A 144,179-nucleotide genomic window follows, 5' to 3' on the forward strand; every position below is an offset into this window, starting at 1 on the left:
ATTTCTAACAGTAACCTGTGAAAAGATATGTTTTTGTTTGAGTAATTACTCCTAAAATATTTAATTACGGAATTTTTAACCATTCTTAATTTTTTATTTAAAAAAACTAGCTTTCTATGATTTGAAAGAAACGCGTTTTCTAGTGCGTTCTTAGCGATTGTAAATTATGGGAAAAAGAAAACTATTTCCAACACTAACCTGTGAAAAGATATGTTTTCTTTTGAGTATGTACTTTTACACGATTTGATTACGCAGTTTTGAGCCATTCTTCAACTTTAATTAAACATAAGTCGCTTTAAAGATGTCAAAAAAACCGCGTTAGCGTCGAGCTAAAGTCACCTATTTAATTTTAGGCGAAATAGAGTGTTAGTTCACCAGTTTGGCACCGATGGCGTAACTTTCGTTGCCAGCCAAACGAAAAGCATGGGCCAAAGACAGGGTTTTTTAAAAGTTCTAATCGGACCCCACAACAAAATTTCAAAAATCGTTCTAGTTTGTTATCCAACTTCTATGAATGCGACCATATAGATAGAAAAGAAATAGAGGCACTATTGTATCTGGTGAAGTTGACCGTGAGTGCCGACCCCTTTTCGCCAATGTAGGAAGCCATGAGATGGGCAGATTACGTAGCGCCATCGACGCGCGGTAAAATTAAATACATTATTCCTTTTGGAAAATCAACTGTCATTTGATGTAAACAAACGAAGGATAGATGGCGTTGCAAATTCTGCCCATCTCCAGTTTCATACATGCGTGGGGGGGGGGGATGAGTTTTCCCGTTCAAAAACAAGGGTGCCTTAACGCGGTAATCTTCCCTCTATTTCTTTTCTATCTCTATGAATGCGACACTCAGACTCCAGTGGGATTGAGTTTTAAGTCAACGAAGGCGCAATATTGTAAGACGCGTTTCGGGTACAACGTGAACACGCCACAAGGGTTGCTCGTATGTAAAATGTTTATAGAACCATTTTTTGTAGGAAATATCCCGGCCCCAATGTTCGTAGATCAGATAGCAAAGGCTAAGCCTAAGCCTTCCTAACTAAAGATAAGTTACAACAATTATTCAAAAGATAATATATCATCTCGTAAAATATCAAAGAAATTCTGTATTTACCTTTCAAAAAATATGAATCTGAAAACCACATTCTGGATAGTTTTAGCCTTCTCTCGCTTTGTACTTAAAGCTAAAACCGTTAAAGAAAGTGGAAAGACCACTTATGAATCAACAACACCTTTAATTGGTTATTTGCATCTGTGCCTACGTTATTCACAAAGTAGACCTGATCACTAGATAAAATAAACTTCGTGCGCGCGTCGTAGATGGTGTTACTGTCGTTTTAGCGAAGAATCTAATTGGTGGCCTGCCAGCCATTAGATTAAACGTTCTAGTTTGTTATCCGATTTCTATGGGCATTTCTTGAAGCTCGATCTTGGCATCTTGTAAATCATAGAGTGGCAACACTGCGCGCCAACATTTTGTCGTGTGAGATAATAGGAAATACAAAACTTTATAAACATAGCTGACAGCTTGAGCCATTTGCTTCTATATAATTTCGTTGCTATTATTTTGTAAGTAAGAGTTTTTGTATTTAAATACTTTTTTTACCTTCTTAAAATGGGATTTTTTATCAATAGGTACTTTTGTTTTTTTGTGTTTTTTTTTGGGTTTGTTATTTGTCAAGGATTACAGTAATGCAAAAAGTTTTAACCGCAAGTAATTATTTAAAAAGATATGATCAATGTAAAATTGCTACTTGCCAGCAATTTTTACATCGGAAAATACGACATATTTCGAGATTTCTGTACGTGTTGGATAAAGTAGGACTGATGACGAGGACGATTCTTTAAATTCCTAGATTTTATACTTTTTGGATAAAGGAGGACTGATGACGAAAAAGAAAAAGGCTGAAATGAAAAACAGTACTAACGGGAATGGAATTTTTCCCGTATTTCAACGCATTTTAGCCTTTTTAACCATACTATGTAATATTATATGTCTTCTGTGTGATGTTGACTTATACAAAGTCGAATGTATTCTAAGTATTGGCGACTGACGACGCCGCGCACTCACTTAGCTCGAGCGCTGGGGGCACGCGGCGCCTCCCCATCCCCATACTAAAAAAAGGTATGGGCCATCTATAACGCAACCTAGAGGACAGCACCAAGCCTGACGCATCAAGTATCGTCAACCCGATATTAATCCAACTAACCTAATAATATAAATAACCTAACGTATTATCCCCGCCAAAACCCCTAAAATGCATTGAAATACGGCGAAAATACCTGAAATAAAAAAGTAAGTTAGTATGTTTTGCATTTCCACATTTTCTTTTTCGTCATCAGCCCCACGTTATCCACAACGCATTAAAATCTAGGAATTTAAAGAATCGTCCTAGGGAAAATTCATTTCAAAAGGCCAATGTTTAAAAATTCATATCTTTGTTAATATTCATTTCCGTCAAAAAAAAATTAAAATTAAAATAATCCCCATCTTGCCCTCTATCCAAAAAAATATATAAAAAAATCGGGTGGGGGGCAGCTATTCTACACTTAAACCAAAATTGCTGGCAAGTAACAATTTTATGTTTATCATATCTTTCTAAATAATAAATGGCGGTTAAAACTTTTCGCATTACTGTAATCCTTGACAAATAATAAACAATAGACAAAACCAATAAAGCCGTAGTAGAAAACACATTTTCGGTTTGCACACGTTTTAAAAATTAGTAATATCTTGTCGTTAAATCTAATTCGTCATCAGTCCTACCTCATCCAACACATACAAAAATCTCGAAATATGTCGTATTTTCCGAGGTAAAAATTGCTGGCAAGTAACAATTTTAAATTTATCAAATCTTTCTAAATAATAAATTGCGGTTAAAACTTTTTGCATTATTGTAATCCTTGACAAATAATACATCTTAAAAATAAACAAAAAAACAAAAGTACCTATTGTTTAAAATAGCTATTAAAGGATATTTGAAATAACCATTTAATTTACATGTTGCGTTATTCATAAGTTAATGAGAACCACCTGTGGACTGCACAAGGATTGCATTTCAAAGAGTGATAAAATATGGGACTAGGTAAAATTGTCTATAATAAAAAGGGACCAAAAAGTTAAACCCTAAACAAATTTGGAGAAATTAAAAAACTTTTAAATTTTTTTATATTAATTCTCTTATTGGCAGATCATTAGTTGCAAGCTAGATTTCCCACATGGTACAGAGGAGTTGCAAATAGGAAGAAACTTGGAATTTGTTGTTATTTTATTTAGTATTTTACTCTTAAGATTTATTTGTTACGCTTCATTTGTAAGTTTTTAATTTCTTAAATTTGCTTAGGGCTTAGCTTTTTTGTTCCTTTTTATTATGGACTATTCTACCTATTCGCGTATTTTATTGCTTTGTAGACAACATGGTTGTAATTCACGAAAAGAGTAATAGCATTCCATTGAAACCACTCGGAGAGTGACCCAATTTTGTCTCATACGTCATTGCTCTAAGTCGGAGGTGCTTGGAGGACTGATCTTAATTGCTCCCCATTAGAGAGAGCAGCGTATCGTCTGCTATCTTCCAAAAGTCTAGCAAAAGTGTATTAAATCTTAGTCCATTGGTGCTCCGAGTGATCTGAAATTTGTCAGTCTCGAGAGACTGGGCAGCTTAGATCAATCTGTGAGTTAGCAACCGGGTCAATGGAAGACATGAATCCGACTCCGAGCTGCTCACTTTTTCGCAATGGAATGTTTCTTTTTAGGGCAATCCTAGACTGCTCGAAGCAGCCCAATGGACTACGCTATCAATGGTGCCATTGGCAAGAACCATGATGGTCAACCCGTCAAGCTGCCCTACTAAATTTATTGGGTTAAGAAAACATAAATACATAAATTGATTACGCCTTTTGCTTTTAAGTAGGGACAAAAAAAAATTAAATATTCTTGGAGAGAATGACTATGTTGCAATGATCTACGGCCATCATTGCCTAGTTTCCATCCAAATTATAAAATTTGTACTTATTAAATTGTCCACATTCAGAGTCACGATCAAAATTTTTAGTGGTTTAGAACTTAGTAATCTTTACAAATTTCAACCTAGCCCATTATTTTGTACATATACTTATATTTATTAATGAAATATAAAATCTTTAACTTCACATTTTCAACGTGGAGAAAAAAAAGCTTAAATGGAGAATGACTGCCGAGACATTTTTAAGCATTTCTCCCAATTAATCTCAAATTCTCGATAGTAACCCACATCCTCCTTATTTTACCAGGGGGGAAATAGACTATGACGGATAATTATTGTCTCAACATAGTTATGAATTTCATATGGAATGATTATATAATGGTTTCTTTCTGTGAGTCTTAACTTGTAACTTCGCCTTGAAGGCCTATCTGGTGAAGTACCGCGTATCGGTTCAATTTATTAAGTAAATATATTTTAGTTTCCCCGAATGTTGTTGGTCTTTTTTACCTCTTCAACGTTGTTCAATGTTATCTTTAGACCCAAGGTGGTTCTCGTTTTCTTTCCTTTCGTTTTGTATTAAATTTTGAAAATGTCAGTGAAGTTCTCTTTTAAAGGGTCAAGGTGTAATGCAATTATGGAGTCTTCAAATACAGTTTTGAAAACCAGAAAAAGGAAGTTAAAACATAAATTGAAAAATATGCAGAATGAGTATAAGTTGCTTTTAGAAGTTTTGGAGAAATACATTGTAAACGTAAGTTACCAGTTAAAATAAAATAGGTTATAAGCTTAATAGAGAAATGTAAGTACTCATAAATTGATTTAAATTTGTCTGAAGGTTGATTAAAATCCATACCAGTGGCTAAAAGTGGAAAATAATAGTCTTAAGACCTTTACATTTTATTTCAACTTCATCTCTTTTGTGTAAGCCACTAAACATATGTATGATCTCACATCAGAATAAAAAAAATAAGTCCATAAGATGGAAATGGAAATTAGCCATGATAACAATTCATATCTACTGTTATGAATACCTGATAATGGTTTTTATCTGCTTCTAGAATGATTTTTCATGTTTAAATGTGTTTAGTTATTTACCCTGGGGCCTGAGAGGGATTAATTACAATATTCCATTATAATATACTGTGTTAGATAATGAATAATGGCTTACATGTAAAAAAGAACACAACAAATTTTTTGGTGGCTTTTAACAGATTGAAGAAGCTGCTACTACAAAATAAATGGACCATGCGCAGTTTACGCACTCGAAAAACAGTTAACAATGGTTTCTGAAACCCTAAATTTTTCTCACACTAATTCTTGGAGAATTAATAATATTCTTTTAATTAATTTGTATGTAAACAAGTATTTATACTTAAAGATGTTCCAATTAAAGCTTTATTTATTTATAAATGTGGTCTAGTTACACAAATTCTGTGTTTATATGGTTAACAAGTAACTCCCACTGCAATGTTAGTTTCATATGAAAGACAGATATAAAATTTTTTGATTATTCAAAAATTATTTAATGGGCCCCCTAAAAAATATGTGAGCCAAAGGGTAAAAAGCGTTAGAACAAAAGAGAGCTTATCTCGAACCAGAAAGGTAATACGCTGGAGCTTGGCAAGGGAAAAAAGGGTTAATCGGAAAACAAGCCGATCAAATTCTCAATCTAATATTTCAAAATGAAAAAGAGAAAACACTAAACTCTTGTAAGAGAAAAAATAGTTATTCAGAACAACAGAAACCTCCGTCACAACCTGTATAACAAATTATGCCTCAAAGAAGTATCTCAGACCAAAGAGCAGTGTTGGCTGGTTTGAAATAAACTGGTTTAAATCAAGTGATTTTTTAAATATAAACCAATGGTTTTTTCAATTAACTAAAAATTATTCCAAAACGTTTGTACATTTCCTTACCGAAACGATTACATTACTAAAAAATTTACAAGGTGACCATATTTCCTATATTTTCAGTACCTTTCATGGCTTGAGCTTTTTTTTCCTTTAATTCACTTGAAAATAATCTATTTTGTTTATAAAATTTTCGAGGAATTTTCCTGGTCACTTTTGCATTTATACAAAATTAAAATATAAACTAAAACTGAAACTTCATTCAGGTGAAAAACTGATTAAAAGTAAAATAAAGCGGTGTTTAAAAAAAAACCTGGTTTAAACCAAAAAAAAATACGCTTTTCTGGGTTTTTATTAAAAAAAAAACTAATTTCTTTCAAACCCTGCCAGAAAGAAACAATGTATAAACTAAAATAAGCCTTAGCAATGATGGAAATTGATGCCTCAAACTTTAATGGAACAGTGCATAAAATAACAGTATGAACCTCACTTTAAGATAATTCATACATTTCAACATATTTAAAAGTAAACACTAAACTTTACAGCCATGTTGTCAGAACCCATTGACAAGATCGGTAATTGACTAGAATATAGCCGAAACAATTTTGTGTAGCTACATTAGCACATGTGCACGATTCACTGAATAAAATAGTCATGTGTTTATGTTAGTTTTATTTGTAAGGCTAAAGTTTATTGTACATGCCAATTTTTTCGTGAGCCCTTCTATATTGAAATACTAAACCGCGCACACTGTAAATATAACGCAAACCGCTGAACAGGTTTTATTTAAGTGTCTTCCATAATGGAAAAATATTGATATTGCAGAAAATCTGTGCACTTTGAATCAGAGCGGAAAATCTTTTAAAATAGTTTACACGTGAATTAGAAATAAACAGTAAAATCCCATTTCTAGACATCCTAAACAAAGAGATAAAAATGTATACAGTTATCCCTCATGTCAAAAACATTTCAGAATAAGTTGGTAACATATTAAGTAATTGTCACATCAAAACAGTTTTCGAACCATGTATCAGAAAAACCCAAAAAGACAAAATTCCGGCAACGGAAAGCTACCATATTTAAAAAATTCCTTGTGTATGTGTAAAGGCGTATGCTTGGGCCAACCAAACGGAATTTTTAATGAACACAAAAATGATGTAAAATACCAGTAATATTGCGTGACGAAAGTCAAATAATCTGTAAAATTGATTAGTATGATTAACTTAATGTTCACCAATCCCTAGAAATTTGGACTACATAAATAACTAATCTAATTTTTAATCATCAATAGTACTTTTTAAGCAACCATCGTAAATTATAAATCTTGCTCTAAATCTCATTACACACATGATAAGGATACTGAAATGGTTTCAAAACAAGTAGTGATGAATTTTTTTTTAAATATTTTAAATTTTACTATGAGTGGCTTCTATCATTTTATTTTAGTTTTAATGCATAGGGTTAGCCCAAGTATACTAATACACTACTATTATCATAGGAAATTATTTATAATTTTCAGCACCATTACATTCATTAAATTAACAATACTGTTGCCATCTACACTTCATGCATTGTAATGCGTTGCTTCACTGTAAATTAAGTCCCTATTCATTTCATTATTTGTAAGCTTGTATTTCAATTTCAGTTATCTGTCTAAACGCTCGTGTTTATCAAACTTACTAAAGGCTATTAATTTATGGTCCAAATGGCTGGATTGGGACTTCAGTGTGGGTGTTATTTATCTTGACTTCTACAAAGCATTTGACTCTATCCCCCAATTGAGTCTTATTAATTCCTTCCAGTCTGCCGGAATAGCTGTAGATGCCCTGACTTGGCTGGGGGATTACTTGAGGGTGTGAAGACAATGGGTTGTTCTTAATGGTCCTCAGGGGTTGGTCTTGGTACCTTCACTTTTCAATGTGCCAGTGTCCGTCACCTATGCCAGTCTAAATTTTTTCACAAAATTACAAATCAATTGTTGCGAGCTCCTATTAAACTTCGATGCAGTTGTAGTTTGGGCCAAATATCACTGTCTATCCTTCAATTCGAACAATTGTCCAGTTTTACACTAAGGTCGCAAGAACACAAATTCCACCTACCTTGATGGCTCACCTTTGCGTACCACTCTCTCTGGGGGTTATTGTTGACCCAACCCTTAAATTTTCTAGTCACACTGATAAGGTCTCTAAAAGTGTCTTGTACTCCGTATCCTGTATTTCCATTCTCTTAAAATTATTAAGTCACTATATAATAGTGATCGGACGGGGTGACATTTGCGTCGGGGTTGGGGACAGAAAAAACTTTGGGGTATTAATCCCGTCGGTGACCTGTTAGCGTTTTGTTTTGGCTTTTGGGGCTTGTTTGTTAAGTAAGGTTTTTTTCTGGTCTGGTTGGAGTATCAGGATCCTGGGTATTCGTTTTGGAATGGCTACTACGGGAGGGGACGCTGTCCTTTTGGACAACTCTGATGATTACGATTCAGGGGGTGAAGCGTCACCTGGGTTGTTGGAAGGTCAGGAGTTGGAGTGAAGTCTTCCTGGGGGAAATAATGGGTGCATCAGCGGCTGTTGGTAGCGATGCAGAAGCTTGGAATGCGTCTTCAGCGGTTCCAGTCTGCTTGGCATCGAGAGCTGTGGCCTTGTCTCCGGCAGTTTCAGTCGGTTTGGCATCGGTGATGGAATTTTCATCTTCGGCGGTTTCGGTCAGCTCGGCATCGAAAGCTGCGACTTTGTCTTCGGTGGTTTCGGTCAGTTCGGCATCCCTCCTCCCTGGCCATGGGGGTGGAGAGTTCTTCGGGTGTACTGGTGGACGTGGTTGGGCTGCATTTGGATGGATTTGGCTACATCTCTCAAATAATGAAGCGGTTAGCTCTTCCTGTGAACGTTTCTTTTGATCGGTTGGTCTAGTTGCGCCCTGAGTGTTTTCCTGGGGATTTTTAGGGTGCGTATTGAATCTGGCATTGCCTGCTAATCTTCCGATTGCATTGGATCGGCTGGTGATGAATTCTCGGGTTTGGGTAGTAGTGGGGGTTCCTCCTCGTGACGCGTTGGACAGTCGAGTGGAAAATTTTGTGGCTATGATGGAAACGATCCTAAGGTTTCGTAAGGTTGTAGGGATCAGGGGTTGCGGACTTGATCGTGAGATAGGGAGAGCAGTGTCTTTTGTTACTCAGCGGGCGGTTTTTGTGGCTCAGCTGTCGCTGGCGGTAAAATATGGATATCCTGTGGTAGTACAATGTCGTCGGGCATACTCTGAGTCGGAGGTTTTCCGTATCCTGAAGGACCGGGTTTCGAGGGGCCACACCATCCTGTTGCATAACTTTTGGGATGTCGATCCATTTCTGGCACATTTTCTGAATCTGTGTTAGGCTTTGGGCCACTAGCCACCTTTCCTTCTATGGGTCCGTCTCGCTCGGTGTTTAAATCAGTTTCGGAGGCTAGGATTATCGTGGAATCGGCTGCTCCTCTGTTCGTTCCGGCGGGTTTACCGGGAGAATATTTAGCGGGGGTGTCTATCCCTTTACCGGTGGTAAATCAATACCTGGTAACTTGGCTGGCTTCCATTGTCGCGTTTTTTGGTCGGTAACATCCAGCGTCTGTATGGAGTTCATTTGGGAGTGTAGTCTGGTTTTGGTGAGAATAAAAATTGTTATTTGGAAGGTCAGTTGTTTTTTTGAATCCTTTGATTTCCCGAGGTTTCCCATAGTGAAGGGGGGGGAGATGTAACGGGGTGCTAAGTATGGGAAACCTCGGTAGGCCTTTTTCCTCCTTTTCCTAGGTATTCTGTCGGGTTGGTGGTGTGGCGGACCAACGTCTTATTGGGAGCTTAATGGCCGCCAACGTAGTTATATCTAGCCCTGGCAACACTGTAAAGGCGTCTGCTTGCAAGTTGAGGCAGTTGCTTTTTTGTCTAGGAGCAACAAACACAAGGAGAATGCAGCCAGCCTTTAAACACGCTAACGAGGGGTTGTGTACGAATTTCATTGGATGAGTGTCACGAGCCTTTACGCCGAACGTTTTACGGGCGGGGGGAAGACAATTTCCAAATTTTCCCATTCCGACAGCAGCAGGCGCTAAAGCGTTTAGCCAATGAAAAGCGTACACAAGAAAATACACGACTTTTGACGGGTTGCATTCTCCTTGAGTGGGGTGTTGTGTTTGTTGCTCCTAGCTTTATGTATGCCACACAAGTTTACATGTTGTATTTGGAGATGTCAGGAAATAAATGTTTTCTCTATTCTTTATCAGTATAAAGCTATAGTTTATTCATAACTAGTTACAACAAATCATATGGTAATGTTAAATAGTGCAGGCAAATAATAACACCCGTACAATCACTACTATATAACTCTGTATTTGACTACAGTTCACCCTGCTCTTAGAATCTGATAAACTTACATTCCAAGAAGCTCGTGAACTCAAATTAAAAAATTTACAGCCGCAGCCCACTTAAATTTCTTTATATTCAGTCTACTGGGACCTATCATAAAATTAACAATATTTGCCTCTTATACTAATTTTTTCATAATAACCTAATTCTAAATTTCACTGATTAAGTGATGGGTCAAAAACATGAGGTTATTCCCTCAAACTTTCTAAACCCCCAGGCCAACACTGCTACCCGTTTAAATTCCTTTTCCCATATAGTGTCATAAAGACTCTCTCTCCCCCATTCTATAATATCCCAGCCTTATTATTCTGAATAGAAAATTTTACTTGTTGCCCACTTTGGTACTCATTTCCAGGATTCGTAATTTTTGTTTATTTTCTAATTGTATTTGTAGATACCTTTGACCCGTGGTTCCCCCCCCCCCCCCTTTTTTTAAATATTTTGCATTTTCTTGTTGGAATTTTCATTAATGCTTTTTTCCTTACAGTTTGATTTCATTTATAAATGTATTATTATCTTTGGGTATGTCAGTACGCAAGACACAATTAGCTTAACAGACAACCCTTACCAAAAAATAAGTGGTCTAAGAACTATTTCAGTTGCTTTTAAGTTTGTATTTGAGACAAATACCAACTAAAAACCTGCTTAAAAACAACTTAAAACCAACTAAAAACTTACTTAAAATGTTACTTAATAAAGACCACTTAAAACCCACTAAATACCAACTTAAAGAAAAAGGCATTTTCCCACCAACTTATTACCAACTTAACTAGTTTACTGAAATATGCTGACCACTTAAAACCAACTTAATATCAACTTAAATGTGAATACCAACTAAATACCAACTAAAAACCTACTTATTTTTTGGTAAGGGAAATAACTAACTATTCATTAAATAAGTAAACTTGTATTGCAGATGGACTTACACAAATTCATGTGTTTAGATAATTGACATGTAACTAAACCAGTTTTATGAAGAATATTTTAAATTATCTAAGAATTGGTTTGAGAAAAAATTAGGTTTGAGTGTGCATTGTCAATTTATTTTGTAGTAGCGTCATCTTAGCAACAGCAGTCAGCCGATATTAAAAATAGTAGAAACCATTCCTCTTTAGTCAGCCGTTAATAAAAATAGTACATGACCTTCCTGTGCCTTTGGTTGCATTTGAAACATAGTAGATGTTCTAAGTCTACAAATACCTTTTTTTTGTATGTTTTAAAGAATGAATGTTTCATTCGAAATTTAAAATTTAGACCACTAGCTGTTGGTTTTATTGCCTTACATGGATGAATTTGACAATGCCAAAAATTGTTCGTAGTACAAATTAACTGAAATATTTACATAATTTATAATATAATATATATTATAATATAATAACAATTTCTGAAAACCATTCCCCACTTAAAACATTTTTCTTTTGGTATAGAGTCAACTAAACGCACAAGGACTTTTAACAAGTTCAGATATCAAAAGTTTCAATAACAACTATGAAATGGTATCATGTTCTTTGGACAAATACACCAATGAGTTGTTTAATCTAAGAGTGGATTTTAAATATAAGTTGGAAGAGTTTTTCAATATTGTGAGCCAATCACAGTCAAGTGATGAGGAAAGTTTCCACACTTTATTGTCGATTTCATCGTCTTTTGATCACAGACATGTAAGTTTAAAATTGTGTTTATTTTATTTTATCAAAACCTTTAAAGTGTGACCTTGGATTAATAATATAAGCTTCGTTTATTGTATATCGCACTCTTAGCTTCCCCAACGCATTCTAAAACGGCACACAAAATGCTGAAAAGTTGGGGGCAACTTGTTGGGTGGGATGACATTTTTTGGGACAATTGTGGGACAAGCTTTTTTTGAATTATAGGTGTATGCACGCCGGCGGTTGCGCAGCAATGCCAGCCTACAAAATAATAATGTTTTATGTTTACTTGTTTGGGAAGAGATGGTTTTTATATTTATTGCGTATATCGTAATATTTTAGTTAATTTTTGTTTTAGAACTTGCTCCCAAAAAGGCATTCCACGAATTAAAACTTACAATTTAGCCTAATAAAACAAGCTCAAATATATTAAAAATAATTATGTAGTAATATGTTGGTACTTTCTCCAAAATAAGAAATTTTGATCAGCTTTAAATTGTAAAAAGAACTTAAACACGCTAACTCGCGCTTCTCATGTACGTGTAAATGTTTGTCCAACCAAATCCATAAAACCGTTAGATTGCGCTAAATGCATAGCAGCAGTTTGAAAACCACCAAAAAAAGGAGTGCGATATCCAGTATGTGAAGTTTATACTATTAATCGAAATTAGTCTTTTGTTTAATTCACCTTTATGAAGTTAAAGTTACATATTTTTGGTTGTGCTATATAGCCACTTTCTATTAAACCACTAGAGGATTAGAGCCTTTTATCTCTTCATTGGCAGCTGATAGCATTGGTGCTACATTTTATTGGTATTGCCACTTCTATTTGACTATAAAACGTGATAAACATGTTCCTTAAAAAATCATACCTCAATTTGAATAAAACTGCAAAAAGCTTAGTGTAAAATAAGAACGAAATTAATGCCCATAGATGTTTAATTTAAACAGATTATGCCTCAAGTATAATTAAACCCCACTAAATTATTTAGTGATTAGAATTTTTTTTTCTAGGATGAACGAGAAACTGCAAGGAATGACATTCCTATAAAAACCAAGGATTCGGTATTCGATAATAGTACCTTTTCTGCGGTTGGGAATTTAAAAGCAGGGGAAGAAACAATCCCAAAAACTGTAGCTGTAAATGATAATCACAATAGTGATTTGTTCAACAGTGGTGTTGACAGTTCACCTGAGGAGCGAGTAATTACTCCAAACACTTACAAAAGAAGAGTAGATGAATTATGTAATGGTACCTTTTTTAAAAATTATAGTGTGCTCATTTTTCAATCGTTTCATGCAGGTGTCAAAATTTGGTGCAGAGGTAGCCATATTGAATAAAGAAAAGTACTTTGATTTATAGCTAGCCTCCATGTAGTGTAATCTGCAATAAATAAATGAAATGAAAATTGTTTTTATATCAAAAGTAAAATATTTAATATTTGAAAAATAAGTAATTAAATGAATTTGAAATTTTTAAAAATGAAGCACTATGATGAAACTAAAAAACATTTATTTTTTATATGCATCTTTTTTGACTGTCTTTTTCACCATTTAGAGTTCATACAGGTCTAATGGTTACCTATTGCTCAGTTCATTTCACTAGTATTTCAGCTGCAAAATTGGTGTTAAAAAATTATAATAAGAATATATATTAATATATTAATTTATATTTTTATAAATAAATTATAATTACCAATTCAAAACTTAATTATTTATGTCCGTGCAGTTTTATTGAGAAAATTAATTTAAGAAACCCTAATCTGATTTCTATAGGGAATTTAAAATGTTAATAACAAAATCTACCGAGTTGATCATGTATTCAGATATTTCAAAAAAGGTGAAATGCAAGTAATAATGGGATTATAACACCCTCGAATGTGAAATCTCGCTGCACATAAGAAATAATTCATAATCAAACATGAACAATGGAGTGGATGTTGCTTATTAACAGCTATAAATAGTTTGATAGTATATTACTAAGCAAGCATTTAATTATACTAAGGGAGAATGACATTGTTGAGATGAGCCACTTGCAGTGAGGAAAAATCTCACAGGTGTAAAATTGTGTCAAAATTTTTAGTTTTAGAGAACAAATGAGAAATTGGGCTAATTGAGTTTTTAGGGGGAGGGAGTGTACTCTTAGAGTGTGAAGGGGTTGGGAACAAAGTTAAAAATCATCTTAACATGGTCTAAATCAAGTGGTCAATATGAGCTCCCAAAAGTAACCCGAAAAGCCTGTTTAAGTAGTAATATTTACTGTTGTGTCCTATAGCAGCATTTTATAATTATGATCAAAAATTAAACCACCAATTATTGATAGACCTAACTTGAGTTTTAATAAAAGTAATGAAATAGAATGCAGACTTCATTGATAAAATTTACCAGCTATATTAATTTGATGCAAAATTTATTAAAGTTCCCGCCCAATTTTTACACCTGCAAATTAACACGCTTGCAGCAGTAACAATGGCTTTTTATAGAGATTGATAATTTTTTAAGATGCATATTATATACTTCTGTTCCTACTTACAATAGTGTCAGTAGGTTTTTCTTCCATTTGAAGCCTTCATATTTATCGGCTACTAATGGTTTTTCCCAAAATTAAAAAAAACGCAAAATCTGAACCTAACTCTTTTAAATGTCAATAAAATGAAACAAAGTATTTTTTTAATCAGACGTGATCTAAGTGCTAAATTTTTCCTTTACAGATTTATCCTTCGATTATGAATCATTAAGTGAATATAATGAATTCCAGAGTAAACCTAGCAATTCACCAAAAAGCAGTGAAATTCATTTTCCTGAATATGGACAAAAACATTCTAACATAAATGATTCCAAAACAAATGTGCCTTATTGTAAAACAACTCCTAAAAATGGTGAAGTTCTTTCTTTTGATAGCACAACCATGAGTCTACCCATACCACGAGGATTGACTCTTAATCCCCATGCCCCATCATTTGAAATACAAGAAAAATCTTATAACTTTACTAAAGGTGTGTTATTTTTGTATGAAAACCTGGCATTAAATTTTATTTGACATGTCAATTGATGAGCCAATAATCTTTGATAAAAATTTGCCAAAAGTGGGCAGGGTTGACAAAAACCCGGGAAAAATAGGTTTTTGCCGGGACATGTGGGAATAATGGAAAAACCCTTTTCTAACTAAATTAATCATTGATTAAATTACTAATCTGGTCATTGAAAATAGGAGAGATTAAGAAAAGCCAGAAGAAGAGTGAATAGATTATCACTGCTTTTATTATTTATTTTTAATGAATTTTACCACTTGATGTGGAAAAAACCATGGAAATAGATTTTTCCACACTGTTTTTAACTGTAACGCCCTTACCAAAAAATAAGTGGTCTAAGAACTATTTAAGTTGGTTTTAAGTTTGTATTTGAGACAAATACCAACTAACTAAAAACTTACTTAAAATGTTACTTAATAAAGACCACTTAAAACTTACTTAAAAAATAATGTAATTTTCTGACCACTAAAAACCAACTAAACCAACTTAAAGAAAAAGGCATTTTCCCACCAACTTAAAACCAACTTATTACCAACTTAACTAGTTTACTGAAATATGCTGACCACTTAAAACCAACTTAATATCAACTTAAATGTGAATACCAACTAAAAACCAACTTATTTTTTGGTAAGGGAAACTGCCATCCACACGCTTGGGATTACAGGAGTATGCCACTACTCCCGGCCTCGGGCGCAATTAACCTCTCGTTGAAATTTTCATTTCACTAGGAGTCTAGGTGAAGTAGTGGCGATGGAAATTTGACGTCTCCTAAACCCATTGAGCTGGGAATGAATCTAGCGGTCCAATTCGGATTTCGGTATTTCGCGAAACAATATTTGAAATGTCGTGTCGGCCGTCTGCTCTAAAATGAGGAGAAAACTTTATCATTCTAACCATCTATCGCGTTTGCCGGCAAAAAGATTTAAGACCACCACATTATAAAGCAGATGGCGCCACAAGTTGAATGATAGTTTTCTTGTCATTTTAGGGCAGATGGCTACATCGTAATTTTCAAAACTTGTTTCGCAGGGATCAGATTGGATTGGATCTCTAGATTAATATTCCCAACTCAATGGCTAAACCTACTGCTTTGAAGCCATTTATTTTTTTTATTATAAGCTTTTATTTTAGATAAAATTATGGAATAGTTGAAATAATTATCTTTACCTTTATTATTTGCCACCTGCAGTAATTCCCATGCGGGCCACCTCTTATTGTTTGCAATAGCGATAGGGACCCCAAAAGGTCGGCGGCCCAGGGAAACCCCGTGGACGCTATGCCACTGTTATAAGTGATATTTCGTATGATTTTAGATGCATAAGAAAATGTTGATATTTGACACTACTGAATAGCAATGATATGTTGCCAAATAATTACCAGTATTTAAATAAAATACACCCTATTAGTCGTGTTTGAAAATTGCAGTCTAAAATTCAAATTTAAGTATATATAGTAAAGATTTTGTTTTCTAAATGACCATAAAATGTTAAATATTCTTCGGGAAAACTATTGAATGGCCAGTTATCAAATTTTTCATAAAGATTTTCTTACCAATGGTATAATTATCCTCTAGCTTAATATTTTGTAGGAATTTCTCTAAACTTTACAACAAGTTTTTTTTTTTTAAATAGAACGATCTGGTGATGGAACTTATCCTCTACTGCAAGAAAATATCAAAGCTGATGCACGGAATTCTGCTGAAAATATGTATAAGGTCAAAGTTACTTATATTCACAATCTCATTGATTTTTATGTACTGTGTATGCCTGAAGAGTCTCAACATTGTCTGCAAAACTTTTGGTAAGATTATCTGTTGATGCTTAGTTATCAATGTTGGATTATTCGCAATGTGATAATTATATATCGAGATGCAGGAGTAAATTACAAACAAGTATGGTACGCTAGCTTCAGTAGTGTTAAATTTGGTGGGATTTTGGAACGTCATAAATTAAAAAAAAAGGTGCAGGGGCGCCACCTTCCGCCCTCCATCGGCATTATATTTTCACAAAGTTTTCCACTAATAACGTGGCAGCAAAGTGTCAAAAGGTGTTCTGGGAAATATTTTTTTCTTTTGACAATTAAGTCTGCTGCTGTAAATTAACAAGGTTTATCGCTATGGCGTGAACTGTATGGAGTTGATTTAGGCAAGGTTTTGATTAGAAGGTAGTATATTTGCAGTATATTTTAAATGGATTTAAGTTCAGTTTTAGATTTTATGAAAGCTCAATTTGAAAAAGAAAAACCCAGTGAAGAACGACAGCTCATCATTAATGTTGGAAAACCTATATTAACTTGGTCATACTAACGCCGAGCTCCTTTACTTCTGAGCATAGATTGTTTACGTTTTTGCTACGCGTTGCGGCTGCTGGGCGGCCCCTCAGTCGCCGATCACGGGTATATAAACCGCTGCAGAGGAGTCATTCCTTTCACCCGACTACTATCGTCACCAACGATTTTTGCCGCGCTCCGTAATGTTTGTTAATTGTACTAGTCTCTTACAAGTGGCTCTACATTGCCCTTGTTTGTTTTGTTCATATAATTTAAACCAGTTTTTATTAAACTTAACGTTTTTCATGACTTTTGACCACCTTTTTTTATCGTTGAGAATATCCACACAACAATTAACCCAAAGTGTTGCTGAATATATACTAGAATTAATTGAAACCTACAAGAGAGTTGAAAAAGAAATATACTGTGAACTTCTCAATTCGAAATCTAAAGGTAGACCAAGAAGATAATTTAAATACAAATGAAGATGAGCCTCGATCGTAAACAAACTAAATTTGCAATGGCCAAATTAATGTTTGTTTACCACAAAGAAGCAACTTCATTGAGAGAGGTATATTTCGACAACTTCAAAATTCTAGTCTCAAATGATGGTATTTTGGAGTTTATATCCCTTACCAAAAAATAAGTTGGATTTTAGTTGGTATTTAGTTGGTATACACATTTTAGTTGACATTAAGTTGGTTTTAAGTAGGCTCAAGTGGTCAGAATATTTCAATAAACTAGTTTAAGGGGTAATAAGTTGTTATTAAGTTGATGGGAAAATATCTTTTTCTTTAAGTTGGTAATTAATTGGTATTTAGTGGTCAGAAAATAACATATTATTTGTAATTTGGTTTAAGTAGGGTTGAAGTTGGTATTTAGTAGGTTTTAAGTTGATATTTGTTCCAATTACCAACTTAAATTATTTCCTAGACCACTTATTTTTTGGTAAGGGATATATTTTATCATTTTACATAAGCAAAGTGTTTGAACATGTACAACTAATGGACCACAAAAAAAGTGGAAAGATACAACCAACACCAACAATGCTTCATACCTGAAAGAAGATAATACAAGTGCAATATAAATGTGTTTATTTAAAACTAATTTAACATAATGATTAAATTATTAACAAATTACCACTGTACTCAACGGAGAGGGAGTGCAATGACTCAACTGCATCAAACGTAAGCTAGTCAAAAACTGCAATCATCTACGCATGCTACATGATAACAAAAACCGCGCCAAATATGACGTCATCAATTTGGATGGCGGCCAATTTAAATAGACCATGAACGTCATTAAACAACTTTATGACAAGGCTAATATTTAATTTTACCCCATTTTTCAGATATAAATAGTTATGTTTTTCTAAAAAATAATGTAATTGTTCAAGAAAAAAATACTCTATAGCCTTCGAAAAACATGATAGGACAGAGACTTCTATAATTTACCATTTTAGCGCGGTCTCCCTTTTTGTTTATGGGGTCTTCATTAGCTTTTTCCTAGTCGGTAGGAAATTCTGAAGTCTCATATGAGATTTATAATTTTGGTAAGTTACTATTCCAGCAAGGTATCGGGGTGAAATATTATCAAGGCCAGTAGCTTTGTTGTTGTTGGGTAACTTTGCCATAGCTAATCTGTAGTGCATGTTGTGTGTAATACTTGGTAGTTGAAACTATGTGCATTTTTGTCATGATTTTTTATCAGTTTTGGCAAACCTGCATACATTCATTTTTTCTGTCAGTCTAAAGCCAGCCACCATAGGTGTAACATGTTCACTCATTCATTACTAATAAATTAATTTAGTTTTCTTTATTCGGTTTGTCATCATTCCACATTACCACAACATTTGTTAATCGGCATTTTCTTCAGATAGTGTTATGTTTCTTTCTTAGTTGATTAATGGTTGTGTTGTAGGAGCCACATTAAACACACTGCCTTTCAGTTCAACAATTTGGATAACAAGTGTAGATAACTTTATTAAAAAAAGCGCCACTAGGGCGAGTTAGTAGTAACAAATTCTAGGGTGAGACACCTGGCGACGAACTCTAGAATTACAAGAGTAAGCAAACATAGGCTCACCAATTATATGCAAATAGATATTATGATTTTGTTTACTTATGTATTAACAAACTCCCCCTAAATCAGAATATCACTCATATAATTGCTTAACAACAAAATTCTTTCCTTAATTAATGCTTTTGTAAATATATCGGCATAGTTCAATTTTTTATTAACATATTGTATTTTGAATAATTTGGAAAGTAAGCGTTCTCTAACAAATTTAAATCTAATGTCCATATATTTCGTTAACTTGTTCTCTACTTGGTTCTTCAAGTTGAATATTACAGCCTGGTTATCGATATGTACTACTGGGCAGCCATCATCTAAGTGAAATACGTCTGTGCACTCGTCTAGTACACGCTTTATCCACATGATTTCTTTAGTAAGTTCAGTGACTGCGTAGAGTTCTGATTCCATCGTTGAAAGGACCACCAGAGATTGCTTCGCAGACCTCCATATAATCGGGTTAGATCCAATAAATATGACATGACCAGATACAGAACGTCTTGTGTCTGGATCAACTCCCCATGATGCATCTGAGTAGCAATTAACATCCATTCTATAAGAAGATTCCAGCTTGATGCATCTCAATTTGGTTGAACGCACGTAGTTAAAAAGATGTTCTAAATGTTTCCAAGCAACCATACTTGGCGTCGTGTTATATCGTGATAACACACTGACAGCATAAAGGATGTCTGGTCTGGTCATCCGTGCTATGAATAATAGAGAACCAACAAGTTGGCGGTATGGTAATCCTATATCTTCTTCTTGATGCATAGTATTGTAGTTGAATGTGGAACCAACTTTAAATGGCTCGTTTGCCTTCTGGAATCGTATCATCGAAAATAAGGTACTCAATTTTTGAATATACCCACTTTGTTCGAAATAAACATTGTTCGTTTTCTCATCTCGAGTAAATTTGACACCCAAGAACGTTCGGACATGTCCCAAATCTTTGACATCAAAAATGGATGTGATCTTCTTCATAATGTCGGCTTTAACAGATTCATTTCGAGCGATGAGTAGAATATCATCTACATAAATAAGTATAAATTCGTTTCATCCACTTTGATATATGCATTCAGAGGAACTTAAGAGACTGAAGCAGCTCATTCCCTTATTTAGTTCTTTATACCAGCAATGTCCAGCTTGGTGGAGATCATAATGGCTTTTCTTCAGCATCCAGACATTACCTTTATTGTCCTCAAATCCATCGGGAATCTCTAGGTAGATTTCCTCATCGAGGGCGCCATACAAGAAAGCACACTTGACATCCAAATGTCTATCAATCCTACCTTTACAGACAACCAGCAATAAAAAGAAAAGTCTCACAAGTGAAAAATTAACTACTGGATTATATACTTCGTGGAAATCTAGTCCTTTCTCTTGCTCGTATCCTTTTGCAACTAAACGTGCTCTGTGTCTTACAACTTCACCATTTTCATCTCGTTTGCGCACGTAAACCCATTTATTTCCAAGTATTTTGGCATCCTTGGGTGGTTTGACAACTTCAAAGACTTTCCGTTTCTCCAAAGTCGTAATTTCGTCCATCATTGCTTCTTTCCAATTTTGAGAATCACAGGTTTCCATGGCTTCCTTGAAAGTCATTGGGTTCTCAAGTCCAACTTCACAGCATTATAATCCTTCAAAAAATGTTGTAATAGTGCTGTCTACAACATTTGGGCCGGCTATTTCTGTTTCCATGTGTGGTCGCTCTTCAATTGTATTTGGTATCATTTTTATCGGTCCGGTCATAATATTTTTAGGTGAGAAGTCTAATTGACTTATGTCAACATCCAAATTGTTGTTACTACAGTAATCAGCTGCTTCTTTTCGGCTTCTGATTCTATGTCCATCATGGAAATAGTATACATCCGAACGATTTCCGATGGATCTAGCGACAATATCACGTTGAAAGATGGGAGTACGCTCATTTTCCCTATCCTTTATGATAGGAATCTTTTCCCCTGTTCCTGTGGTACTTGGCTGAAGATTGTCCACTTGATTCCTAGTGGCAATTAGTTCCATCATTTTCTCTTTGTGTGTTTCCGTTTCCTTTCTTGGAACAATTTTACTATCTTCATCCATCGCGTCTTGGAAGTGAAAGCCTATATCATTTTCTTCTGTAGCTCGCTGTGGGTTGTAGACTTTCATCTCGTTCACTGTAACTTGGTTACTTTCAATTATTTTGTTGGTAGTCGGATTCCATATGCGATAGCCTCTAGTGTGTATCGCATATCCAACAAGAACTCCAACTTCTGCAGTGTCAGAGAACTTATCATTGCGCTCTCCTTTCGGTATGAATCGTTGAACCATGCTCCCAATCTTCCTAATATACGATACATTCGGTGTGGTTCCTTTCTTCAATTCATAAGGTGTTTTCCAGTGCAAAATTCGTTAAGGGAATCGGTTTCGCAGATACACATAAGTGTAAAGAAGTTCTACCCAAAAACCTGGAGGTAGATTCGCTTGCATAACTCGTATAGCTTGAAGTGCAGATTGGTTAAAACGTTCTGCCACCCCATTTTGATGTGATGTGCAAGTATTGGTTCGCAAATGCCTAATACCCAATTCTTGCAGGTATCCAGACATCTTTTTTGAGCAAAATTCTAGTCGGTTATCGGTTTTTATTTTCAACCTGGTTTCTCTCTCCATTCTAGCGATGTACTCTTTTATTTTTTCAAAGGCCTGCCATTTGTTGGACAATGGAAACACAGCAGTCCATCTCCTATGATCTTCGATGATCGCCAAATAATAGACATAGCCTGACTGTGATGGGTATTTTGTAGGACCCAAAATATCTGCATGAACCAATTTCATCGGACCATTTGTTAACCGGTTATCGAATGAGCTTAGAGTCGGTCTTCACATTTTTGTCTCTTTACAATCTTCACAATACAAATTTTTCCTAATTAATTCAGGCATTCCCCTCACAGCTCCTGATTTAGACATAACCGCCATAGTCTAGATGTTGAAATAGCCAAATCTCCTGTGCCAAAGTTCAATGTCCCCATAATTTGACTTCTCAGTTGAGCATGCAATTGGTGATTAGGTAAGAGGTTTATCCATTGAGATGCCATCTGGAAATTCTGCTAACAAATTGTAAAGTCCATTTGTACCATTAAATTTCATGACTTGGGCATTGTGTTTGTCGAAAACATCAATTATCCTATTTCCACCCCTCCAAGAATATCCATTAGAGTCAACTTGAAAACCAGAAATAAAATTTATCCGACCGTCTGGAGCAAATCCAACATTCTGCAATTTTATGTATCGTTTAAGACCGTTAATGACAAGTAACAATACGACAGTTCCCATTCCTACAATCTGGAAATGTCCTTGATAGGAATTCATTATTACTGGTTTCACCTCACGAAGTTCTTGAAACCATCATCTGTCTTTGCATAAATGAGCACCGCTCGCGCTATCCCAAGTCCATTGGTTCCATGGAATTTCATTTGTACCCCTGGATGATCCAGAGACTGTCATGACATCATATGTTTGGTTAAAACCATTATTATTTTGTTGGAAACCCCGATATCGATTCTGGTATCCGCGACTTGTCCCCCGATGGCGAAATCTACTTTCTGTGATTGGACGATGTTGTGGGCAATTCCGTATAAAATGTCCGGGCTGTGCGCATCGATAACATACAGGAGTAGACTTATTTCCAGAAAAATTTGTTGTTGGAACTCTTAGTTTGCCAAAATCCTGGTTTTTCGTCACTGTCAGTACTTCATCTTCTTTCTTAGAATGATTAATCATTCGCATTCGACCAGCTTCACTAATCAATGCCATTTTAGTTGTGAAATCCTTGTCATCCCACGCGTACATCATCTTTACTATTACTTCATAATCCATCGGTAACTCCTGAATCAGCTGATAAGCTATTTCGTCATCCGGTACTATTCTGCCTGCGTCTTCAACTCTTCCAATGAATGTTTCCATTTTTTCATTATCCCGCATCTTCATTGTAACAATTTTTCTTCGTAAAACTGAAATCCTTGCCTTTGATTTGGGTTGGTACATTGATTCCAAGTATTTCCAGGGTTCTAGAGGTGTATCTTTTCCCGCACTTCGTAGTAAATCTCTTTATCTCTCGTTTCATACCATAATATATATATCCCATGGTTTAAGCCTTCTGTATATTGAATTCTTTTAATTCAGCAGGGTCTTGGGGTACTTTGGTCTTTTCTTCAATGTGTACAAGTAAAGACTGAGCTGATAACATCATACGCATGTCACATTTCCACTCTTCGTAATTGAGACCATCCAATTGGGAAAATTTGAACATCTCAGGTAATTTGTCCATGGAAATATAATATTCAATTCTATTTTACTTGAATTTGAGAAGACTATTATTTACTATCATTTCACTGGGCTCCACATGTTTAAGTCTTCATTTTGTATAGACTGCATCGTCGGTTACCGAGTGGAGATAAAAATTTTCTTTGATTTCTTCCTGGTTCAACGAAGGAATATAATCTATTGTCCCCGCTATATTATGTTCCTCTGACGCGAAGTAGTTACTGAATTCCATAGCAATGTCTTTAGGTGTGGTAATTACATGACCATTGTAATCAATTACGCCAATATTAGACTTTAGTCTTCAAAAATGGTTTTAATGTCCTCCAAACATCACGTCTGCCACTGCTCTCAGGATTAATATTCTTTTTGAAGTAGTTACTTTTGTCTCTTTTTATTTTTTCAGTTACCTGATTTCTATATGATTTATATTGTTCTTCAAGGTATTGTAAACCTGGCGTCCTACTTTTCTTGTGGTAGGTGCATTAAGTGCTTAACTTCGCAAGTTAACTATGGTGGGTCTGATATACTTATTCTCTTAGATATTAAGGGAGCATGTTTGTTCAAGGCTTGTAATATTGTGGTGTTTAAGACTTTTACTCCAGTATCGACATCTGTAATATTCAACATTTCTAGATTAAATATCTTGTTATTTTTCTCTGATTTAAAAAGCAAAAGATCAATATATCCCAAAAGTTTTTTTTCATTCACGACTCCAGAATTTAGTATGTTATCAATATGGATAAAGATTTTTCCACTCTCAGTGACTACAAGTGATATGGGATCGTGTTCATTATTGAAGATATAGTAAACTCCCCTCTAATTAGCTTTTTAACCTAAAATATATATAATATAATAAACTGTGGTGGATGTATTTCGTAAAAGGAAAACAAAAATACTTTATGTATCAAAATAGAGTACGTTGTAGAATTTAGAATGCCTATCACCTTCATCAGCATGCCCTATGACCTCTATTGCCCAAGTGTACGTGGTGAGATGCTGCAGTACTTGCGGTATCTACTTTTCATCCATCACAAGAGCCGCAGAGCACTGGGCGGTCCTCAGAGCACCAGCGCGCAAAGTGTGACCTTCACAGATTGGCAAATGCCGAGTTACTGAGCTTCTGTGTGCAAGTGGCTAAATCAGAGCAAGGTTGAAGGAGCAGATGATTTTACTGAAAATCACATGGACATGTTGGTTCCAGTAGTCACTCTTGAGACCACATGAGTCGCCGTGGACTGAATTAGAATTAATATTCTTTTACAAATTTTAGTAGTTTATTGTTCCATTTTCTCACTGATTCTAGACTACGTTCTGTGTAAAATACTAGTCTCAACTAGTCTTAAAAATAAATAATTAAGCAAATTATGTTTATTTTAAATAAATAAATCCAATGCAATGAAACAGATTAACATATTTACACTAAAAATACGCATTTTGAAAAATATCACGTAATATTAGGGGGGAGGGAGGGAAGGGGTCGAGCCAAATCACACGACATCTCACCAAGGGGGGAGGGATTTCGAAAAATCATCAAAATCACCTCACGTAATTAATGGACGTTCCCTTTCTGTTATTAATTTAAGAGTCCTAGCAGTAGCAGTGGTACACTGCACTGATAATTTGGTAAATACTAATTATTTATTTTAAGCAAATATTTTTATAACATAGTTCAAATTATTGCTTAAAATTTCTAATAAGATCCATGATTGCTGGATCATGTAGGTACATATTCTGTCAACTGAACATTGAAAAAGAGGATCTCCAATCCAGTAAAAAAAAGTCATCATATAGTTCTGTGGGAAGATAAGCCTCACCGACAATTTTAGTACCATATTAACCTAGGCATATATACCCAAAATTATGGTATCTTCAGACTCCAGCTGCTTTTTAAAATAATAATTTTAAAATTTTACTTGATGGGTAATGTTCAATTAGGCTTTTTTTACTTCAAAATTTTTACCTATTGGAATCCATCTTGTGGGTTAGATGGTTATTTATCTCATAAGAGGTATTATATTATATTGTAGTATAAACAATAATAATAGTTTTGTTCAATTTGTTTCTAGGAGAGACTTTGACTATTCAAATCTAAAAATTGTTACTGAACTGAAAGAAAATTTGTGGTACATAGCTGCGTCTCCATCTTCCTTGCCTGTTAGAACTCAGCTTCTTTCCTGTAAGTTTAATTACTGTTAAGAAATATTTGGTGTATGTATCATACTTCAAGTTTATATCCTGTTGGTGTTTCTTGGTTTTTGTCATGTGTATCTAAACAGTAAAAAGTAACACTTGACTTAACTATAGTTTGAAGAAAATGTTTTAATTATTTCTTGTCAAAAATAAAAAAAGCTCTGAACACACTTGTGATTGACTTTTTTTAACATCTAGTTATTAATTATATAAAATTATAAATATAAATCTGTTATTTGGTTTTGTAATTTAATATAATTTTTATAATAAGAAATTGTAGTATGAAACTGAATTTTAATAATATTAAAATTTTTTAATAATATTAATTATAAAAATTTTTTCCTTGCGCTGCATGTTGCATTCAATAAGATTAAACGGCTCAAATTACTGTGCAATAATTCATGCAGAATGTTTAAACTTATATTAAAAACAATGTAAATGAATTAGCAGTAGCAACCAACATTTATTTATATTAAGAATATCAAACTTTGATGTAGTCTAGTTACCATCAATCTGCGAGGAATTTCTCTCTTAACAGTTTTAGAAACATTGGACCTTTTTTATGTTAAGGCTGAGCGCCGCAATTTTTACTTGTTTTATTCTATTTCAGTTGAGCTAAAATAAGTGAAAATGACAAGTCACTTTTAAAACCGGAGCAACAAACAAGCACCCCACACAAGAAGAACGCAATCCATCAAACGTGGTCTATTTTCTTGTGAACAGTTTTCATTGGCTAGTCCGAAGTGGAAAATTTGGAAATTGTCTTCCCCCTTTTGGTAGAAGGTTTGAGCGTAAAGGCTCGACCAATGAAATTTGTACACAACACTGTTAGTTTGCTTAATGGCTAGCTGCCTTCTCCTTGTGTGGGGTGCTGTGTTTGTTACTCCTAGCTTTAAGAATTAAAATTAATTTTTTTTGTCGTTTAAATTCCACAATAAGAATTTCTATCCATTCACATTATTATTAAAATGAAACTTAGTTAAAGATCTTTTTACACCCAATTATTTAATTAGTTAAATAACTTCCGTATAACAAAAGAGCTATTTTACTCTCTATCCAATGTTCAAAGCTTCAATGTGTCTAGAATATAAAAAATATTGAATTGTCAGAGGGGGACCCTTACCAAAAAATAAGTTGGATTTCAGTTTGTATTTAGTTTGTGTACACATTATTAGTTGATATTAACTTGGTATTAAGTAGGCTCAAGTTGTCAGCATATTTCAGGTTACTAGTTGAAGGGGTAATGAGTTGTTATTCAGTTGGTAGGAAAATACTTCTTTTGCTAAGTTTGTAATTAGTTGGTTTTTAGTAGTCAGGAAGTTACATATTATTTTTAAGTTGGTTTTAAGTAGTTAAATGTAAATGTCGATTCTGGTTTAGTTGGAAATAAGTTGATTAATAAAGACGATTTAAGTTATTTTTTAGTAGGCATTTCTCCCAAATACAAACTGAAAACTAAGTTGAAATACAAGTAGTCGTAAGTGGTTTTTAGCCAACTTATTTTTTGATAAGGGGAGGAAGTATTATCCCTCTTTGCCAAATCCACGGCTGATAGTTTCTGCCAAATAATGAGAGCTACCCACATCATATAGGGGCTATACTCTACATTTCTTTATAAGCATATACCATAATTATTGTTAATATTAAATAATTGTTCATAACTATTTGTGTAGTGCTTAAGTATTATTTTTAAATTTTAGGTAATGATCAGACAGCAAATGTCCGGAATATAGATGTTGGAAATGAGTTTCAAGTGCCAATACAGAATCTATACTGCATTGAATCTCTACCCCAGTTGTGCCAAGTCTCTAGCGCAGTTCATTGTTCTTTATACCAAGTAATTTCTACTTCAGTTTCCTAACTGAATGCTTACTTTTCACAACAATAACTTTATACTTAAGTTTAAATTCTTACTTCATATTTTGCCAAAGCCCGGCGAGTACTCTGTCATAATGAGGTCTTTTGAAAAAAAACACTTAGTAATAGCTCATGTAACATAATTAAATTACTCATAAGTATGCCTCTATATAACATCTCTGTAATAAAAATTTCAATGAGACCTTGTTTCACAGCCTCCAAAGAAATCATGAACGAACTAAGCGCAAAACCGGTTTTAACTAACTTCCCTCCCCGCCAGACCTAGTTTTAATGACGAGAAAGCCGTCATCGATTGGAAAGTGACGTCAATCACGTCATATCCTGTGAACAAGGTCTCATTGAGAAGACTTTCCATTTTTGCCACACTTATGAGTAATTATGTTACATATGGTAATAGTAAATGTTTTCAGAAATTTTAATGTAGAGTTGAAATCAACTTTTCATAACTTGAAACTGTGGCGGTATAAAACTAGTAAAACAATTATGTTGTTTGGAAAATCTAACTCTTTGTATTACCTTTTTCTAACTAAGTAAAATTTTAAAAAATGTGTAGGCCACAGATAAAATCGTAACTCAATCTAACCAATGAAACAATAAAAGACGCCTACTTAATCATTTAACAAGGTGCTTGTCTCTTTTGGTGTACTCTTATCTGAATGATGATGAAGCTTCGTTATGAGTTCTACTATGTGTCGCTAGGAGCTATAATAAAGTGTATCCCATCGGTGCTTGACAGGTCGTTCTTTAAGTCTGAAAAAAAAATATTTAGAAGAAACTGAAAAGTAAAAGTTATAAGTTTGCTAAATTTCACAAATTTGAGAGTTTAAGTTGGACAAGTTTGCCCTGTCGCCGCACAATGGGTCTCGGACCTGACGTTAGAAACTATTATAACTTATAAGTAATAATCATGGCCATGGCCTAGTGGGGTTTGGGAATTGACCATCCTCATAAAATAGCTTTTGCTTAGGTGAAACCCAACCCAAAAGCCTAGAGGAAAACCTGTGTCGATTTTGGTCACATTTTGTTAAATTATCCTGCCACCCGTTTGGGTTGAAAGGTTTTTGCAATGGGTTTTTGCTAGGCTTATGATACATATTTTCGAATAGATCCATCACTCTAAATCCTCTACTGAGGTAAAGCTGGACAGCTGATGCTTAGTTCTAGTTTAGACAATCATACCTTTTTATAAGTTAAATTTTGATGTTAATTTTTTTTACGCGGGTAATCCAAGCTGGAATTTCAGCAAACATTATCGGTATTTGTATTAAATTAGGGCTCTTAATAATATATTGCAATATCAACACTTTTGAAAAGGAATTTTTAATAAACTTTTTTTGGAATCTGGTGGTAAAACGCTGTTGGCGGAGGTTTTTATCCACATGGTGGAATAACACGTTAATAAACATTCTTAGAGTATTGCACGATTATGAAATGGTAATTTAAAATAGGGTTTAAAATGGAAAGAAGATTTGAATCGGGAGTGAAAAAGAGAACACGAAGAATAGTAAGCGAAAAATGTGCTCAAAAGCAAAAAACCTTCCTCACTGGTTTTCTGAAAAAACCTTCCGGACATGTAACTATATCTGAACTTGAACCCCATTTTGAAAAACAATCTGAAGACCTTCCTGAGAAAATGTACACAGCAGAGGCGTTAGAGTATATAGAGGAAAATATTTCCATTGAAGTGGAAAATTATAATAATGATGGAAATGAAGTGTGTGAGGATTCTAATGTGTAGAACGAGCACATTTTGATAAAATGCACACAGCAGAAGTGTTAGGAAAATTGTATATAAAGGAAAATATTTCTATTGAATTGGAAACTCATAATAATGATGGAAATGAGTAGATTTAGCACATTTTGATAAAGACATAGCATTATTGCCTAACCTAGTATCACAAAAGATGGTAAACAGTTTTTTAGTAAATAAACCACGCAATAAAGGCCACATAAAAAATCTTAAAATTCAATATTTTGACAGAAATAGAGTTTACCATAGAAGTATTTCTGAATCAAATTTTTACTGTTACAAAGCAAATTGAACTAAGGAATATCGCGAATGGATGATATTTTCCGATACAAGCAAATGCATTTATTGCTATCCCTGCAAACTGTTTTCAAAAGCACAAACCAAATTAAATACTGGTTTGAATGACTGGAAAAATTTATCTCATATATTGAAGATTACGAATCCTCCAAAGAACACATAACGTCAATGTTAGCTTTGCAAAAACGACTAGCTGTTGCAGGACATGTGGATATTCAGATGGCCAGTCAAATAGATTCAGAAAGAAATTATTGGCGGAAAGTCTTAAAAGGATTGTTGAGACAATAAAGTTTTTAGCTAGTATGGGATTAGCATTTCAGGGACACAGAGAAAACATTCATTCTGATCGCAAGGGAAATTTATTCAGTTTGTAACATTATCATAGACTCCCATAGGCTTAAATAACGTTAATTCATAAAGAAGAGCCAGAACAAGGCCCAGTAAACTTTTGGAATTTCAATAAACAACACTTACGATTTGTATCACAAAAGTGTAAGGCCTTTGCTGTACTTTGCATACGTTATTATTGTCATCTGCAAAGTCAATGCAGACACTATAGTCTGCAAACCAAAACTAAAACTTTGTTTGTTGTGTCATGTTCTTTTGAGAGAGATATGTATATTTTGATATTCTAACTTGTGGTCTTTATTAAACCTAATTATATATAATTTCAAGATGTCTAGATTATTTACTAATTGTCATTATTCCCCCACAATTGGTAGTAGAGCGTGGTTAGATCCTTTAGAGAAAGTAATTAGAATGTATAGTTTGAATTGACAATTAGTGTAGGGACCTAGGCTTAGCTGAGTGTATAATAGAACAAGACAATAGAACTAGATTGAAGAAAGAATTAGTTACAAAAGATGGATAAACAGAATATAACTATAGGAACATCTTTTTCATTTAATAAGTCATAGCCGGCTGAATAAAACTAGGCCATGAAATAGTGAACGCAGACGGCTGGCACTTCGGTTTTGCGGTTGCCGCTAGATGGCGATTATTGGTACTTGAAGGGAGCTTTATCAGAAGTAAATAAACACGTAAACGGCATAGGACAAAATTATTTATTCAGAAAAGGAACGTATTTATCACATTTTTTATGATATTAAACTCTTCTAAACCATATACCTATATTGCAAGTTTTATAACAGTCTTTACATTCTCAAATGTTTCCTTTCTAAAGGCTTTTTGTTGAAGCGTTTAACTTTTTGTTTTAAATCTGTTACATCTTGAATTAATAATATGTAACATATTATTAATCCAAGGTTACAACAGTAGCTAGGTTTTGCATCAAAGGCCTTAGGAACTTCTTTAGTAATATATTACAGAGGTTTTCATAAGGATCACAATCACGTTGTAAAGCTTTAACAAATGGGGCATAACAGCTTTGGTATAGAATTAATTTTATTGCGGCTTTAGCAAAACCAGCAACTATTAATAAAATGTTGATTAAGTAGCGACTAGGATAACACAGTCAGTGTTTTCATCAGATACTCGTGGTAGGTAAGCCACTGCAGCAGTTACTTGGCCGTTAAAACAGTCCTGCTCCATCAATAGAACTTGAAGTGCTTTAACATTGCAATCACCTGATGCTTTAATAATTCCTACTTTCAAGGAATGCTCAATTGCTGTAATGCACGACCGGGTATCCAAAGTATCGTTGTAGCCTGACACAGATGTAGCAAATACGTCTCCCCATATCTTCCTTAAATGTTCTTGTTATGGCACGCGATGGAAACTCACTCCTTTAGTTTTATCCTGTTTTGATGTGCAGTTTGCTACACATCAAGTAACCATGTTTTTTAAAGTTTGATGACAAGCTTTCAGAAGGAAGAATCAATTTATTTTCTGTTTAAAATTCAAAGGCTTAACTTAAAACTTCGACCAAATGAATAAAAGCAACATTGCAAGACTTTAACTGAAACATAATATAAATAATTATCTATTTTCATTATTTTCGAATACAAATTTAAAGAAACTCACCATAAATTAAGGTCCATACAACATAAAAACTAACACAAATAAGTGACAGCTTATAAAAATTACAACGTGATGATGGAAAATTATTATTGGATAATTTTGAAAAACGTCATTCGATGACTTCACTCGAACTACCATTAAGCGCCATCTGTTGGAATTTAAGCTCAGGGGCGCTGGACCAAAAATAAATAAAAAATTCACGCGATTTCATGAAATGAAATGATGAAAATTATGTGAACTGGAAGTTCAACATGAAAATGGCCTTGTTAGATTTTGGTCTTTGTGGGATTATTGATGAAATAGATGAAGACCCTGGGGAAGAGGCTGATGTTAAAGTTAAAGAAAGATATGAAACTAGAAAACAAAGAGCATTGTCAAAATTGTCATTGGGTGTTGCTGACCAACACAAGAACTTAGTGTCACAGTATGATACGGCTGTGGAGGTTTGGACCGCACTTCAAGAGTTATTTGAGCCAAAATCAAGGGTTCGGATAGCATCCTTACGTAATGCATTTCTAAGTTTGAAATATAATCCACCTGAGAGTGTCTGGATTTTTAGGGAGAGTTAGTGCTGCGGCTGAACAATTAGAATTAGCTGGTCAAACTTTATTATAATGATATTTTTTAGGGGGGACCCGGGACAGAGACCTTTTGAGGGGGCACAAATTATTTTTGAAGGGGTCAGGTAATATTTATAATTTTAAAGAATCTCGAGTATTATTATGGGGCCCCCTTATCATGAAATTGGGGCCCTCTATTATAGGCTACATAGGCTTCAAAAATTTTGACATAGGCTATAGCCTACTTAGCCTGAGTGTAGCGCCGCCACTGGTGATACCAGGTGGGCAGCAAGGGCTGATGCAGTTTCCGCGTTGAGATTTAAATATAGTTCTATTAAAAATATCCTTCTGGAAATTAGTTTAAATAAAAATGAGAAACCATTAAGTAAACTTGAAGCTAAAAATTTGGCAAAAAGATTCGATGAATATGAAATAGCTTTGTTGACAATTTTGTGGGATACGTTGCTGCAAAGAATAAACGCCACCAGCAAGTCACTACAAGATATCCAATCTAATGTTCTTCAAGGCTCAAATTTACTCAAATCACTGTCACAATATGTAATGGAATTAAGAGGTAGATTTGAAGATATCGAAACTGAGGCAAATTTGCTCACAGAAAATCACAATTTTAAAGAAAACCAAATTTTTTTGACGATTCTAGAATAAATCTAACGTATTTCAATCCAAGAGAATCTTTTATAGTTAATGTACACAATGTAATATGTGACGTAATAATTGCGGAAATCGCAAATAGAAGTGTTATTTACAACAACGTCTTGGAGAATTTTCAAATATTTTGTGATAAAGACATTGCTCATGAAGATATAAAAACTTGCATTAAATTATTATGAAATACGTACAAAGATGATATTGATACTGAATACTTCGAAGAGAAGGTATTTCATTTTATCAAATTCATCAAAGGTGTTTCATGTCCTCTTCAAATGTATAAAACCATAAAAGATGGTCTGCAAAGTACAAAATATCATAAAATTCATTTCATTTATCAATTTTGATCTATTTTTTTTATTTTGAAATTTGAAATGTCTTTAAAATTTTTCACAGGGGGGTACCCTAAGAAGTGCTCAGATTCCCATGTTATTTTCAATGAGAAAATATACAGACTGTGTTGTCAAAAACATTTTCTGACATGGCAAAACTAATGCCAATTGCAACTTTTCCTTTGGTGAAATTTCATGTTACCATAAAGTCTACATACCCACCTAGTTTCAACAAATCTGTGATTATCACCTCGGGTAGTCTCCTCGTAAGTTTACTAACTAGTCAATGTAAATAATTATAAATAAATTAAAGCAAATTATTTGTGTAATTTATTTATCCTTTCCTTTATTGTAAAAGAAGGTTAACATAAAGGCCCTCCTTACACTTTTGCGCCTGGGGCCTCAAAGGAGCATAGTCCGCCACTGCTTGCATTTGATTTACAGTTATTGGCAGCTGTCTTATGACGACTCGTAGTTCACTTTCTGCCCATTTTAATTGGCTTCATGTGACTTCTAGTAGCTGTTTAGTCTCACTTTTGATGGATAATGGGTAAATGGCAAACTTCTTTCAGTCAATTGCAGATTACTTTTGGTTTCTTTCCAGTCAGTTCCAACCATTAATGGATTGAAGAACATCTCCCCCTTTACCATTACCTTTAATTGCAATAAGTTTTTAATGTTGATAAATTGGCTTGGTATTGAGATTTTTTAATGGCAGACTACACAAAACCCAGCTCGTCTTGCTGCGAGGAGAAAGTGCAAACCACTCATTAATGTTTTAGTAATGAGTAGCTCAACAAATAGCTAACCTTTACTCTACTTTTGGAATAATTATTTTGAAAACTATAAAAGTTTTACATCCCTCCTCCAGCCCTAAAATACCACTTGCCTGGACTGCATCGTTAGGGGCTTACGACCTGTTTGCCTAGCCTAAATAAAATCGTGGCGCCACCCCTGACTTGCCTGAAACCTTCAGCATCTAGAGTGTATTTTTAATGTTGACTTAGTTAAAATATATCATCAAAAACAAAAGCGAAAGCTTTATTTTTGCTAAGGCATGTGGGTTTATGCTATTGTGGGCACATTTGTTTTTAAAGCAATTTAAAATAATTATTACCATTATCTCATTTTCTAGTATGAATCTGTGAGAGAGTGGAATACACCCAGTGTTGTTGAACATTTTAAAGACATTCTAAAAGACAAGATGGTTTATGGTATATTCCACACACCTCAACCATTGGACAGTGGACAGTTTATCGAAATCTTAATCGAATATAACGACTCGTTTGAAAGTGTTAAAGATATTTTAGCTAGAACTTATACTCTTCAAAATTCTTCACTGCAAGATGGAATGAAATTGGTATGTATGTTTTTCCAAAAAAAATGCATTGTCATTTGGTATATTTTATTGTAATTCTTTGTTGGAATTTTCTCTTCCATAAATGTAAACTATGTGATGATAAAATCTACACTCCCTCTTACTTCTAACAAATAGTATCAATTGTACAGGCTTTCAACCAATAATTACTTAACAAATGCGTCTAACCCACCTAGTTATAATAGCCATAAATTTATAATTATTAAATTACATTTAATATCAAGCCTATATGATAAAATATTGTTGCTTATTTGAATTGGATGTGTTGCCTCTTTAGTCTATTTTAATTAAAAATTAATGTTTTGTTATAGAATGACAAGGATATTTCAGTCAATGGTGAAAATTTAATGCACATAGAGAATAGCAGTGGTAGAAGTACGCCTGAAAATTGTTTTGAGTGGAGAGCATCAATTCGAAATCCATATTGGTAAACCGGATGTTTTGATAACTAATCTCAGCTAGGACCAAAATGGCTTCAATTTTTAATGCAACCAAAATTGGGGAAGAGTATCCACCCCTTAAATTGTGCATCAACAAAACAATAATTCCACTTTCGAAGTTCAAAGAAAGGAAACATTAAAAATCTCCTATTTTCCTGTTTGATACTCTATTCCAGTTTTTTTGTGTTTTATCACTCCCCATCCCCATTAAAAGTATTTGTGATTTAGAGAGATTCATCTAGTTAAAAATGATATCAATTTAGTTTGGAGGCCTTTGGAGGAAACAAAATCCTCTGAAAAATCAAAATTAGCTATCAGCCCATAAATTTTTTTTACGTTTATGACGTCTTAAAGGTGGTAGCAGTATTGCCAGACCAAATTGTTACCATTAAATGAACAATTTTGGAAATGGTCTTTACTTAATTTTATCTAATTATTTTTAACTAAAAACTAATAAATCTAGAATTCTATTACATCTATGCAATCACCCTTGCTTCAGTATTAATGGTTTTATGTGGAAGTATATCCCTTTAAAATGTGAGAGAGAGCTTTGCGAACATACGCTGACTAGATTGGAGTTGAACATTTTTTAATATTATCTTTTGGTTTTTAGCCCTGAAATAAAAGATGGCAGCTTGGAAAATGGAATTACCTGTTACGTTTCATTCATTGAAAGTCCTATAAAATTCTATGTTCATCTAGCTTTGGAGGAAAGTGGTACACATAGATTGGATGACCTGCAAAATGATATGAAAAGATTTTACTTCAATCTCAAACTAAAGGAGCCAGTTTACAAGAAAGTGGCAGTTCAAGTCAAGTCATTCTGGTGCTGTAAGAACCCCTCTGATGATTACTGGTACAGAATTCAAGTGGCATCTTTCCTTGAAGATGAAAGTATCTCATCTGATACTAGTAGCAATCAAAAGGTGTGATATGTTTTTATTTTATTACCTTTAATACATTTTTCCCATTCATTCTTACTTTCAGTTAGAAAATAAACCATCTTTCCTAAGGAGCTCAGCTCCACGCAGAGCTCTTTTTCATGTTTGCATAAGTATATTTGGTACATAGATATTGGAATAGTGAATTTTGTTGTACTAAGCTTGTCATCTCTTCAATGTAATGCTATTATGAAACATTTGGGAAGAAAATGGTGGTGAACTGGAATTAATAACAATTTCCATCCCGACTTTTCTACCTGGCATTTGACAGTTTCTGAGTATCCTCAGGGTGTATGGTATAGAAGCTGATGCGTATTTTCTTGTTACAAACTTTCCTCTTAAGGTAGTCAGGTGATGCATTATGATCAGCCACCCTGAATATATCTACTAGTTTGTGGTGCTAACGTTCTTTTACAAAAATTTGTGAAATTCAAGGTACACGATTGATAATGTCAATCATATGTTAGCATAATTTTGCTATTTTTATATAGTAGTGGCCTAGTGGGGGAAGGGGGAATTGACAGAATTAAAAAAATTGGAGGCTAGAATAAATTTTTTACAATATTTTTGGTCACTGAAATTTAAGAACTTGCAATTTGGGCTTATCTATGCAAGTGATTTTGCAATAAAGGAAAAATTTGTTGTTGAAGCATGTTCCATACAATCCTGAAGTAAATTAAAATCTGGAAATATCAACTTGAACAGGGTTGCCACACGTCAGGGAATTTTAACATGGGTCTAAAAAGTCAGGGAATTTTTAGAATTTGTAAAAATTTGGGGAAAAGTTAGGAAATTCAATTATCTTTGCACTTTTTTAAGGTAATTTTACTCTAGATCTATGACAAATTCTATGATTATCATTTATTTCATTGAAAGTTTGTCTAATTTTTTCAACATTGCAATGATCTTTTTACTGAAATCGATGTCTGTTTAAATTTATTAACTTCTGATAAAAGTAAAGTATAAAATAAACGTTTTGGCCTTAAAAAAGCCAGGGAAAACAGGGAATTAAATTCTAAAATTTTTGTGGCAACCCTGTCAAAATATTTCAGATAAATCAAGAAAATTTGGTGTTCTGCATGTTGCACTATCCCTGTGAAACTGTAACATGGAATTCTGGATTTAGTGAAAATTTATTAAACATTTTGGACGCCAAGTGCTGGTTGATCGCTTCGTGGGTGTTGCTTGGGTTTAAACCTTAAGAGGAAATTGGCATATATCTGACCAGGTGCAGTCGTCTATCGTTCAACTATGGTATTCCCAGCCTTTCTTCATTCTTTCTTTTAGTTTCACAATTTTTCCGTTGCTTTTAAAATTCCCCAGACCAAAGGTTATCAAACCTTTCTTTTTCTACTATGGTCATTGTATTGTTAGTTTTGTAGAAAATAAGTATATGTATGTAGTGGAAGTATCGAGGAAGGAGGAGCTCCATTTTCTTACAAATTGGTAGTGTAAAGGAGCATTTTCCGATGGGCTTTTCCCATTACATAGAGTGAAAACCAGATAGTTTGGGAAGGATAGGTCATCTCCAAAATCTATTGTCCGGACCAAGTCCGAGGTAGGTTGGTTAGGTGAAAAGTGACTGATTCGGGAAGAAATGCTGTAGTACGACAAATAAACTTTCGTAGATGTCGCAAAAAACTTATTGTTTTTCATTGGCTCCGCTCATCATCAACAGTGTCAGCGTTAACTGGACACTAGTGGTGCGTCAAAATACTGAGAAGGAATTCATCTCTTGAGAACTCACTTAAAAGCGGCAAATGTAAAAAGATTCTTCTAAAGATGGTGGCTTACGAGAATCCCACGAACTTTGTTCACTAAGACAATTAATAAGTATTATTTTCCCACAATTTCCACACAATATATGAAGGGAGAAAACATTGATTTATAATTTAAAAGGAAATATTTTATTGGAAGTAAATTTACCATTCTCTATTCTCTGAAATTCACTTTCGTCCATAAAAATATACCGTTTATTTTCTTCGGACTAGAACCAAAGGACTGTTAGAAGTACCAAGTTATAAGTTTCAAGTTAACAAGCCAGTTAACTTTGTAAGGTTGTTATCACATTACAATTCAGTCTACGATATGTATTAAAGTTGTCATTACATGTTGAACAAGTTGGGGTTTCATTTAAAATCTGAGATTTGAAAGTGGGTTTTTCTGAGGTGGGTGGGTCCGGAATTTTGGATTTCAAACCCTGCAGACCAGGAGGATGATCGTAGAACTCAACTAGGAGGATGTTTGCCGAAACAAATGTTTCAATACTTACTTGATCAAGAACTTCTCTCCTATAGTTTTAAGCAAGCTTTTAATTGCTGTACATGATCTTTGTTTTAATTTATAATTTTTTAAGTAGAGTTATTAGGAATAACAATAACGAAGGGTGCACAATAGGTTTAGGTCTGTTTCGTGAATTTATATATTTAACATTTAAACATAAAATATTGCATTGCTAATCTTTGTAACCCTTTCTCTTTACTTTTAACATCCTGCTCCTAGACACCTTATTTTTATTTAATTTAAAATTGATAAAAATTTGAGGTTGCAATTGTGGTAGCCTGGTGAAACCTGGAGGTTATTCTGTGTGGCGTGGGACTATTCCTTCCTGACTAGTCGTATGCTAATAATTAGTCTCTGTTAAACATTAAAGATAAAAAATTGGCGTCTACGTTTTATTTGTGGTCCCTATATCGCTATAAAACGATGGATAAAGTACTTAGGACAATTTAATTGACCATGTTTAAAATGTAACTTAAACCCATCAAATTTGATAATTTAATACAGTTATTTGGGTTCCCTCATTTATTGGTATTTATTTTTATAGTTGGGAATAAAGAAGAAAAAGCATAGAAATATGAATCCAGAAACCTTAATTCTAGTTACTTGTGTTGATTACGGAACTACGTTTAAAGCCAAGTTGAAAGATTTATACCCTCTGACCAAAGCATTTTTGGATCTACCTGCTCTTGCAGTTCAGTGTTCTTTATGTAATATTGTTCCAATGGATGAAAAAGATGACTGGCCAGAAAATAGCATTCTGTCTCTTCAAACATTTTGTGGAAATTTTCAATGTGAAATGTTTGTTGAAATTTTGAAGATAAATGGGTAAGAATATATGTTATTACGAACTTTTCATATCTGAAAAATTTAATTTGCTTTATTGGTTGTGTGACACACAAACCAGATTTAATTCTTAATTTTTCACAGGTTTTTACTGAGGAAAAGTGCAAAAAAATTAAGTTCTTGGTATTGTCCCAGTATAAAATTTTTAGTACTTTCCCTTTCCACTGTTTTTCTGCCAAATAATACCAAAATGATACCTGTGTATTTTTGACACAGATAAGTCTTCCCAAAAGGTCTGTTAATTTGACCATTAAATTTGATGGTAGATATTTTGAAAATTTACTTAATTTAAAATTTAATTTTTATTAATAGTGCCTCTGTATAGAAAATGAAATTGTTGTACAAATTAATTTTATGGGGTCCGTGATTTTCTTCTAGGTCCAAATTTAATTCAATTTACTTACTATTAACTCTTATTAGGGGCTTTTTTGGGAGAAGGTGTAAGCTTAAATGTTGGCTTGATGTTGTTAGTTAGTCTTAGTGAGCTTGTACTGGGAATATATGGAATTCTTTTTATCTGGCTCACTAATGGTGAAATTGGATGACTTATCTCTTGGAATGGGTGATATCCTCAATATTTATAAAAAATCATGCTCTTAAGTATGATTTCAATATCATTGCGATGGGATGGCCTTCGCATTTAATTGCTTCTTAGGTTAGTAATTCTGCTTTAAGGTCTCGCACGAAGGCTTCTTTGGTAAAATAAGTGGATCATACTCGAGCATATGTTGGATTGACATAATCATCACATCTTTTTAACCAAATTCTTCGAATTTTACTTTCTTTGGGAAATCTGAAGTATGATATTGGCTGGTTACATTTATTAGCTAGTCTGTACCGATTTCTACACCCCAATACAGCACATTTCATTCCACCACCTTAAATTACCTATGAAAATTTAATGAAACAAAAACGTTAAAAACAGTGAGAGATAACTGAAAGCTAATAAACACGCTGAAAGTTCTAATCTAAGATTAGAACTTTTTATAATTATAAGCAGTCAAGTTTAAAGACAAAGTTTTACATCCAATCTTTTAAAAATGAGAGCTTAGTTATGCTAAAACTATTTCGATATTTTACTAACTGAAGTTAATACGTATTTATTATGAAAATATTTAAATTATTGGACTAAATTGATTAATATTCAGGCTAAAAATGTCTTGTTAACCTTTCGCCGAAGGTTCCAGAATGATCATCAGCAAAATCTCCTGACGTCACAGACGCCAGCCAATCATTGACTCTTAAATTTCAGAAAAAAGACAGCTGATAAAGGCAACTTTATAGTGCTTTTTATTTACGAACTTTGAAGCCAACATGTCAGTGACAGCCATGTTGTTTAGTAGGCCAAATGGCTAGACCCCTTACTTTTAGTAGGCCTAACCCACAAGGGCGCCAGTGTGGGGGGTTAGGATAAAAGGAGGAGGCAGTGGTTGGAATCAGTCAGTAATAGTATTTATCCTAGTGGCTGCTAGGTTACATTATCTTCTCTTGGTGTATATGACTAAAAGTTATTAGTCTTTCATTATACTAGAGTAATTATTGTGTAATCTCATTCTATACCTTAGTGTCTGAACGAAGGTTGGTTACAGTAGCTCCTGGTTAACTCTTCTAGGCATGGAATAGTTGACTATAATTCTTAGTTTTGAATCGAATTAAATATACTTACTAATATGTACAATAATCAACATTGCACACAATCCCCTGCAAGGTTGGCTTATGGTTGGCCTATAAGGTTTTTTAGGGTAAAAAGACTATAAAAAGGTGGATGGCCACTGACTGACTTCCGAATAATGTCTGGCCGACTTTCCGTTTGTTATCATATTGGACTGAAAATTTTTGATCACTATAAAACTAAGATAGAGACCGAACGAGTTTTGAATAGTCAATTGGTCTAAATTTATTTTAATCCAATGGTTAAACTGTAGTCTGTAATTTTTATTAGATTACAGTGAACAAACTTTTGGTGAAGAATTTTATATCGAACAAAGATACTATTGAGGAATTATGTTACATATGTTAATAGGAGTTGGATACTTTTTGCTGGTTCTGGGGTTTTGTATTTCTATAACAAAGTATCCCTATTTAGTCATTTTACTGTGTTGGAGAATAGTTAGTCTGGGTAGAAATGTTTTCTTAAAATGGCTGCTTTTGGCCATTTTTTCAAATTAATTCGGGATAAGCAGACAATTTTATCAGTTTACTCTCTTTACTCTTTTGAGGAGTGAGCAGTGTATCCCCAATACTTTTCACTGTAAACTATCATCAAGGTCAGAGTAATTTCGATCTACCAAGCAAATAGTTTAATTTAGCATAAAAGGTGTGCCCCTTGTGTACCAGATCAATCAAAACGTATCCACATAATATAGCAATACTGTCTTAAAAACGTTCTCTTTTTCATCAGACCTGGAAACTTCAATGTAAACCTGTACAATTTCGACAATGTTTCAGCCAGCACTTACCTAATTCATGCCAAATTAGCTAATTTTGTAATTCCTGATCCCGGTAAGTGTATAAATTTAAAATAATTCATTGTTGAAACCTAGAATTTATAAGAGAGGCATTATCTTGATCACCCTGTTAATTTTATTTGACGAAACCTGAACTTTGAATATTTTTTATTTTAAACATTATTTGCTAAAGCCTCAAAGCATATAGAAATACTTTACAGAGTCGCGTTTAACAAAATTGATAAGAAAATGTTAATGCCACCCTTAGTAGGTCAGATTTATATTTTCAAATTTAATTTGTGGGTGCTTGATTTCTTATGGTTTGAACACTGTGGGAAATAGATTGACTGCTTCTAAATAGAAAATTTTAAAAGCTAATTTCTCAAAGAATACTTGATAAGTATTTTCAAGAAAGAAAATTGCTTATTTTTGTAGGCAAAATTTGTATGTTATAGCCAAACTGTTAACTAATTCTATATTCACAAGCAGTAGTATGTTATTATAAGTTTGTAATGTTCTCTAATATTCATAATTTATTAATATAAGAAAATTTAATGGACATAATTTACTATTGTCTTTAACAATCCCTTTCAAACAAGGTTTCATGTAATTTGAAAAATCAACATTTGAGAAAATTGAATTTAAACTTAAGTTTTTTTAATTATGCACTGTCTAATTTTAATAATTTTCTTCCCATCTTTTAAGATAGTGTGAATTTTGAAACTTTTGATCCAATGACCGAAGAGTTTAATAGCTTTCGAAATAATTTGAATGTAGACACTGATGATGCGTGTGTTGCTATTTCTGGATACAGTAAGATTTGTGTTGATTTGAATTTGGTAACTCCAACATTGTTATTTTTTTGTTATAGAACCTAAAGATGAGTCATATATTTGTAAATATTTCCAAACTACGGGCAAGTGCTCTAAGAGGAGTTGTCCATATCAGCATATAGAAACTAATGGTATTAGAATTAAAAATTTTTTCAATTTTTTTTCTTTTCACATAAAACCTTAATTTTGAAATTTATTTTTCTTTTCACATAAACTAAATTTTATAATTTAGTAAATAGTAAAAACTTAACCTTCGCCATTAACTAATTGGCATGACGCTCCCGTCGTCTTTCCCCAACTATGTTTTCCATAAATGTTGACAGATGGAGTGTTTGAATTTGAGGGTGATTGTATGAGTTTCTTACAAAAAGTAGTCGAATCTCTTCGCTATATCACTCTGAACGATCTAGTGTCAAAAGGCCTTCTTTTTCTATTGTATTAATCTAAATTACACCGAGCTGGTCTAGCTCCATTTAAGAATCTAATTTAATGAATAAAAAATTATTAACACCCAATATAATACACCCGCTCATCCATATGACATTGAACCATAATGAATAACTAAACTTTTATTATACTACTCATAAAAATTACCGATTTCTCAATTTATATTTATCAATATGAATTTTTACGATGTTGTGGACAATCTATTTATGATTTGTCAAAACTTTATAGTGAACTTTTACCAAAAGCTTTTCTCTTCATAGGTTCCTTTACTATGGATAAATCTGCAGTTATGACGTACATAACAGAATCTTTGCCTGAAATTGGAGCAAGACTTATAGTTGAAATAGGAGCAGTTTATGATCCTGGCCACTTTTATATCCATTGTCCTTTTGGATTTCAAGATGCAGTTGAAATTATTAATACACCCAAAGGTAACCTAAAATTCAAGCCCATGCCACTTTTAACAATAAACGAATCTGTTTTTGGCAAATTAACAATGGCTTCACGCTATAGGGTTCTTTTGCTAACATCAAAACAGTACTACTAAATTTTATACAAACCTGTAGAATATTAACTATTGTACTTTTTGATAATTGCATGCATCAAAGTAAAAATAAGGTCTGTATTTCAGGGAACTTTGTGAGGCTTGATGAGTAAGTTTGCTCTTAAGGGGCTGCTTCAACAAAAAAAAATCTTAAATTGTTAGGTGGTTTTGAACATAGAAATATCAGGGAAATTTCTGTAACATATTAAATTCTTAGTTTAAAATATACAGTCGTTTAAATGGAATTTTATTTGATAATTTAAATCATAAACTTAATAATTTATCAAATTTATTTTAGTTGGTCTCGTGTGAAAAAATTAGAAACTGAATAGTGTGAATATAAGATTTTAACTGGCAAGGAGATGACCCGAGGTGTAACCCACTGTTTTCATTTAAACTCAGGGAATTAGTAGACCTTATTAAGAAAGTAAGGCTGGGCTGTTGCCATGGCAACCAAAAAAATTTTTGACTCCACAAAATATACTTATCTGTGATTTCAAATTGGAAAATCTCGGGTAATAGGCTATTAAAAGTAACAAAATCAAATTTTTTTGTAATTTCGACTAAATTGGGTAAAGCCAAAAAATCAAAATAATTTAAGTTAAATAAGAGTAAAATTCAGTAAGGTAAGTAAAGTTGGATAAATTGGACTAAGTCGATTAAATAGGGGAAAATAAGGTAAGTTGGATAAATGCGACTAAATTAGGCAGGTTTTTTTCGCCAGTAGGCATGTAATAATTTGGAGGCCTCATCTAACTTAATTTTTTCCTTACAATCACATATCATTATAGGATACTAAGTACTTCTGGTTTTAAGTGTTATGGTAGAATATTGTTTTTTTGATTAAGAAACTTATAACCCAAAAAATGTTATTTTACTCTTGCCATTAAGAATATAAAGAATGAAGACAGAATATTTTGAAAGGAGGTAAAAATGTGGGTTGATGTGACGCAAAATTTTATTTCCATATGGAAATAAAATTTTGCGTCACATCAACCCACATTTTTACCTCCTTTCAAAATATTCTGTCTTCATTCTTTATATTCTTAATGGCAAGAGTAAAATAACATTTTTTGGGTTATAAGTTTCTTAATCAAAAAAACAATATTCTACAGTTAGATGTTTTTCCAAACTCCTATACGACTAATTCCCGAACTGGCAATATGTTGGAGCAACAGTAAACCAAAAACTAAATTGAAACAGTGAGCGTAGCAGTGCACATATGGACAATCGCCGCCCACTGCTTTTTCTATTTTCACCCTGATCGCATTTATTACGCTAGCCACATCATACGTCTGCGAGACAGTTTTCAATTTTCAAACCTCTCTCCCTTAGAAGACTATTTATGGACAATCTAATGGTTTGAGAATCAAACTTGTGTAAATCTTTGTCCTAAAAATCTTTCTATAACGCCTTTTTTTTTCTTTTCTAGTATACCTTATACAAACACTTAATTGTTCCACCCCTTTATTGTCTCTAGTTTCATTTGCAATTACTGAATAAAACCCACCAGATTCATTGACCTCTTGTACAATCATCATCCTCACTAAATTTGCACTTACATTTATCAGTTCATTTTGAATTTTGCCATGAGTATATTTGGCATTGTTGGGCATGCTATCACACTTGGCTTTCAAATCAGGGCTTTCTTTTTAGTAGATCTAAAATTTAAGCGAAGTTCCCCCTATTTTCATTTTCTTCATTAGATCTATGACACCTAAGGGCTAGGTCTTGTTGAGCGCAGAGAATTATGATTTCTACGTGTGCAGATAACACATCTCTATTTCTAATTAAGTCAAGCCTATGATGGCCATTGACCTGAGACGCAATTGAACGACGTGATTTAGTAGATTCTAAATAATCTAAGTATTTCTTATAGGATTGATAGTGAAAAGATTTACGTTAACTAAAATGCTCTACAAATTTTTTCACCATATTTTTCTAATCAAAAAACCCATTAATAAAAGCCGTGTCTCTACTTCTCAAAAATCATAAGCTCTATCCTTTACTACGGAGTATTCAAGCATTTTATTTATCATACTAAGAAGAATTGAAACCTAGGTTTTTACCACCAATTAAAGTTTTAGGAAAAGTGATTTTAGGCTGAATGGGCAGACAATCCTTACTCAATTCCTATAAGGACCAAAAATAAGGGCGAAATGCCCTCTGATAAAATAACAAACTAAGCTAAATCAAACCAGTTATGCGAACGACTACTTTATAGGCAACTATATGAACACAACCACGGAAGATGATATACAAAACAAGGGCCTCACAATGTCAGACATAAGAATAACAGCAAAATCTCACAACCCAAATTCCAAATATAAGTGCTTCGTGGCAAGATCACTAGCAAACAAGGAAGACTTCCTTAAACCAAATATATGGCCGATGGGAACCTACTGTGTATGCCTATCTTCAAACTGAGGATAGTAATAAAATATGGGGAACAAATGAGGAAGCGACTGTCCAAACACTAGCATACACGCCAATGTACAAGTATCGCCTATCAAACTGTTTAATGACTACTAAGCAGGAGCACATCATAGGACACCTGGAAGACCTTGGAATAGTAGGTGTTTCCATAACAGAACTCCATCAAGAGCACACATGGAAAAAAGCCTTTAGGATAGATGGTGCGAAAAAATATAATCAATAAATAACGAAGCTAGAGAATTGGCCCAGCCTATTGAGATTAAATCGATACTGGAAACCCGCTAATGTATCCATAGTTGCTGATAAACAACAGAGCGCATGACTGCCTCCAACAAGCTCTAAATATCACAAAGGTCTATTAATAGGCCATATCAATATTAGAAGTATTATTCCACACCTAGACGATTTAAGGTACGCGCTCGTTGACCATAACTTAGGAGTAACAGAAACTTGGTTAAACAAGGATATCCATAGTTGCTGATAAACAACAGAGCGCATGACTGCCTCCAACAAGCTCTAAACATCACAAAGGTCTATTAATAGGCCATATCACTATTAGAAGTATTATTCCACACCTAGACGATTTAAGGTACGCGCTCGTTGACCATAACTTAGGAGTAACAGAAACTTGGTTAAACAAGGATATTCCGGATGCAGTGTTAAACATAAATGGCTACAATCTCTTTCGACATGACCGAGTTAGCAGCTACGGAGGTGGCGTCTGCATTTATTATCGATCTATACTCACTATGACTCAATTTAAAACACCGGAGACAGATTCGGATTGTCTTATAGAGCATATCTGTTGCACACTACATGAAGTAAATACAAAGCTTTTGCATCTAGGTATCTGCTACTATCCACCAAACGTTTCACAGAACTCTGAATCCTTGACTCAGTGTATTTAAAAGATACTTTCATGTTTTCACAACACCAACAACTGTTGGTGTTGTGAAAACATGAAAGTATCATAGCTGGTGATTTTAACTCTGATCTACTTAAGAAACCACTGGAACCAAGGACCAAGACTTTACAAAAATGCTTTTCATCATTTAAACAACTAATACAACACCCAACGAGAGTATCAGAATCAACGGCAACATTAATTGACTAAATCTATGCCTCCAACCCTGATAGAATTACTTCAAGTGGTGTTGTATCCTTCTGCCTCAGACCATGACATGGTTTACGTCACCAGGAAAAAGAAATGCCCTCGAATTGAAAAAATTATATCTAAGGTGCGCGACTACTGAAGGATGAATATAGACAAGTTTATAGGATCGTTAACCAAAACACTAAGTAATTTCCAAATGGTCAACATTGACCATGGAGTAGGGCAATTAGAAACAATCATCCTTAAACACCTGGACACATATGCACCCATTATCCACAAACTTAAGTCGATCACTATATCACCTTGGATCACCAACGATATTAAACACCTGATGCACACCCGCGACATGATTAAAAGGAAGTCTCATAAAAACCTCGACCTGGCAAGGCTATACCGCAGCCTACGAAATAGAATCAAAGCCGAAAAAATTAACTATTTTAAGAAACAACTAAATGGTCCAGGTAATATGAGGAAATTATTGAGAAAGCTTATAAAACCAAAAACCAACCCACTAACTGCCCTAGAAGTCAATGGCGTCTTAATAAATAATCCATCGGACATCCCATCCTGCCTAAATGAGTACTTCACTAATCGTCAAGCACCCAGTCTATTAGGGTGTCATCAAGATCCACTGGCATTAACTGAGACCAGGAACTCTAATTTCTATTTCCAATAGGTAAGCACCGAAACCGTGTTCAATCACTTAAAATCACTCCCCAACAGTCAGGCCATAGGCACCGAAGAACTTCCAGTGTCAATAATTAAAGGCCTAGCAATTATTATAGCTCCAGTCCTGACCCAAATCATAAATAAATCTTTCCAACTGGGGCAGTTTCCATCTAGGTGGAAGGAAGCTAAAGTGATACCAATTCATAAAGCCGGCAATCACAAGGACCCAGTAAACTACAGAGGCATATCAATCCTGTAAGCATTATCCAAGACACCAGAATGATGTGCGTACAAACCGATTTTAGAGTACTATTTCAATAACGAGATATTCTACCACATGCCATTCGGCTTTCTCCCAGGCCATTCTACAATCACCCTGAATTTGCATGAGCACATCATACAGCAACTCGAAGCTGACAAATATGTCGTAGTAGCATTCCTCAACATGTCCAAAGCATTTGATAGTGTCAAACACAACACTTCAATCGAAATATTAAAGAGGATTGGTCTAGAAAATGCATCACTGGATTGGCTTAACTCCTATCTTAATGAACGAACGCAAGTAGTATTAGTCAATGGGAACACCTCTAAACCACTAATGGTCAAAACCGGAGTTCCTCAGGGTAGTGTGCTCAGACCCCTACCCTTTAACCTATACACTAGTGATAACCACAAAGCCCTAATTACATCAAAGTTAATTGACTACGCTGACGATGACACTGCTCAATTCAGATAAAAACCTAAATAATGCAATAGGAAATCTTGAGAATGATATCCTCAAGGTGCGTAATGTATTACTTTCTAAAGGTTTACACCTCAACATCAAAAAATCTGCTTTTATGATCTTTTCACCAAATAAGGCAAAAAACAAAACACATCAATTATAACGGAGCTGCCGAAAATGGAAATTCAGAGGGTTAATACATTTAAATACCTGGGTCTAATCTTTGATGATGAGCGTAAATGGTCTTGTCACAATGACTATACATTCACCAAAGTAAAACAAAATTTCTGGCTATTTAAACCGTATATATCAAGCATCAACCAAGAAACCCTCTGTATCTTGTATAATGTCCTGGTGCAATCAGTGTTTGACTATGGTGATATATTTTACAATGCTGCACTCAACACAAATCTGAAGAAACTACAAACCTTGCAAAATAATGGTGCCAGAGCTATATTACTAAGTTGGATGAGCTTACAGCAAAGAGCGAACTACCACACCTTACTGGTAATGTACGAAATCTATAACAAAAAATGCCCCAGATATGCTTTAGAAATATTAGACTCGTCCCTCAATCAAAACAAGAAACACAAATATTAACTTTAATACTCAGAGTTACCTTAATTCATTTAGTAATAAAAGTATGAGTAAATGGTATAACGTTATGGAACTCACTAGAAGCAGTGCTAAAAAGTCAGAACTCTTAATATTTTTAAAAAAAGACCTAAAAAATTATATAATTGAAAATTGGTGACAAAATTGGGCAAAATTGAACTACAGCGGCCTCATGTAATTTTGCCTTTTTTTGGCGGAGAATGTAGCAAATGATTATTTTTTTTAATTAAAAAAGTAGTACTTTTAGGGGATTACTGTTTTTTTGGTTATTTTTGGCGGAGAATGTAGCACTTGGTGCGTAGATTACGAACTTATTTTTTGGGCCGCAAATGATCATTTTTTTAATTAACTTAATTTAAAAAAATAGTCATTTTAGGCGATTAGTAACGTTTTTTTTAAAAATTGCTCTGTCGACACAAATTTTCTGACGCGCCCCAGCCCCATTCTGAGCATTGACGGTGGGCCTTCTGTAATCGTACCAAGTGGCATCGTAATTAGTGAAATCGTATCAACTTAAATAGTAACTCCCCGTATTGGTGCCTGACACACTTTGAGATTCCCCGTATTGGCTTCGCTCAAGCACTGGGGGCGCGCGGGGCCTCCCCAACTCCATACTAAAAAAAGCGATGAGCCATCTATAACGCGACCTAGAGGACAGTACCAAGCCTTACGCATCAAGTATATACTTGTAATATCAACCTGAAATAAGCGTTTGTGGCCCAAAAATACAAAACACCTAGAAAATGAACAAAAATATTATTATACTAATATCAATCACTAAGATATCTGAGATCTCGCAAGCTTTAACGATTTCCTCAGCAGGACAAAAGTTTTCCACTATTTCAACTTACCCTCCTAGGCATTGTAAATCCGGCCACCTGAATTAATGGCTTCAAAAGTCGCTTGATGACTTAGGCCTAAGGTGGTGCCTTGGGTACTAGCTTAGCTGATTATTTTTATTAACGTTTCATTGCATCCTTCTGAATGCTATCTTCTAAGACTTCTCTTTTACGGTTTTGCCGTTATTGAGCACCCCGAAATGTTTTATTTCCGCTCATTGCTTAACTATTTTACTCTTTATTCAGTATAATTTGCTTATAATTTGTCGATAAAACCACTGACCAGATAAACCAAGATTAGATCTCAAGTACTAACAAACTTTTTAATTTAGTATTAAGTAAAATTTAGCTATTTGTTATTTGTTTATATTTTAAGCAAGCACATTAAGGCCTGTTTTCTCGCTAAAAATTGAAACAAAATAAAATAAACTATAGCCTAAAATTAATTTACAAAGAAATCTGTTTCTAACGCTTAGAATGAAATGAAAATATGAAACTATTCAATATATTAGCTTGACTATTGAAACATAGCGACCAATGTTTGAGATTCTTATCTCAAAGTACCATCCCACCTACTCACCCTCCCCCCTAAAATCACAGGTGTCAACCTACCAGGTTCATTTGTTCAGCTAAATGGGGAAATTCCGCAATCTGTAACCAAACCAGTTCTAGTCTCGTCTTGGAATGTAATGTTGAGAAATATTTATGCAATATACTAGAGTTCGAGATGACACTTGTCATGTTTAGAGAAACACAGTAAACCTTTTTCTTAAAAAAAGAAACCAGGTTATTTTCCAAAAAAATTTAAGACCCAGGCTTTCAATAGGCACATTATTAACACATTTTGAGGGCCCTATTGGAGAGTTTTTTTAAATTTTGGGGCCCTCAAGTAGGCCCAAAATATTTCAAAGTAGGCACGTGCCAACCTGTGTCTATTGCTGGTGACACTACTGAAATTGGTTAAGATCGAATAAAGGTGGGTAAATTGAAACTTGGGTAAATATGAAAAAAAGAGAAATGCAAGCAAAATAGGCACCACTCTCCCCCTATTCGGTTTTCCATTGCTACGCAACTCGTTTTAATAGACTTAATTTTCGGTGTATATATGCGCAAGCCGGATTTCCCGCACGATACTGATGAGTCCCTAATAGGATGAAACCAGTCTACTGTTGGAATTTCTGGCTATTTTATCTAATTTTATTTAGTTTCTCTCTAAGATCTCTTTGGTCCGAGTTTTAAGTCTGTTTGCCCGAAGACCTATCGGTACGAGCTATTTGTAAGTTTTTAAATTTCTTCAAATTTGTTTAGGGTTTAGCTTTTTTAATCCCTTTTCCTTATGGACTAATCTACTCCTTTGCAATGCAGTCCTTAGGTGGTTCGTTTTAATAATAAGGCCAAGTAAAGTTGTGTAAATGTAAATTAATTTGGGTAATTTGCAAGTAGATCTAGGTTTTACCCAATCTACTCAAAAGTAAAATTTGATTTTGATACTTCTAATAGCATTTATTCAAATACTTGAACCTGCCTTAATTGATTAGTAGTTTTTTAAAATTCCATTTCACAAGGGACCCTTGATTTTCCTATGTTAAATAATTTAGAGAAGAGTTTATTTCCTGTTGTCATAAACATTTTTGGTCGCCCTGGTTAAACGATAGTGTAGCATAATTTTTCCTATTGAGAACTTTCAAGCTAGGCTTAACAAAATCAGTTGTCTCCTTGTGAATATACCAAAATATTATTTTGTTATTAATTTATCACCATTGAAACAGCTACTTTTTATGAGATTTAAAAATGAAATTACCATTAATTAGGAACCAATACAGTCTTGCATATGAGTGAAACAGATTGTGTTGTTTGAGTTGTTGGTCAGAAGTTTATTCATCCAAATATAAGAACAGACTTTTGTTGTTGTTTCATAGTTCATTAACAATTATTTTTATGATTTTAAAATTTTAATATTTTTCATTATTTTCCTTAGAACTGAGAAGTGTCGTACCAGCAAATCTATTAGAAAAGGAAATGAAGTAAGCAACAGGGATTTTCACAGGATTAAAAAGGCGTTTCCAGAGTATGATAAAAACAACCAAAAGGGAAATGTCATTTTAACCTCAAAATCCACAATTAAACAATTACCATACGCAAAACTATTAAGATAAAGGAAATGAAAATGACTAAGTGATGCCATTATCATATGAATTTATAGCTTATGCTTCGTCGTATCTTGAATCATTCTTTTTAAAAATTTTGGGCTTGTTCTACTGCGTGTACAACGAAGTATATATAACTTGTCCTGATATGTAAAGTCACTTGATCACTTGGTTTTTCATTCCCGTTTCAACAAATTTAGCAAGACCTTAAGTACTTTAATAAAAAAGATAAAATTTTTATTTTTTTAGTCAATATTATGAGAAAAGCTCAGTTTTGGATATGGTATTGGATTTGGTACCAGCAGACTTAGTAGCTTGCAAATTTGAAGAGACAGGGTCTTGGTATAGAGCGAAAGTGATTGTTGCTGACGAAGATGTAATTGAAGTTTGTTATGTGGACTATGGAAATACAGCAACTGTAAAACGGGCTTATATTAGAGTACTTCAACCACAATTTTTTCATCTACCTATTCAAGCAGTTGAGTGTTATTTATCTAAAGTATGTCCAATTGAAAAAGAATATCATCATATTTGGACTAAAGAATCAAGGTAATATACAGTTCACTTAAATATAATTATACAAGGATAAAACTAATCATTTATTAGATTCTTGTCCAACACCAGCCTACCAATAAACCTTTTCCATGCGGTTTTTATTAATTTAGAGAAATCAAGCATTTGACTCATTTTAAACGATAGATTAGTAATCCTGCATCTTGTAAAATCACTACAATGACATATTTCCCTATCACAATTTAAATAGTCTGAAAGTGAGTCAAATTATTAATGTAGGGAGATAGACACTTAACTCAGATTACATAATTACCAAGAGTGTGCAAGTTCCTATACTTTCCAATGACAAAGATTTACTGAATGCTGCTATCGAGATGGACCACATAGTTTGAAGGACCCATCCTTTTTCAGATGTGTTTTAATATTTTGTATTAAAACAAAGATAGATGGTGGTAGCCCTTCCGTCGAGTGGAAAAAAATTAAGCCAGCTAGCATTCTCCAGTGCGATACTGTTTATACTTTTGAAATATATTACTTCCCCAATGAATACCCTCCCTCCTCATCTCCACTTTTACTTTGCGTGTAGCATTCATTTTTAAAACGATTATACTGACAAACTTTTGGTAATTATGTCACTTTGATTATATCCTAAGATTATCAAGGCCCCCTTAAAGGGGGTAACATCTATCATTTGAAACGTTCACCGTACTAAATATTTCTTTAATACTACAAATATATTAAGAGTTTCTTGGTAATTCAAATATTACTATTACTTCCAAATATTGCACAATACTTCCAGATAGAACCCAATCCTTCTATTTTACTTCCAGATACTAAACGCTGCTACTTTTTTTTTCAGATAATATAAATATGCCTAAATTTCCATACACTAAAAACGATATTACACCAAACTCGAAAGTATTACACAGTCGAAACCTTAATTTCATGTGTAATACCGCTAGATTTGTAATTCTCGAGGTAATTCTGAACGTTTTATTGTTGCAGTAATAGGCCTACATGTATTATACCCGATGATATTTATAAACAGTTAGGCTAATACCCAAGCCACCACTAAAGGCCTAAGTCAACTTCCGACTTATAAGGCCTTTTACAGCGTAGGAGGGTGGTGGCCAGTACTTTGTCAAGTGATCTAACTGACAGCTCCCTACACTTACTAGTACAAGTTTTTATGCGAACGGGAAACTGATGATCTTTGGGGAAAAAACCCTTTTACCAGTGGGGAGAGAACTTGCAAACACTACGCGGAACCAACTAACTGCGAGCCTTCAATATATAGTTAAACAAATTAGGAAGTGCAGGTCGAGGGTGCAACATGATGTAGACTTTACCATCTTGGAAGGGAACTAGTTTAACATTGACCAGCCTGTTGCTGAGTCACACAGCAAAATATAGTGATAAGTGATTAAATTTTAAAAATAGTAACCGAAAAGTGACAAAAAAAGGAAAACCAAGTTTTTAAAGTTTTAAAAAATCAGATTTTAACTTACCACATTTCAACATTTTTATTGTCAGGTTCCTTCCAATGCAGCTGCGGCACCAAAATGAACAAGCTACTTAGCTACAAAACTAGTCACTGGGGTTATTTATTATTAGTTTCGCTAAATCACACGGAGTTCATTTCAACCTTGTGTATTTATCTTATATCTTTAAAACGATACCTTTCAAATTATTGTAGCATAAGACATATTTATAATGACTACTGGAATTGGGTCCAAAATTACGAATATTACTCGCCACACCTGGCAAGTCCCTCACCTCTACTACCTGCACTACCTCACAACATCTACGAAGCATGCATAATTTTCTGTTTTTCAACACCAGGTGCATTTATGTGGCCAGTCATTAACTAAATGTGCAAATCTAGTTTGTTTCAAACTTAGGGGGGGGGGGGCTTGATAGTCTTTTGATTATATGTATACTCTGGTAATAAGTAGTACTGAAAATGGCTGTTTTATACCTTGACTGCTTGTCACTGTTGACTTTAGTTTCAAACCAATTGGTAGTGGTAGGCAATCTTTATATGCTTGATTTCTCCATTTAAGACATCAAATCACGGTGGTCTTTGTAATTGGCCCCACTTGTGTATAATTTACACTTTAATTGTAACATAGAACAATAAAAGCAGGGACATGACTTTTGTAGTATATCATATATGAAGGAGCTATTTCAAAATAATAAGAGAACCAACGCTGGCCCCAACCTAAAGCTCCATAGACTTAATCAGGGATAAGGCGTCCAATTCTGACCCTTGAAATGACTCCTCTATCATAGCCCTCAATTTTAACAAGACTCTTAAGTCTTTACAAAATATCTAAAATATTTCTTATTAACATAAAGGTATTTAATATTAGTTTTAAAATTTTCAAAATAAAATTCGATAACATTGGTCTTGTATAGTGATTTAGAAAAATGCCTCATGTGGCTTATTATTAACTGACATAGTTTGTTTAAGATTTTTACTGTTGCTCACTGGTGGTTTTTCTCAGTGGCCACAAAACGATATGAGTCATGTTCTTGTTTGTATTTCTCCATGGTTGTAATTTCCAAAATTGTATAGTGCTATTTAGTTAGCTCTTTTAAATAATATGAAGTGGAAATAAACAATTTTCTATATAAAAATGTGGTTTTAAAGTGTACTGAGCATAAATTTTATTTCAAATTCCACCATGCTTTATAGGGACTTTCAAGACCCTCTAATCAATTTAAAATGAGTCATTCGGTTGCCGTTCATTGTGAAGCCAAAGTTACGAACAAATTTGAAAGTCCCTTTAAGAATAAAATTTTTGCACAATTGTATCTTTAATTCCAAAAAGAGAGTTTTTAATTTATCCAAATGTTTTATTTATGAAAATATCATTCTACGTATTAAAATTTTATACTACTTCACTTAGAAATAGTGCTATTAAAGTGTGGCTATTACAAATAGTCTGAGCTGGTCCTAATAATTTGGGAGCCAAATCTAGTTTGCATTTCATACAAATTAAGTTTTTTAACTTTTATTGCAGAGAATATTTTCAGTCATTAACTGAAGGTCATGGCATGTTGATAGCTAAAGTAATAAAAATAAGGTAGGGCTTTTTTATTTTTTATAAATTAAGGGCTATAGTATCACCTAGGAGCAACAAACACAGCACCCCACACAAGAACACAGCTAGTCTTTAAACACACTAACAGTGATGTTGTGTTCAAATTTCATTGGACAAAGATGCTGAACGTTTTACGGAAAGGGGGAAGGAAATCTCAAGCGTTGAAAACTTGACTTTCGACGGGTTAAGTTTACCTTGAGTGGGGTGCTGTTTGTTGCTCCTAGGTATCACAATTTAACCTTTTTCACATCATGTGTTACCTTTTAACTAAATTTTATTGGAAAAAAGTAGAATTTCTAGTAGGCTGAAGGATTGCATTTTTTCACCAATGGCACTATACGGGGTAGTCTTTAGAATTTGAAAACTCAATTTGATTCATGGTTTAAGGTCGTTGAAAGTTTATCTCGAGAACCAATGTATGACTTGGCCCTATAACTTATTTATTTTGAAACTAATGTAATAAACAATAATTGGCATTTGAAGCAGCCCACTGATAGTAAAGAACTGAAATCCTAATTTTAGACTGCAGACTTTTTCTCCCACAAACCATTTCTAGAGCTGTTTAACCATACTTAATATATATATATATTTTTTTTCAGTTCTAAAGTTGTCTACGTAAACTTATATAGAATATTAGATAACATTTGGATCAACAAAGTGCTTGTGAATAAAGGTTTTGCAACGTGGTGTGAGCCCATGGAGTCATATAATTCTGATGGTTGTAATAGCGAAGAAAGTGATGAAAGAATAGCTATTGGTAACTTTAATCCAGGATAATATTTACCATTATAATTTTTGTATATTTTAAAGACATAAATTTTTATTTTGATAATTTTTAAGAGTTGATTTTTAAAAAAACCATACACTAGCTTACACATTAAGCTAAAAGACTTATCACAAACTGTCTTAAGAGAAATAATGCACCCACAATAAATTTAACATGATGTTCCAATACTTTTTATAGTTCTAACCCTTACCAAAAAATAAGTTGGCTAAAAGCCACTTAGGACAACTTGTATTTCAACTTGGTTTTCAGTTTGTATTTGGGACAAATGCTTACTTAAAAATAACTTAAATCCTCTTTATTAATCAACTTATTTCCAACTAAACCAGAATCAACATTTACATTTAACTACTTAAAAGCAACTTAAATCCTACTAGGGAAACATCTAAAAACCAACTTAAAAATATTGTTATTTCCTGACTACTAAAAACCAACTAATGATAAACTTAGCAAAAGCAGTATTTTCCTACCAACTGAATAACAACTTATTAACCCTTTAATAGTAACTTGAAATATGCTGACAACTTGAGCCTACTTAATACCAACTCAATATCAACTAATAATGTGTATACAAACTAAATACAAAATGAAATCCAACTTATTTTTTGGTAAGGGAAGCCTCTAATGAAAAGACCATACAACCAGTTTTGTTGCCAGATGACTGTACAGAAAGTATTTAAGATAACTAATTTTTTCTTGAAACCCTTTTAAACAGTGAAGAAGAGAAGTGGGGATAAAAAAAATTAAGAATTTATGTATAAACTAAGGGTGTGTGACGCTGGTATTTTGAATTTCGAGTAGTCTCAAGTCCTAAAGAACTTGTTTTGAAGCTTTTGAGTCCAATAAGAGTCTTAAATTTATTTACCGCTGTTTAAATAATCATTAAATTTGTAAATTTATTAATAGGGATTGCTAATTAAAAAGGCTGTTAGTATATCATGAATTTTATTAATTTTTGAAAACTTGAGATCATCTAAGGTAAAACGACAAGAGCAAAAAAAACCTTGCTGAAGATTTGAGAAATAACAGGCAACCTGAGGCAGGGGAAACCAATCAAGAACTGAAAAATCACTATGGCAGCGTTATTTGAAAGCAGTAAGAAAGTATTCATATATCAAAGTGATTTTTATATTGAACTCACTGGGTAATTTTAGACTCCGCTTAGAGTAATTATATAACCTTTTCGTGGGAATTGGGTCTAGTATAAACTTACTTCAAGTTGGTATTTGTTTCAAATACCAACTTAAAACCAGCTTACAAATATGTAATTTTCTGACCACTAATTACCAACTTAAAGAAAAAAGTATTTTCCCATCAGCTTAATAACAACTTATTACCCCTTTAACTAGTTTATTGAAATATCCTGACCAATTTAACGTCAACTAGAATGCGTATACCAACTAAAATCCAACTTATTTTCTGGTAAGGGTTCACTTTAATAGCAACATCAAAAGACAAATCATTTCACTTGGTGTTTATTAATAATGAAAATGGTTTACAAAAATTATTTTTTAATGCATGGTAATTAGGTCACTATTTTTAAACTTCAGAACACTTCTCAGATTTAGTTAGACGAAATTACACCGTAAGATTTAGTACAGTAGTTTTAGTCTTTTCGCCTTGACTTTCCACTCCTATCCCTGTTATCATCTGCGGGCCGTTTGCTGGCTTTTTTTGCTTCTGTTAAAAATTTATCCAAACCAAAAGGATCCTCTTCCTCTTCCTCTTGTCGCTCAAACTGAACTGGCCCTTCACGCCTAGCACTCCTATCAGTGCCAGAAAATCCTTTGTCTGGTACAAAGCGAGATGTTTTAATAAGATTATCAAGATCATTTTCATAAGTTTCTTTCTCTTGTGTAGAGCGAGTAGGTCTGTAGATATTCTGGCCAACAGTTTGATTTGAACGCCAAGGCTTATCATAAACATTATAATCTTCTTCATCACCAAATCCACTATCCATTCCTTTACGTTGATTAAACAATCGTTGATCAAACTGAAGTTCATCTGAGTTTGCTTTAGCTCCCGGTAACCCTAAGGCTATCTGTTCACTTATATCTCTCTCACGTTGTTTCTCCAACTTTGATCGTTTATCAGGAGCAGCGCGAGCTAAATTTCTTTCTCTTTGCCTATCTTTATGGCGTTCGTATCGCAACTGGCCCCTTTCTCTGGCTTCGTCATCTTTCTCATTACCCATGGCTGTTTGTGACCTTATACCTACTCTTTCTTCACGAGCTTTTTGGGCTAACTGTCTCAGGTGTTCTTCTTTTTTCTCTTTCTCCTTTTGCGCTAGTTTTTTTTCCAATTGTGCTCTCATTTCTACAGATTCTCTTGCTTTCCTGTCTGCTATGTACAAAGCTTCTGCTAATTTCGCAAAATTTTCATTTATATGCACTTGCTGCAAACCTCTTCCATCAGCGGCTAAACGTTTGTCTAAAGGTATTGTATAGCCTTTAGCATTTTTCCAGTTTGATATACAGGGAGGTATACGCCATTCTTGTTGCTCTTTAACAGTTACTTTGCGTGTAGGGGAATGCATTACAGGGGGTGGAGGTGATGGTGGGCCACGTGGTATCTTTTTGTTGATCTTAAATCTTGGTGGTTCCATAGGGTCCTTCTGCAGTTCTACCATTCTAACAATACGCTGTTTAGCACCAGAATTATAGGCCATTCCTTGTTGTGATGGTGTGTAGCGTATGTATTGGGCAGGATTCTGTTTATCTGCAGCTCTCACCGGCATAGCAGCTGATATTTTTGACTGAGTTAGCTTTTCCAGAGCAAGCCTAAATGTGGGGATCAAGTTATATTTAGTATGTTTAGCCAAATATAATCAACACAACCAATCTGAGATTTAAAAAAAATTGTGGTACCAATAAATAAGGTACTTATCCATATTTAATTGCAATCATATATGGAATTTTACAAATTTCATACATTATTTGCCAAAAGTGATTAGTTAACTGAACTAACTCCTCACTAACATTTACAGTTTACTTCTAATTACTAGCTTGCAGATTAAACCAAAGTTAAGTTTGTTCCAGAGTATGAATATGCTTAAATATCAGTAGTCGGATCTATTAACACAAGGTTGTAACAAAACTTAACTTTTTCCCGGCTGAAATTTCATAATTTTTCATTTAAATTACCCTTAATCACTAGTGTGTATACATTTCAAAATGCCCCGCCTAGTAATCAAATTCCTGATAAGTGGCCCAGCTGCAACCAAATTAAAGTTTATTTAATTGCCCTGGATTTCGGTTAAGCCATCTATTTATAGGTGCAGTTCTAAAAAACTATAATTACATCTACAGACATATCTGAACTTGGCCCAGAATGGGGTTTATCACACTTAAAGGTTCAGAAAGCTGTACAAAAGTTTATTAGTTTAATTTTTCATCTGGTTTTTTTTGTAAAGACTTCACCCAGGTAATCCCATGCGACACAATGTACTAAAATTATCTGCTCAGAATTAATCATTAAAGTGAAGAGTTGGTTTTCGATAGTGTGTGGGTAGTGTATCAAGCGAATTAAATGTGAACAAATTTTTTTCCTTTTTTGTTATTTTCTACTTCTTGGAAGCTGTAGTGTAATTAGACATTTTTTCTTTAGGTTAATATTAAAATATATATTGCCAAGTGTAAGTACTTGGCAGCGAAAACTTGAAAACCCAAATAAAAAATAAAAAAATTAGAGTACTCATTGAAGGCTGAGGCTTAGTTTTTCTAGTTCTCAAAACGTCCATTATAACCAAGGCACTACTGGCGAGTTTTGAAAAAACCACCAAACAACAAGACTTTTTTGCCAAAGACCTTGAGTAGCGTGCCCTGGCCAAAGGCTTAGGAACATTATTATTGTTTAACGTTTGCGATACGGCTTCTAAGAAACACCACAAAAATGATTCTTTTCGTGAGGAAAGTTCTGAGCCAAGTTCAAATTGCAGTTGCTCTGGTGATGTGGACCACGATTCACATCCAACCTAACTATTCATGAGATTGGTAGACTTCACAAATCTACACTCAAGCTTTATAATAGAGCTAAGAGTTCAGGTGATTAGTCAGCCTATAAGCAGACCCTCACTACCGATCATTAGCTTAACAGGCTTCCTGGGGCAGTTTTTTTAGAGTATTTCTGAAATTCCCAGTACGGCCAAACAAATGAAAGTTGTGGCACATGACAACACAAAACATCTGGATACTATTAAGTTGGAGGATGGTAGTTACTCCAGTTCTGGACAGGAGACTTTTACGCATATGCATTCTCTGAAGTCACTGATACAGAGGACTCATGATCTTCCTCTTCAGTTCAAAAGAACTAAATAGGTAGATTGGGATGTGTCAAAACAAGTTGTCACTCACTCCAAGCTTAAATAGGTTATAATGTCATTTAAGCCCTACAAAGCTTCTGACCCAGAAGGAATTTAACCCATCCTACTGCAGGAGGGAATTGATATTTTCTGTCCTGCGTCAGGGTTGGCTGATTTAAATCACGATTAAAATCGCGATTTTAATCAATGATTTTTTCAAAAAAATTATTGATTTTAATCAAATTGAATATAGTATTTTTGAAAAAGAAAAAACCTCGCCAATTGCTTTAATTTGGCTTTAAATATAATCTTTCTTGTACTCCCTTACCAAAAAATAAGTTGGATTTCAGTTTGTATACACATTATTAGTTGATATTGAGTTGGTATTAAGTAGGCTCAAGTTACTATTAAAGGGGTAATAAGTTGTTATTCAGTTGGTAGGAAAATACTGCTTTTGCTAAGTTTATAATTAGTTGGTTTTTAGTAGTCAGGAAATTACATAATATTTTTAAGTTGCTTTTAAGTAGTTAAATGTAAATGTTGATTCTGGTTTAGTTGGAAATAAGTTGATTAATAAAGAGGATTTAAGTTATTTTTAAGTAGGCATTTGTCCCAAATACAAACTGAAATACAAGTTGTCCTTAAGGCCTTTCCACACGAGCCAACTTTTTGATCCAACTAGATGAGTCAACTTTGAGTTGAGTAAACTAGTTGGTTCGTGTGAATAAAAGTTCGATGAGTTGATCCACCAAAAAAGTACGCCAGAAAAAAATGGATCACTGATCCATTTTTGCTGACTCAGCATTTTGATTTGAAAAGTTGGCTCGTGTGAAAAGACCTTAAGTGGTTTTTAGCCAACTTATTTTTTGGTAAGGGCTTCCACCCCAATGTTGCATTGGATTCTACCTGTAGGTGGAGATTCCGCCAAATTTTATTTGTAAAGTACCAAAATAGGCTAAAAAAATAAAAACTTCTATATTATTATTAGCTTAAATTTAATAAATTCATTATACATTTGTTTGAGTTAAAAATATGGTACTAAATTGTATTTAATTAAAAAAATTGCCAACCCTGTCCTATATTGCTCTTGGAAGCAATCAAACTATCAAAGGTTATCTTGAGGCTAAGGCATTTTGACCAATCAGTCTGACTTCATTTTTCCTTAAAAATTCTGGAGAAATTAGTTGAGACATAGAGAGGAGGTTCTTAGTGTTACACCCCTCTCTGATGCTCAGTATGTCTATCAAAAGGGCAAATCTAAGTGCTAGGTTGGGCTTCACCTAACCCCTACTATTAATAATAACTATTTGTTATTATTATTCATATTAAATTTTTATCAAGCTAAATTTTTCAGTGTATACACTCTTTTTAGAAATGTTTACTGGGCGCCTCCATTATCGTACAGAAAACCAACGAGCAAGCCCTCTACCGCAGAAATTTCATCCTCCCAAAACAGTGTTTTTTTTCATCAACCTTCCCGTAGACTAAGGTAATGGCTGTCGATTGGGAAGGCACGTTTAAGAGGCTATATTAACTTTTATCTATCTTTTATAAAATGGTAAATAACCATTTTCAGACTGCGCATAAGCCCACTGTGGTCTTTGTTGATATCATAAATATTCAAGTACTCGAAACCTAAGCCTAACTCCCATAGATTTAGTTTTTCATTAGATCCATCCCTTTTTTTGTATTTAATTCATAAAACCTTGTCAGTGGCTACCAGATCTAGTATTTATTTATTTTTGTAATTCATAACATTGACTATCGCCTCCAAATTCAACTAGCTTTAGTAATTGAAAGTACACCTGAAATAGTGATACAATTTTGAATCTTCTTTTTATTAGTAAAGAAATGGAGCTGTATAAACAAAGGACATGCACAGTCAAGAAGATGACAGGACCTGCATATCAAGAAATATAAAACGTTTCCTGAGGCAACTTCGATAATATTTAGTGTAAATAAAAGAAAGCTAGATAAACCATCCTTCAACAAATTCATAAATGCTTCTTCTTATGAAAAACTTTTATTAGTAAAGAAATGGAGCTATATAAACAAAGGACATGCACAGTCAAGAAGATGACAGGACCTGCATATCAAGAAAGATAAAAGGTTTCCTGAGGCAACTTCGATAATATTTAGTGTAAATAAAAGAAAGCTAGATAAACCATCCTTCAACAAATTCATAAATGCTTCTTCTTATGAAAAACTCACCGTGTAGATTCAGTTGTTTCTTGAACTACTTCATCATCCGGTCTCTGAAGCTCTGGGTCATTTTCATTTTTAATTTCTGATGGCAATAAATCTTGAAATTTGTGATATATTACTTTGTCTTTCTTTTGGCCAAGCCTAACAATAGCATCATATTTAATTTTCCCTAAAGTAAAATGAAAAAAGGTTTAGTCCTGGAGGGTTTGCAATACAATAAAAACTAGCCCGAATTCATTTCAATTGAGATCTGTTTTAAGCCAATTTGACCTTTTTTATAAAAGAGCCAGAACCCTGTTAAATTTGCTTTTTTTAAACCATCTTAATATATGAATAAATTATCAACTAGGAAAATGTCACGAAGAACATTTTATGCTAGAACTCTGGGGATAAAACAAACTAGGGTTTCTTAAATCCATTTTCTGTTTAATTTTTGGCATACATCGTAAACGTTTTGTTTGTGCCAGCTTAGAACTTCGACACACAGTTTTACGTTATTTAGCCACAACACACTTTTTAAAGACCAAAGGATCTTTCCTACGAACGAGGCCACGGGGTTGAAATGGTGTGTAAAACAATGTGCCTGGCAACACTGCAAAACCGCCAAAGTGGCGGTTTTTTGCATTGTTGTCAGGCACATTTTTTATGTTGAATATTTTCATGTGCTCATTTGAGAAACTAACAGGGGCGACGCCAGAAAATATTTATGTTAACCTTCAATTTGTTACATATTTAGAATTAAACAAACAAGATTACTTCTAGGAACTATAGATGGCGACAAAACCCGTCAACATTTATTATTTTAAATGGCTTGGTGAGATGTTTAGATATTTCTCAATTTCTGTGAAAACTTCTTTGGTGAATATCTTTTGAACCAATGCGTCGATTTGAATAATTCCAACACTTTCTAAATGTAAATCAACCCCGGTGAACACGAAAATCGGGTTTAAAATGACCTGAGATCAAAAATAAAAAAGTTGACACCCCCTCTTTTAGGCCAAAATAGGCCAAATTATAAGTGTATCCAGAAAATGATTTTTGCCAATTTGTAGCTAAACATTTTATTAATCTATTACCGATGTCCGCTTTGCCTTGATGCAACTATACAAGAAATGACGGGCAAAAATGTTCGAAATCTCCCACGGGCAAAGACTTTTTGAACAGAGTGTACATCGCTTAATTGAAATGGCGAAATATATCTATATTGCGCAGGGCTACCAGTCCATAAAAATAGTGCAAAGCCCTTAGCACCACTTATAAGAACGAATATTATGGAAAAGGCCATTATAAAAACTATTTGGTTGTAATGGTCTCTAATATAGGACGCTAATCGTGCTAGGTTGGAGGCCATTACTAAAATACTTTGTTGTAATGGCCTCTGTCTTAGTACGATTAGCGTCCTAGGACAGAGGCCATTACAACGAAATAACTTTGTAATGGCCTCTGTCCTAGGACTCTAACCGTCCTAGGTTGGAGGCCATTACCTAACCCAACCCAACCCAACCTTAACCTTTCTGAAAACTGGTTTCGTAATTTTGCTGACTTACTTATCGTAATGCAGAAACCATTACAGTGGAATTGTTTTGTATTGGCCTCTCACACAGGACGCTTACTATCCTATGACAGAGGCCATTACAACGTAGAAATTCCATTTAATTGGCCTCTGTCAGAAGACAGTGAATAACCCGCCCATTTGGGCGGATATTTTCACCAATTTTTGCAGTGCTACCAGGTTAAAACTTACATACACACAGTTTCAACACCTTGGCCTCTTTCCTAGGAATGACCCAAGACCAAATACCAGGATTGAGGATACTGGAAGATAATTTTAAGTAGTATTATGGATTCCTGATCCTATCAGTATCAATGTTTTTTTGGAATTACAATAGGGGTATGTTTTTCCTTCTATAGTTCCTAAACAACTTTCATGCTCATCAGGAAACTCATGCAAATTACTAGTGGTGCACCTTAGGGGACCATACAGAATTATGTTGAATGTCTGTAATTCATTTTTTATTCAAGCCTTCCATAAGCCCCAGAGCCCATTTCATCCATTTCTGGGTGCACACTAAAACTTATAATAAAATTTATATGTTTTAAACATGTAAAACCAAAAAATACTTGCCATGGGCATCTAGTTGAACAGATAAAGCATTTGACGATGCCTTTTTCTTTTTACCAAGTTCTAATGGATACTGTGCTACATGAATCTCTGGATAAGCACCTCCGTCTCCAAAATCTTCATTTACTCTTGGTATCCATCCTTCTCTCTCACCATAGTGAGGAATAATTCGTTGCGCAGTAGATACTATCTGGTTACTGTTAACTTTGTTAGAAAGTTGCTCAAAATCTTCATAATCAAAAGTTGGTTGAGTTGGGGGAGGCAATAAGCTATTTAACTGAGACATCCTTTTGAAAATTCTTCAATATATTACCTAGAATAATGAAATACAAATTTAGTTAACTGGAAATGACTTTCAAACAATGCATTGTTCATGAGATGCAACTATTTTTGAAAGTATGCAGTGGTACACAGTCATATGCTTGGATAAGTATCTGATGTTAATCAAGATTCAAAATTATAACTATCATTGTGTTAACTATTAGCCTTGCCGCTTAGTAAATAAAATCAAGGGTCCTAAAAATCAACAGTACAATATTATTAATATTTTACCCCTTAACTAACTCTAAAATTAAGAATAGTTAAAAACGAAAATTATTTATTCCACGTTCCATTCTCAAAGGTTTGGGAGTATCGTCAAGAATCCTGCATAGAAGGACAATGGAGATGATTCCATTACATTATGAACTAACACTTTAAAAGGTACAGAATAATATAGTTTGAATATCAAATGTTACACATAAATAGTTAATTAAGTAAGAACTAAAACACTATCATATATAGTAAGGAGTAATAAAAATAACCAATTTACCTGAAATTAGGCATTAAGGCTTAATGGAATCAAATTACTTTTTAGAATTATGAAAAACGGTGAACGCCTTACGCCTTACACACCAAAAACCGTTCGCAATATTTTTTTTAGAACAAACTCATGGTGTTGGCTAAAGACCTTAGACACTAAAATTGTTCACGATATATTCTGCGAGCAAAATGTCGCTACGCCTCTTTAGCTGGTGGCCGAAAACAGAAAAATAACGTATTAGCATGGAGGATAAAAGTGTTTCTGGAGGGGAAAATTTCGGTTCCCCAGCTCGGGTCGCTCAGTTTCATTTTGGACGAACGTCGTTCAGTGCTGCCATTACCTAGACAAATTTAAAACTAGATAACCTATTTTCTTGGTTTTTACACCAAAGTAACAGCAGGCCGGGAGTAGTTGCGTACTCCTGTAATCCCAAGCGTCTGGGAGGCAGAGTTTGTGGATGGCCGTTTGAGGAAGACCACCAATCCCCCAACGAGTGGTCGGAATACTTCCGCCACGGGTGTCCCCACCCCTGTCCCCACGTATCTTCCCACTGTCCCTATCTAGTGGTGTGATGGGGTCACTGGAGCCTGTGGGGGGCTCCATACCCGGCTCTCAAGGTCATGTGATCGGGGCGCTGGGTCACTGGAACCTCATGGGTGTTCCACACTCGTCATTCTGTGACCTACTAAGGAGGGTAGTTTGCAGTGGAAGAGGAAGCCACTCTAGTCCTCAGCTGTGCGAGGGTGGGTCTCAGGCAGCCCATGGTGTCGCCTTTTGCTGGGCCGTGATGAAGGCGTTTGTTTGCTATATGTGAGGCGGTCAAAATGGCTGTCTCACTGGCCGAACGTTGTTTCGCAAAGCGCACTTTTGCCCAGGGCTGGTTGTTTAAGGTGGCCGCTGTAGTGCTTAAGGCGGAGCAGCGGGGTACAAATACATATACTTATGTCCCCACGTATCCCCCCGTTGGCGTGGCCGTTACACATATCTCGCCCTGATTAATCAAATGGACGAGAGGACTGAATTTTCCCACACGTCACAATCAAATAAAAAAAAATAAAAAAAGTAACAGCAGAGCAAATGGAATAAATTTGCATTCATTTAAATTCCGGAAATTTTAAAACGGAAGACGAAATATTTTTGGAATCTATTTATGATGAACACAGTTGAAATCCATTTTTGAGTGAGTTCTAAATTAACATTTCTATTCGCAGGCTTAGGTACCGGATAAAAAGTCATGTTTTTGTGATATCGCGAATCGCTTTTACATTTATCGCAACAACAATATTTTCCCATAATATTTAATTAAAAGTTAAATTTTAAAATCCAAAAATCATTCTAAGCCTTAATAACCGTTACACGTAGTACGCGTAAAGGCTAGTTCCCACTTGGCGAATTTTAAAAAAATTTCGCGCAACGAAAAAAGACGCGATTTTTCGGTCGCTGGGGAAGCGGTTCTCACTTTAGCGCAAAAATTTAAAAACGCTGAAAACAACTCGTGCGGGTTTTTAGTAATGTTTTAGGCCTAACATAAAACATCAGTTCAAAATGAACCAAATGGATGTTCCTGTTGACAATTTCAATAAAATTAATTTAATTATACTTAATGTCTTATTGGTTTATGCAATGTACAGTAAGTATATGTCCCCAAAAGATAGACGTTTTTGGGTTAGGGAAATATTTTAAATTACCTTTACTTCAGTATCTTGGTCAAGTTGGCTAAGCTGCTTTTCTAAAGACCTAGGCTTTATAAGTGACGGACGGGAGAGGAAGAGATCGATGGAACGCGTTTTCTGATTGGCTGAAGCTTTTTATCGGCAAGGTGTGGACGTCAAAAAATAGAACATTCGCTAGATATCGCGGAGACGCGATTTTAGCGGCGATTTGGAAAAAAATTGCGAATTTTATTCGCGAGCGTCAATTTCCAGCGCTAAAATTGTTTTTTCGCTAAGTGGGAACTAGGCTTAACGGTTATTAAGGCTTAACTCTTACAACCGGCGTCCACTTAAAAAAATATAAAAGCAGACGATTGAGACAAATTCTCACCCAAAATCAAATTCCAATTAAATTTCTACATCACTAGATGTCAATTAAAACGTACGTTCGACCAAATAAGCTACTCCCCCTGTCCCGCGCTTGCTTATATTACCCGAGGTAATGAGGTATCGTATTTTCCCGTTCAGAAACACTTTTATCCTCCAAGGACCCACCACCGGTGGTTCCAGGTAGTGGTCGAAAACACCGTGAAAAAGAGTGTATAGCTGCTCTATGTCTGCAAAAGGGGTTGATAACTTGATACTGACGTGTCAAAAGTCCGAATTTTTAACTGCCTTTAGCCTTTAAAACGCAGCTGCCTTGGAAAACCAGTATTCCAGTAAGTCGGACTCGGAGCTATGAGCTAGAGACGAAAAACGTAAACATAAATTTTGCCCGATCCGACCCGAAGTAATAAAAATACAATTTTGCCGACCCGACCCGTAAAAAATGAAAATAAATTTGGCCCGACCCGCGACCCGACCCGATAAATTAAAAAATTGACTTTGCCCGGCCCGGTCCGGAAACCCGACAAAACCCGAAAACCCGACCAGACCCGGAAACCCGAAAAGACCCGAAGAACCGCCGCAACCCATAGCACTTTTTTTATTTTATTATATAGTGCAGGTGTAGATATGCATTATAAAATATAACAAGAAGCATTTATTTATTTGAACAATTTTTGTGAAGAAAAGTTAGTTGCGAAAGAGTTTAAATTTGTTCATCGAGGACCAAGTGTCAGTCCCGTGCTGGAAAATACACGTTTGTCACTCGTTTGTGACGCGGGAATACTTAAAATTCTTCTAGCTATATTTTTTCAAAGTACGCCGAGACAGGCGAATTGCAAATTCGCAATTTAACGCTAAGAAATCGAAAGTAAAACCAAAACTAAACGTAAGAGAAGCTTAGGCGAATCGGACGACTGAGACGACCATGAAATGATAGTCAATAGACGCTAGTCGCGCTACTTGCAGTACTCGTTACGTCACTACGTCTGTCTCTCACTCAAACCCTCTCACTTCCTCTATCCCACTCGAAGGGCCGAAACATTTCACAAGCCGTATGCAGTACACAGTCGCGGGTAAGGGTCGGGTCGGGTCGGGAAAATACGATACCTCTGTCATAATAATGTCGTAAGTTGCTGAACGCCTTTATTCAGTCATCGGTGTTTTTTAAAATAGCGTAGCATTAATAGTAGTTTTACGTCAGTAATGACGGCAGTCATCGGAAAAACCGACTATATCTTTCGGTGACTTCGGTGTCTCACTGATGACTATCGTGACGTCAATACCCAAAATGCCGTTCAGTAAAACAGCGGTGTCTCAGCGGACTCAGCGTTGAGCGTTTCTTAACGCAGCCCTGGTGATCAAGAGCATCGCCACCATAGAAATCTCATAGGTAACCTATGAGATTTCTATGGTCTTAGTAGGTCATTCACTGTAATTAGCCTTTTCAGTTCATAAACTGTTGGATTTTCGTCTGCTAAGTAGACTATTAATCAGAAAGCGTTTGCTTAGCAGACGAAAATCCAGAAGTTTATAAGCTTTTCCTGTTGGCCGTTATGTGTAAACTGAGAAAAGACAAATCACTGACAGCCAAACTTTAACACTACCGCCTTTCCTGCAGGAATTCCTCCTAGATGATTTATTTATTTACTTGGAAAGCCTCAGGGGCTTATGCCCAAGCTTCGGAATACAGGTAGTAGGAACAAAACCAACAATAATATAATAGGTGGTTTTTTTTCGCTTGTCCGGGGACAAAAAGTGTAAACTTTTTACCCTAAAACGTTTTATTCGCCTGTTCTCGGGGTAAGATTTACCCTGTCCCGAATTTTGTTCGCTTGTTCCGGAGTATTAGCTTGGAGTAGAGAAGTTGACTGGAGGGGAAATTCCCATATCTGTAGCATTGAGTCTCTTCCCCCATCAATTCGGCCTAAGCCCTCCCAGAATGAGGGCGACACTAAGGCGCCCCTACCGCGGAGCAAAGGATTCTGGGTAACGTTGAGCTTACAGACTTCCCACCCTCTTTTCCCCTCCAGTCAACTTCTCTCCTCCAAGGTATTAGGGTTACACTTTTTACCCCTCCTCGAAAGGAGGTGTAGAGGGAGTAATCTAGTTTTGTCGTCTGCTTAAATTTCGTTTCACGAAAATATGATGGGGAAACTTTTTATAAATAACCTTTAACCTTTAAATACTCCCTTTCTACTCCAACTCGTTTTTTTCGTCAAGACAGAATTGTAGTAAAATGACGTCATATAGCTACACTTTTTAACCTGCTCAAAAAACCCAGAACAGGCGAAAAAAAAACACCTAATGACACTACAAAAGAGAGATACAAAAATTACTAGTATACAAAGAAGCGTTTCAAGGTCATTTGGCTTTGAAATATATTGTTTTGCTACAATCCCACTCGAAAGCATTATTTTCTCCAATGCCGAGTTTGATCTTAAAAAAAAGCATTAATTTCTTATTTCTAGCGCTGTTTATAATTTTATTATTTGTACATTACTGAACTTCTGCTCTTTCGACTGATTTATGTTGCGGGAAATTTAACCTTTTAAGTATATTTATAATATTTTATTCAACGGATATTAGTTTTAGACTTTAGTGCTAAATGTTTATTTAAAAAAAAATGCTGTCTAGTCATTTGATTGTTAGGGGAAGCCGATCATGCAGCAAAGTTTCTCGGTTTTCCAAGTGCTTTTCTAATAATCAAACAGTAAGTGGTACTGATTTAATTTAAATAAGTTATTACCTATTGTTTAGTACCATGTCCCTCTGTTTGGGTGCTCCATTGGGTAATGCTATTGCAATATGAAATTGTTTGCCTTATTTGATTTTATGTTGAAAATGGAATTGCAGGCTGTTGCTTTTTCTAGGTAGCCTGACAAACATACTCTGTGACCTCATCTCCCATTTTCTGAAAACATTTCATTGTACTAAATATGTTTCCTTTAGAGTATTTTTGATATAGATGGCAATTTGAAGCTACAAAGTTGGAAAATATTTGTATTATTATTGCAGATTCTAACTAAATTAATTTTGAGCCTACGGAAGACTCATTTGCTTGGACATATTTTCTTTGAAATATCTAAGAAAATAGGGCGAACTTTGTATCTGGCATTCTTAGACTTCAAAAATGCATACGATAGTGTGAATCGTGATAGTTTGTGGCAAGTGCTTTTGGAGAAGGGAATACCAGTAACATTCGTAGGACAGCTTTCTAACCTTTATTTTAGTTGTGGGTATGTGTATAATTTCAATGGCTATTTATCCCAAACCATTGGAAGTAGGATGGGACTAAGTCAAGGCTGTCCTCTATCCTCTGTATTGTTTATTGTTTTCATTGATGATTTGGTGAGGGCAGTTGAGAATCTGACTGTTGGAGCGGAAATCCCTGGAACTCATCTCCCCCTAAATTTTATACAAATAACTTGTCTTTTATATGCTGATGACGTAGTCCTTTTGGCTAATTCTGTCCAGAAAATGCAGTGTATGTTGGATGTTTGCTCTACTTTTGCCATGGATAGAGGTTTGAATTTTAGCATGGAAAAATCCAACATTATGATCTTTAGAGGCTGTACAGATGTTAACGAGCCCATTGATACTACTCTGCAACTTAGTAATAACCCTATGTCAGTCGTTTCTCAATATGTATATTTAGGGGTTTTGCTAAGCTCTCAAGGTCATTGTCTCGCTGAAATGGAAAAGAACATTAAGAGCAAAGGTAATAAGTTGCGAGGGGCCGTCACCAACATGGCTAACCGCTCGTACAATAGATACTCTGTCGGCAGAAGTCTCTGGAAGGCCGTAACAGTTCCAGCCCTCACTTATGGTATAACGGATTCAGTCACCAAATCTTGCGCCCTGTTATTATTTTAGTTTCGCCGCCAGGGCGATTCAGGGCGCTTGGTGGCCAATATAAAGGCGATTACACCAGGTGCCGTGCCCTGGCTGGTTAGTTTTTTGTCCAACTTGACAGACTATTCGTCTTCATTTTTTGTCCCAAAAAAAGAAAGAGGGAAGCAATAGACGGTAAAATAAATTCCAATCGCTCCCAGCCTCTGAAGGGTTTTTGAATTTGGGGGTAGGAAAAAAGGGGGAAAGTTTCGTGACAGCATGGCTGCCAGCCTCCCCACTTCGCGACTTTAATTGTCACTTAAGTCATTTCAACCGTTTTTCACGTCTATTACGATTGATATCAATTAATTATTTGTATTTTAATTTAAAGAATTCAAGTTATAGGTAAATTTACAGTTAAACAACCATTTTGTCTAGCTTTTATTCCCGAAATATAACGGTCAGTTTACTTAGATGGCGCCACGTGCTCTACGAAGAATCACGATTTAGATAATTGTCACTCGGCGACAGTTAAAAATTGGTCTCTGCGCATGCTCCAATACCAACCAATCCGGTGTTCCCTCCCTGGCTAGTGTCCAGTTTTTATGTGGCAATGACGGTTTAAAATTCCACCCCCATTTATTTTACCGTCTATAGAAAGAGACAATGTGTCATGATCCACTTATGCTATAACCTATTCGCTAACGAAAACTCCGGCAGCGCCCCCTATCCACACGGCGCGTAACTATATAGTGTTGATCAGCATTCAGCAAATAGTGGTGTGCCACTGATGAGATGGCATTATATACATTTTAACAGCGAATTAGTGTTTTCTTGGTAAGTAGGATTGAATGTCAAGTTTAAAGACATATTGTTTGGTTCTAATTATATACTGTCATTAAGATTTGAAGTCGTTTTGGATTTACTTAAAACATTGTTAGAGTGGGCCTTGGAGCAATATTGTTGAAATAAAAGTTGACATCTCAAAAAGGTATGCTAACATTTAATTGGTATTCTATTATATTATTCTATTTTAACCTCTTATTTATTCCATAAAAGTGAATCTCACCATGGTTGAAATTTGGAAGAAGGAGAACGGATGTTTAGAGAAAGCCCAAAAGGATCTTTCAAGTTTTTTTTCTCTCACGAAGAAGATGGCCTAATTTCAATCGAAGGATTTGTAATTCAGTCGAGCGCACCAAGTGGGGAACCACATTCCTTAAAGCTAGTATTGAAATTGGAAGATAAAAAACATGTAATTCAAAGTGTCAACTGCTCCTGTAAAAGCGGGTAAATGTTTTTATTTATAATTATTGTCTGTGGTGTGATGAAGAATAAACATCATATCCCAAAAATGTAATAATAATAATAATTAGCAAAGCAACCCTTAGTTAAAGTATTGATTAAGGCATAGCAGTTAGCTATTTGTAGTACCATGTTGCTCAAGCTTCACTCTCCTCTTTATACTTGGGATTTTTTGAAATACAAAAGCTGGGTTTCCAGCAGCGCTGGAAATACGAAAATGGGAACTTCTGCTGATTCATCTCCATAGACAAAGTTTGGTCAACTGCCCAAGATTGGCTTTTTGAGTTTTTAAGCGCCTTTGGAAACCCAGAGCTTGTGTACGCGATATCTGTCTCCTTAAGCGCAGTTACCCTAACATATTTAAAATTATTTTTTAGAAACTCTGGATTTTGTAAACACAGTGTAGCAGGTCTATTTTACATAAATCGGTATGAAGAGTTAGACCAGCTCCATAATGAGATCTCTTGTACATCAAAACCTCAAAAATGGGAAAAAATGAAGGCTAACGTGCAAGCTCACTATCATTCACAAAAAATTAAAGATTTAGATTGCGTTAGAAAAGTTATGAAACCTGTTTTTTGCATTAACCGCTTAGAAAATTGTGAAGAACGAATTTTATCTAGTCTCCCTTACGAGCCAATGTGTGCAAGGCATTTACAAAACATAGTCAAATTGTGCAATTTTTATTTCAAATCATGTACTGTTGACTAGTAATGGCAAAAGTGGATATAATATCCACTTTTGGTAATGGTAAATATGATTTTTAAAAAAAAAAGTTCCTATTTTGCACTGTGCCAATTAGTATTATATAAAAAAAAGTAAAATGAATTTGATCAATTAATGTTATAAATTAATTTTTACTTGGAAGTCTTATTTATAATAAAAGATTTTTAAACTTATTTGATAAAAATTAATAAAATAATCACCATCGTCATTAAATAAGATTTAAACTTAGTCATCAAATTTATCATCTGCTAGAATTGGTTTTAGTAAATTTACTAATCCACATATGACCTTCAGAATTTCATCACAGTAGGGAACTAAATCAAGGTCAAATTTATCATTTAAAATTTTAAATAATTTGATTCTTTGAATATTTCTCTCCACGTGAACACGAGCGGATGCAATTTTTTGATTTTTTACATTTTCTTCCTTACTAAACTGTTTTTTTTTCTCTCAAAAATGGAGGGATGTGTAGAGCTATTCCATTGGCCGCACATTCATCTTCAATAAGGAAGCCTAAATTTAAGTTGAAAGGAGTTTTAAAATATTTTTTTTTAACATATTACACTTTTATGCATACCTTTGTCAACCATAATTCCATCAATAAATTGTTCACAAAGATTTATGACCCCACTCTCAATGGTGACTTCCTTGTCGCTTACCTTTCCACCCCAGGGGTCGCTAACGAGCGTGATCATGCCAGAAGGTGAAATTCCAATGATAATTTTTATTGTGTGAGTTCCTTTATAATGGCTGTAGGTTGCCACTCTGTCGTGAAATGTGTTGGGCTTCATCATAGGTACTTCTGAACAGTCCAACACAATGCGAGTATTATTAAACTCTTTAAAACATTTAGGAAAGTTACTTCTGATATTTTCTATATCCGGCCAAAAGATAAATTTCTTTAAAACTTCAGCAAGGGCACAAAGGGTTCTTTTGAAATATGTTGAAACTGTTCAATTCGAAATGACAAATAATGAAGCCAAAGCGTCAAATGTCAAATTTGACTTAAGCTTCATTAGGGTTAACAACACCCTATCTTTTACAGGCATTAGAAAATTAGCGAGCTCGCTCTGGTTTTCAAGCCCTAAAACCTCACTTGAAAGGCTTTCAAATAGTTCTTTCCCAATGCCAGTAAGAGACACAAAATCAGCATTTTTCATTCCATTGCTTGAAATTCCAACTCTTGACCCAGCAAAATACTTTCCATGGTCCAAATAAACTTGAACACCAATAGACGCATTCGTTACTCTAGATGGTTTGTGAGATTTGTCCTTTCCTTGGGCTTCAGTTGTTACTTCAGACGAAACATTATCATCCGGAGCTGGTTCACTTGCGCTTGCAACAACTTTTGGAGCAATGGAATCTGTTATTGGCGATGTTGAACATAGAACTGCTTGATTTAAAATTAAATTTATGTTATTATTCTATTTATTATTTCACAAAAGTTTACCATAAAATAAGAATACCTTTAGAACGCTTTACGTAACGTTGAGCTCTTTCTTTTATTCTAACTTCGGTTGATTCTTTAATTGGCTTACATGGCAATTTTTGGGAGGGAATGGAGTTACATTTCAAACGTCTTCTTACAGATCTACCATCTATTGATGAGTTTTCCGATTAATTTATTTTAAAATAATTAATATTATTTGCATCTCACCATTTCTTTCCAAGAAGTCATCATCTGTAAAATGGGCGCTACAAATCTGAGCCCACTTACTAGGCCTTTTCCCCGACTTTATCTTTGTTAACCATACATTTAAAAGTTTCTTACAACTTGGGAATTTATGAAATGATAATCCTGGCTTTGGTTCTTCACTATTTTCTTCAGTTTTACGTTTTTTAAGCGCAGTATTATTGCAAAAAGGGACCGCACAACTTCTCCCACCTCTAGCGTTAATGTGAACCGCCATATTTCTTGGATTTGTTTTGATTTTGATCACCACTATACGCCGGAAAACCAAGCTGCAGGGGTAGCGACGGCAGCGCCACCTATACCCGTTTCGCTAGCGAATATAAAAGTATGCAGTTTAACTTCATAAATATTTGAAATTGATATTTTCCAAAGATATTTTTCTTAATTTTCCCAAAAATTATCAACATGAAATCCTACAGAATTACTATTTTTACTATAAAATATGTTTAGACTTTTCCTGTGATCACCATGTAATTAGTAATTTAAGTTAAGGAATAATGAACAGTCATAAACCTTCAATTAAGATAAATATTTGGTCTTTCATTTGGCTCTCAAATTCAACGCTCTCCAGATAAACCCAATTGTGCCTTTACTTAGATAAGGAAATATATCTTTTGAGTCATTTTAAACTGAGATAGTGCCGAAGTAGCAGATAAGTTTATGACAGTGAAAATAGAAATCTCTTTTTAATTTAAGTGTTTTGTATGGGAATAATATTAAAAAAAAAGGTCGAAAAAACTTCAAGTTTTTTAACAATTATCAAAAAGCAGTGATTATATATAAAATAAATATATAATAAAATGTTTTGGTCGCATGTAGTCTTCCTTATTTGGAAATTTTACTCATTTATTAACTCAGAGGAGTAAAAGCCCCCTTACAATTTTAGTTTAAATTGTGCACTAAATTATTTTAATTTATGGCCGTAGGGATCCCTGAACCTCACCCACAAAATCTTGAATCCCTAGATTTTCGTGCTCAACTTCGACCTGCAGGGATGGTCAATTTTTAAATCAGGTTTCCCCAACGTTAATAAAAAATACTTTTTTCCTTCCCATTGAAGCGTACCTAGTTCCAGAAATTTTAGCAAATTTTAAATTGGAGGAAAAATCTGAACCCCTATAATTACGTAGCAACAAAACACAGAATATTTCGGTTTGATTAACTATTCTGTTATCTTGTAGTATTTTGAATAATACTTCCTAATCAACCTGACCCAACCTGGTTTTTCAAGTTATTGTTACCCCGACCTCCACTGAATCCTCACCTCTTGTGATCCCTAGTTGGCTGTGGACAAAGTCAAGAGAATTGGTATTATAGACTTATGGTTTAACGTACTAGTTGCTTGATTTTCAGTTTCAAATTAGGGTTGGCTGATTTGATTTAAATCAAGTAATGTTTTTAAAAAATCATTGATTTAAATCAATTTATTTTATTTTACGAATAAAAAATGGCAAAAAATAGGTTCTTAAAAAATTTAAATTCATAGAAAATATAAGCAAACTAAAATGTAAAATAGTAAAAATTCAAAAACTTACATTTCATATATTAAAGTCAATTTGATTGAAAGTGAAATTTTTTACCAAATACTACAAGACCGATGTTACCTGTGTGTATACACTCTTTTATATCCGGCCATTTTATTACAGGTCTGATTTCAAATAGTGCGTGCAAGGCCGCTTCACGCGGTCAAGTGCACGCGACGTCTCGAGCTGATGAGCACGTGCAGGCGCCCTTGCCTGTACTATTTTAAATTAGGCCTGTAATGAAATGGCCGACTTGGTAAACGAGTGTATAGAGACTTCGAAGTAATTACGTTTTTATAGCGCAATGTAATAGTTGTAACATTGTGAGCACCATTACTGGAAATACATAATAGCCTAGGTTACTTTGGGTAAATACCATCGGTGACGTCACCCTATGTTTCACCTAAGACCCCATAATGCTCACATCAATTAATGAATAATTAAGCCTTTTGGTTAAGAAGGCGTAATCCCTAGGGGTAGGGTGGGTAAGGTTGCACCTAGGAGCAACAAACACGCTGCATCGCACACAAGGAGAACGCCGCTAGCCTTTAAATACGATAACGCAGTGTGTGTACATTACAACCAAGGGTACAACTTTCATTGGACGAACCTTTACGATGAACGTTTTTCGGAAAGGAGTAGACAGGTGCTAAAGCGTCTAACCAATGAAAACTTTACACAAGAAAATGCACGAATTTTTACGGTTTGCGTTCTCCTTGTGTGGGGTGCTGTGTTCGTTGCAGCTAGGTTGCACAATCATTCCTTGAACTACTCCGCTTGTGCGACGGAGGAAATTACATTCCTAGAAGATCACAAATTCGCTCAAGGGGGGCGTTGTTCGATACCTTTTCTTTATTTTTGGAGTGTCATATAATGGCTATACTAATAAAATGTTAAAGTAAAATTGACGCTATAATATTGACAGTTCAAAAACGATTGTTTAAATGTTAACACTTTTAATTATCAATCTCGACGTAGGTTTTAAAGGGAGCAATAGACCCTACAAATGAAGAAATCATCAATGGAAATATAAGATCAAGTAACATCAAAAGGTTTTACGAAACTTTGATGTCTCAAATCTTCAGCGGTGGAGGCGAGAAATCGAAACACCGTCACACAGTCACCAATAAGAAGATGCTCGTGCGGAACCGATTGAAGATGATTTTTGACGCGGACTCTCCACTTTTGGAGTTTGCTCCGCTTGCTGGCATTGAAATGGATTATGGAAGTGTACCAGCTTCTGGTACTGTTGGAAGTAAGTTTGGGCTTTTTTCGATAAGGGTCATTGGAAGTCAATTTTGTAGCCTAAGAACGGAGATTTCAAAGGTTTCGGAATCTTAATTAAATTCAGCGATGGCACCTTTTTATATCTTTTAATAAAAATAAAATTAATCGATTTTTTTATTCAAATCAAATTTTTTGGTTTTATTAAATGTATTTATTTTTATACTATTAATGGCTCTTTTCCCTTATAATTAGCTGATATTTTTCTTTTATCAGTTAGCTAATATTGAATTAAAGTAAATCTTAATTAAACTTAATTACTATTTAAGATATTAGTTTTAATTTTAATTTTTGATAACCTTTTTTTCCGATTTTTTTATTCCTCCATTGAAATACATTGTGTGATTTAAATTAATGAGTTTAAAAAAATCATTTCATTTAAATCAAATTGATTGAAATTGATTTAAATCAGCCAACCCCGATTAAGTTATTCGCGAGGTGATTTCAATTTTGTCGAAATCCGTATTTGAAGCCCAAAATGTTTTGGGTTTTTTGAAAGTAGATCTATTTATTTGATATAAATAAATGTTGATTTAAATCGTTTTTTTTTTTCATTTTATTTTTATGGTTTATGCCTGGTTTCTTGAAAGTGTGCATTAATAATTTGAGTGCAGCAGTAATATAATCTAAATTTTAAATTAATCTTCAGTAAATTTAATTATTAATTAAAAATTAAATTTAACTGAGCTTTCCCTGAATTGACATTGTCAGAGAGCTTACGTTTGTGCATTTCCATTAATACATTGATGATTTAAATCAATGATTTTTTGAAAAATCTCTAGATTTAAATCAATTTAATTTAAATCGGACAACTCTGTCTAATGAGGCTTAAACTTTGAGAAATTAGTGTTGAATGTTGGACCAGAGAGTGTATTCGCGACCTAAACGAGTCTAGATGGCGTAGTGGCGCTAGCTTCACCGAGGTTGTGCTTAAGATAAATTACAGATAAATTAAAGTCATAAGAACGTTTTTTCTTAAATAAACTTATCAAAATATAAGTATACGATGCAAAAATTATATTAAAATGGAAGTATCATTATTTATAAAGTAAAATTTCCGAATAACAGTGAGGAAAAACTAATAGCGTCTGCTTCTATATTTCAATGGTGAACCAAAGGAGTCGTGCCATTTGCGGACATAATTTGTTTATGAAGCAATCCATGGCAGTTCCATATTTCAGGTGTTATTGTTGGGTTTTCAAGCCACTGACTCTGTGACTCACAAAGTAATTGTAAAACCCAATTTACTTTGGGAGGTGTGGAGTGTCCTCCTGTAGTGTGAGCCATCCATAAATCACTCTTTCTAACGGAATATGAGCTAATGCCGCACACATTCTCACGTGCATTCGAATATCTTCATTTAGATTTTAATCAGTTACCAATCGCAAATTTTGCACCTTCCACCAAAGACTCTGATTGAAATGGAAGTTGCAGCCCGAGACTCTTGTATTTCCAAAACGCGTCGTACGATTTTTTCCCCCGTGAAAATGGCCACTAGTCCTTAACGTTTTAAGGCGCTAGTAGTATAGCCATTCATAGCGGCACGCGATTTAGAACGACGCAAAAATTTATCAATTAGTTTTTGATATTTAGAGGTTAATAAAGCGCTTAAATATGTATTGTTCTGCGCGATATTGTTCATCAAACAAAATAAATAAATTGTCGTTTTATTAAGTTTCCGTAGGATAAAAACCGGCGAATACGCGCTTTTAAAAGATAAGCCTATTCTTATATAATAACTTCCTTTAAAACTTTTAGTTCAAAAATAAAAATACGGAATACTTGCGCATAATCAATACTCTCTGCTCTGTTCATTTTACTGACGACTGTTTCATTAACGTAAAAACCAAAAATAGACCACCACATTAGCTATACCAACTATATTTTGGGATAATGAAGATCAAACACCTAGTGTCATACTAAAGGTAAAGATACATCTTCCCAGGGCTGGCTGATTTAAATCAATTTTTATATAGTATATTTGAAAAAGAAAAAACCTCTCCAATTGCTATAATTTAGGTTTTAATATAATCTTTCTTGTACTTCCTCCTAATGTTGCATTGGATTCTACCTGTGGGTGGAGATGACGCCAATTTTTTTTGTAAAGTACCAAAATAGGTTTTAAAAAATAAAAACTTCTATATGGTTATTAGCTTAAATTGAATAAATTAATTATACATTGCATATATGTAGATTAAGTCTTTAAAAAATGAAAACATTTGTTTTAGGTTAAATTATGATACTAAATAATATTAAACTTGGAATTTTTAATTAAAACCAAAAAATCCATAAAAATCAAAAAAATCCATAAAACTCCTTAAAAATAAAAAATATCAATAAAAATCCGATTTATTTTATTTTTTAAATAAAAAAATTGCCAACCCTGCATCAAGAGAATTTGCCTCATATTTATTGACAATTGATTATTCCAACAAATAGCTAATTAATATGGGCTGGAACGTAGTATTTCAAGAGTAAACGCGTTGGTTTCATAAGGGTCGGAAGTAATGTTTAGAGAAGAACGCGAAGATTGCCAACGGTTCACAGAATAATGACACAAAACTAATCCTCCAAATGCACAATTATGTTTACCCTAATACAAACAATTACAAAAATTGTAATATAAAAATGAAGTATTTTTCACGAAAAACATTACCAATAGATGAAGTAAATTACAAAGGTAAGAGAACTTTCAACCCTAATTTATTTATCTCAGCCAAACGCATTCACACGGACCACAGTTATTTTTAAAATCATGACCATGAATATGGTAAGATTAAATAGTTATATATATATATATGGAAATTTATTTAACTAAACTAGTCAAATTGTTACACTAGTTCCGAATATAGTAGTAGTAGTTATGGTTTTGGAAAAACAAGTTAAAGATCAGTCTGTCGAAACTAAAGCATTTAAAACCAAAAAAGTTTTAACATTTCCTTAAAGACTCAATAAGAAAAATGCTCAAATTCGTAGAATGAAAAAGCAATTTACAAGTTTAAAAGAAAAACTAGTAGACAGTAAAATGATTAGTGACATCACAAATGGCTACAAGGTTCTTAACAGACTTTGCTAAAAAACTCTTGGATTCGAATTAAAATTGGGACAAAGAAAGGAAAAGGTAGGAGGTACTCAATAACGCCGAAGAAATGGGCTCTTTCCCTATTTTATCACAGTCCTCAAGCGTTTGGAATGTGGCAAGCTGTGTTATGTCTTCCAAAAAAAAATTAAAATTAGAGAAATCGTTGGCTCACAGGGAAATGGCACCTGGTTTTGACCATAAAACTCTTGAAGCCTTGAAAATTAAGTTTCAAAATAAAAAAGTCAATAAAACAGTAGTCATTGTTTCTTTTGATGAAATGAGCCTAAAAGAAAAACTAACTTACAATCATAGAAATGACACCATTGAAGGTTTCGTTGATTTTGGTCCATATCGAAGATAAAAGCAGTACGCAAATCAGGCTCTCGTCTTTATGGTTAAGGGCATAAAGCTCAAATGGAAATAACAAATTGCTTACTTTCCTACAAAATATAGTTGCCCTGGACAGACTTTAAAGATTTTGCTTCAAGAATGCATAACTCACCTAAGAAATACTTGGCTCATTGTGGTTGGTTACCAAGGGACTGTGAATAATCTCTTAAAACCAGCAGACTCAAATTGTATCGATTATTTTGATGATTTCAATTTACACATTTATTCCAGTAAAAAATCAGATCTAGTACCAGATGAAGATTAGTACGATTTTGAAAATCATGGGGTCTTGCAAGGTCAAAGGAAATGCTTGGAAGAATACATTAAAATTTGCTATTCCATTGAAAGCCCAAAACTACTCGAAGAAAACGTACTTAGTCATATTTCCGGATATTTAATCCAGCGCTGTTATTCAAATCACCAATGTTCATGCATCAGTCAACTCAAAAAAGACCATCCAATTCTTGATCCAACAAATGTGCTTGCTTACTTTAAAGCTTACAAATCAACGAAAATATCTTCTTTCGGTGACATAATCTTACCCACTGAGAATTTTCGGAAACTGGTGACAGAGCTCCATGAAAAATTTGACAGCAGTTTTAAACTTCTATTACACATGATAAATATTAATATTGTCAGTCTAGAATGAGCGGCTTGTGAGCTGACAATGAATTTTTCAAAAATTCCCATCACTGGTCTATAAAAAACCTTCATTTTTCTTTGAAATGTACTAGTTGATTAATTGAAATAGTGGTACGAATTGAACTGAGGAATCATCATCCTTGAAAGTGCCTATGTAAATTACAAGCCTCAAAGAAGCACGAAAACTAGGGGCCCATCAAGAGTAGGGCTCCATGCATCAAAAGCTGTAGGAGGATGTCGAGGACCCCAAAGAAGCTCGAAGTCTAGGGGCCCACCAAGAGTAGGGTTCCATGCAACAGAAGGGGGAGGTGGATGTTGCGGGCCCCAAAAGAAGCTCTAAGACTAGGGGCCCACCAAGAGTAGGGCTCCATGCATCGAAAGGGGCAGGATGATGTCGAGGGCCCCAAAGAAGCTGGAAGACTAGGGGCCCACCAAGAGTAGGGCTCCATGCATCGAAAGGGGTAGGAGGATGTCGAGCGCCCCAAAGAAGCTGGAAGACTAGGGCCCATCAAGAGTAGGGCTCCATGCATCAGAAGGGGGAGGAGGATGTCGAGGGCCCCAAAGAAGCTCGAAGACTTGGGGCAGAACAAGAGTAGGGTTCCATGCAACAGAAGGGGGAGGTGGATGTCGCGGGCCCCAAAGAAGCTCTAAGACTAGGGGCCCACCAAGAGTAGGGCCCCATGCATTGAAAGGGGCAGGAGGATGTCGAGGGCCCCAAAGAAGCTCTGAGCCGAGGGGCCCTGCCATAGGTTAATAACGTGCGGTTTGAACCATTACAATACGCACGTAGCAATATTATTTTATTTCTTAAGGATTCGTTAGTAACGTGTAAAATCTTTTATAATATTTCAGTGATAGGAAAAATTCATGGTCTGTATTGTTTTGTTGGTGGCAATGACGCGACAGTCAAAGGCGGTGCTCTGTATCCCATTTCAGTTGTGAAGGGACTCCGGGGACAAACGCTATCTGTCAACAACTATCTTCCATCGGTTATCGTTGTCGATAGTGCTGGAGCGTTTCTCCCTTTACAGGTAAAATATTGGACACATTTACAAAATTGTTAGTAAATTGGCCTTTTCAGTTTACATCGCGAGAAACTGCTGGAATTTCGTCCGCTAAGCGGCCGAATTTTAATTTAGCAGACGAAATTCCTGCATTTTATAACTGCTCACTTCTTGAATCCGTGTAAACTGAACGGGTTAATTGCTTACGTTTTACGAAGCGTTGCCTGGATATTGATTGAAAATAAATTCGCAAATGTAATTGAAATAAAAATATTTCGTGACCTAATTTTCATATTTGTGTAATATCATGTTATACTTTTCACGTAATCGTACATCATAGAGCAATTTGAAAATTGCTTACAGGAAAACCAACATTTATAGCTAAGCCTTTTCAGGGTTGATATTAATTTATTGTTTTGGTGGGAAGGGAATAAATAATAATTTAGTACAAAAAATAATTTAACACTATTTTAAGTTGAGCCCAGGAATCATTTGGCTTAAAATAAACGCGAATACATTCTCGCGGTGTTTAGATAATTTAAAATGTCTAACGTTTCGGTCTGTTTGCAACATCTGGTATTTAAAAATTGGCATCTAAAATGGCGTTACCCCAGTGAAAGTATCTTAGTTATCAAATGTATTTCGCTATCGATGTTTCAGTTAGTTGAAAATAATTATTATAATTATTATTTTTTTTACCAGGCGGATATTTTTCCGGATCGAAAGCACGGTGGAAGGTCATTTCGTAATCAGGCAGTTTTTTCTTCAATTGGTATTCCACAGGTAAGGCTTTAATAAACTTTTTTTTATTAAATTTCCGTCGAGTGCCCACAGAAGAATTTTGATTAATATGAATACCAATTTAAATATGATTTAGGCCTAGATGAAATGATTTAAAAAAATCCGTTATTCAATTCGCCTTTCAAATGTAAAAAAAGCGATCGGTAAAAGTACTAATTAAATTGAATTACGATTAATTTAAATTAGTTTACGTAAATTGTTAATACGTTTTCTTGGGAAAGATAATGGTTTAAAAATAAAAATCAACAACCCCAGCGCGTCTTTCCATGGCATATATATTTGGTTGCTCATTCGTAGAGCAGCATCTTTATAAATATATCATTCCCTAATATGATTTTATTATTGTAATTGTCACTACGTTTCTGAAATGAGATTGTTGGTTTTAGCTCTCAATAGTTGCTGGCAGTTGTACTGCTGGTGGAGCGTACACTCCCACGATGACAGAGGAATGCATCATCGTGAAAGATATAGGCCTGATATATCTGGGCGGACCGCCATTGGTAAAAGCTGCTACCGGAGAAATAGTAACAAACCAAGAATTGGGAGGTGCGGAAATGCACTCCAGGTATTTATTCAATTTTCTCTTTTTCACACAATCCTAAGGGATTTTTGTATACTGGGCCCACGTACATGTACAGTGTAGCCGATGCCGCCGTATTTCACATAACTCTCCAAGAATTAGGCTTAGAAGGAAATATCATGCCCTCGGTAGCCCGTTATGAATTTTGGAGATCGGGTGCCCACAAGCTGGTCATTTGCCCATTTTAGTGCTATGGCGATATTTAACTTCATACATACTTTTTTTGTTAAATTACGACCGACTTGTTTGAAAATTATATTTTCAGTTAGTACTGAATATTTCTGAACTACGTTCGGGGGACCTCATAGCCCGCGTACGCACTATTGTGATATTTGAATTTCGTACCAATTGATAGAGGCGCAATCTAACTCCAAAAAACATTTGCGTTTCGTTACCTTATTTCCAAAACCATGTAATTGGACATTCCCGTCGATGCCCATGATACGTAAATGAGTTCATATCATTCCTATCTCTTTTCCGGATCAGACAAGACCACAATAGGTCTTTTTCCATCGAAACAAAGTTATCCGTCGGTTTCAGATGATTATCTACAAATAGTTGATTTTAAAAAATAAAAAGTGGTCTTGCCCAACTTGTTAAAATGTTGCTCTTACGTCACAAGACACAGCTTTATTAGTATATTTTGCGCACGAGCGATTTGCACGCGCGCTAAAAAAACCTATATTCCTCGCGACTGTAGCGCGCGCTAGTAAGCTTGTGAAAGTAAGAGACTGTGACGTAAGAGCAACATTTAAACAAGAAGGCCACGTTAGTTTATAAAAAGAACTATTCTCAATGGACAAAATTGCCCTAGTGGTGGAAAAATAATGTTTCTAAAAGTGTGAAAATATTTTCAGAAAACGCTGAAATTTCACGATTCACGAATCAATGTTGCCCGGTGTATTTACTTAGTCATATAATTTTCAAATTTCTTTATTAAGTATTTTTCGTAAAAAATCACTTGTTTGAACCAAAAAAGCATCCTGTATTTTAAATTTTCATATGACATGGTTTTATAGGTTTAGTGGCTGCACCGACTTTTTTGCTGAAACCGAGACGCAGGCCTATCAAATGTGTCGTGACACAATACTGACGCTTAATTTGGATGGCTATGAAACCACTGTGTCGGCGAGGGAAAACGCAGAACCTTTGTACAGCAAAGAGGAGCTCCCCTGCATCGCGGGGAAATTGGTCATTTCAAAAAATGACATTTACAATGTGAGATGTTTTGGTTATAATTTTAAATATTCCTTTTAGCGCTCTCATAGCGCTCCCGAAACTCTCAGGACTTCCTGGTAATGAAATCTGAATAGGAAATAGAACACGAAATGGCATCTGAGAGCGCTCCTGGACCTAGATCAACGGGCTCAATTTGAGACCAGGCTCAGGTATTTTAAAATAAATAGTGTGAGCCTGAGACGAGACCGATAAGTTTTAACGTTGAAACCGAGCCCTAGCTGAGGTATTGTGGAACGCATACTGTAACTAGTGAGTCCGAGCTTGAGCCCCTGTTAAAATACAAATTATTTCGAGCTCGAGCTTGAACCCATTTCATGATTCACATTACTCGGAGCTCGAGCCCGTGCCCGTATTAAAAATCAAAGTACTAAGAGCTCAACCTTGAGCCCGAGCTTGAGTCTGATTTGGTTAGTTTTAATATCTGAGGTGAGCCCGAGCTCAACTCATGATTATGATTCAGTCCGAGCCCGAGAACGATTTAAATACTGTTTTCGCATCTGAGGTTGAGCTCGATCTCCTTCGAATTCGTGATATTGTTTAGCCCTAAGCCCACGTTCGAAATTTATTTTGCCAAAAAAGAAAAGGGCTAGAAGCTAGCGCGGCTTAGAAAAAACACTAATTGGGCTATTTGATAAATAAATTGTTGAGCAACTTGAACAACTCTAAGAGTACAGAGCTGTCGAAAGGGTTTAATTATATCATGTTGAGCAGAGCTACAATATAGTGATCCCGAGCTTGAGTTTGTCTGAGTATTTTGAAACATCGAGCTCGAGCTTGAGCCTTTAGTAGTTTTAAAACATAGTGAGACCGAGCTCGAGGCCGCCATTTTATTTGTAAGTAACTATAGTGAGCCTGAACCCGAGATCACAAGTCGAATTGTAATTGTTGCGAGCCCGAGGTTGAGACCATTTGTAAATATAGTGAGCGCGAGCCCGAGACTGCTCGTATATTTAAAACTACAGTGAGTCCGAGCCCGAGACGGTTTGTAGGTTTTAAATCTACTGAGCTCGAGACCTTACATCGGCGGGGAAATTTACATTTTGAGCTCATATACGAATTCAGTGAGGTGAGCTCGAGGCTCGAGCCCAGCTCTGGGCGTTGACCTATGCTCCTGGAGCCCAAAAACAAAACTATCTAAAATCTGGCAAGATCCTATTTTTTTTCTACAATTTTAGAGGGCTTATTTGCTATATAGACGCGATGTGGTAAATTTAAATCCTGAGTGCTGGGAAACTATCGTACACTTTAAAATTAAAAAGGGAAACATAAAAAATTGGACCTAAAGGTACTGAAATTTAAACTATACACAATAAATTTACTACTATAATGGTGAACTGTGACTGATAAAGTCGATTTGCGAGGAAAAGTCGTGCAAATAGAAATAGGTCAACGAAACGACAATTTCGGCAATCAAAGCGATACATTTTCGATTTCTGTAAAATTAATTGAAATCCGCTTAGTGGAAAGCCCGCTTAAGAATTTGGAATTCCATCCAAGAGTGGTGGGAAAATGCGCGGGAAAACGATGTATTTCTACAATGAATATTTCTTTCTTTTTAGGTTCTTGCTCGGATATTGGATGGCAGTGCCTTTAAAGAGTTCAAGGCTATGTTTGGTCAACATTTAATTACGGGATTCGGTTACATTCACGGGTACGCCACTTTCAGGCCCCTCTCTACCATTGGGCTTGGTAGGGCTCAGCTCTAGGGCGCCGTCTATATAAAAAATACTATAAAAAATATATAAAAGAGTGCCTAATATAATTAGCCCAGGGGCGCCTGAAAGCTAAAGACGGCCCTGGCCACTTTTACTTATTTAGTTCGTGTTAAGTACCATCAGTTGGTGGTCCAGCACAGGTGGGGGGCGGAGGTAACGGGGCATAGCTCATCCATTGGCTGGTGTGCCCCCCCCCCCTCTTCAAGCCGCCCGTTCTAGGTCGTTGCTAAGACCCAATTTTAAAAAAGATCTAAGACATGAAATATTTAAGGCCAAAAGTCACCACCTTAAGGTTGCCATAGTTCAAGGAAAAGTCAACGAGTTCGAAAATAGGTCTATAAGGTCAGGGAATTTTAAGAATTTGAATTTTATAAAGGAAATGTTAATATATTTATGTGACTAATTCTGTGGCTCTTAATTAGTTGCTTAAAAGCTCTGGTAATTTTTTAAACGTTGCAATAAATAGTTTTTTTTGTTAAATCATAACCTTGAAATACATTTACTTCTGCTAAAAGTAAAAGTTGTCTACTTTTTCCCTAAATGGTCAGGGACAACTTTTTAAAGTGGTCAGGGAATTGGAATCTTAAAATTTTTGGCGGCCCTGGAGAAAAAAGTTGATTGATAGAATCTATAATAAGAGCTGATATCCCCAGCATATCCATAGTATCGCCCATAATAATAATTATTAACTTATGATTATTACTATAGCTTTTTAATAATTTGAAAATGTGTAGTACAGGGCGAAAATAAAGCAGTTCAATATATTTTTTTTGTACATAGGCACTTAGTGGGCATATTTAGCAATAGCGGATATCTGTCATCCGCAGACGGAGAAAAAGGTGCCCATTTCATCGAATTGTGTGACCGAAGAGCAATACCCCTCATATTCCTGCAGAACTCTGGTGAATGCGGAAACGACGTTTCCTCCGATAGCGGTAAATCTTTCACTGACGGGCCTTAAAGTGAATATAGCCTGCAAAACAATCTTTACCTTTACAAATTTATCTGCACAGTGGCGCCAAACATTTCTAAAGCCAAAGGCAGAAGCGGCCAGAGCTGCAAACGTGGGTGTTCCACACCAAATACCTCAGGTTATATTCCCTTTAAGAGCGCTCCAGGATAAATCTCTCGCCGCCAAGTGTTGATTTGCACATGAACAACGAAACCCAGAAAAGGAGTATAAGCTTCAACGAGTTTTCACGAAAACCCCTACACTTCAGGGGATTACCTTATGTTATATTCTTTTAATAATGGAAACGGAATTATTTTTAGTTTGTCTTTAGGTAATGTATCAATTTAAAATAATTTTGGTTTCTCCATGTTGACCTTTATGTCGTCACGGCTTTCTCCATGTTGGGCTTGGTCTTAACGGTTTTCTCCCTGTTGATCTTTATTACTTCGTTATTTAATGTTTTAAAAATGCAGCACCGTACGTGTAGAATTGTTCAAATCGATACTAATGGCACAAAATATAACCGTTTCAGTTTTTCACTTTGAAAAATCTTTCGATGAAAATGATTTAATCCAATTACAAATTTCTATTTTCATTCAGGAACAGTTTTGAAAAACAGAGCTAAAGTCATAACTGCGGTATCTTGCGCTTCTGTTCCTAAAATATCAATCAACATCGGTGGTTGTTTTGAGGATGACAATTTTATTATGGTAAGGGTAACATTACTCAATTTGCGGGAAGGGCGTATAGCAACATTTAAATAGTTGGAACGGGTAAAGCCATTCAAACTCTAGGGACCGGATGGAGCGCTTTGATACCGATGAGCTATCTTATGAACCGTCCCTAGCGAATTAAAGGCTTTAAAAGTCGCTCGATGACTTAGGCCTAGGGTGGTGCCTTGGGTATTAGCCTAGCTGATTATTAGCACTAGTTATTCGGAATCATTTGAGCTCCTGATGATGTTTTCATATAATTATTATTGAATAGATTATCGACTCTCCCATCGATTGAATATTGTGTTGTGTAGCAGAAACGCCTTAATGAAAATCTTACGAAAAACTGCAATAGACCGATTCACAAATTTTATACAGGGAAACAAAGGCTTAGAGCGAATTTCTTGGAGGTTAAATTTTATTTCGTTTATTTATAGTAGATGGTGCCAATGTAAACTTGTTGGCGGGAAGAGAATAAATAAATAAATACCTTTGATGTATTACGAAAAACAACTTTTAAAACTAAGTTAAGCAATGCAATTTACAAACGTTCAACTTTGTAAATTATCGGCAGTCTGTTGGCGCCATCTGAAAGGACTTTGTTTATTTAAAAATCGGCCTCCAATGACGTTCCGCCTGTGAAAACATCTTCTCCTTTATCAAATGTGTATTCGTGTATACGCATTTTCTTATTGATAGTCAATACAGCGGAGCCAACACACCCCTCTTTCATCATTTGTTTGATGGGTGACAAAATCAGCTAACCAGCTTTATTTAATTTCAGTGTGGTATGTCATTTAAACCAAACTTCGTACTTTCGTGGCCTCTAGCTCATAGCTCCCTTCATCCGCCATCTGAAAGACGGGTAAGCATTCTTAATAGTATTGCTGTCCAAAGCTTGATGATTAGGCCTATGGTGGTGCCTTGGGTATTAGCCTAGCTGATTATTATTATTATTATTATTATTAATATGTTATATAAATTATTATATAACGTATGTTATTTATAAATATATGTTATTTATAAATATATGTTATTTATAAATATATGTTATTTATAAATATATGTTATTTATAAATATATGTAATTTATAAATATTTGTAATTTATAAATATTTGTAATTTATAAATATTTGTAATTTATAAATATTTGTAATTTATAAATATATAAAGCTTAAAATATTTTTATGAGAGTGCGCTTTAAAAGAATAGTATGCTGCTATCGTGTTTTTTTATCATAAGCTTAAAGGAACTACTTTAACCCTATCCGAGGTGCCTACCCCCTTCGCGGCGCGATACCAGTTGGGAAATTTAACTAGTTACGTGCGTAAACGGACCCCAAAAGTAGGACCCGTTTATTTTACCGTCCACACTATCGCGCTTTTTTGAGGTTCTTCCCCAAGTACCAATGTTTCTCGTGAACCAAGGCTTATATGTTTAATATTATGGAATGTCATTAACTTTGCAAAGTAATTATTGCCAACTCCGCAAAAAACAATTATTTTTTAATTGATGAAAGTGGAAAAACTTTGGAGGTTCTAGAAATAGTACCGTGCTTTTCAATTAGAAAAAGTGCAAAGTTCCTATAAAAATTTCCATGGTGATCAAGACGCGAAAAAATCTGATGGGGAGGTGGGCAAAATCCCACTTGGAACAGCGGCCAAATCTAAATAAAACCTCGCCACTCCGACCCTGCTTACCATCTTAGAATTTTACAGCTTAGGGCTAAACGCTTTGGTTTAACAATATATAAGTTACAAATAATTCGTTGTGTCATTTAATAAAACAATCTCCTAAAAATAACAATTGACGATTTTCCAAGTGCGTTTTTGAACCGTTTTTTTATAAACTTTTATTCTGTTAGATAATGTCTGCTGCAATGGAGTATGCAGATTACACAGATATTCTCTTCCAAGATGAGACTTCGGCGTTTTTCAAAGCTTCTAGAGTGGAAGTCGACGCTATAGTTTTGCCCGAAGACACCAGAGAAGTAAGTTTGGTGATTAGGAAGCGCACTTTGTGCAATAGCAGTTTTCTTAATACACACCAGGAGTATCCCTTGTTGTAAATTCAGAGACCTTTTTAAATGGAATTAATGCACCTTTTCTAGAAGGGGCTATACAGGGTGTTTTTGGTTACAGACAAGTTATTTTTTACGAAAATTACTTAAGGTAGAAATTTGAAATTTTTATGGTTAAGTAAATACACCGGGGGACATTGATTGTTGAAATTGCATCGTTTTCCGAAAATATTTTAACACTTATAGAAACAGTATTTTTTCACCAATAGGTGCTAAATAAATTTTGTCCAATGATAATTTGTAGAGCATCATCTGAAACCTACGAATACCTTTGGTTCGATGGAAAAAAACCTATTTTTCACTAAAAACCGCGACTTGAAAAAATGACAATCAGGGCGCCAAAATAAACTTGTTTGATCCTGGAAAGCTAAAGTCGCGCACTCATCTAAAATTTCAATCATTAGTTTTGTTGCGAATGTTTTTTAGCCTTTAAAAAACTCGGAAAAGTTTTTTAAATGTCTAATTAGACACAAATGGTTAGAGTTCACGTACATTTTTGGTATTTAAATGGAAGTCACTTTTTGTTTAACTGATTGCGGTGAACGACGATCCCCAATTTACGCGCCATCTTCTCAACACAGACGAATGTTCTTGTCCTAGAGATGGACCTTTCAACCATCAAAATAATAACCTGTGGCAGGAGGAAAACCCTCACTGGCGATTCGAGCTTCATCACCAAGTTCAGTTCAGCGCTTAAATGTTTGGGTTGGACTTTCAGGAAATAGTTTAATTGTTCCAGTGTTCTTGCGTCAGAATCTCAACGGCCAGAACTATTTGCGTTTTTTACAGAACGAGCTTTGCAGATGCAATCGACGACGTTCCTTTGACTGAAAGACGCCGAATTTGGTTTCAGCAAGATGACACCCCACCAGGTGACTGAATTCCTGAACGAGTTTCCTCACAGATGGATCGGAAGCAATGGTCCAGTTCTTTGGCCTGCAAGGTCTCCCGATCTGACACGGCTGGACCTTTTTCTTCGGAGATTTATCAAAGAAAGGGCTTACGCAACTCCTATTGGAACGAGAGCCGGATAATTGAAAATGATAGAGCGTTAATTTGATGATATGATTGTCCGAGCTCAAGCTTGCGTTGCAGCTGATGGGGTTATAATTGGACCCACTTGGTAAATAATTAGTTAGCGTGTTTGAAAAAATAATTTTAATTAATAAAACCCGAATACCGTTTTTGAACGTGCAAGCTATTCTGCGCTTATACAGTTTATTAATACTAGTACAGGTATTCCTTAATTTTAGGCTTCCGTCGATGCCCATGATACGTGAATGAGTGCATATGTTTCCCTTCTCTTTTCAGTGCAAAATGTCTTTTTCCATCGAACCAAAGGTATTCGTAGGTTTTAGATGATGCTCTACAAATTATCAATGGACAAAATTGATCTAGCACCTAGTGGTGAAAAAATAATGTGTCTAAAAGTGGAATTTGTTTCCAGAAAACGCTGAACTTTCATGAATCAATGTCCCCCAGTGTATTAACGTAACCATAAAAATTTTAAATTTCTACCTTAAGTAGTTTTGGTAAAAATTACTTGTCGGAACAAAATAAAACCACCCGGTAAATAAACAAATAAAATGTACAACGGTTAATGGTGATTTGGCGAACCTTTAATGGCACGCTTATAGTTAATGTTATTTATAATCGAACGTTTCGCCCTTTTTATTATGCCGAAAATATGTCTCCCCGTGTGCTGCACCCTCATTTTTGAAATGGTTTCTTCATACACCCGTTAAGGTTCTCTAATTCAAATGGGTACACTTTTAACATCATATAAAAATGCCGCGAACTCGGTTTTCAACAGCGCGCATGATAATAATGTATTTTATAGACGCTTCCAAAGCGGAAGTGGAAAATATCTGTTTGAAAATTCTGGCAGCTGAAGCAGATTTGAAGTATTTGTAACCGCCGCACAGTGGGGCAAACTGAGCCCAAACCTGGTCAAAATTAATACCTCAAAAACCGTTTCCAGTACTAATTTCAAATTTTTGTGACACTTAACACGTGTTGGGGGACAATTAAAAATGATAACCTCGATGACCTTGAACTATGTCTTCAAGGTCATTGAAAAATCATCCCGAGAATTGTTAGATTTAGAAAATTCGTTCCAATTAGAAAGTTGTTCCTCATCATATTTTATGTTTGAATAACTTTGGCCCGAATTCATTTGATCAATTGAAAGCCGAAAAACAAGTTGGTCATCAAGTAAACAATGCTAAACTGTTTACAATAAAAATTTAATAATTCCAAAAATTACATAAAAGAAATTCTCCCATTGGCTTAGCATAGTTTTAAGTTGAATCGACGAACTGTAAAGAAAATAAATTTTCGATTACTTGGCTTTCTGTTTTTACAAATTGAATCATATCAATGCCCATTTAGCATAAAATGTGGCGAAGAACACTTTTCTAATTGGATTTTTTTTAATATCCATTATGGTTCTCAACATAAATTTTAATAAAAGAAATATTTGTGAACAGAGCATGTTATGTCCGATTCATAATAACTTTCCTGTAGCCAGTTTAGCATTATTTACTTGATGACCAACTGGTTTTAAGTGTGGAATTTTTCTGCGTTCAATTGATCAAATGAATTCGGGGCAAAGTTATTCAGACATAAAATATGATGAGGAACAACTTTCTATTTGGAACGAAGTTTCTAAATCTAACGGTTCTCGAGATACATTTTCAATGACCTTGAAGAAACAGTTCGAGGTCATCGATGTTATCATTTTTAATTGTTCCCCAACACGTGTTAAGTGCCACAAAAATTTTAAATTAGTACAGGAAACGGTTTTGATGTTATCGCCATGGATCGTTTTTAAATTGGATACCCTTTTTAATTTCATATATCTATTTAAAATATGTACCAAAAATAGAAAATAGGCAAATATCGGCAAATGTTTTAATCGATATTGTGATAAATAATGAACATTAATGAACTTAAATCAAAAATTGTAACTTAATATACCTAAATTCATAACTAAAAGGAATATATTTGTTAAAGACCTTTAACTTCGTTTTACAGAATTCACACTATTTGAACTACGCGGCTGTGTATAATAGTTTCATAACTCTAAAATATCGATATCTACTTGGTATTGATATTTCCAAAACTAAAGACTGTAAAAAAAGATATCTTTACCTTTTAAATGAGCTTGAATGTATACCAAAAACAATGCAAAAACTAGTAATTAAAATTTCTAAAAAAATCTACTACTTCTAAGGAGCCTGGTGGAGAATAAAATTTAGCAATCAAAAATCAAACACCGGTAAAATGTGCGGTTGTTTATAAACAAATATTATAAAATAAAATAAAATTCATACGTGCGATTTATTTTTTTGACTTTGGCCAGGTTTGGGCTCAGTTTGCCCCACTGTGCGCCGTATAGTAGCGTTTCTCCCATTCATTAATGGATCTCATTCTGTTTTGCTAATCTTATCGTGGACTGAATGAACTTTCTGGGTACTATTTTCAGGTTCTCAAATTGTGCCTGGAAGTTATTAAGTGTGGCGAAAGGGTGAAGCAGTTGGCGAGTGAAAGGAAAATCAAGGTTCCCACTTTCAGAATGTAGTTACAGGTGTTAGGTTTCGAAAATTAATATAACAAAAATATTTTTCTATCATGTATAATGAAAAAGGTTTACTATTGAGAATATCTCTTTCCTGATCAAACTATTAAAGCCACATAAACTGCTTCAGAAATGTGCCCTCAATCTGAAAATGCAAATGCAATACTGTCTTTAAAAGCAATTTTTAAATAGAATATAACCTCAGGTATATGGTGTGGAACACTGACGTTTGCAGCTCACATGTAAGAGAAACGGACACTGCAGGTATCTATCGAATTCAGAAACATCAATTAAGAATAATAGACATAGCTCGTTCCACGACTACATTACAGTAGTTGAATAATCTTAGTCTTACCAAGAATGTTTGTAAGGATAATGACTATTTGGAGTCGATCTTGAGCATTTCTCCCAATCCACTGCTCGATCTGTAAGTATGCTCCTCCCTTACTATTCACACAAAATGATCCGTTATTTCATTAGTTCCGTCAAACTCACGTGGGTGACGTTTTTCTTTACCATCACTCGTGTCGGGTGAAAACTATACCATGGTGCCCACAGATCGTCTCAACATATTCATTTTTTCGAATTATAAATAAATACATTCTTGATCTTATAAACTCCTGAAAATGAAAACATGGCTTTAATGGATTTTGAATAAAGGAATGGGCCATTCTAGACTTAATTGATTATCAACAAGTTGATCGAATTTTTGCTATTTACTTAAATTCGTAAAAAATAATAATAATTTTTATACTCGTGGTATTGTGTGATCTTTAAACCTTAATTGCTCAAGTGATACTTTTCTGTTTTATATAACCTTGCGATGTATATCCTTAATGATGGTATTATTGGACGCCCAATGTCGAATGATAAATATCTATCTAATGATAACATTTGAAATCATTATTATTTTACCTTACCAAATTGTTTCCTACTTACTTGGAGAAGATATTAAAAACTGAAATTTTTAACTCAGGGAATTTTACTCTAGTCTTTGAATATAATATAATTATAATATAATATAATATATATGCTGAAATGTTGTGGTATAACAGTTTATAGCTATCACCTTTGTTTAGGTCGTGTTATTAATATAAATTTGAAATTTATGGTTGTCCCCTCGTAAAAGGCGCTATGCTGAAAAATGACGTGGCTGGTAACCCGCCGTTTAATATTAGAAAATAACTGTTTATAAAACCCTAAAAGCTATATGGCCAAATTCCCTAAAACTACTAAATACATTAACTAATATAATAAACAATGGAAACACTGTAATTAATTAGAGAAATAGACAATCAACAATAGACAAAATAATAAAATAATTGGTTCGGTAGTGACGGTTCTAATAGCTCAGCCATGGCTCAGCATTACTTTCATTCGAGTGATGAAACGGGGTATCCCTTTACACTATGGCGCGGACAGTTAGAGATAACGGAGACGAACGAGAGAACACGAAGTTCTGGGTGATGCCAACGAATGGCCTAATGAAGTCGCTTGTAAGTTAGGGATCCCGGTACAAATTGTACTTATCTACTTTGTTGGCTCATAAGAGCGCTGCACCGTCGTCCTAGGATCCCGTCAACGGAGCATAACTGGTGGCTGGACGAGGCGTTCCATCGGCGAGGTAGATTATATAGTCCGGTGGTTCACTGCTTTCATCGGCACTAATTTAAAACATTCGCGACTGCGGGGCGTAGACTTCCATCCTCTGGTCGTTGGAGTATTTCTCGGGATCGAAGTCGAAGCCGAGTTTCTTATCGGATGTCCCAACTCGAACTCTCTCTTTGCGTCCTTCGATTATTTCGCTTTTCACCTTCTCTATTGCACCACCACAGGACACACACTCTTGCCCGTTGCTTTCCACAACTTTCCAAAACTACGTCACTACCGTCCCAGGGAATTCCGCGAACTACAATATAATGAACCGAACCAACTTTCCCGATACATTTCAAAATAGTCCTACGCAAACAAAAATTTCAAACCCTTGGCGTACTTCCCTTTGTTAAGAAATGGGGGGATATTGTCGGGTAAAAACCCGCTGACCAAGAGCGGAAACAAGCGACCTTCACCATTTATACTCTTTCCCAGATGTTTTGAAACTGTATGATATAGGCCTATATTTTACTATTTACATGATTATTTAATTATTTATCCCCAAAATATCGTTACAGCAAAGCCCAGGGACCGTAAACAATCGAAAATTTTGAGGTCTATACCGTTCATAGCGGAATGAAATGGTTATATAGCGCCCCTGATCCCACTGGCAAGTACGCCAGATGGAACGCTCGCTTACTCTCTTTTCATTTCACCAACCATCATGATCCCGGTAATGACAACCTTGTAGCCGATACGCTATCTAGAATTCCCCCTGACGGTAAGGTAGCCGCGTCAGGCGCGATCGAAAATTCTACCCCTGTCATTCGCTTTTATAATCAGGAGTTTATAGATGCTCTGTGCGCCTTATTCAAATATTTTGAAGAAAACAGGCTTCCCGAAAATGAGATAATAAAATCTTAGGTGGAACGCGTTGCCCGCTTTTGCGGTATTAGGGGAGGCATATTATATCAGGATATGGGAAAAATTTACCCATCTAGTTAGAATAATTTTAAATTTTGGTCTCCCCCCGCGAATATTGCATCTTAGTCACTATATTCCCTTGCCTCGTCACTTCGGCGTAAAGAAAACGATGAAGCGAATACAAAGTCAATTTTATTTGGGAGGGTATGACCCTGAATGTAGTCAATTATTGTCGCTCATCGTGTATCAAACGCCTAAGTCGTCGAATCAGCTTCCCAGCACAGGGTTAATAAAGTTAAGCAAAATTTCAGAGCCCTGGGAGGTTATATCAATGGATTTAAAGGCCCTTACGATTGATCTAAAAGGGACCATCGCTATATCTCAGTAATTACCGATAGGAAGACTATCGCGCCCCCAATTTTCCGACATTTAGTAGATGACGTGTTTACGCGTTTTGCTTTACACTACCATTATTTCCGATAACGCAAAGACAGCGTCCAAAATTATGGGGAAAGTTTTTAAAAAACTACGTATTAAGCAGAGGTTTACGTCATTTTATACTCCTCAATCTAATATGACCGAAAAGTACAATCGTACTATAATCGCATCCTTCGTTGACGAGGGGCTGACCACTATCCGTAATCGGTGTACAAGCCTGTAGCTTGGACTGTATTAAAGTGATTAGGTAATCGCTTACATCGCTGTAATCGGTGTACAGAATTTGAGGAAGTAGTTAGCCCCTCGTTCGTTGAGGATTTAACACAAAGAATGGGGTAGCGCATTTCCAGCGACCCTAATGTTTGGTCGCGACATTCGAACCGCGTTGAGCGTCCAGAGAGATCGCGACCCAGATTATTTTCTTAACAATGATGTGGAGAAGGCGTACGGGTTAAGGGTTATAAAGGTGGACGGGTTACAATGCGCAGGAGGGTGGTGGCAAGCCCTTCAAGCCACGCGAGCCAAAAGATCCCTACACTAACTATTACCGTTAACCTCAACAAGTTTTTATGAAAGAGGAAACTGAAGAGCTCGGAGGAAAACCCCTTAAACCAGTGGGGAGATAACTTGGAAACTCAACGCGGAAGGAGTGCCACATTCTGGGATCGAACCCGTCTCCTCTTGCTGCGAGGCGAAAGTGCTAACCACTCCGCCACCCCACTTTTGATAAGCGCCAAAAAGGCTCATAACCTTTCCATTGAGGCTGATAATTTTACCGCCAAACTGACGGAGAAATATGAAGGTCCCTTGAGAATCGCTCGAAAGATCTCGAAGTGGACTTATAAGTTAGAAACGATGAAAATTAAGATAATAGTAAGCTAATATTCTAAACGATTCTGACTTAGATCGGGTTTGCGCGTTGGTCACGTAGGCCTGGAGAAGATACAGCGTTCCTATTGTCGTTGCCAATTTTACCGTTTCGCGAGGGTCAGAACATCCTGACCAATGTTCTTTCTTCGAGTTTCGCTTTCTGAAATCCGCTCGCTTTCTCTTTTCGGGAGTAGTGGGTCTCTTCCGTTTTATTCGCCATTGGTATTTTCTACTTTTTAAGAACCAATATTGAGGTTGCCAAAGTTACACTTTCATTGTAAATAAAATTGTCAAATTCGTTATATGTGCCCATCTCTTCCCGATGGGTATTGTAATTTTCGGTGAACCGGATATTAGCCGATTATTGATGTGGGTGGGTGTATGAGTGAGTTTATTTTTTTATTACCCATGATTAATGTAAAATATTAGTTAGTTGGTTAAATCTAGTGTGCTCATCACGTTTACTATAAATCACCAGTTAGTATGTTTTTCCATTAGTGTTTATGGCTTAATTAAATTATCATTATTTTGGCAATCCTCTAATAAATTTATTAATTCCCCTAGACAACTTTTTCCTTTAATATTAATACCGCGAATCCCAACAGTTAGGCGAGCTGACCCGGAACCATTGTATTAAATGTGTGCTCTCCTTTACATACCTGCCCGATTGGGCCTAAAGCCCTCTTTTACGAACCGAACTTTATAAAACACGCCTATAGCAATGAATATAAAATATTTATATTTGTTTACCCTTACTTACTTATTCCTCTACAGCAAGATCATAAAAATAATAATTATAATTTATTTCCGGAGGTGTGAAGACGACTGCTTTCTCTCGATGGCTGCAAAGCAATGAAAAATGATTAGCAATGTCAATTTACATCGGAACCGAGGTATAGCGTATTTTACGCGGTTGCTTCGGACACTAGAGTACTAGAAATTCTTATAAAATCTGTGTACTATAATTCTTTATACCAAAAACTACTTAAATTCGTTTTAATTATAGTACTATATTTTTACTGTAGAGTATTACACGGCTTAACGCTATATTTCGTTCCAATGAAAAAACTCGTTTCTTAATTAGTGCGTGACAAGCCCTTTACACGCTAAAAAGCGGGCTGAACCAGAGATAACCGTGTAAACACGACGAAATTTGGCTGAGTTCGACCCGATTTAACCGTGTTCGGCTGGGTTCTCAGCAATTTATAAATGCTTTTAAACGAATCAGTTACATTTTATAAAATAACCGTTTATTATTTAAATTTTCTTAAACTTAAATAAACTATATTTGCATATCAAATACGGTATTATCGTCTATTTAAAAAAAATTGTTACTTGAATTTCATCCCCTATTCCCTCCCCCGTACAGTACTGCCGGGTACTTGTTGGTTGCATCCTAGTAGACGAACTGTCACTCTAGGCTGGTTTTCTTGTGGAAAAGCTCGTTAGGGTTAATAGATTTTAAGTTTTATTTTATTATTAATTAAACTATGAAGTCGTGTTCGGTTCTCAAGTGTTAAAATCGGTTCGAAAAAGGTTCGGGAGTATCATTTTATTTGTTTCCGGCAATTATTACCAGGCATGGACCAGTTTTTGGAGAACTTACTAAAAGGATAAGAAAGGCTTGGGTGCAGGCTCTACGCCAAGACAGATTCTCAAATTCGACTCTCGAAATTCCAAAGTGGCATCGAAATTGTAGCCATCATTTTATATCAGGTAATAAAATTTTACTATTAACGACATTTAAATAAATAATTGTGGCGTTTTGCCTCGTTAAAGCAAGGTTAAAATAGTTTATTTTAGAAAGAAATTCATAACCCTTGGTGTGTTATAATTAGTCTTTCTATAAATAAGCTACGCTTGCTGGACTTGTTTTTATGTAGCTCATTCGTCATGAAATACGTAGAAGTTCAGTTCGGTTTATGCTTAAAAACAGGGTGCCTCGTCGAATTTACTCTTTATGACCAGGGCTTTTCGTAGTAAAACGTCATCGATACGTCACCCGTGACGCAGCAGCAACATCAAAACAAGAAGGTCAATGCTACTTTATAGAAAGGCCTATTATAGGCAAACCTTCTCCTTTGGAAGATGAATTACACCCTGATTGGGTTTCTTCCCGGAACTTAGGATACCAAACTGTACAAAGTCATAGATCTCTGAAATCCAAACTGAACCTTCACAACCGGTTTATAGAGCGAGCCAAACGAAAGAGAGAATCCTATTGTAATATATCCATGTCATCTTCAGCAGGAAATGAAAGTGCCTACTTTTCGCTAGATGAAGTAGTAGAAGAAAGAATGTATTGAAGTTACTAAGAATATTGGACTACAGGATTCTGATTCCCATCCTCGCAGCCTTTGTAGCTTAAATTCGTCTGCTTTCCCATTAAAGTTTGCTATATGGTATGACCTTAAATGCGCCTTAAATGCAGACGAACTTTCTCCACAATAGCTGTGAGGATGGTACCAGGGGTTAATGCTATGCTGAAATATTCCAAGTAACTTTAATACATTCTTGGTAGAAGATGATGAAGAACTTGTCTTAGCAATGGTTATGGAAAAAGCTGATAGAGAACTTGCCGAAGCTATGGTTATTGGAAAGGTTTATAAAGAATTTGCCCAAGCAACCAGTCAAACTGATTATGTACCAGTTCCGAAAATGTTGGATAATTCTAGCCAAACTAACACCAAAACATACGTTAATGCAGAAATACAAACAAATTTAACAATGGATTAAATCAATCAACTTGAAGAAAGTATGAAAGTAAACAAACTGGATGAAGACTACGTGCGAGTGGACGAAGATCGCGCACACTATTACATCGGCCTTCCAACATTAACTATAATATTGGGAACCTAATTTAAATGCCAAATTAACCCTATTTCAAGAGTATGATATTTGTCTGCTACGGTTACGATTGGATTTATAGATGTTAAAGACCTAGCATACAGATTACTCGTGTCCCCCGCTACTATTTCTCGAGTAGTTGATAAATGGCTAGATATTATGAACGTTATGCTTGATCGGCTAATTAGATGGCCATCGAGGGATGAACTTTATTTAACGATGCCCAATTCCTTCAAAGAGGCGTTTGGCAATAAAGTAGCCGTTATAATAGATTGTTTCGAGATTTTCATTGATAGACCTTCATCCTTAGATGCTAGAGCGGAAACATGGTCTCATTACAAACATCACAACACTATGAAGTTCTTCATTGGTATAACACCCCAAGGGTCTGTTTCCTTCATTTCAGAGGCTTGGGGAGGTCGCTCTTCCGATAAACACAAAACAGAGGAATGCGATATTTTGAAAAACTTGATACCTGGAGATGTGGATTTAACATATCAGAATCCGTTGTATTTTATTGTGCCGAAGTAGCAGTCCCTGCTTTCACAAAAGGAAAAAACAACTAAGCCCAAATGAAATAGTCGACACTCGGAAGATTTTCCAATGTTCGGATACATGTTGAGCGCGTTATCGGATTGCTTAAAAATAAATATAGAATTCTTCAATCAATCATTCCCATTGACTACTTGCGAAATCATGATAATGTAGGAGAACCCACCAAATTAGATAAAATTGTTAAAGTTTGTTGCGCTTTGATAAACACGTGTGATTCTGTAATTGGATTTGATTAATGCTATAAAGACAGATTCAAGGTTTTTTTTTAATTTTTTATAATATCATTAAAATATACATCACCGCTCATTTCTTTGTACTAGTTTACGCTAGAAAGACAGACTTATAGATTTTGTAGTTAATAAAATTGTGTAATATCATTAAAACATCACAGATCATTTCTTTGTATCAGTTGTTGGTTTACCTTTACCTCGAGTTTTTGGTGGAATTTTTACCATTCTTTCGTAGTAGGAGCTTTTTTAACGCCTAGGCATTTAAAATTAAACCACCCAATAGGGAGCTTTAACTTCTAATGTTCCTGTGCCACAACATTTACAAGACAATAAACTGTCTGGGGACGCTCCAATAAATGGGTAAGTTGGATGAATAATAAATCCACATTTGCGGACAGTAATTAAGATCTTCATGTTGCTTTCGATTTTCTGCAATGAACGCAGCTACAGCTATATGCCTTTTACCCCAATCTGTAGCTTTGGGAAAAAATTTAACCTCCGGATAAGAGATTTATTTCAGTAGACTAAAAGATGGTTTTACAAGACTAGTGTGACAAACTGACTTGGCATTGGATGAACTAACCCTTCCAGCTTTCTGGGAGTACCAAATTTTACTCGCATCTTGTTTTCTGGTTAATAATTCATTTTGATTTCATCTTTCAGTGTTTTGCAAATCTTAAGAACTTCATTTAACGGCAAATCACTTGCTTCACTTTGTCGAAGGTTTGTTAAGGGTGGAGGTAGCTCCACTGACTTTTCACATAATCCTTATTATAGGGGCTAATAAGTGATAAAATAACCGGTTTGGAGTTTAAATATTCAGTAAATTCATCATTTGTAATGTTCGGTACAATTTTTTTCATCTTCACTGGATGGGTTGTCATAGTTTCATCTAAATTCGTCTTTTGTTATTTAGCTGAAGAAAAGTTTATCTCTCGAGCTCTCTTAAATGGTACTTGTTTAAGATAGGGAACTAGCCATTTGTTTAACTTTTCAGTTAATTGATTTTTTAAAATCGCTACCCCAGCATCAATTAAAAACAAAATTGCACCCACGTGGGAACATAACTCTCCAAGTCTGGCCATGCAGGAGCAATGGGCAGTTAATACCTCCCCACTTTCTCTAGCAATAATCCAGTTGTGTAAGCAATCATCGTTAGATTTTTGATAATGTTTTACCTGTGAGAAAAAAAAATATATTAGCACAAATTGCACTATATACATTAGATTTATTATGGTACTGTACATAGATTTATTATGGTCCTGTACATACCTTTCCCAAAACGAGTTTCTAGTCATTCTCCAAATTCTTGACAAGAATACCATTTATATTCCCACTTGTCAGAAATGTGTGGGATTCCAAACTCTATGGTTTTTCATTTCTTCTAACGTGACTGAGTTTGTTGTGTGTAAAAGATACATTGTTATATCTGGGAACAGAACCCTTGGCCATTCCGAGGCATCACTTTTGAAATCGTCTATACTTTCCTCATAAGGGTCGAATCCCACAAATTTTAAGATTTTTGTTATAAATTAACTGGTCGCTATCAAGCAGAGATTCAAAATGTCCCTTGAAAAATTTCTTCAAGTTTTCTCACTCATTTTAAATTTAATTAAAGTTTGACCCTCGGCCACTCCATAAAAAAACCAGCCTAGAGTGAAAGTTCGTCTACTAGCCTGCAACCAACAAGTACCCGGCAGTACTGTACGGGGGAAGGAATAGGGGATGAAATGCGGGCTAAAATGTGTCTACCCTCTTTAGTGAAAACTATGTTTATTTGAAACCGCGTTTAACAAGTTTTAGGCTTTTAAGTTACATATTCTAGAATAGATAGTTTTAGGTTTAAATTTAATATTTTAGCATTTAAGTTATTTATTTGACTTTTACATTCAAACGACATAATTTTCTACATAAACGTGGAGAAGTTTTGGCACTTAGCGTCATTTCATTGGTCGCTGGTGAGGACGCAAAAATAGGCTTCCCCTTTGAAGAGGGGACCGTAGGGTAATGCTAGAGTTAAATATTCGTAGGTTAAATATATTCATTGTTTCACTGATTACACAAAGGGTGAAATGATAAATAGGCTTGTCCATATTGTTTATACATACTTCATGGTAATCCTTTTCTTAAAGTAAACCTTGGATTACAAAATTCGGGGTTTATCACTGTGAAATAAATTATCAAGGTCGCCTAGCCCAAAGTTAGTTGAAGCGCTCCAAACACTACAAATATGGCTTATCGTAGTAAAGAGGCTAAATCTATTGCACGTGTTCACAGTTTGGTGTAATCATATATTGAAGAATTTTACCAACCACCGAAACAATAATACTCTTTTGAGACGAAGTTTATACAACCGGCTAAGAGTTTGTAAATATAGTTAAAATTTTAAACCGAAATAAATGATAAAAATATTTTTTTTCGATATTAAAATATATTTTCTATTCTCGATTTTCTATTAGAAAAAAAATATAAATAAACAACGAAAGGGGTGAAAGAAGATCCTTTTCATTGGGTATCACGGTATTCGACGCATTTGGCTTCGAAGCGAAGAAATGGCTTACAATAAAGACTTTATTTTAATTGTAAGATTTTTCTTCTTTACATGGTGAAGTATACTCCTCGCAACAATAATTAGTTTTCTGTCACCATTTTTTATTTTAGATTTCTACTTTTTGATTCACTTTAGTTTATAGAAATATCTTATATCAAGGATTTACGAAAGAAACTTTGTTGTGAAACATCTTCAAAAAAATACTCCGTAGATAAGGTAATTCTTTTTTTAAGCTTTCGATCCTAGCAGTGACCTGTATCATGAAAAGCGATTTGATGGAATAATGGGTGACCGCGTTATCATTGCAAAAGAAATGAAGATGGATTAATGAGAAGCTTTTTCGATAATGCGTTGTGTCGCGAAATTATATTTCAGTTCTACGCAGAAACCTATTGACAAGCTAAACAATAAGCGGAGGTTACTTCTTTCACCTTCTTCAGACACGTCTGCCTGATATTGCCCTTTATTCTCATTCCTTTCTCGCTCGTAAGTATTTTGTCTTGTAAACTTTGAACGTGAATCTAAAGAATAGTTATTTTAAAGATTGTCTTTTTAAATAATTTATTTGAGAATATTTTCTCGATTTTTAAACATTAAATCTCATTTCATTTCAAGACCTCTCCTTTAACGCTCTAGAAACGTATCATTTAAATGTTTTGCGCGATGTTTCACATTTTAATTGGTACTATGAAAGCTTAACATACATCGTGGAATAGATTTATGCCACTGTATTTAGAAAGCTAAGGGTCCACGAGTCGTAATCATTTTGAAAATTTAGTGAATTGACCGATTGAAAAATAATATTTTTACGAGCTACACTACATTATGAGATGAGCATTACAAGACAGAACTTTATTATAATATTTTTATCAATGGAGTTGCTCGTGACATTAGCTTGCGCTTGTAGACTTATTGAAGTGTAGCTATGGAGTAGAGCAATATTTTCTCGATAATCTCTTTCAATTTAAGGAATCAACTATTGTTTGATGTAAGAGTTGTTTGAAAAACAATTTTAATAAAAAGCCCCAAATTGTTTAATTTAAGAATTAGCATCCATTTATCTTAGACCAAATGTTTTATTAAAATCTTCGCTTGGTTTTTGTGATTTATCTGCCAGTTCAGATAAGCTAGTTTTAAGATACGGATACTTATAAAAATTCGGTGTCAATTTTCATCTAATGTTTAACTTTTATCATTTTTGTTTTTCTTTTATGATACTGTAAGATTAGTAAAATTAAATGGACGAAACGGAAGCTACTGTCGCTCCAAATGAAAAAGTCCAAGTGGTCAAATTGGAGAAAAGTATAGAGGAGCCGGAAAGGATGACTGGTGTGCATTACCGAGTTGAAGATATCCCACCTTGGTACTTGTGCGTGCTATTAGGATTTCAGGTTGGCTCGCAAATTTTACTTCTATCAAAAGGATATAATATATCTCTTACGAGATAACTTAACTTTTTCCTAAACGCTAAAGTTCTCCGCTTGAAATGTATTTTCGCAGTTTTCCCCTGATTTTCGAAAGACATACTGGTGTAATATTTTTTATAAATTTCTAAAAATATAACGGAAATCAAATTTAGTTTAAAATAAGTAAATGTCCTTAGGCAGCATCATTTTCATTTTTTTAAATCTTTGGGCTGAGTAACTCACGCGCTGAATTTTAAGTCGTGGGGCAGTGTATTGTTTCGCGATTTAGCCGGAAAGTCGATCCCATTGAAAGCTGCCTTGATCTTGCCTGGATGGATAGTGCTATCGTAAGAGATATGTTATAAACTTGTGCTTATATATATTTTTAACAAGCCCCGCCTTAAAACAGCCGCCTGCCGCCATGACATTATTCACTGATCACCAGGCAATAAAAAACCTGGTCTTCTTTATCAAATAATCACGCTACCACAAAAGGGCATCTTCATGTCATGGCCGACATAAACTCGTTAGCATGGCAATGAAAATATAGCACATCCACGAGCAAACTGCCAAGTACCTTTCGATTCAAAATATTGTAGGGGACAAAGAAATAATGCAAGTAGTACAGCTAAACATGCCCTGTACGAACTTGCAATTCAGTTTTGGGTGAAATTGCTTCACCAGTACAGCATGGTCGAACATATTTTTGTTCGGGCTACCGTCTATGTCAAGACGATAGAAAACTTACCAAAAGTATTACTTTATTTATCGTAGCATTATTTAACCATGTTTGGAGGAACAATCACTTACCCCCAAGTTCTCGCTCCAAAATTGTGTATGAGCAGCACAAATCCAGCGAGGGGATATTTGATATCAACCACCTTCTTCGTTTCTGGAATAGCTACTTTACTTCAAGCTACCTTTGGTGCTAGGTAAGATCAACCAAACTTATACTAAAAAAATGAGGCAGTTATTATAGAAGTATCGTTTTTCTTTTGGGTCTTTATACAAGTTTACGCCATGGTCTAGGCTTATAACCAAGAACTAATTAGTTCTTGTTATAACCAAATGTACTCAATAATTTTCTTATTCATACAAAGTAGAATTTACAGATAACGTTTCAAGCTCATTGCAATTAAATAAATCAAATTACTATTTTATGACCTGCAAAACAACAAGCTAAACCTACTTTCTGGGTCATGAATAAACTCTGAAACCTCATTGGCTAACCAGAAAGTCCACATTTTGAAAATGAATTGACACATTTTCAGTCCACGCAATGGCTTTAAAGTGCATAAGTAGCGTAATTACTTAAAGGGAATATAAATTAGAACTTTCAATGGTGGATCAACGAATTTCATGTTTATTTTCGATAGGAGCGCTGTTAGTTGACTTTTAGAGTGAAAAGTCTGTACAAGCTTCTATTTCTCCCGCGTTATGCAAAATTAGGACGTGAGCTCCTTTCACTCCTAGCTTAGTGGCCAAAAATCTTCAATGAAAAACTCCTACCGTATTATACCGTAGAGGAGGTATGACTGAGTGTGAAATGGGGATTTGAAATTAAATTACTGACTCCCAAATTACTACCCCCAATTTTCAAAAATATTTATACTTCCTTTAAGGTGTTTAGCGTCTCCCCTGCAAAACTGTTAAATCAGACTTTTTTAAGCCGGTCCCTTCGGCTCACTACCGTTTCCCTACCATACAGGAGAGCACCATTTTTGCAACAAAGTCACCTTTGATGGTTGTTTACTTGACACGTAATTTATTTCAGGTTACCAATCATTCAGGGAGTGTCATTTACGTTCTTGGTACCCACTTTGGCTGTCTTAAGTCTGCCCCAGTGGAGTTGTCCAACCGACGAGGAAATTATCAACAGTCGACCCATCAGTAACGGAACTGATATCTTCTCTTTCACTTTCAATTCGACTTATTTAGTGACGGAAGAGGAAAGAACAGAAATATGGCAAACACGCATGCGCGAGGTACACTTACTCTTTGGCATAATACATTTCACGTGCATATGTGAAACGGCAGGGGAAATTACATTTTCATTTTTCAATTACTGTGAAACTAATCTTTGATTTAGAATCCAAGCTTTACCATGGCGGTACCTATCATGCCAAGGCTTAATGGGTGCGGGAAAATGAATGGAAGCAAATAAAAAATTATATACACGATAAAAATAAACCAATCAAAGCGATTATTATTCGCTAAACATTTCTTCAGCGACCTTTAAGCTTTACCCACAAACCAAAGGGACAAAAACATATTTGCCAAGTCGGTATACGCTTATCATATGACTGGTAACTGCTTATACGTTCATTTTACGCCAAATATTTAGTATGTGCCGTGGCAGCTAGAGCCCTTTTTAGATCGACGACCCATGAAACGTAAAGACACTGTCGTAATGGTTAGTTCCGAATATCTTGATGATGTAAATGAAATATTTTTTCATTTAAGGTAAGTTTATTTCAGTTCATTTGGGCCGAAATTACGAGACCAGCCTCCGAATTCTATGCATGAATTTTTTTTTGCTCACGGTTTTCTTCCAAACACCCCACCAAACTGTTTCACAACTAGATATCTGTTTGACTGCAGTTCCATGTCAGATTTGGAAGGAAAGTTTTTAAATAAAATTTGTGAAAGAATAAATATGGTCCATGAGCACTACACGTTAAATTGGTCAGTCTCATCTCGAGGTAAATAAAAACACTTTCTGGGTTGATAGATAATTTAATTGAATTTGCAACGCGGTACCAAAATAACTATAAAGGGCTCAAAATAATAAATAAAAACACGAGGAACATGCGTAAGTAAAAGCTGGTTTATTAAAACAATAAAACCGACTAGTTTCGGCGCCACCTAGCGCCATTGTCAAGGATCCAAAATTTTAATAAACCAGCTTTTACTTACGCATGTTCTTCGTGTTTTTATTTATTATTTTGAATTATAATTAGCGACAAGGAGTTTTCAAATAGTTTATACTTCGAATGTAATAGGTCTGCAACGCGGTACCAAAATACCTGTAATAGGGCTGCAATGTGATACCAAAATAACTGTAATAAGGCTGCAACGTGGTACCAAAAAATCTGAAATAGGGTTGCAACGTGGTATCAAAATAATTTTAATTGGGCTGCAACGCGGTACCAAAATAACTGTAATAGGGCTGCAATGTGGTACCAAAATAACTGTAAAACGGCTGCAACGCGGTACCAAACTAACTGTAATAGTAATTACAGTTATTTTACATTAAACTAGTAAAAGACCACTATTGTACAATAAAAATTTATTAAAAACTGCTACGGCCGTTTCAACGCCAATACTAGCGTCGAAATGGCCGTAGCAGTTTTTAATAAATTTTTATTGTACAATAGTGGTCTTTTACTAGTTTAATGTATTTTATTATGTACAAGGTTGTCCTTCGACATGTTTAGTACAGTTAGTTTGGTACCGCATTGCAGCCTTATTACAGTTATTTTGGTACCGCGTTGCAGCCCTTTTACAGTTATTTTGGTACCGCGTTGCAGCCCTATTACAGTTTTTATATTATTTATTTCGCATCATCCCTAGTAACACAAAAGCTAACTTCAAATAACAAAAGTAGGTTGGCGTTTTGATCCTAATTTGACAGGTTAAGCACCCTATCGAAAACGTGTAGGGAAATTTGTAGGAGTATTGATTCAGCTTTATTAAAATGACTTTTGTAGGAATTGTACAATGACTACGTTATTAAAAGCTGACCACAAACCGAGATACTTATCGTAGTTGGAGAAAAACAAAGAAAGCGTTACTATGTTTTGTGTTGAAATTAATAAACGTCCAATTATGTTCGTTTTATAGTACTACTAACAATAACCAGGGTCGGTTATGATTACCCAAATATTTAAAAACTTAAAATAATAATTGGATTGCAAATTATTTTATAATAATAATAATAAATCAGCTAAGCTAATACCCAAGGCACCACCTTAGGCCTAAGTCAGTTATTGTAAGCCTTCCAGTTGGAAGTTAAGGATATTCTCAAACTATGAGACCCATACACCCCCAGTAAAAGCACATAGGAAATGGTTTTAGAATTTATTTTTATATTAACTGAATAATATTACATGGCTCAATATGTGAGGTTTAATGGGTAAAATGTTTTGAAACTAACCGCTAATTTCAAATGATTGTTTACATAATTAACAATCATAAGCATCATTTTTGCTAATTGTCAAACTTATTGTTACTATGTTACTCATGTTTTATATAGTAGCCCGATAGCAACGTTTTTCAAAAACCAGCTAACTCAAAACATTAAATTTGAATAAACATGATTTGAATTTTAAAGTGTTACGAAAATATTTTTAGATACAGAAAAAACCATTTGTTTATTAGGGTGAAATGACTGCAAATGTATCCAATTTGCAGCCAAATTACAGAAATAATTTGTGGCATTCAAAGGTCTGCAATTGCAGCTTCGTTTTAAAATGTTTATAACCTTCAGAAAAAAATAAAGAAATGGACTGCAAGTGCATCAAAGTTTTAGCCTTAATACAGCTAATATTAAAGCTACAATTTTAGACAAAATGCAGTCTAGTTGCATCTTCATCAAAGATATGTTTTTTTCTAGCCACATTACAGTCATATTTCAATTACGTAGCTACAGTCAGTTAACTGCAATTATTGATTATTGTTAAGTTTGACGGTAATATCAGCTAGCTTAGCTGATATTACCGTCAAACTTAATAACAATTAGCTAGGCTAATATCCAAGGCACCACCTTAGGCCTAAGTCATCTACCGACTTTTGATGCCTTTAAACAGGTGGCCGGGTTACAATGCGTAGGAGGGTGTTGGCAAGCTCTTCATGCCACGCAGGCCAACAGCTCCCTACACTAACTATTACCGTTAACCACTACAAATTTTTATGGAAGGGGAAACCGAAGAGCTCTCTGCACTTTATAAATTCAATGCATGTTTTAGACTTAAATTTGACTGAAATTCAACTTGTAGCTAAATTTCAGACCAGCAACAAAGAAACATCCCAACTAAAAACCAATTGTAGTTTCTTATTGTTTGAGGGTGTCAAGACGATTTGGAGCGCTGCTCCCAATCCCTCTCATGCTCGAAGAGTGAACTCCCTCTTCCCAAAAAAAATTAAATCCTTCCAGTATCTCAAATATTGCCAGAAATTTTTCGTTCCCCATCTCGTGACGTAGGAAACTAGACAATGGTGCCGGCGTATCGTCTCAACACAGTCATTCACCCGTAGAATAAATAAAAACATTATTGGTTCGTGGCTAGACTACTTGAATTAATATCGTCATAAATATATAATATTGTACCATAAGTTTGTCACTTTGGAGAATATTTTACTGAGAGCTAGTAACGGAGTGCCGTCATCACAAGCAGAAAATCTCTCCCTAGCGAGGCGCGGTCAAAGGCTACGCGTGACGCGGGAGCGAGTGAACCCAAAACGGTGACGAAGACCGTAATACATTCTGTCTTGTGTATAGCTCTCAGTAAAATTTTGGCTTGTGAAGAATATGAAGTGTCACACTTTTGTTACAATATTATACACTCATGATACCACCTATAATATATTTACTTGAAAATCACTCTTTATTGAAAAAATGGTACGTAAATAACAAAAGATTTAGTTTTATATGAAAATACTAATTTCCGTTCAAAAATATCCGTTTTCAAACATTGAACCGTACAATTGTATAAGAGATATGAGATACGAAATAAACAAGTAAATGTTTATATGGTATTAATACAAATAGTCTAATCGGGAAATCATACATGTATACATTTGGAGTGTATACATTTCTCCTTAGACATTCCAAGCGTTTACATATAAAACTGCTGCTGATCTAGCGACCAAACAAAACCGCTTTAAAATCTTATAACAATGTTATTTCCACTAAAAAACATTTTTTTCTATTTAGCTCGTAAACAACTTGTTTTCACTAAAATTCACATAATTAATGAAGAATCTCTGCTAGCTATTGACAACAGCTTTAATGAAATACAAATTTGTGTTGTATTGAAGAAAAAAATAACAATTTTAATGTTTACTTAAGTTATTCGGTTTAACTTTTCCATAAAAGCGGTGTTGGGCTCGCGTGGCATGAAGGGCTTGCCACAACCCTCTTACGCATTGTAACCCGGCCACCGGAATTAATGGCTATAAAAGTCGCTTGATGACATAGGCCTGAGGTAGTGCCTAGCTGATTATTATTATTATTAACAGGACATGTTTGGAACGGGCGGGTTGGACTGGAAATGGACGTGTCTTTAAACCCGCTAAACGTAAAAAATACCACATGAAACGTAGTACATTCAAAGAGCTTTCAATTGACTTATAGACCACCCCGATCCGAAAAGAGATATATTGTGCGTGTATGTTATCTCGTGTCCGCCATCTTGATTTGAGGGTGTGTAATAGACGTAATATACCATTGGATAGTTTGACAGTACTCAAAGTTTCGTCTGGCATCTCCTGATGAGACTGAAAAACCTTTTTTTTAGAATGGCTCGTGGAATGTAAAGCCCTTATTTGGAGCTCTGTTTTGGTAAAAATTCAATTTAAAATCCAAACGTCTCACGTTGCCGGAGCCTTTCCGGTAAAGCCGAAACCTTTCGAGGATATGATAAATTATAATTTTGTTCTCATTCATATTCGGGCGTACAGGGATTCGTATAATACGTCATTTCTTTCAGATTCAAGGCGCCATCATCGTAGCTTCGGTTTTCGAAATATTCCTCGGGGCCACCGGACTCGTTGGGTTTCTTTTGAAATTCATCACTCCCGTTGCCATTGCTCCCGTAATAGCGCTAATTGGCCTATGTTTATTTCACGAAGCTGCTGAAAACTCTAGCTCGCACTGGGGAGTTTCAATAGGGTAAGATCAATTGTACTAATAGAGCTGTGGCCGTTCACAAACCTTTCTAGTAGGTTCTTCAGCCATTATTCATAATCTTAAGCGTAAAGAAATTATAAGAAATATCGATCAGTTTTAAAGAGTATGAATATTGAGGAGAAACCTTATTGTGTATAATCCCCATTAGACTTTCTTGCGTGGTGGTAAATCATTACACTGTTCTGAGGAACCTATTTCAAAAGCAACCAGATCCTTTAGCTACATAGAATATAATATATTTTTAGGTGTTAATTAACGTCAAGATGAATCGTTTTAATTTAACCCCGTTACTGCAAATTCGTGGAAAATATTTTTATATTAGCCTTTTCTGGTCTTTCTTAATATATAAATAACCCACAAAGAAAAAGCTTTTTTCGATATGTATAGCTTCTATGCCTAAAATAATACGCTTTGGTATCGCCCACATTTCATTTTACAGCACGATGGCACTGTTAATACTCTTATCACAATACTGTGAAAACATCGAAGTTCCGGTATTAACATATTCCAAACGTCACGGACTTAAGATGAAGAAATTTCCGCTCTTCAAACTGTTTCCGGTAAGTCAGTGCAATCGGATTGAGATTTTCACATCGTAATATATTTCGAGAGGAGCTATAGTTTTAGGTGTTAGTGTTTTCCTCAAAACTTGCGAAAACCACCTATCAATGCCGTTATCCTTCGAAAATGCGTATAAGGCACCTCTCTACTTTCTCAGTCAAGTTCCATCAGTTAAAACCAAGAATATATTCAAAATAACAGATAATATGTAGACTCAACTCTAGACCCGGTTTTTATGATTCCTAGAAAATATTTTCCGCCATAGAGAGGAAGCTGTGATCGAACAGGAGTGTACGAAGTAAAAGGTGGAACGATTACACAAGCAGAGGTGGAGGGGCGTGGTTTTTTTCTCTGGTAATCAAGATGCTAACATATGCCCACATATTCCCTGTTAACCTGAATTAATTTTTTGTAACTAATTATTTTCTAGAGCCTTGCATGCCATTTTCGCTCGCTTTTAAGCACCGTGCGTAAGTGGCCCCAAAACAATTAGCCTGAAGAGATGTTATATACACTTGTTCTTTCGGGTTTGAGATACCACGTTGTGGGTTGTCTATAGGTTGAGGCGCTTATTTCGGTAGTTTCAATTAAGCCTTTTCCCCGTTCCAAAGGCTTCACATATTTTCTAGGTTTTATTTTCCGGTTTGAGAGATGTAGCGTTCAGACTTTCTATGCAGGTTGACGTATACGTGTTGATATTGTTCTGATCCCTTCCAAAGGCTTAGCGTTGAAATGTTTTATATGAGTTGAGACAAGCGTGTTTCTGTGGTTCTGATTAACACTTTTCCTTGTAAATGCTGGCATTTAAACGGTAAATAATTATTCTTTCATATGATTTTGAGTTGGTCCTCTTAATCAGTGGAACTGTATTGAGGGCTATAGCCACTAATTTATAAATATAATCTAATATTTCCATTGCATTTCTGTATATTTGGATTTCTCAATATTTCGAATATTTTTCAAATATTGCCATAATTCTTAATATTTATAAGATATCTATCATCTGGTATTTCTCAGATTAAATATTGAAAATATTTGAGGTGTAATATCTTATCTTGTTGCTGAATCCTCCAATTCCAATCGGTTTTGTGCATCTCCGCCGACCTCGAGTACTATACCTGGCTTGCGATTAAAATTATCCATATATATCTATCCCTAGGTATTGCTTACCATATTTTTAGCTTGGACGGTTTGCGCCATTGTGACTGTATCTGACGTCGTTCCAGTTGATAGCAAAATCCGAACTGACACTAAACTGTCTGTTTTGGACCAGACACCGTGGATTCGAATTCCTTATCCAGGTACATTATCAATTGCCAAAACAATCGCTACATAATACTTGACTCATATTTTTAACAGAGTTAAATTAAATATGTTTTCGTCGAATATGGATTCTTGGTAGCTCAGATTTTATCCAGCTAATTATAAAGAAATTTTCTTTTGACACAAATTGACGTTTTATCTATAGAAATAATTTACGGCACTCTATAAGATAGAAACATTAAGACTTTTTGCATACTGCTATTAGATTTCATAAAATGTCTTTAGAAAAGGTTAACGAAATTAGGTTTACGACGACTTTTATTGGATAAACATCGAAAACTCCATTCAAAAGAATGATCCTATATGGAGAAATACGTTTTCTTAAAGGTGATATAATCGTTTTTTACTTTCGTAGGCCAATGGGGCTGGCCAACGGTCAGTTTGGGAGCTGTCTGCGGTTTGATGGCCGGAGTATTCTCATCAGTTCTCGAATCAATTGGTGATTATTACGCATGTGCCAAGATTTCCGGAGCCCCACCGCCACCGTCTCACGCCATCAACAGAGGAATAATGGTGGAAGGAATCGGTTGCCTCTTTGCCGGTGTCGTTGGATCGGGGAATGGACTTACGTCGTTCAGCGAAAATATTGGAGCCATCGGGGTCACCAAGGTACTATACTTTACACTCTGATATATTCATATCACGGGAAGATTTATTTTAGCTCGATTAGCTTAGTTCCACCGCTGAGTTGGTGTTATTAATTTTTCGTGAAAATTGTCCCGCTATCCTGGTGTCGTGGATTGGGACATTGTGTCAGAATTTTTAGCCCGGTGTACCTAGCAACAGAGGCCATACTACCGGAGGCCTATCATCATAGTGCCCTACGCCAGCGTCCCCAAGCCCGGACAGGTGACAAATCCAGCATGGGTAGTAGTACCCTACTACAGATGGTCGCACCTTTGACGCAAGCAACTCAACCCAGCAGAAGGTGCAGCAATGGGTGGACCAATTCCCACTTCGCACACAGCAGTGGGATTAAGAGTGGATACTGAAGCAACTCCAGCCGACACCCTACCTACGTAGGTAAAGAGAAATACCCTTTAGAGAGAGCTCCTAAAGGGGAACGACGTCCACACAGCGGTCCACATAACCCGGCACAGCTGGCACCGGAGATCGCGGTGTGCCCCAAAAGGCCGGGAAACCGGACCACCGTGCCCTCATATGGAGGTCCGCCGCCCCACAGCAGGCTACCCAATCCACCGAGGCGGCCAGTTTGCACGGACCCTCTCCGTTAGCCTGAGCCGAAGCTCAGTTTCCAGCCCAAACCTGACAGAATTCGGAGGTGGAGATAGGACCATTTGATCACCTGGAGCTAACATCTCCCAGTGCGCCACCGCCCTTAATGGTTACAAGAGCCGGACCCCGACTCCCCTGGTAAAGCCACCAGTTATTGCACACTCTAACCCATTGAGGGCCTCGCGGATTGGGACAATAAAGATAATATTTTGTCTTAAAATTAAATAACACCTTTATAAATAATTACAATTTTGATTGAACGAGATAATTTAACGATATCGATCAATGACAGTTTATCGCAGAGCGATTGCTAATCGGATGTTTTGGAAAAGAAAACTCGTCACTCCCTATTCTCTTTGTTGGGACAAATACTGTTAGTCTAGTGTGACGGCGATAACTACGATCCAAAACACGATTGGGTCTCAAATTCGAAAACCACTACCTACGAAAACGGAGCTAATGTTTGTAATCGTCTATTTTATGTTCCAATAAATTTAATGTAATCTTTGTTTATAGGCAAAATAAGCTTTATTTTTACTTTTGAAAGTTGTCCAATTTTCAATATGCCAATTGGGTGTTCCATGAAAAGATATCGCGAATATCGTTATCAGGAAGTTTGCAAAGACTTAGAAACAAATCACGGAGCGTTGTCTGTCTTTAGCAACCTTATTATTTATGTGTTCATTGCTGAAACAGGCTATCATTAAAAAAATGTTGGGATAATATGACGGTTCTTGTTACTTATGTTGATATTTTTAATTATAGTAAACTGTCTATGCCATTTCAAATAACCTTAAATAAACACGTAGTTTCTTAAAATACCTTTGATTGTCTTTAATTGTAGGTTGCTAGCCGTCGTGTCATTCAGTGGGGCGGCATTTTGATGATTGGTTTCGGTATCATTGGAAAGTTCGGGTCAATGTTTGTTATTTTACCGGAACCCGTGTTGGGTGGAATTTTCACCGTCTTGTTCTCGATGGTGACTGGCGTTGGGCTGGCAAACATGCAATACATCAATCTCAATTCATCCAGAAATGTTTTTATCGTCGGGTTCAGCATTTTCACCGGACTTATGCTTCCAGACTGGATGAAAGAACACCCTGGAGCCATCAATACTGGTCAGTTTACCCATGTACACAAGAAATCATTGTTCCTCGAGAATTTTAAGTATACGGTATGTTTAGCTACTAACGGTAGAAATACATAATTTGGATTACATAAGTCTGACAGTACAAAATATTATATGTGCAATTTTTACTCCTTAATGGTATGAAATTAATTTATATATACATACTTACGACTCAATCGCTAGTTTATATGGCTTTGTATCCGAAGCTCTAAATTTGTTGTTCCTGCACTAGTGCATATGCTTTATTCATTTAGCAAAGCTACCTCAGTGTACTTCGTGTCAGAAATAATAAGCGACCGGAGGGGGACGAATGGCGATACTGCATCCGTTGGATGAACTAGGTTCCGTCGACACCCTTTGGATACGAGCTTTCCCCATCCATGTTTCCATTTCTAAAGTGTTAATTTTATTTGCCATATTTACAGGGAGCATACTGGCAGACCAAGTACTAATAGTACTCTGTAGTACTGGAATATTTGTAGCGGGAGCAGTGGGAATATTTTTCGATAATACTATTCCAGGTAAGAAGTTGTAATGTACTTATAGAAACTTGGATGGCTATAGGAAACCCCAAAAGTATTTTTTTCAATGACCTGAGTTGCCTGACATACTTTTAGTTCCAAAAATTAGTATCAGATCTTTTGTTCATTAGTAATTACAATATTAATTCACCATGGTAATGAAAGAAAATATTTTTAATTAGTATATAGTTCGTATGTGGTTCAAAGTTCTGGTTGAATATTATTAAGAAGTAAAAAAAAATTAAAAATAATGGCAAAAATGTCAGGGTTTACGCGGTTTCTGTAAGTTGGAAAAGAGTTTAACATTTCTTGTTTACTCCGGGGCGAAAAAGTTAACTTTTGCTATTATACACATTTTATTGACTTCTCAATTTTATTCTACCCAACACCTAAATTATTGGTGTAATGCAAAACTTGATGGTTAGGATCGAAAGGAGTAATACAACTACTCTTATATTCGGCTATATTAATAGTTTGCTGCTACAAATTGGTTGGTCCGTTAGATCATTTAGATAACACTCTGACGCCATTAAGAGAATTTGTTTTGCACTATTTGTATTCGTATAAGCGAAATATTTACAACTAATACTTTTTTCTTAAGCTAAACGCTATAAATCTGTTAATTCACTCATTCTATTATCTTTTTTTAAAAACAGAGTAGAAATGTTTTACCGCGGTTTGTTTCTTTTTATTTGGTAGGTACCGACGACGAACGTGGCATAACGAAATGGAAGATGCACGGAAGCGAACCTGAAGCTCAGACATGCCAGTGCGCGGAGACAACCTCTACCACTTTAACGATGGAAACCGTCGATTTGAAGGACGCCCAAGATCGTTGCTACAACCTACCGTTCTTCATGTCTTTCATCAGGAGATATTCCGTTTTCACAAAACTACCAATTAGTCCAACATACAAATCATTATGAGGAATTTTTAATTCTGCGAAACTTAATATGAATTTGTAGTTATCCTTATCTTATAATTTTTAAATAAAATATCAAATAAATTTTTAAAACCGAGTGTTTTTGGAGAGTGCCCATCAAAGCACCAAGATTGCTTCTGAAGGCGTACCATTAGCTCAGTTGGTTAGAGTGTTGTGCTAATAACGCGGAGGTCGTGGGTTCGATCCCCCATGCGCCCATGATTAATGAACTTTTACATTTCATAAAACATGTAATCACAATATCAAATAACTATGTCCATGAGTCGTTATAGCACAGTTGGTTAGAGCGTCGTGCGAAGGACGTTGGTTCAATCCCCCCCCCCCCTCTTGGGCCAAGGACCAAGTACATTTTTTAAAGGGCTTACATTTAAGAAAATTTTAACTCACTCTATCAAATCATTTCGCCCACGCCTCATTAGCCCTTAGCTCTCATTTTATCCAATTATTTCACCCACGACCCATTGAAAGCCTTGTTAAAATTGAAATATTAATTACGCACAAAGCTGGACACAATGTTGCATCAGAAGTTAGAAAACTGAAATTGGAATTTTAATTTTTAGTACAAGTTATTATTTTCACCAAACATCTTTTAGAATTGACGCATTATTTAACAGAACTGTTGCTGAAACTCGGTGTATAATTAAATATGTTGCTTGCTAGTAATTGCTGAACATTTCTAAATGTAGATGGCGCAAGCATCTCTATTGATAAGCTTGAAAAAATAATTATCTTTCATTTCGAGTATCTGAAGGATACGTATTCTAAAATTAATTGTTTTATAAATTATTAGATTTTGATATTTTAATAAATAACGAACTTCACAAAGGGATTCTAATATACGTGTACTTTACTTCAGGGACGTCGCTTATAGATCTTCACTTATACTTGCGATTCTGCGAACAGAAACATATGTAGGCCTTTAAGTACTTATAGGTTTTAAGCCAAAGTGGGGCCGGCACCATGACCCTAAATTTTTTAGAATTGTAATTTCGTAATTCGCAGTGTCATTTGTAGATTTGTTTTTATTTTAATGGCATGACCCAGGTTCAAATCCTTTCTCCCGTGACTAAATATTTTTTGAATTATATTTATTAAAAAAAAATTTTATAGGGTTATATTTTTAGTTGAAACAACTTCTCTATCGGTGGTAATTCAATGTGCGTATTTACTTTCATTTTCTTACATGAAAATTCGAGAAAGAGGATTGTTTTACTGTGGAAGGCACCCCATGCTTCTTTTGCTGTGGAAGACGCTTGATGGTACTTGTACGGTTGAAAGCACTTTATGATAATTGTACTTAGGCGATTTTACGCGTAGGACCACTAAACGCGAGGACTCCTAAAGGTACTTCTCCCGTGGAAGAAACCTGACGGTACTGTTGAAGACATAACTGCACTTTTGTTAATAAAATCAAAACTTAGGTTGTAATAAAAGTATATGGAAGTCTATTTGTGAAAAAACAAAATTATTAAAGATGCATAATGTTATTTAAATTCAATATCATTGAAAAATATAAATTTTTTGGGTCTAATATTGACATGACGTTCAGGTGAAAGCAGTTAGTATGATACATTATTAGTCAGTACATTTGCTTAAAGGGCAACGCAAGTGGCCATGTTGGGGGGGGGGCGCTTGGTTTGGAACTATGTTTTCTTCTGCGAGTTGTAAGTTGGTTTTCCAAGGAGGATTTTATACAGCGCGAAAACCTTATTCTCCTTGGTGTAACCACGTGACGCAATTTCGCTCTCATTCGCGAATTTTTAAATTTTATAAGCTTAATTTGTTTATTATGGGGAAAAGAACTGAGTTAGTTTCCAAGAGTTTGACGTTGATAATTTCGAATTAACAATGTTTTGGAATACAATTATTTGCCAATTGAATATTTATAATTAGGCTTTGAACGCGGTAAATCTCTGCCGCTAGCATCACCTTGGATTAAGAAAATTCTTAATCCAAGGCCTCACACACTTGGTCCTATATTCCGTTTCCCTTAAAAATTTCCCTATCAATATACCCCGACAGAATATTTATATTGGTTTTATTACATTTCTTTTGTATAAAGGATCCGATTTGTCGGTAAGCTCTGAAACTTCACTTTCTTCGGCCATTTCCATGACTAAAGAATGCATGGATTTTGCATAAAAACCGCGAGAGGCGCATTTATACAAAATAAATTCGGCAAATATGGTAATGCTTTGCTTACAGAGGGAAAAGCTATGCGTAGTTGTTCTTTTTTTCTATAAGATAATTTACCCCCTCTGCATGGTCACTTGCGTTGCCCTTTAAGCAAACGACATTAACCACCACAATTCAGAAATTTGTGGAAGCAACATTTTCCCTTCACAGCAAACTCTTAAGCAATTGCAGTATTTGAGATAGTAAACCGGAATCAGTATCTGACCGTCCATTACTTCACTAAGTTCTATTTTACAATCTATAAAGTCTTTTCTCACACTTTTGTCTAAAGCCGCCATTTGATCCAACTGCAATCAAGAAAGATTTCGTATGAATCTGTTTCAATAAACAATTTTGATTCAATGGGAATAAAGGTGAATTTCACTGTATCTAAAAGTTTTGGATCTAATATTTTTAAATCCAGTTTGATTAAGAAAATAGATCAGATCCAATTTTATTATAATAGGAATAAAGATAATTTTTACCAAACCGATTTGACGCCAAATAAATAAAGAATATTTTATCGAGTCTCTTGATAACAATTTGGAAAATTTATTTATTTAACCACAGTTGATTTCAGTCTGAAAAAAACATTTGATCAAAGTCAATTGGTTTCCAATTTGATCAAATAAATGTTTCCAATTTGATCAAAGTCCATTGGTTTCCAATTTGATCAAAGTTAATTTGTTTCCAATTTGATCAAAGTTAATTTGTTTCCCATTTGATCAAAGTTTATTTGTTTCCAATTTGATCAAAGTTAATTTGTTTCCAATTTGATCAAAGTTTATTTGTTTCTAATTTGATCAAAGTTAATTTGTTTCCAATTTCAGCAAAGTCATAATTAATGAATTATTAAATTTAAATTTATTAATACAGTTTCGAGCACTGAATAACAGTGCCTTCTATATGTCAAAAATTAGTTTTTCGAGAGAAGTATCCTTGCCCTTTAAAGGAGTATATTTTAAAGAGGAAAATCGTCTGCTAATACGTTCTACGAATAGTTTTAACGTAATTAGCGCCAGTAACCCTTAGCTTATGTTAAACCTGGTGACACAAATTTTTGAAACAATGTGATCCACAATAATATTGTAGAACTTTATACTCCATTTAACAATTATTTTATGTTACAAATATTATTTTTTTTCGTTATCAAAATTTTTCGTATATTATGTAGGGATGCATCGATATGGGTACAGCCAATATATCGGGCGTAATATTGGCGTCAAGTTCAAGTGGCATAATATATTCAGATGGTTGCGGTGGAATGATATCTGGTGTCGGTAATGGTAGTCGACTCATTGCGTCTGCGTTTCCGTTCTTGGAACCAGGTCGATATTTTATAACGTAGTCGTAGGCAGCAGTTGTGGTAGGTATTTGTTTTGCAGGCTTCAATAGAGTAGCAAGTAGACTGTGGTCTGTAAGTAATGTAAATTTTCTTCCTAGAATGTACTCACGGAATTTGGTAACCCCAAAGATTAGAGCGAGAGCTTCTTTTTCAATTTGGCTGTAGTTCTGCTCGGCTTTGTTTAGAGTTCGTGAGGTTCAACGTGTGAGAGAACAGCTCCAACTCCACTGGGTGAGGTGTCACAGGCATGTTGTCAGAATTTATAGCCCGGTGTACCGGTAAGAAAAGAACCACACCACCGGAGGCCTATCATCAGAATGCCCTACGCCAGCGTCCACAAGCCCGGACAGGTGACAAAACCAGCATGGGTAGCAGAACCCCACTACTGATGGTCGCACCCTCGACGCAAGCCGCTCAACCCAGCAGAAGGTGCAACAATGGGACGACCAGCCCGCCACTTCGCACACAGCAGTGGGATAGAGAACGGATGCTCTAGCAACTCCGGCCGACACCCCACCTACAAAGGCAGGGAGCCAAGCCCTTTGGAGAGAGCTCCTAAAGGGGAACGGCGGGCACAAAGTAGCCCGCATAACCCGGCACAGCTGGCACCGGAGATCCCGGTGGGAGCCCAAAAGGCCGGGAGATGGGTCCGCCGTGCCCTCATACGGAGGCCCGCAGCCCCACAGCAGGCTACTCAATCCGCCGAGGCGGCCAGTCTGCTCGGCCCCTCTCCATTAGCCTGGGCCGAAGCCCAGTATCCAGCCCACACCTGACCGAAGTCGGAGGTCGGAGATAGGACCCTTTGGACGGAGCTAACATCTCCCAGTGCGCCACCGCCCTTACGGGTTACAAGAGCCGGACCCCGACTCCCCGGTAAAGCCACCAGTTATTGCACACTCCGACCCCTTGAGGGCCAGGTGTCACAGGCAAGAGTAATTTGCTTAGTTGGATCGTAGTGCACTAGAAAATAATGCGAAGTTAATACTCCCTTGGCTCGTCGGAAGGAATCTGCAGCACTAGAGTCCCATTTCCATTCTTCACCCTTGCGTGTAAGTTTGTAGAGCGGTGCCAATAATGTAGACATATTTGGGAAAAACTTGGCGTAATACGTTACAAGTCCCACAAATGAGCGAAGTTCAGGAACGTTCTTCGGAATCGGCGCTTCAGTAATAGGCTTCAGGTGTTTTTGCTATGGGTGTAGACCTTGAGCATCAAGTATGTGTCCCAGGTACTCGACTGACTCGACCAGGAACTCACACTTTTCTTTTCGTAACTTTGCTCCAGAACTTTCCAGATGAGAGAGAACTTTCTCTAAGGTACTGATATGTTCTTCGTTGCTTCTACCAGTCAAAAGCAAATCGTCTTGAAAAATTGCTATTATCTCAATAGCGGCAAGAATTTGTGCCATTTGTCTTTGGAATGCAGCAGCAGCTGATGAGACTCCCAACGGCAATCTGGTATATCTGAAAAGTCCCTTTTGAGTGTTTATTACCACTAGATTTCTTACTATACGATGTGTAACTCCAAACTAGTGTAAGAGTTATGCAAAAGGATTAAACACACAACGATTTAAAGTACACTATAAAGCCAATTTATTGTTATGATATTTTAAACATTAAAATATTTCAACTAAGAAAAGGCGCGACATGTTTCGGCTTATGGCGAGTACGCCGCCATTTTCATACACAGTTACAGGTCTAATATTTTAATGTTTAAAATATCATAACAATAAATTGGCTTTATAGTGTACTTTAAATCGTTGTGTGTTTAATCCTTTTACAGATTTCTTACTCTTAGTCAATCTCTATTTGATTGTAGGTGTCATTGAGATCAAGTTTCGTGAAACGTTGACCACCGTTGAGGTTAGAAAAGAGTTCGTTGATTTTTGGCAGAGGATATTTCTCGGTAGATGTAGCTTTGTTGGCCGTAAGATTGAAACTTCCGCATATTCTGACTGCGTTGTTTGGCTTGATAGCGACGACAATCGGTGCAGCCCATTCTGACGTTGCAACTGATTCTATGACTCCATCGGATTGAAGTCGGTATAATTAGCTATTAACTTTTTGTCTATGCAGGTGAACTTGAACTCCTTTGATTTTTTTCCCAAACCAGGTGATAACAGTTTACTGTGTCTCGTTAATATTTCATTAGTTCGGACATCGGTAGAGCCGGAAGTGGTCCAGTGTTTACGATTTTGTCGTGGAGCTAGGTTGAAGGCTTCGATCCAGTTTCGGCCACACAAGCTTAAACCAGGATGAAAGACAATTAAAAGGGGAAGAGACTTGCTTACGTTCCAGTAAGTAGAATTGACTATGGTATATCCCTTGATTTCAACAAGGAATCCTGTGTAAGATCGAAGTGTCGTGGGCGCTGGTAGCAAATTTGGTATATTGGTTTTCTCTCCAAGCTTCTTATATGTCTCGACGGACTTTACTGAGCAGGCAGCTCCTGAATCGTGCTCCTTGGTAAATTTCTCGCCATTGATTTGAAACTCGTATAGGTATGGTTTCGGTGCTGGATCTGGCGTGGCAAATTGAAATAATGAGTATTCATTAGATTCATTCTTCTTACTATCTTGCTGAGTCGAGCTTCCGGACTGGTTTGACGCTTGATCTAAGGAGTGTAGTTGGTTGTACTTCGGATTTTCGAAATTTTTGTCATTCTTATTTCTTTTGTCTCGTTCCGCAGATAAGCATACGCGAACCAAATGACCCTTCTTTTGGCAGTAGGAACACTGGACATTCATATGCTCACATTTGTCGGCTCGGTGATCAGGCTTTCCACATCTGTAGCACTGATTTCTACAACGATAAACGGGTTTAGAGTTGCTACTTTGGAATTTATTACCACGTCGTCCAGTAGTTTTGGGGGAAAGTGCGTTGATCGGTTCAGGTTCAGTTGTAGTTGACTTTTCTTTCAGAATTGATAGATTTTTAGCAGTGGACTCCATACTTATGGCAATTTCTATGGCTTGATGTAGCGTTAAATCTGCTGCTGGTACTAGAAGAAATCGTCCTTGTATATCTTCGTTTTCGATTCCAGCTACTAAACGGTCTCGGAGCATCATATCGAGATTGGTCCCGAAGTTGCAGAATCTGGCTAGCCATCATGATTCTGCAATAAACGATGCAACTGAGTCTCCTTTATCTGGCTTCCGATTACCGAAATTGATGCGTTCGGTGATTGCAGACGGTGCAGGATCAAAGTGATTGTTGAGTATGGTGACTAAATCGTTATACTGTTTATCTGCAGGCTTCGCCGGGCTTACCAAACTTCTCAGGCAAGTTTTCATCAGTAATTTTGTTCGCTTTCAGATACAGCTCCATTCTCTCTGCATTTAAGGTCCATGTTTCGCTAGATTCATCAAACTGTTGAAATGTTCCGGTAGAAGGCATGATGACTTGAGTAATTGTAGTGATCTTCAGTAAGAACTAGTAGTTGTAGAAGTCGTCAGCAGGAACAGCAAAATCTGGTACAATAGTTTATCCCTTATCGCGTCGCCATTTTTGTATCGTGAGGTTCGAGGTAGTAGAGAGAATTAAGACTATGCGAAAGTTACGATAAAATCAAGTTTATTTACAAAATGAGAGAACTGTGCATTTAGATGACATCGCCAAAAGTGTGATTAGCGGTGTCGTACTTTTCTTTATATACCCTTCATTTGGGGGATAAAAAAACGAACTTTGTACATGAATAAAAAATTGAAAATATACACGTCTGAACATCGGAAATTCTTCAGCAATTGAGCTCGTTTTCTCCGTATCTTCAACTGCGTCGACTTGTACGACTATTTTCAGAACTTGGCTTGCTTCTAAGCTAAGGAGCGGCACTTCAAGATTCGGTACTACGTAGAGCTTCTCGTTGATGATGTTTCCCTGATACTTGAGCTGTGCTTGTATCACTCCAAGACATCGTAGCTCCTTGCGACCTTGACCGAATAATCGTCTATCGGAGTCTCTCATTGATCCGGCTAGGTTCGTATTCTGGACGATTCAGCTCGATATGGCGCTGACCTACGCTCCATTGTCCACCTGAAATTTTATTAGCTGCTTTCCAATAGAGATCGTAGCTGTCCATCTTTTCGTTTTGCCACCTTTTATCACTCCAAGTAAAGCTTCTGGTTTCGCGCTTGAGCTCGTAATTTCCTCCACTGCGGTACTTCTACACATTGTTTTGAAGTGGCCTTTCTTTTGACAATTAAAGCAAGTGGTATTTTTTACTGGACACTTCTCTCGAGGGTGTGACCTTATATTTCCACAATTAGGAACAGCCACCATTTAATGCTGGTTCTTTGGTAGATTGCGTCGCATTCCTCGGATTGTCTAATCTGCGTCTTGCTGGTTTCCTTGGGGCATCATATTGGGCGTCAGATGCTGAATTTGATTTGTTCGCGTGAAGTCGATCTACTTTGACCTTGTCTTTAATGGATCTCTTACTGTTGACGTTTTACTTGTTCGTTTTGTTTCTTCATCGTTACAGCTTTCTCGAGGGTTAGATTCTTTCTAGTTGTAACTTCTCGGACCGACCCTTGTCTCGTATCCCTACGGCGATACGGTCGCAGATCATTTCCTCGTGCAGATCTCCATATTCGCAGTGCTTGGCTAGTGTATATAACGACGTAATAAACTCCTCCATACATTGTTGAACTCTGGAGTTGAATTTAGCGCGTTCATATGTACGATTTCTTTTCACGACATAATGTTTTTCATATCGTGTTTTGACGGTATCGTAGACGGCTGCTTCGACGGTAGTCAACTTAAATGACTCGTATATGGCTTCTGCTTGTGGTCCCATAAAGTACACCAGGGCGTTGACTTGTTCCGTTTCCGAACTTTTACTCAGTCCAGACGCAAGGCGAAATCGTTCGAATCGCTTGATCCATGCCGGCCAGTCACTGATCTGGAACGAGACTGTAGTTTGGGCAGGTAGCATGATGAACAGGATAACACGTGATGAGCACCGGAATGAATCGGGAACGAAGCAAGACTGGATCAGCAGGCAGGAGCAATTATCTGGAACGGCTGGGTTTTACTCTGACACCATGTTTAGTTAGCCGGGATCAAGAACCAAGACTTAAAATCATTAAAATATCTATTGTCTGATACTAAATAGTCGTCATACAATGTACAGGATTAAATGCTACATATTTACCAGTTGAAGGCCTAGAAGCGAATGGCTCCGATTCAAAATGACCAGTGTTATTAATACGTTCGTAAAACATATATTTGCTTTATGCTTAAGCTTTTTTATCATATCCCCCGATAAGGTCTATTAGACCTTTCGTCACTAATATATCAATTACCTAGTAATTTCGTGTATTAATAAATGAATTCTTGTGTATTACAAAGTATTACCAGGTATTCTCATATGTTACCTGGTATTATCGTGTATTACCAAGTATTACCAGGTATTATAGTGTATTACCAAGTATTACCAGGTATTATCGTGTATTACCAAGTATTACTAGGTATTATAGTGTATTACCAAGTATTACCAGGTATTATCGTGTATTACCAAGTATTACCAGGTATTACCAAGTATTACCAGGTATTCTCGTATATTACCAGGTATTATCGTGTATTACCAAGTATAACAACGGGGGCGAAGGGATTCACTTATCATAACCCTATTCCCACTGTATGCTTTATCCTTATACTTCGGTATAATGCAACAAACTAAACCATTTTCTACGGCGCAACTACGTACTAATCTTTCAAGTCAGTTGGGGGGTTTGTTAGTAACGTTGGATCTTTTAAGTACTTTTTAACATCTTTGTCCTGTTCTCGTAAAATCGCGTCTAAATCTAGCACAGCGACGGAAGATTCTTTATTTGGGGAAACAATTGCGGCCTGCTATATAGCCTCCCTATAGGTAAAGATTTAGCTTCGTCACTATTTTCAGGGTTCAACGGCTTGCAATCTGAGCAACCACCTCGTCAGCTTACCGGTGGGATCTTTCGATCGGTGTAAGCATTCTAAGCTCTTATGCCGGGTTGGCTTGTTTAAACCATGGTTTAAATCATGGTTTAAAACAAGTGATTTTTTAAAAAAAAGACAACGTTTTTTTAATAATTGGGTTTTTTCAGTTAACTAAAAATTATTCCCAAATGTTTGTACATTTTCTTACCGAAATGATTATATTTCTAAAACATTTACAAGGTGACCATATTTCCTATATTTTCAATACCTTCCTATAAATTCCTTGGGTTTTCTCATGTAGTATATAACCCGAAAACATTCCGTCGTCGTGTACCATTCTTCATCATATATTTCACTTTATTTTATCTACTGTTTATCGATAAGAATCTTTAATTTTGCTTATGGTTTTTCCTATATTTTCCTTTAAAATTTCCAATTTTTTTTATAAATTTTTCGAGGCATTTTCTTGGGCACCCTGTATTTATACCAAATCAAAAATGAAACTAAAACTAAAACTTCGTTCTGGTCACGTGAGACTTGTTATAAAACTCATTAATTTTTAGTTCATTGGTAATATGTATGCACGGTTAAACAAAAGCGAAAAATAGATTGAAAGTAAAAAAAACCGTTTTTTTGTGTTTTTATAAAAAAAAAGTTTTTTTTCCAACCCTTCTCTTATGGTCACAGTATATGCTTTAAAATTCAATCCTTGAATGTACGGTAGGAAATGTTTTACAGTTTCTACGATTGCTAAACATTCCCTCTCAGTCGTAGAATATTTTCGCTCTCCCTTGCTCAGAGTTCCACTAACATACCGGATTACCCCTTCATTGCCGTTGAATTTTTGACTCAAAACTGCCCCGATCCCGACGTCAGCTTCCCACGCTAACTTACTAATTCCATCCTTATGTAATAGTTGGGTGATGGGCTCTATCATTTTTGCATCTTCTGTTTCATTTAAGACTAATTAGTCTTTGGAATGTTCGAATTTCGGGGGGCATTGGTAACGCCAAACATTAAGACCTTGGGGCGGCATAGGCCTTTGTTGGTAACAAAGGATGCTTTGTCACGACTTTCTTCGTTTAAGGGGATTTGCCAATAACTCGAACGGAGGTCAATTAAGGTGATATAATTTGATCTGGAAATCGATTCGAAAATATCGTCCATTCTAGTCATGAGAAATTTGTCCTGCTTGGTCACACCTGTGTAGCCTGGATATTGTCGGCTTATTTTTAAACCATGTACGAGAGACAAACTGTAAAATACTCTTTTATATATAATAATATATATTTATATTTACATGACAACTATTAAATTATCTAGAAGAGAGAATAGAAAAAAAGATTCGACAAGTTAGGTCGCACTCCGGAACCAAAGAGAATTTGTCCAGGGTCGCGACGTCCCTTATATAGTGGGCCCCTGGAATGACACTACCGGTCTCCAACCTAATTGGCTGGAGAAGAAAGCCCGCCAAGAAATCACTGTGGTACCATAGTAAGCGCTACCGGTGACTTTACCCCGCTCTTAACCCTTCGGGTCAGAGGTTGCCACTTTGGGAGAATTCCGAAGGTAGACGACGCGAGCGAGGATGAGTCATCTTGTCTTTCCCCAGCAGCCATGGCAAAAAACAACGAGAGAAAGAGAAAGGCTGTTAGGGACAAAGCCAGTGGCGTAGCGTACACGGGGTTTGCCAGACAGGTTTCCCTGGGCCCTCGCCTTTTTGGGGGCCCCATCGTGATCGCGAACAAGAATAGGTGGCCCGGGTGGGAATCACTGCCAGTGGCAAAAATTAGGGTAAAAATTTTTATTTCAACTATTTCATCTAAAATAATAGCTTATAATTAAAAAATAAATGGCTACAACGGCCTATGAATTTCTAAGCAGTGGGTTTAGCCATTGAGTTGGAAATATTAATCTAATGATCCAATCAAATCTGCTCCCCGCGAAACAAGTTTTGAAAATTACGAATGTGTTGTCTGCTCTAAATGATTAGAAAACTTTATCATTCTACCAGTGGCGCCATCCGCTTTTTGATGTGGTGATCTTAAATCTTTTTGCGGGCAAACGCGATAGATGGCCACACGGGTAGAATGATAAAGTTTTCTCGTCATTTTAGAACAGACGGAAGTTACGACCAGGGTTGGACATAACGATATTTTTTAGTAGTCAGCCTGACTATTGAGCCTTTTATCTTAATTTATTTTAATATTCACTGACTAGTGGGGGTAAAAATGGGGGTATAAAAACCAGAAGGACAGCCAACATTTTGCTTTACGGTCAGAATTAAAATAGGAGTTTATTATCACTTGAGTTACATGATGTGATTTTTTTTAAATCAAATGGGATTGATGAATGATGAACTTCATTATTCATGAATGTTTAGGTAAATTTTTAACTAGTCAAATTGACAAATACAAAATGAAATAATTAATTTGCTTTCCGAAACTATGGAAACTAAGATAGTCAATAATGTAAAGGAAGCGCCATTTTTTTCTATCATTATGGATACAACTCAAGATATAATAAACATTCAGTTTATTAGTTTTACTGATATCGGCAGATTTCCGAGGATAGCCAGAGTTCCTAAACAGTACTGATGACCCCCAAAAAGGCGAAACCGGACTTCTGTTGGAATGTCTGGCCTAAATTTTGACTTTTGATAAACTCAAGATGTAATTAAAGTTGATCAACTAAGCCAAGTCTTTCGTTACATTCAAATTGAGAAAGATTAAAGTGGAAAGCCGATAAATATTAAGATTAAAGAATCTTTTTTATGGATTTGAAAAAGTTGAGGATCAAACAGCTACAGATTTGAAATCAAAAATACTCCGCGGAATGGAAACTAAAGGTAGTAACATTTCAAAATGCCGTGGACAAGGATATGACGGAGCTGCCATTATGAGTGGCTTTTATAATGGAGTGCAAAAGAGGATTCTCGACAAAGAGAGAAATGCTATACACATTCATTGTGCTGCCCACAGACTAAATTTTGTTCTAAACGATGGAGTCAGTGCAATACCGGAAGTTCAAATTTTTTTCGGTGTAATAGCATCAAGCTCTGGGACTCGTTGTCAACTTTTCTAAAAGCAGATGAAAATATTTCTAATCTAAAACTCAAACGTCTTTGTCCCACTCGGTGGTCATCGAAGGACGATTCGTTACTAGCCGTCAGGTTCCGATACAAAGATATTTTGTGAGCATTATCAAAAATTATTTGAACTTGTAAATCTCAAGCTGAACAAAACGAGGCACGAAATTTGAGAAAAAAATTGACGTCTGCTAATGCAGTTTCAAAGCTCTTCAAAATTCAGACATCGACCTTTATCAAGCCAATTCGCTGCTGTTGCAAGCCCACCAAGAATTGACTGAATATCGAAACTGTTTATAAAACGCAAAGGAATTTGCAATAGAGTTAAGTGTCGACTTAGGAGTGAAGGTCGAATTTTGCAGCAAGCGCATAAAAAACGAAAAAATTCTTCGAAGAATTATGGAAGGCTAACGGATGGAGAGGCAAAATTTTGCATAAATGTGTTCAACAGATGCCTAAATGTCGTTTGTAAACAATTGAAGGACCGATTCGCAAGTTTGAGTGATGTCATAAATAATTTTAGAGTGATTCAACCTCAAGAACTGGTAAAAATGTCAAATTACGATTTATACAAGGAAACCCAAAAACTCGTCGAAAAATGACATCAGTGAGAACTTACCAGAACAATTAATAACACTCCGTTCATGTCTTAAAAAATGTAACTGGACTTAGATCAGTGAAACATCTAGCTAATCTTTTGCTTATCGAAAACGTGGCTCTATCTGCAAGTATTCTAGATGTTTGGACTGCGTTTATGTTGTTTTAACCTTAGCCGTTACAGTTGAGTAGAAGGAAAGTGAGGGCGAGGCTCCGATCCTAGGATCGAGGATCGAGGATCCAGGATTTTAGGGCTGAAATGGGGGTAAAATCGTCGAAAAGTCAATGTATTTATGATATTTCTCGCGACGATTTGTTTTCCCGTATATCAACATATTGTGTCCAGGCCAACTTGTTCATTTATCTACGCTTATCTCGAAAGATACTTGAACGTATATCTTATCAAGCTTTATCGTACGGAATAAGTTGAAATGATGTAAAAATTGATAACCTAGGCGACGCGTGCGCAGATTACCCCGGGGGACGCGGTTAATTTGAATTTAAGAGTGTTTTGACGTCATGGAATATTCGTTGTTAAAGTAGAATGGAAATATTTTTAAACTTCATTTTAATATCATTGTAGTACGCTTGACACTTGAACCAATCTCACGAGTATTTCTTAAAACGAATATCTCGATCGCGTTTTATCGTACGAAATAAGTGGAAATTATGTAAGTTGTATGATTAATAACCTAGGCAGGAAGATAGCGCGCGCGTGCGCGGATTACCTGGGAGGCGCGGATTGCCCGGGCGCGCGGTTAATTTGAATTTAAAACATGGATTCCCTCTCCGAAATAATTCATGTACCCAAAATTGGACCGCAAGTTTTTTTCTTTTAGGGGAATCTCTATGGGAGTTTAACATTACAATAAAGCTAATAGGTCCAGTTTGGGGTACTTTTGGTCCGAAATGGGGTACATAGGGCCGAAAATGGTGACTTTGGTCGTTTTAAGGGTACTTTTGGTCTATTTTGGTCCATTTTTGGGTACATCAGAAAAGCAGTTGGAAAAACGAAGAGCCTTATTTTTTTTTTCCACCCATCTCCAAACTCCAAAAATTTATTGCTTTAATTTATTTATCGCTTCCGTAGGTATAAAATAAGATAAAAACCACTTACCTATATTTTAATTACGGTAAATTAAAAATACTTCATTAGTGTACTAAGTTACGTTTAAAAGAACCTTTTGTAACAATTCCAATATGTAAATATAGGTATAAGGATTGAAAAAATACTTAAAGTGGTTTTACTGATAAACTCTAAAGGAATTTAACTTTAAAGGGTATCTTAGATTATTGTTTTTAATTTTATTCAAGTTGAAAACGTATTAAGAGTCCTTCAAAGTACTATAAAGGGATTTTATTTACGAACTTAATTCATATTTTCTTCAAACTTTCAATTCGCTTTTATTACTATTTAAATACGGTAAAATATAATTCTTATACACAAATATAGTCAGAAAGATACTATAAAACACTAAAATTAAAATTAAATTAAATTTGTGTGGATAAGATTTGTAAATATCATTTTGAAACTAATAACTTTCACGCTTTATTTAAGTCAAGCCAATAAAAACAATTACCTATATTTTAAATACGGTAAAATATAAATACATTTCCGATATGTAAATAGGTAGAATAACCCTATGAAAAGTTCCTTTTTCTACTTTTAATACGACAACACACAACTCTGATACGCAAATATATAAAGAAAATATAAAAAAAAATTTACTCTACGTTCGATACGTTAAAATACATTTCCGATACACACAAATATAGATAAAGAAATACTATAAAATGTAAAAAGGTAGAAAAATACTACACATTAACCATTATGAATTTAAGCTTACAACATCCTTCACGTATAGAGCATAACATATATGTTCAGAGTTAACTTGTTTCCTCGTTATCTTTATCGCATGTGTTTTAAATAGCGTATGGAATAAGTTAAGAATGTACTGAAATGGTGTATGTTTAAACCTCGTAGAATAAAGAGTAAAACATATGTTCAGAGTCGGCTTGATTACTAAAGCGAATAACACAGAGACGTTTCAGGTGTAGTCACGTAGGAAGAAAAATACTACAACACTCTCTATACTCTACATTCAACACGTTAAAATATACTTCCGAAATACTACAAAATCTCTATACTTTACCTTCAATACGTTAAATTACATTCCAATATGTAAATATAGGAGGAAAAATACTACAAAAGCCTCTTTTCTTGGCGTTCAATATGTTAAAATAGATTTCTGAAATGCAAATGTAGGTAGTAAATACTACAAAATCTCTATACTCTACCTTCAATACGTTAAATTACATTCCAATATGTAAATATAGGAGGAAAAATACTACAAAAGCCTCTTTTCTTGGCGTTCAATATGTTAAAATAGATTTCTGAAATGCAAATATAGGTAGTAAATACTACAAAAGCCTCTTTTCTTGGCGTTCAATATGTTAAAATAGATTTCTGAAATGCAAATATAGGTAGTAATTACTACAAAAGCCTCTTACTCTACGTTCAATAGGTTAAATTAATGATATGCCTCCGATCGAATCGTTCATTTTTTCCTATTTAAATATACGCATTTAAATTAGAATTGCTTCTAGTGTTCGGCAGTCGATTAATTATTATCCACAAATTTTCCGATTTATTTAAAAAACGTTGGTAAAAAGAATATCATTTTAACTTATTTAATTGTGTTTTTTACCCAACCAAGCATTTATTTGAATAAAATTGGTATTTATTTAAATAACCAATAGTTAAATAAAAATTGTTTAATGTTTAAATAATCGAAAGTGAACAAGCCTATTTTTTAAATAAAACAAACAGACTTTAGAGTTGATAAGATTTGTAAATATCTTTTGAAACTAATAATTTTCACGCTTTATTTAAGTCAAGCAATTACATTTTTTAAAATGAAAGAAGTTAAACAATATAAAAATTTGTAAATATTGTAAATATTTTTAGGTAATAAAGAAATTAAGAAATGTTTTAATTAAAATATCTTTCATTTTCTACTACATTTTTAAAAATGAAAGAAGTTTAACAATATAATTATTCTAATATAATTGCAAAATCAGGTATTATTTAAAGTACAAATGCATTATTTAGTGAAGCAATTCTTATTTAAATACTTTTATTTAATTAATTTGTGTATCTGAAATGTATTTATTGAAAAATAAGTGGGTTTTACTATTTATCACGGTTTTTTATATATATATATATTGGAATTGTTACAAAAGGTTCTTTTAAACGTAACTTAGTACATTAATTTATTTTGGAAGTTCAAAACGTATTAAGAGCCCTCCAGAGTACTATAAAAGGATTTCATTTACAAACTAAATTAATATTTTCTTCAAACTTTCAATTCGTTATAATTTGAATTTAAATGAAAACATCATGGATTATAGGTGCGTAATCTACTATTAGACCGAACGGATTAAAAAATACTTAAAGTAAGTGGTTTTACTGATAAACTAAAGGAATTTAACTTTAAAGGGTATCTTAGATTATTGTCTTTAATATTATTCAAGTTCAAAACGTATAAAGAGTCCTTCAAAGTAATTTAAAAGAATTTTATTTACGAACTAAATCCATATTTTAGAAGTTAGTTTGTATGAAATACTTACTAATACCTGAAAAATGGACTTTAGAGTTGATAAGATTTGTAAATATCATTTGAAACTAATAATTTTCACGCTTTATTTAAGTCAAGCAATTACATTTTTAAAAATGAAAGAAGTTAAACAATATAAAAATTTGTAAATATTGTAAATATTTTTAGGTAATAAAGAAATTAAGAAATGTTTTAATTAAAATATCTTTCATTTTCTACTACATTTTTAAAAATGAAAGAAGTTTAACAATATAATTATTCTAATATAATTTCAAAATCAGGTATTATTTAAAGTACAAATGCATAATTTAGTGAAGCAATTCTTATTTAAATACTTTATTTAATTAATTTGTGTATCTGAAATGTATTAATTGAAAAATAAGTGGGTTTTACTATTTATCACGGTTTTTTATATATATATATATTTTGGAATTGTTACAAAAGGTTCTTTTTTAACGTAACTTAGTACATTAATTTATTTTGAACTTCCAAAATAAATTAAAGAGCCCTTCAGAGTACTATAAAAGGATTTCATTTACAAACTAAATTAATATTTTCTTCAAACTTTCAATTCGTTATAATTTGAATTTAAATGAAAACATCATGGATTATAGGTGCGTAATCTACTATTAGACCGAACTAATTAAAAAAAAATACTTAAAGTAAGTGGTTTTACTGATAAACTCTAAAGGAATTTTGGAATTTTCTAGAATAGCAAAGTAAAACTAAAACGTAAACCAAGTTTAAAACGAAACTAATAACTGGGAGAAAGGTTGAAATAAGTAATTTTTTTTTGATTTTTCGTTTTTTAATTTTTGAGTTCCCTATATTATTATAAACTAAATTAAATATAATTTTTGAAAATTTGTGATAAAAGATCTGCTCCTTCGTGTTTTACATATATTTAAAAACTCGAGATTTTAATGAATTGTTTTCAAAGCATGAAAAATATAGCAGATCCTTTGATTTTAATTGTAGTTAGTAGTTACTTAAAAAAAAAGTCGCTAGCTGACTTGGAGCTGGTGTAGTTAAATTTTAAAAATGTGTATTTTAAATTTTGTTTGTAAAAGTTTTTTTGAAAAAGTTTAGTATTATAGTTTAAATTTATTAAATAAAATAAAATATAAATTATACATTTGGTTTAGTATTTTACTATTGCAAGTAAAATTAATAGTAATTTCAATTACTTTTTTAGTTTTTTTTACAAATATGCAAACTATTTAGTTATTTCAAAAACATACGTCGAATTATTTGGTATTCGAAATACTATTGGTTAGTCAAGGAAATGTTCAAATATACGTGTATTTGGTCATTTTGATGGTCAAATAGCCCAGTATGGAACTGCGAGATGATAGTCAGACATTGAGACGCGGGTGGCGCCCGTGCCCCAGCGTCCGCGCCAGCCCCGTCGGTGCCCCATTTCACATTTCAGACGTCGACGGAGGCTCGGGGCACCATCAGGGCGAGGGCGCGGACGCTGGGGCACGGGCGCCACCCGCGTCTCAATGTCTGACTATCATCTCGCAGTTCCATACTGGGCTATTTGACCATCAAAATGACCAAATACACGTATATTTGAACATTTCCTTGACTACATGACTGAAAAATTGTTTAAAGCTCCATCTACTTGATTACAAAATTTGTTAAATACTTGGCTTTAAGGCCATCTAAATTAAAGTTAGAAGAAGCTAGACAAAGAGAAATTGTTCTGAAAAATAAAATTAAATATATAAAAACTAACCAATAGTATTTCGAATACCAAATAATTCGACGTATTTGTTTTTGAAATAACTAAATAGTTTGCATATTTGTCAAAAAAAAACTAAAAAAGTAATTGAAATTACTATTAATTTTACTTGCAATAGTAAAATACTAAACCAAATGTATAATTTATATTTTATTTTATTTAATAAATTTAAACTATAATACTAAACTTTTTCAAAAAAAACTTTTACAAACAAAATTTAAAATACACATTTTTAAAATTCAACTACACCAGCTCCAAGTCAGCTAGCGACTTTTTTTTAAGTAACTACTAACTACAATTAAAATCAAAGGATCTGCTATATTTTTCATGCTTTGAAAACAATTCATTAAAATCTCGAGTTTTTAAATATATGTAAAACACGAAGGAGCAGATCTTTTATCACAAATTTTCAAAAATTATATTTAATTTAGTTTATAATAATATAGGGAACTCAAAAATTAAAAAACGAAAAATCAAAAAAAATTACTTATTTCAACCTTTCTCCCAGTTATTAGTTTCGTTTTAAACTTGGTTTACGTTTTAGTTTTACTTCGCTATTCTAGAAAATTCCAAAATTCCTTTAGAGTTTATCAGTAAAACCACTTACTTTAAGTATTTTTTTTAATTAGTTCGGTCTAATAGTAGATTACGCACCTATAATCCATGATGTTTTCATTTAAATTCAAATTATAACGAATTGAAAGTTTGAAGAAAATATTAATTTAGTTTGTAAATGAAATCCTTTTATAGTACTCTGAAGGGCTCTTAATACGTTTTGAACTTCCAAAATAAATTAATGTACTAAGTTACGTTTAAAAGAACCTTTTGTAACAATTCCAATATATATATATATAAAAAACCGTGATAAATAGTAAAACCCACTTATTTTTCAATTAATACATTTCAGATACACAAATTAATTAAATAAAAGTATTTAAATAAGAATTGCTTCACTAAATTATGCATTTGTACTTTAAATAATACCTGATTTTGAAATTATATTAGAATAATTATATTGTTAAACTTCTTTCATTTTTAAAAATGTAGTAGAAAATGAAAGATATTTTAATTAAAACATTTCTTAATTTCTTTATTACCTAAAAATATTTACAATATTTACAAATTTTTATATTGTTTAACTTCTTTCATTTTTAAAAATGTAATTGCTTGACTTAAATAAAGCGTGAAAATTATTAGTTTCAAATGATATTTACAAATCTTATCAACTCTAAAGTCCATTTTTCAGGTATTAGTAAGTATTTCATACAAACTAACTTCTAAAATATGGATTTAGTTCGTAAATAAAATTCTTTTAAATTACTTTGAAGGACTCTTTATACGTTTTGAACTTGAATAATATTATAAACAATAATCTAAGATACCCTTTAAAGTTAAATTCCTTTAGTTTATCAGTAAAACCACTTACTTTAAGTATTTTTTAATCCGTTCGGTCTAATAGTAGATTACGCACCTATAATCCATGATGTTTTCATTTAAATTCAAATTATAACGAATTGAAAGTTTGAAGAAAATATTAATTTAGTTTGTAAATGAAATCCTTTTATAGTACTCTGAAGGGCTCTTAATACGTTTTGAACTTCCAAAATAAATTAATGTACTAAGTTACGTTAAAAAAGAACCTTTTGTAACAATTCCAATATATATATATATATATATAAAAAACCGTGATAAATAGTAAAACCAACTTATTTTTCAATAAATACATTTCAGATACACAAATTAATTAAATAAAAGTATTTAAATAAGAATTGCTTCACTAAATTATGCATTTGTACTTTAAATAATACCTGATTTTGCAATTATATTAGAATAATTATATTGTTAAACTTCTTTCATTTTTAAAAATGTAGTAGAAAATGAAAGATATTTTAATTAAAACATTTCTTAATTTCTTTATTACCTAAAAATATTTACAATATTTACAAATTTTTATATTGTTTAACTTCTTTCATGTTTAAAAATGTAATTGCTTGACTTAAATAAAGCGTGAAAATTATTAGTTTCAAATGATATTTACAAATCTTATCAACTCTAAAGTCTGTTTGTTTTATTTAAAAAATAGGCTTGTTCACTTTCGATTATTTAAACATTTAACAATTTTTATTTAACTATTGGTTATTTAAATAAATACCACTTTTATTCAAATAAATGCTTGGTTGGGTAAAAAACACAATTAAATAAGTTAAAATGATATTCTTTTTACCAACGTTTTTTAAATAAATCGGAAAATTTGTGGATAATAATTAATCGACTGCCGAACACTAGAAGCAATTCTAATTTAAATGCGTATATTTAAATAGGAAAAAATGAACGATTCGATCGGAGGCATATCATTAATTTAACGTATTGAACGTAGAGTAAGAGGCTTTTGTAGTAATTACTACCTATATTTGCATTTCAGAAATCTATTTTAACATATTGAACGCCAAGAAAAGAGGCTTTTGTAGTATTTACTACCTATATTTGCATTTCAGAAATCTATTTTAACATATTGAACGCCAAGAAAAGAGGCTTTTGTAGTATTTTTCCTCCTATATTTACATATTGGAATGTAATTTAACGTATTGAAGGTAGAGTATAGAGATTTTGTAGTATTTACTACCTACATTTGCATTTCAGAAATCTATTTTAACATATTGAACGCCAAGAAAAGAGGCTTTTGTAGTATTTTTCCTCCTATATTTACATATTGGAATGTAATTTAACGTATTGAAGGTAAAGTATAGAGATTTTGTAGTATTTTACTACCTATATTGGCATTTCGGAAGTATATTTTAACGTGTTGAATGTAGAGTATAGAGAGTGTTGTAGTATTTTTCTTCCTACGTGACTACACTTGAAACGTCTCTGTGTTATTCGCTTTAGTAATCAAGCCGACTCTGAACATATGTTTTACTCTTTATTCTACGAGGTTTAAACATACACCATTTCAGTACATTCTTAACTTATTCCATACGCTATTTAAAACACATGCGATAAAGATAACGAGGAAACAAGTTAACTCTGAACATATATGTTATGCTCTATACGTGAAGGATGTTGTAAGCTTAAATTCATAATGGTTAATGTGTAGTATTTTTCTACCTTTTTACATTTTATAGTATTTCTTTATCTATATTTGTGTGTATCGGAAATGTATTTTAACGTATCGAACGTAGAGTAAATTTTTTTTTATATTTTCTTTATATATTTGCGTATCAGAGTTGTGTGTTGTCGTATTAAAAGAAGAAAAAGGAACTTTTCATAGTGTTATTCTACCTATTTACATATCGGAAATGTATTTATATTTTACCGTATTTAAAATATAGGTAATTGTTTTTATTGGCTTGACTTAAATAAAGCGTGAAAGTTATTAGTTTCAAAATGATATTTACAAATCTTATCCACACAAATTTAATTTAATTTTAATTTTAGTGTTTTATAGTATCTTTCTGACTATATTTGTGTATAAGAATTATATTTTACCGTATTTAAATAGTAATAAAAGCGAATTGAAAGTTTGAAGAAAATATGAATTAAGTTCGTAAATAAAATCCTTTTATAGTACTTTGAAGGACTCTTAATACGTTTTCAACTTGAATAAAATTAAAAACAATAATCTAAGATACCCTTTAAAGTTAAATTCCTTTAGAGTTTATCAGTAAAACCACTTTAAGTATTTTTTCAATCCTTATACCTATATTTACATATTGGAATTGTTACAAAAGGTTCTTTTAAACGTAACTTAGTACACTAATTAAGTATTTTTAATTTACCGTAATTAAAATATAGGTAAGTGGTTTTTATCTTATTTTATACCTACGGAAGCGATAAATAAATTAAAGCAATAAATTTTTGGAGTTTGGAGATGGGTGGGAAAAAAAAAATAAGGCTCTTCGTTTTTCCAACTGCTTTTCTGATGTACCCAAAAATGGACCAAAATAGAACAAAAGTACCCTTAAAACGACCAAAGTCACCATTTTCGGCCCTATGTACCCCATTTCGGACCAAAAGTACCCCAAACTGGACCTATTAGCTTTATTGTAATGTTAAACTCCCATAGAGATTCCCCTAAAAGAAAAAAAACTTGCGGTCCAATTTTGGGTACATGAATTATTTCGGAGAGGGAATCCATGTTTTAAATTCAAATTAACCGCGCGCCCGGGCAATCCGCGCCTCCCAGGTAATCCACGCACGCGCGCGCTATCTTCCTGCCTAGGTTATTAATCATACAACTTACATAATTTCTACTTATTTCGTACGATAAAACGCGATCGAGATATTCGTTTTAAGAAATACTCGTGAGATTGGTTCAAGTGTCAAGCATACTACAATGATATTAAAATGAAGTTTAAAAATATTTCCATTCTACTTTAACAACGAATATTCCATGACGTCAAAACACTCTTAAATTCAAATTAACCGCGTCCCCCGGGGTAATCTGCGCACGCGTCGCCTAGGTTATCAATTTTTACATCATTTCAACTTATTCCGTACGATAAAACTTGATAAGATATACGTTCAAGTATCTTTCGAGATAAGCGTAGATAAATGAACAAGTTGGCCTGGACACAATATGTTGATATACGGGAAAACAAATCGTCGCGAGAAATACCCTAAATACATTGACTTTTCGACGATTTTACCCCCATTTCACCCCTTAAATCCCGGATTTCGATCCCGAACCCAAACCCGAACCCGGGAGTGGCGTCTCGCCCTCACTTTCCTTCTACTCAGTTGCAACAGCAGAGCGGTCATTTTCAAAATTGAAAATAATTAAAAATAATTTACGGAATAGTATGATCCAAGAACGCTTAAGCAGCTTAAGTCTGTTGTCAATTGATCATGAAATCACCAATAACTTACGAAATAACCTAGACCAAATTATAAAAACCTTCGCTGAAGCAAAACTTCGTCGCAAAAAAATTTAGATTTTTAATAAAAATTATTAGAAAAAATGTATCCAAACTTATTTTGAAATATAAATATCTAAGTTCTTTCAATGCTTTGTGTAGTCATAATTGTAACCAAGCTAACCAAAATCTGAACTGTTTAAAATTTATTAGTAATAGTCTGAACTTGTTTAAGTTGACCTTTATGGGTGGGTTTTAAAAACACGTAGGGTGGGGGCCCCTTTTTCACGTTCAACCCTGGGCCCCACGTCAGTTCGCTACGCCACTGGACAAAGCCTACATTTGCGAGAATGATTTCCGAATATGGCTACCTTTAAAATGAAACTCAAAGTAAGGCCGATGGGAATAATAAAGAATGTGAATATGTATTAGTATTTGTGTGACCTTATCCTAGAAATAGTAATACTATAATTTATAGGATGTTATTCTACACCTCAAATATCAATTTTCCTTTAAGGATGGGTTAAGTTAGAAGAAACCACCTATGGACTGTGAGAAGGATGATAAAATACGCGAAAAAGTAGATTAGTCCATAATTAAAAGGGATAATATAGCTAAATCCTAAACAAATTTGAAGAAATTAAAAAATTTACTACTAACTCGTACCCAATGGGTCTTCGAGCAAAAAACGCGAAACTCGGATCAAATAGATCTTCGAGTAATAAACTAAATTAAAATTAAATAAAATAGCCAGAAATTCCAACGGTAGACCGGTTTCGTTCTATTTGGAACTCATCAGTACCGTGCGGGAAATCTGGCTGGCGACTGTCAAATCTAAAGGAGAAACTAAGCCTAAACATTAAAAATTTCAAAACGCGTTGCATATAGCAATACTTTTTCGCGTATTTTATCTTCCTTTAAGGATGTTTATTTACACTGTTTGGGGTGCTCTTGTCCTCCGTTTTGCTCCCTGTATTGCACCATTTGTGATATTAAACTGCTCCCTTCAGTATTCTTACATGTAGCTACTCCTTAAGGGTACAAGACTACTCCCTTTAGGGTACAAGACTACTCCCTTTAGGGTACAAGACTACTCCCTTTAGGGTACAAGACTGCTCCCTTTAGGGTACAAGACTGCTCCCTTTAGGGTACAAGACTACTCCTTTTATAGGGTACTATACGACTCCCTTCAGAGTGTTACAATACTCCCTTTAGGGTACTAAACAACTGCCTTAAGGGTTCTACAATACTCCTTTTAAAGTGTTAAACTACTCTCTTTAGGGTACTAAACAACTGCCTTAAGAATTCTACAATACTCCCTTTAAAGTGTTAAACTACTCCCTTTAGGGTACTAAACTACTGCATTAAGAGTTCTACAATACTCCCTTTAAAATGTTAAACTACTCCCTTTAGGGTACTAAACAACTGCCTTAAGGGTTCTACAATACTCCTTTTAAAGTGTTAAACTACTCTCTTTAGGGTACTAAACAACTGCCTTAAGAGTTCTACAATACTCCCTTTAAAGTGTTAAACTTCTCCCTTTAGGGTACTAAACTACTGCATTAACAGTTCTTCAATGCTCCCTTTAAAGTTTTAAACTACTCCCTTTAGGATACTAAACTACTGCCTTAAGAGTGCGACAATACTGCCTTTAAAGGGTTAAACTACACTCTTTAGGGTACTAAAATACTGCCTTAAGGGAGCTACACGCTACCGGGTGAGAAATCACTCTATTTACGGTGGAAATAGCACCGTTTATACACCTTTTCAAGTTTTAAATTTGGGACCAAAAAAACCCTTAAGGGTGTATATATTAACCCCAAAGAGTGTTTTTTTTTTAATTTATTCTAAACCCTTAATATACCATAAAAAACATTTTTTTAAGAGTGTAGCCAAATCCCATATTT

The 144,179-nt window shown here is 34.9% G+C and overlaps 6 protein-coding genes and 1 long non-coding RNA gene across 14 annotated transcripts; 4 read left to right on the forward strand and 3 right to left on the reverse strand.

The window, feature by feature from the left end:
* Nucleotides 1–3,061: 3,061 nt before the first annotated feature.
* On the forward strand, nt 3,062–56,338 carry LOC149947179 (tudor domain-containing protein 1-like). 2 transcript variants are annotated; one of them, XM_090172554.1, is made up of 21 exons: nt 3,062–3,086; nt 4,580–4,716; nt 11,632–11,700; nt 11,767–11,865; nt 12,868–13,099; nt 14,565–14,849; nt 16,517–16,685; nt 25,595–25,704; nt 27,419–27,555; nt 34,320–34,544; nt 34,874–34,989; nt 35,616–35,928; nt 38,771–39,051; nt 41,471–41,571; nt 42,222–42,329; nt 42,388–42,480; nt 43,057–43,227; nt 51,716–51,761; nt 52,134–52,433; nt 55,424–55,486; nt 56,104–56,338. In XM_090172554.1, exons 1-21 carry the CDS (start codon nt 3,077–3,079, stop codon nt 56,279–56,281), a joined length of 3,243 nt encoding a protein of 1,080 aa, XP_090028680.1. In that variant the 5' UTR covers nt 3,062–3,076; the 3' UTR covers nt 56,282–56,338. The 2 variants fall into 2 exon arrangements, with proteins under 2 accessions (XP_090028680.1, XP_090028679.1); XM_090172553.1 differs by having other exon boundaries at nt 11,632–11,865.
* An 838-nt stretch (nt 56,339–57,176) lies between these two features.
* Nucleotides 57,177–62,806, forward strand: LOC149947180 (uncharacterized). The gene is made up of 3 exons (XR_016480299.1): nt 57,177–57,383; nt 62,433–62,542; nt 62,619–62,806. It is a non-coding gene; the product is annotated as an uncharacterized LOC149947180 (long non-coding RNA).
* Bx42 (Puff-specific protein Bx42) lies at nt 57,748–65,863 on the reverse strand. 2 transcript variants are annotated; one of them, XM_090171559.1, is made up of 4 exons: nt 65,727–65,863; nt 64,919–65,228; nt 62,800–62,962; nt 57,748–59,068 (listed from the first exon to the last, which is right to left on the reverse strand). In XM_090171559.1, exons 2-4 carry the CDS (start codon nt 65,199–65,201, stop codon nt 57,895–57,897), a joined length of 1,620 nt encoding a protein of 539 aa, XP_090027685.1. In that variant the 5' UTR covers nt 65,202–65,228; nt 65,727–65,863; the 3' UTR covers nt 57,748–57,894. The 2 variants fall into 2 exon arrangements, with proteins under 2 accessions (XP_090027685.1, XP_090027686.1); XM_090171560.1 differs by lacking the exon at nt 65,727–65,863 and adding an exon at nt 65,531–65,662.
* A 4,418-nt stretch (nt 65,864–70,281) lies between these two features.
* LOC149947182 (methylcrotonoyl-CoA carboxylase beta chain, mitochondrial-like) lies at nt 70,282–95,703 on the forward strand. 5 transcript variants are annotated; one of them, XM_090172723.1, is made up of 15 exons: nt 70,424–70,466; nt 71,412–71,474; nt 72,245–72,578; nt 72,647–72,877; nt 77,813–78,089; nt 83,085–83,263; nt 83,939–84,019; nt 84,424–84,602; nt 85,637–85,835; nt 87,416–87,507; nt 88,352–88,506; nt 89,124–89,233; nt 90,021–90,101; nt 91,100–91,225; nt 94,803–95,703. In XM_090172723.1, the coding sequence occupies exons 5-15, from the start codon at nt 77,903–77,905 to the stop codon at nt 94,896–94,898; spliced, it is 1,485 nt and encodes a 494-aa protein (XP_090028849.1). In that variant the 5' UTR covers nt 70,424–70,466; nt 71,412–71,474; nt 72,245–72,578; nt 72,647–72,877; nt 77,813–77,902; the 3' UTR covers nt 94,899–95,703. The 5 variants fall into 5 exon arrangements, with proteins under 5 accessions (XP_090028847.1, XP_090028846.1, XP_090028849.1 ...); XM_090172724.1 differs by lacking the exon at nt 71,412–71,474 and having other exon boundaries at nt 70,451–70,466; XM_090172722.1 differs by having other exon boundaries at nt 70,459–70,473; nt 71,412–72,578.
* Nucleotides 73,855–75,650, reverse strand: LOC149947183 (uncharacterized). Of its 2 annotated transcripts, none has more exons than XM_090172468.1 (4): nt 75,276–75,650; nt 75,085–75,216; nt 74,196–75,008; nt 73,855–74,131 (listed from the first exon to the last, which is right to left on the reverse strand). In XM_090172468.1, exons 1-3 carry the CDS (start codon nt 75,526–75,528, stop codon nt 74,572–74,574), a joined length of 822 nt encoding a protein of 273 aa, XP_090028594.1. In that variant the 5' UTR covers nt 75,529–75,650; the 3' UTR covers nt 73,855–74,131; nt 74,196–74,571. The 2 variants fall into 2 exon arrangements, with proteins under 2 accessions (XP_090028594.1, XP_090028593.1); XM_090172467.1 differs by having other exon boundaries at nt 74,196–75,011; nt 75,276–75,649.
* Nucleotides 95,704–105,324: 9,621 nt separating the features above from the next.
* LOC149947184 (solute carrier family 23 member 2-like) lies at nt 105,325–118,926 on the forward strand. Its single transcript, XM_090171985.1, has 11 exons — nt 105,325–105,389; nt 106,128–106,294; nt 107,084–107,241; nt 108,084–108,294; nt 113,020–113,201; nt 113,659–113,779; nt 114,940–115,081; nt 115,459–115,712; nt 117,184–117,457; nt 117,894–117,989; nt 118,689–118,926. Exons 2-11 carry the CDS (start codon nt 106,142–106,144, stop codon nt 118,913–118,915), a joined length of 1,818 nt encoding a protein of 605 aa, XP_090028111.1. The 5' UTR covers nt 105,325–105,389; nt 106,128–106,141; the 3' UTR covers nt 118,916–118,926.
* Nucleotides 118,927–124,469: 5,543 nt separating this feature from the next.
* On the reverse strand, nt 124,470–125,519 carry LOC149947185 (uncharacterized). Its single transcript, XM_090170848.1, has one exon. It carries the CDS (start codon nt 125,517–125,519, stop codon nt 124,470–124,472), a length of 1,050 nt encoding a protein of 349 aa, XP_090026974.1.
* Between the last annotated feature and the right edge of the window lie 18,660 nt (nt 125,520–144,179).

This window comes from Leiobunum rupestre, chromosome 4 (genome assembly GCF_980474605.1).
Source record: "Leiobunum rupestre chromosome 4, qqLeiRupe1.1.hap1, whole genome shotgun sequence".
Classification (NCBI taxonomy): domain Eukaryota; kingdom Metazoa; phylum Arthropoda; class Arachnida; order Opiliones; family Sclerosomatidae; genus Leiobunum; species Leiobunum rupestre.

Bases quoted from the DNA above. Each gene is read 5' to 3' on its own strand.
- LOC149947183 (XM_090172467.1), bottom strand. From the start codon at position 75,528: ATGGCGGTTCACATTAACGCTAGAGGTGGGAGAAGTTGTGCGGTCCCT. The intron at 75,217-75,275 runs GTGAGATGCAAA...ACTCATCAATAG, and splicing joins TGACTTCTTGGAAAGAAATG to ATGGTAGATCTGTAAGAAGA. The intron at 75,012-75,084 runs GTATTCTTATTT...TTTTAAATCAAG, and splicing joins TTACGTAAAGCGTTCTAAAG to CAGTTCTATGTTCAACATCG.
- LOC149947179 (XM_090172553.1), top strand. The intron at 51,762-52,133 runs GTAAGCAACAGG...TTATTTTTTTAG, and splicing joins CTATTAGAAAAGGAAATGAA to TCAATATTATGAGAAAAGCT. The intron at 55,487-56,103 runs GTAGGGCTTTTT...ATTTTTTTTCAG, and splicing joins GCTAAAGTAATAAAAATAAG to TTCTAAAGTTGTCTACGTAA.
- LOC149947184 (XM_090171985.1), top strand. From the start codon at position 106,142: ATGGACGAAACGGAAGCTACTGTCGCTCCAAATGAAAAAGTCCAAGTG. The intron at 115,082-115,458 runs GTACATTATCAA...TTACTTTCGTAG, and splicing joins GATTCGAATTCCTTATCCAG to GCCAATGGGGCTGGCCAACG. The intron at 117,458-117,893 runs GTCAGTTTACCC...CCATATTTACAG, and splicing joins CCCTGGAGCCATCAATACTG to GGAGCATACTGGCAGACCAA.
- LOC149947182 (XM_090172720.1), top strand. From the start codon at position 70,380: ATGCTGTCTAGTCATTTGATTGTTAGGGGAAGCCGATCATGCAGCAAA. The intron at 84,020-84,423 runs GTAAGGCTTTAA...TGTTGGTTTTAG, and splicing joins CTTCAATTGGTATTCCACAG to CTCTCAATAGTTGCTGGCAG. The intron at 85,836-87,415 runs GTGAGATGTTTT...CTTTCTTTTTAG, and splicing joins CAAAAAATGACATTTACAAT to GTTCTTGCTCGGATATTGGA.
- Bx42 (XM_090171559.1), bottom strand. From the start codon at position 65,201: ATGTCTCAGTTAAATAGCTTATTGCCTCCCCCAACTCAACCAACTTTT. The intron at 62,963-64,918 runs GCAAGTATTTTT...ATTTTACTTTAG, and splicing joins TGTTCAACTAGATGCCCATG to GGAAAATTAAATATGATGCT. The intron at 59,069-62,799 runs GTGAGTTTTTCA...CCCCACATTTAG, and splicing joins GAAACAACTGAATCTACACG to GCTTGCTCTGGAAAAGCTAA.
- LOC149947185 (XM_090170848.1), bottom strand. From the start codon at position 125,519: ATGATGCTCCGAGACCGTTTAGTAGCTGGAATCGAAAACGAAGATATA.